Source organism: Lichenostomus cassidix, chromosome 4, assembly GCF_008360975.1.
Source record: "Lichenostomus cassidix isolate B80296 chromosome 4, HeHo_3.0, whole genome shotgun sequence".
Taxonomy (NCBI): domain Eukaryota; kingdom Metazoa; phylum Chordata; class Aves; order Passeriformes; family Meliphagidae; genus Lichenostomus; species Lichenostomus cassidix.
Window position 1 is genome coordinate 59,382,303 of NC_139484.1, and position 142,787 is coordinate 59,525,089.

Sequence of the window (142,787 nt, forward strand, 5' to 3'; positions counted from 1 at the left end):
CCAAGCCACCCTTTGACCCTGCTCTCCTGGAGACACCACACACCTCCTTGCACTCCTGGTTTGGAATAGAGTCTCTTCCCCAGCCACCCAAATATGCAGCTGCAGTGCCAAGGAGGCTTTCACAACCTCCTGCGTGCCAGAGGTGGACGTGGGGAAGGTGATGATGTCAAGGGGTGGTTGCTGCAGCAACCCCAACATCAGGGTGTGTGCAACCTTTCCAAGAATGTGGCTGTGAAGTCACAGCTGAAGCCCTCAGAGAAGGTGGATGGAACATGGGGATTAGCTCAATTTTAAACCAGAAAAAGCAGGGGGAGGTGTAGGAAAGAGCCACAAAAGGAATTTGAGGGAGACAATGGGAATCCATGAAGGACAGTATGATTCAAGGCCTGATCCTGCTGCAACGTGCCACCTCTGGGAGTGGCCACCAGCTGACCTTGGTGTCAGTGGCATTTGACCACTGAGGACTCATTTTCTTGTTGAGTTGGTTCGACCAGGCAGGGAGACCCATTGGTGGAGGGAAGGCCACAGGCTGCTCTTGCACCCCTGACCTATGTTGAAAGCAGAATAGAGAACTCTCTCATTAGAAGAGCTTTAATAAAACAAAACAAAACAAAGCAAAACAAAGCAAAACAAAGCAAAACAAAACAAGCAAACAAAAAAACCCAAAAAAACAAGCAGATGAGGTGCCCTGGCTTGTCTCTGGGGGTTCATGGAGAGGATCCCACTGGAAGGCAGAGAAAGACCATGGAGCAGCAGAGACTGGGCTTGTCCTGTCAGGTTTGAACTCCAGTGCAGAGTGTGGTTGGCACAGTGGAGTCAGCATAGGGTGATGAATAGCATGGATTATGGATGTTATCCAATATTGTTATGGATAATTGTGGCTGCCCCATCCCTGGAAGTGTCCAAGCCCAGGTTGGATGGGGTTTGGAGCAACCTGGTCTAGTGGAAGATGTCCCTACCCATTGCAGGGGGTTGGAACTAGGTGGTCTTTAAGGTCCATTCCAACTCAAACCATTCCATGATTCTAAGAATATATGATTTTGTGACCTCCTTGATGGGCTACCTCAGTGACAGGTCTGCAGAAAGGTCTGGGGATCCCAAGGGAGGAATCTTTATGCTTCAGGACTCCACTGCACCCTGCTCTCCTGTGGGAAAAGCACCTTGGTTGCCCTTAATCTGGGAAGGTGCCAAAATGCTCTCTTGCATCCGAGGAAGAACCAGGCACAGCATTTACACCACTGCATAGTTCAGGAAGATCTCCAGCTTGCCCATGGATTGCAGCCCAGAGGTCTTGATTCAGGAATGTCCGCTGATGTGTGGGATGTGGTAAAAAATAAGGACAAAACCAAAGTACAACAAGGAGAGGTGCCAGCACGTTACTGCTTCCCAATCTCACAGCTCAGTTCTGTGGAACAAGGATGTGTGCTGGAATGAAAGAGGGCCAAATGATAGACCATCGGGCTCATCTTGATTTCCAATCCATCCATTCCCTTTGGAGAATCCAGAGAATCTCCAAAAAAATTCTCTGCCTTACAAACACACAAAGGCACCAGACTGAAAGGCCTCTCTCAGAGTCTCTCCAGACTGAAAGCTGTTAGCCTGACAAGCTCAATATTCCTATTTTAATTTTATTTTAATAGCCAAAACATACCGTGCAGGCTATCAATCCATGTTTCTTGGCTAGTAGGGATAATTAGATCTCTCTAACTATATGCTACCAAGTACTCTTGCTACAATAAATAAAGGTCAAAGGCAAGACACTTCCTGCTACTTTTGCTGACACGTGGCTGCCATTTAGTGATTCATAATCTCTACACACGGCTTGGCACACGCAGGGGATTTTTTTTTTATAGGAGCTGTTTTCCACTTGTGCAAACACAACAAAGGATTTAAAGGGACCTGCTCTGAGCCACCTCCACCAGCAGCAAGATTCAGCGAAAGGTAACAAAGATGAGGAGGACCATGGGCTGTAGGTTGAGCTATGCACAAGTGGGAGCTGATTGTCTGCTGGCTTTTAGGGGTCTTAGAGCTGAAAAAGTTTAAAGTTATGGCTTTAAAAAAAATTTTATAGCATGTTTGTTTTATGTATCACAGTGCCTTGTGGAATTGCATGAATACTGATGTGTCTGAGTGGCAGAAAACAGATGCTGGGAGATAGGAAAACCTGAGGGTGTTTGGGTAGGATTGTGGTGGGCTCTGGTCTTCTGCTCCCAAGGTTGGGCTTTAGTTGTGAGAAGGACTCTGATGAGATTAATTTCATTATCTGGACAGGAAAAGGAAAAAATGGTATATGAATTAAGTGTTTTTCCACATTGGGTCTGTTTTGTGTTCTGTAAAATGTGTTGGTAGCAGGTGTACAGGGGCAATTGAAAAAGGATGAAAAAAGCCCTTCATATTTAGGAAGAAAATTGGACCTAAGGTGCTTGTTTCATCCATCAGGCCTTCTCAGTTTTGAGAGTTAAGTTGCATAAGATTGTAGTTGTTTTATTTGAGACAACTTTTTTTTTCTGTTTCTGTGGAAAATGTCTGCAGGATTCAAAGAAACCTGAAACATCAGTACATGGAGAGCTGCTGGATATTTGGGTGTTTGTACTGAATTAGGTGAAAATGAATGAATTTCTAATGTACTCTCACAATTTCTCATACTGCATTAAAAATCTATTTTGATTTGGTTTAATGACCTCATAAGAAATTTCCAACTGGAGCTGGACTGGGGGATATGCATCTGTGAGCAAGTAATTCCATGAAGGATTGTCTGTTACCTTTGGTGGTTGGTCTACTTAGTTTCCTTTCAGTAACTTAATTTTTCTAGCGTGTATTCAAGAAAAGCTCAAGGAAATGGTTTGAATTCTGGTGTTTGAGTGAATTCACCATACAGTCATGGAATTCTAGGATCATGGAATGGTTTGGGTTGAAAAGGACCTTAAAGACCATCCAGTTCCATCTCCTGCCATGGGCAGGCACATCTTCCACTACCCCAGGTTGCTCCAAACCCCATCCAACCTGGCCTTGGACATTTCCAGGGATCCAGGGGCAGCCACAGCTTCTCTGGGCACCCTGTGCCAGGGCCTCCCCACCCTCACAGGGAAGAATTTCTTCCTAATAGCCCATCTAAATCCTCCTTTTTTCAGTCACTCTGGGGTTTGCTTTACAACTCAGCTCAGAGACCACTTAAATGTGGAGCAAGAGCCACCAGTCCTTGCATGGGGAGCCAACAGCTGAGGGGCACAGGAGAGGCAAAACTCCTGGGGAAGACAAATCTGGATCCAGTGCCTGAGTGGGAGCCTGGCAGTCCATGGTCCTACTGACTGAATCACACTGCTGATGTCATTTATTAGGGCTGTTTCCTGCTGAGGAGGAGACTCAGCACCACACAGGTCTGCAGCCACTGCTGGCACGCTCAGGAGCAGTGAATCACTGGTGCTGTTTGCCTAGCTGAGTCACTTGCGTGGACAGAAACCTCACAGAAAATGTTCCTCGGTGAACAAACTACGCCAGCAACTCACTCAAAAAATCCAGGCTCCTTTTTGGTGTCCTCTGCCTGATGAATGGAGATTTTTTCTCAGTGGAATATCTCTGCTCTGAGGTGGTGTCTGGGTGCAGGGTGACCTGTGTTTCCAGCTGGCAGAACAAAGGAAGGGATCGTGTTTGAAGGCTGTTTGTTCAGTGTCCCAGTAACAGGACATTGGGCACCTGGAAACTTTGGCAAGCAAACCTGCATTTCATGATCTTTTTTTCTTTTTGTCTGAATCCTACAGAAACAGAAGGAAAAAAAAATTAGGGTTTAGGTTTTTTTTTCTTTGTAAGCAAAAAGGAAATTGTGCAAGGAGGGGGAAAAGGTTATTCCAAGCCCAAATTATCACCTGCTCACTTAAATATTGGCTCAGATGAGATAAGTGAAAGAAGAACTGAAGGAGCACAAAAAGGAGTTCTGGAAAATCCTGTATTCCAGGGAGAGGACAGTGAGAGAACAGCAAGCCAGTATCTTGGCTGTACAGGAACTAGTGGCCTGCAAATTAAATTAGTGGGATATATCCATGAAGGTGAGCTCTCACGCAATGGTAGTTGAGCTGGAAATATCTTTCTGAAGGATATTGTGGATACAGGAAGGTTCAGGAGGTAAATTGGCTAGTGAGAGATGGTGGAGTTTATTGAGAGATATCTTCTGGGCTTTACAAAGCAGACAAATCCCATCAGGCTCAGGCAATCCCTTGAGATAAAGAAGGCAAGGAGAGCTTTGGGGAGATGTGTTTTGTGTGTTTGGCTCAACCTTGAGCAAATGCTTGTGGCCTTTGTTTGGGTTTTTTTTTCATCGCTTTAACCTGAAGCAGCAGGAAGCAAAACGAGCTTGGCCACCAAAGCCACTGCACCTTGTGCCCTGTGATCAGAGCATCCCTGGGCACATGGAGCAGGAACACATTGTCTCTGTAGGTAATCCCAGGTTTGAGATGCTCCAAACGCTACCAGAGTGCTCCTTATGAGGATGCTCAGCTTTGTCTTATATTTTATTTTCTTTTCCAAGTCCCTTCTCACCTTCATCTGCACCAGCCAAAGCAGCTTCCCAAGCTGGATGGAACGTGGGCCAGAGCACTGTGTCTCTTTTTATTCTCTCAATGAGTCCCAGCAATACTGGGCAGCCAGCCTGGCATTTTGAGTGAGATTTTAAAGGCTTGCTATTACCAATCCCCTTTTGCCATTTCTCTCCCAGCAACACTGGGTTATTTTACCATTTTGGGGGGTTTAAACTCTTGTTTTGCCCTTCCTTTGGGGACTGGGACAAGGGACATGGTTCCTCAAAAATTATTTGGGTGCCAGATCCCTGCTAGCACCCATTGCCAGCTGTAATGTGCTGCTACCTCTCTCCTTCCCCTCCTCAGGGCCAGGCAAACACATTCTGTTCCTTTGGGATTATATCCTAGAGATCTGAATGTCACAGCAGGCTGTGCAGTTTAACACAGGAAACATTCATGCCTGCTATTTAAGAGAAATAAGTTTCTCGTGTTTCCCTGGGAACCAACCTGTCAATCGAGCTCACTTGACTCCCCTGTTATTAAAATAAAATGTGAAAGAGTAAATGGATATATTGCGACTTGCAGAAGGGCAAAAATGCTATCTGGGTATATTTTGTATCCAAATACACATCCTTATGTAAAGAACGAGTGTTTTTTCAGCTTATTCAGATGGATTGCTGTTCTTTTGGATTACTTTTGCTGGCACTGTTGTGTCTTCACACACAGAACTTGGAGCTGACTGTAAAAAAACCCCTGTGGCTCAGCAGTTGTTGTATTACGTCTGTGTGCAGGTTCTACACAGCACTTGCTCCCCAGGCCCCTTGGCACAGCTTTCCTGGCTGCCCGTGGCTGTACCAAGCCTGTGCTCTTTATTTCACCTCTTAGGCTGCTCCTTCAGAGCTTTCCTCTCCACCCCAGGAGTGGTTTTGCACCTCATTTTGTGCGAGTTTATAGGAGGGTTTATCTTTAAGACCTGCAGCTCGGAGAGGCGGCAGGTTATCCGTGGGGCAAGGCTATTTTTAGGGAGCGCAGTACCAGGATGGCTCACAGCCCTTGGCAGGGAACACGTGCAGAACACAAAGGCAGGCTCTGTGCTCAGGGCTGGAGAGCTGAGATGGGCAGGAGCTGGGAGCCAGGCACGGGCAGGGAGCTGTGCTGGGCAAGGAGAAGGGCTGGGAGCTGGGAGGAGGCTGCTGTGGGCACCGCAGTGCCAGGGGCTGCAGAGACTTGGGATGAAACAGGCGACATTCTCAGGATCATTCCCTGCCTTTTGCAGGCATCAGCCCTCGGCTTCTGAAGGGAAATATCCAAACCAGACACAAATTGGCTGGAAGAGAGATGTATTGTCTGAAACACCTGCTCAGTGCTGTAGATCCAAAACGAGACTCACAGGACGAGTTTGCATTTTTCCACTGTGCTTTCCCCTACCTGCTGTGAGATAAAGGCAGGAGCTGCGCTGCTGTCAGTGGCAAAGCCTCCTCCCAGATTTCCACATTCAACCCTGTTTCTTTGCACCTGCCAAATTTTCATTTCCTGGATCCTTTGTGTTCGGAATACTTTAAGTGATTGTGGTTTCATGTGACCTGTGCAGAATGGGTGAAAATGAGGTGTAAATGTCCATAGCTGCTTTCAGAAGAAGGCATGTTGGGTGAGATAAGACTGAATCTCCTGGGAATGACTTGTGAAGGATGTGCTAGAGGTGCACAAAATAGTGATAAACTGCTGAGAATTCTGCTGTTCACTGTGTCACACAGTATAAGGACATGAGAGCATCGAGGGCTGGAGTACCTCTCCTATGAGGAAAGGCTGAGTGAGCTGGGGGTGTTCAGCCTGGAGAAGTCTCCAGTGAAAACTTAGAGCCCCTTCTAGTGCCTGAAGGGGCTCCAAGAGAGCTGGGGAGGGATTTTGGACAAGGGATGGAGGGACAGGACACAGGGAATGGCTTCCCACTGCCAGAGGGCAGGGAGAGATGGGATATTGGGAAGGAATTCATCCCTGTGAGGGTGGGGAGGCTCTGGCACAGGGTGCCCAGAGAAGCTGTGGCTGCCTCTGGATCCCTGGAAGTGTCCAAGGCTAGGTTGGATGGGACTTGGAACAGCCTGGGATAGTGGAAGTTGTCCCTGCCCATCGCAGGGGGATTGGAATTAGATAATCTTTCAGGTTCCTTCCAACCCAAACCATTCTGTAATTCCATGATTCTATGATGAATGAAAACAGCCAGCTCCAAGCAAATCAAAGGATGTGCCATTGATACTATTCCTTGATGCATTGTCAATATTTACCTGAGGAGAGCAGATCAGCTCATGGAAACAAAATCCAAAGAAGGTTATTAAATGCAGAGAAACGATGTCTCCCCCACCAGGTCCCTGAGCAGAAAATAACTGGAAGCTGAGAGTGGTGAGTCCTGTTCTCCCACTTGTGGAGGCTCAGGTTGTTCCCTTGCCAGCACGCAGGTGTGTGTAGGAGATAATGCCACCTTTTAATCTGCTTTCTGCCTGTGCTCCAGGGAAAGCATTTCCAATTTTCCTCATCCAAATGAAACCAAGAGGGTACTTTGAGTATGAGACCTCACAGAAACGAAATTGTGAAGGATTTTTAAATTTAGTAGAGAGAAATGGTGGTAAGAATAAGTACTTGGGACTTGAAAAAGGCAGACATAGCAGCACATTTCAAGCTTTCAGAGTATATGCTTGCTACACCAATTTATTGAAGATTGCAAAGGATCTTCCACACATAGATTTTTTCCCCCCATTGTTGAGATTGGACACTTTTCTCAGCAGTCGTATCCTTCCAGAAATCCATGTAGGAAAGTGTTAAAGCCTGTAGCTCCCAGGATATTAGAAATAATTACTGCTTGAGCTGTCTCATTCTGGAAATCACCTTCCTAGAAGGGAATAAGGAAGAACAAACTCATGAGGGGAATTTCTCGTCCTCACCTGGACTAGTTCTATTTCTAGCCACAAAGGTGAGCTGGGTGGTTGTTCTGTGTCCAGATTCTTTATCATCACAAGGAAATATTTACGAGAGAGCTCCCTGTCACTTGGACTGCCTGTCAAATGGTGACTGAATAGCAAAGGTCATTGTTACTAATTCCTATGAACTGCTGCAGCTACACTGGGATGACTGGAAGGTCACAAGGGCTTTTTTAGCAAAGGGCAGACTCTCTGAAGTGACTTCGGAAACTGCCTGTAGCCTGAATATACTTTCAAAGGGAGGCTGCTGGGCTTTCAGGTTCCCTTTGTAGTCTTGGTAAAACCTTTTATGGACTTATTGTCAGGGGATTGTGAGGAAAAGGGGAAAAACACCCACAAGAGGCGATACTGTTTGATCTCTGCCCTTCCTCTTTGTGCTTGTGATCCACAGCGTTGCTTCAGATAAAATTTCTGGTGGGATTTTGTATTTATGTTAGAATGTTTCTGTCTCCTGCACCGGACGTGGGTTTGGTTTTTCTCCTGGGAATGTATGTTTTTGTTTGACTGTTCAAGTGTTCCTCAAGTGGGTGAATGAATCATGGAAATTCCGTATTATGGATGGATGGAAAGATAATAAAGCATTATATCTGGGCCCTCATGTTATGTTTGCTTTGCCAACTTTGCAGGTAAAAGGGATTAGTCTTTCTCTAGTAAACAAACAGTGCAGAGGATTGAAAAGTAAGCTGGGATGTTTACAGTTGCTGTAGTTGTCTAACACAGGTATTTTCAGACTGTTTTCGGTGTCCTGCTTGGGGAAACACAAGTGGCTTTGTCACTCTGTGTCACCCTGTCCAGTGCAAGAGCCAAAATCAGCGCCCAGGTACCCTTAGGATAACAACTCCTTGCTTAGAAAATCAGAATCCTCCCATTCTGAGCTCCATGTTTTCTGTTTGAGTTATATTTTAACTTCGTGAGGGTCCTGCCAGATGTCAGTGTGTGAGTGAATCAGCCAAAATCTTGAGCCAGACTCAAGAGGCCTTCTCACTGCAGTTATGCTCCTAATGCCAAAGCCAAATCTTGGCAAGAGTGGGCAACCTCTGAAGCACAGCACACCCTGTGGCTCATTTCAGGTGTCTTTGTATTGAGATTCCTGACTTCAAGTAGATAACAGCACTTTCATCAATATTTTTAAATCTGAGGATGAAAAATGCTGCACGAGAACTGTAAAAGGCAAACCCTTCTTATGACAAACATCAGGAATGTGGTGTTTTGGAGCACAGAGGGGTACTCCATGCTGCCTGCTTTTATTTGCCACTCCTGCTCTCTTTTTCAGGCTGCTGGATCTTTATCTTCCTAAAAAAAAGCTTCATGCCAGGCTTAATGCTCATCTCACCTGACAGTTCTAGGAATGGGGCATTATTGTTGGTCAATAAGAATCTAGAGAACAATCATTTAATGGTTTTAAATGCCATTAAGTCATTATTCTGCATTGCAGAAAATAAAAAAAAATCAGCATCAATCTATCCAACAGATCTCCTTGGCCAGATTTCAAACACCCCCAGACCCAGAAGCACAGCTTCATATAGTGCCCAGGTACTCTCCCACCCTCCATGTGCCCACCAGGAGCTTTCCTGATTTGTTTTCTGGAATTCCTTCCCCATCTGAAGGTGTGTGTTGAAGGACATGAGACCTGAGCAATTTCTGTCCATTCTGTGGTGCAAAAAACCCTCCCAGGAAGAGACCTTCCTGGCAATCATCACTTTTCTTTCTTCACATCGATTATGTGTCTGCATTGCAGCTCTTGGCAATTTTTTGAAGTGTGTTGCACAAGGAGATCTTTCTCCTTCCTAGTTTTTAGGGTAGGCCTTCCAGACTTTTATTGTTCACTTTATATCTCATTCTTAAACCTGTTCTTCATGTGTTCTTCCCAGAAAAGATGCTTTATTCACTGTAGGTCTGCTCACAGAAAACAAATATCAAAGGCACAAAAAGTGCTGATTTTAGGATTTCATCAAATTTCCTTGGGACTGCTGTCTGCACAAGGCACCAGCCTCAGCCATGTCTGTCAATTCCTCTTCCTTAATGCACTGAACACTGTATTAAACATGGGCTTGCAAGGCATTTTAGCTTTATTTTCCCACAGGTAATTTAATTTCTGTGTACCCTCAGAACATCTGACAAGCATTCCTAGGGCTTTGGGCTGGCTGGGCTCTGCTGCCAAATTTAAACTGGAGAAAGAGGGTAGAGCCCAGGGGACTCCTAATACCCAGAGCTTTCTAGATTTAGTTCAAATCCTTCACATCGCAGCCAAGCGAGCTCAGAGCTGGTGCAGCCCTGCAGCACAGTTGTTTATTTGCTGTGGAGGAAATAGAAGTGCCATTCAGTAGGAATTGGCTCAGCAGCTTTCCCAGCTGCTGGGTGACAAGCACCCCTCATGGGTCAGCTTCTCTGTGGGAACAGGGGGCACCAGTCTGTCCTTTGTGGCTCCTCTTTTGCTACGAACAAACATGGCCTGGATTTGAGGCAATCCTGGGGGGCAGGTGGTGCTTTGCTCTGTGAGATGCTGAGGACTGGGCAGGAAATCCTGGCTTCCTCTCCATCCTCTCCAGATAGGTATCTCCAAGCTGGACCATCAAACTGTCCCTGTTTCCTTATCATCTTGGACTTTGTCCAGTCTGGTGGGAAAGACTGCTCTTTCCAGCCAACATAACCAACCTCGTTGCCAATTCCTCTCTTTCCAGATATTGCTGGTTAAAACAGGGATATGGCTCATTTCCACAAAGTTCTTTAATTTGCAAAGCTCTGCTTCCATCTGTAGGCTCGGTGGAGACCCAATGCTGAGGCTGAGGCAGGTGTGGGAGGGCAGAGCCAGCCACCAGGCTCAGGCTGGCTGCTGGGGTGTGCTGGATGGGGACAGCCATCCCAATGGCTGCCAGGCTCACAAACCACATTCCAAACAGAGTAGTGCCATGGAATTATAGAATATCCCCAGATGGAAGGGAGCCACAAGGATCAACCAGTCCAACTCCTGGTCCTGCACAGACACCCCAACAATCCCACCCTGTGCATCCCTGAGAGCATTGTCCAAACACTCCTGGAGCTCTGGAAGCCTTGGGGCTGTGCCCATTCCCTGGGGAGCCTGGGCAGTGCCCCAGCACCCTCTGGGGGAAGAACCTTTTCCTAATATACAACTAAATCCCTGCCTGACACAGCTTCATGCCATTTCCTGACCACCAGAGAGCAGAGATCAGTGCCTGCCCTTCCACTACCTCTTATGAAGAAGCTGCAGACCATGGTGAAGCCTCTCCTGATTCTCCAGCTGAACAAATGAAGGGACCTCAGCCACTCCTTGCATGGCTTTCCCTCTAGACCCTTCCCCACCTTCATGCTGCTCCTCTGGATGCTCTCCAACAGCTTTATATCCTTCTTATATTGTTCCTTGTCCTGCACTGATTGCCAAACACTACAGTGGCTTCAGCATCTGGGTGCTTCGAGGGGCTTTGCAGGTTTGGATTCCAATGGTGACAGCAGTAGCGAAGGGCAGTTAGAGAAACTCAATGTCTGGAGGAAAACAGCCTGCAAGCACTGTATATATGAAATTGAAAACTTTGCACAGTTGTCTGATATCTGATGGAAGCTGGGAAACCCAAGTCCATATTATTCTTGCTGTTTTCCCCAGATGTTTCGGCTGGCTCAGCAACCTCAGCCCAGCTGTGCAGGTGCAAACCTCTGGCAGGCAGCTGAGCATGATTTATAAAACCTTAAAATGTTTGAAGGCAGCATGCAGACATGACTGATTTCCATCCAAGGCGCAGTCTTTCCTCCAGACTTTCCCTCCAGGCATCCAAAAGCAATTTCAGCCAGCGTTTAATGGGAAGGCTGCGGGATGTCTGAGTGTTCCAGCTCCATGGTGGACCTGCATCCCGTGAATTACACATTGCTCAACCCTGGTCACAAACTTTTTGGAAAGAAGCTGTAATTTAATAAAACCTGTGTTTACAGGGCTGCTGATTGGAGAGGAGACTTTTACCCTGCAGCTGCAAGAAAGGCATCAAATTCAGCAGGAGCAGAGACATCTTCCTTCTGCTTTAGGGCTCTGAGGGCCATGTCTCAGATTGTGACACTTGAATTTGAATTTTTTGGCTTTCCCCTCCACTTAGACGAAGTCTCCACGGCAGAGGCTCTGTGTCCAAAGCTGTTCAAGAGTATATATATCATATATAGACTCACAGAATGGTTTGGGTTGGAAGGGACATTAAAGATCATTCAGTTCCAACCCCCCTGCTATGGCAGGGACACCTTCCACTAGACCAGGTTGCTCAGAGCTTTATCCAACCTGGTACTGAAAATTTCCAGGGATGGGGTGTCCAACATACATTTAGTATATGTATATATACATAACAGATGTGTATTATAGTATATATATATATACACAATTAGTACATGTACATATATATATATAAAATACATGTCTTATAGTACATATACTGAGTATATATTATGTATACATACATATAATATATATTATGTATATTATGTATATACATAATATATATATTATGCATACATATAGTTACTTGGCAAATACATTATTTATTATGTGCACATATATATACTACATATAGTGTTTATATGCATATATGTGTATATATATACATGCTGGAGAAGATCCTTTGCTGGCTTTTAGGGGTATTTCAGCTGAAAAAAGGTTAAACCTATGCCTGTTTTTGATTTTTTATAACTTTTTTTCCCCAGTATATCGCACTGACTCGATACACTGCAACTGCGTGAACGCTGATATCAAAGAGTAGCAGAAAACAGCTGGTGAGAGATAAGAAAGTGTGACGGTGTTTGGGCAGGATTGGGGTGGGCTGTCTTCTTCTGGTCCACAGGCTGGGCTTTAATGGTGAGGCGGACCCTGCTGAGATAAATTTCATTGTCTGGACAGGAATAGGAAAGAACTGTGCAGGAATTAAGTGTTTTTCCACACTGGGTCTGCTCTGTGGTTTGCAGAACGCCTCGGGGCAGCAGTTTCACAGCAGCCTTGAAGTGCGGCGGCAACCGCAAAAGGTGAAAAAGACCCGTCCCGCTTGGGAAGAAAATCAGCTTTATAGCGCTTATTTCACCAAACAGGCGCTGTTATCCTTGAGTTCCAAGCTCAAGTGGCCCAGGATCACGAGCGGGGCGGAGGCAGCGGCTGAGGCGGAGAAGGGGAAAGCGGGGGAGGAGGAGGCGGGGATGCTCGAGGCGGAGCCGGGGCGGGCCGCAGGGGAGGCGGCTGGAAAACAGGCCGGCGCTGGTTCTCGGCCCGCAGTGCCCGCAGCCGCCGCTCAGCCGCGCCGGGAGCCGCTCAGCCGCGGGAGGCAGCGAGGCGAGAGCCGGGCGGGCGCCCCGACCCCGACAGTCCCCTCCGGCACCGCACAGAGAGGTACGCGGCGGGCGGCGGCCCCGGGCCCCTCGCAGGGTGTCCCCGCAGGGTGTCCCCTCAGGGTCCCCGCGGCCCCGCAGCCGCCACCTGCGGCGGGAGGGCCGGTGCCGCCCCGCCGGGGCTGCCGGGCTCCGTGCCCGCTCCGAGCGCCCGGGGAGCCCGGGGAGAGGGCGGGGGGCTTTGTCTGAGGGCACAGAGCGGGACGTGTCCCACACACCACCGCCCCGAGCCGCTGCGGGGGCCGTGCCCGGTGCCCCATCCCGCACACCTGCCCGAGGGGCCGTGCCCGGTGCCCCATCCCCAACACCTCCCTGAGGGTCCAGCCGAGTGCCCAAACCCACACATGATCCCGGAGGAGCCAGCCCCGTGCCCCATCCCACACACACCCCGAGGGTGTTCCCCATCCCACAGTCCCACCTCCCCAAACTACTCCAGGGGACGTTGTCCCGAGCCCATCCCACACACACCAAACCATCCCAGGAATTTGCTGACCCTCCGCCCCTTGGCATCCCAGCCAGGCGCAGAGCAGGTGTCATCCCTACCGCTGTTTTTGGGGACGGTGGGAGAAAGGATCTCCCTCTCGGCTAAGGGCAGAGCACCCATGGATGTGTTGGGGTTTTGGGATGGTTTGGGTGTGTTTTTTCCCCTCCGTGTGTTGATGGCAGCGTATCTCCCGCATGTGATACGAGTCGTGCCTCCGCATTCCCGGTGATGACACCGAGAGGAAAGGTTAAGTGGGGAAGTCACCGCGGTGGGGATGTGAATGACGAGCGGTGAAGACTCGCAGCCTGTTTGTGTTTGTGGTGTTTTCTTGTTTACACAAAGCTGTTACAATACCGGGGGCTTGGCGGCTCGCACCGATCTGGTGTTTTCAGTTGAATCCTTTGATTTACGCGGAATTGCTCTGTCTTTGAGATCGCTGTGATAAATGAGGGATTAGTCCTGGGTGCGGGGTAGTGAAATTCACAAAGCCAATTGTTAGTTACCAAACCCGACCTCAAAACAAAGCTTTTATTTACATCCTCAACTTCAGACACAGAGCTACCCTGCTGCATCCTTGCTCTGCTCATCCCAAAAAATGCTTTCCGTGGATTATAGACATGCTGCTTCAAACCTAGTGCCGGGACCAGCTGTAATTGCCTGATATATTAGATGCAAACACGAGCTTTACGTAAAAAGTGAAACCATATGTATCGGCTAACACACGTCCACTCTGTGATCCTGCACAAACAAAGTCGAGCCCAGAGCTCTGTCCTTAGCTCACCCTGTTGATCCACTTTTCCCGTAGCCTCTACGACGCAGTCCTGTTCCCAGAGTTACCAGACAGGTTTAGTGGAGAACAAGAAATCAGCCCAGGAGCATTTCTGTGTGTGTTGTGCAAGAATGCTGTTATGTTCTCAGTCCCTTACAGATGTTGTTCTATTGACTTAGTGATAACATTTTGCTCTCCTAGGTCCTTTTCCCTTTCCAGATTGTTAGGCCAGCACTTACTAATCTTTTATGGCACTGCTGTGGAACAGATGTACCGTGTTTTTTAGGGAGTAGCAGGCTGTGTGGTTTCAGCTGGCTTTGCCTCTAAAAAAACCCAGCACTGCCTTTCCCTCGTGCTGCTGTTGTGGAGTGGGTAGTAGGACTAGGAAGCCTATTTGAATGACTACTGAGCTGGCAAAAATCCAGCTGTCTTGGGTCTGACTCAGTGCCTGGATCCAGATCATTGTGTGGCTGGTCAAATGTTTACCTGGGCATCCTTGGGCTTGGAGGAGCATCCAGCTGGTATTTTGGCTAAATTATGTGTGGAAAGGGGTGTAGAGGTTTGAGGCTTTAAGTCCTAAAGATGCTGGCTGATGTTGGGTGCTGCAGTCGTTTATCCCTCCCCATCCTTTGGCTCCATGGAGCAGCTGCTCTGGAGCTGTTCTGCTTTGTGCCACGCTTCCCTGAAATGCTGGAGTGTGTGGCTGGAGCGCCACAAACCCACTGCACGTGTCCTGGGCTCCTGTGTCCTCATCCCTGCTGCTGCAAGCACTCGTGGTTGTCTCTCTCTGGTTTGAGCTGGAAGGGCTTTCTCCCTGTTGTGTCTCTTTCACCAGAAAGTGCCTGAGTGCTGCACAAGTTAGCTATGGTGTGTCTGAAACTCAGTGTTTTCCTGGGATGGAGGAATCTCAGTTGACTTGGTGGCATCGGAGGCGTAGAGTTTGCAAAGCACTGTCAAATTCCTTACAAACAGCAGACTTAGCGGTTTCTGGGCTCCTTACAGCATCTAAGAGGTGTGATGGTGCTTTTACTGACCTCCACCTTAGCCAAGTAATGTAATTTGGGTTTTTCCTCAATCCTCCATCCTCAAAAACTATCGAACTCCTGCCCATCTCTGCCTCAGAAGCTTGGAGGAGTATTCCTGCACCCTGCTGCTGGCCTCAGAAGTGTATCTGCCTGTCTCTCAACCCCACTTCTTGCACTTCATGTTTTCTGTTTCTGTCATCTCACTGAAAAGTAATCCCTTCTAATCAAACCTAAGGTTCTCCAACTAAATTCCTGCTGGCCCAAGAGAGTGTCTAAGGAAAATTGTGATGCTGACTTCTGAAGTATGTGGATTTACTTTGCGTGATTGGGTTATACAAAAAAGAGAGAGAAATTATTTTCTCTGTTCTTTTTATGAATATCAAAACACAGCCTGCTGTGTTTCACAAATCTCACTGCTGTCTCCTTCTCTCAGTAATTGCAATTAACAGACCAGAAAATGGAAAAATGTAGAAATACCCTTTCCCAGTGGCCACAAACATTAGTCCTCTCCAGAAGTTAATGAAGTCAAGTCTATGGAAATTAAATAACTGATTTTTTTTAGTTCTGTTGGTGAGCTAAAACATTGTGTCAGAGTGGTAAATAAATAAAGAGCTATGAAGATTACCTCTTGGAATTGATGTGGGTGAAGAATGGATTTGAACTCTTCTTTCTCTGGAGAGTTTAAACCTCTAGCTTCAAGATGTGGCTTAGGGATCTGTCCTGCTCTGCTTGGGTGCAAAAACCAATCTAAGCACAGCAGTAATGTGGGAGAGAGATGGTAACCCACCATGGGAATAGGGATGAGAAGCATAACCATAAAAACCCAAATGCAGCCAATTCATCAAATTATGGAATCCTAAAACACAAGCAGTTTAACAAATGGCATCCCCAAACCACCTTTCATTGTTTTCTTGTTGGGGGAACATGAAAATTTTCAGCCACCTTGATTTTGTGTCCCATTTTCACTGGCGCCATTGATGTGATAGCTTTGCTGTGTCTGGGCATTCTGTGCTCTGTGTCGAGGGCATGTAGGTGTGTGCACAGTGATAAATCTTGACTTTATAGAACTCATCCTGGAAATTGGTTGAAAATCTTTCCCTTTTCTTTGTCCCCCCCCACTAATATTTCAATGGTTTCTTTTTTGTTTTAAGAAAAGATTCTATAAATACCATGGGTGGGAATAGGAACCACTCAGAAAATAAATTTTCCTGGCGACTGCAGTTACCACCATGGGCTTGGTGGCACCTGAGGAGCATGTTGGTGTGGTGCAGGTGTTTCACGTGGTGTGTGGCTCTGCTCCGGAGAGTGGCTTTGTAGGAACTCTGGGGGTGTCTACTTGGAGAAGAGGAAGCTCTGGAGATACCTTTGACCACCTTCTGGTGCCTAAAAGGGTTCCAACAGAGCTGGAGAGGGACTTTGGATAAGAGCCTGGAGTGACTGGACAAGGGGGAATGGCTTCCCACTGACAGAGGGGACTTTTAGATTAGATATTAGGAAGAAATTCTTTACTCAGAAGGTGATGAGGCCTTGGCACACAAGCTGTGGTTGCCCCTGAATCCCTGGAATTGTCCAAGACCAGGTTGGATGGGACTTGGAGCAACCTGGGATAGTGGAAGCTGTCCCTGCCCATGGCAGGAGGTGGAACAAGATGAGCTTTCTGTGTCTTCCAACCCAAACCAGTGAATCAGCCAGCAACCCTGAGCTGTGGATACCACAGCATAAAGGGTTTTTATAACAATGTATTTGCTGTCTGAGCCAGACAGCAGCATGACAAGGACATTTGCTTTGGGAGATGCGCTCTATATTCTGGTGACCTTTTCCTCTGGAAGTCTTCAAATGCAGTAAATGTGGTGGTGTTTGGTGAATTTTAATCATGCCCTTGGTTTTAAGTGCAATTTTGGTGTAATTTTTCATGGCAACTGAAGTTTTTGTTTTGTGGCATCTTGGGGCCAGCGCTGGGAGGTTGCAAGGATGGGATGTAAGGGAAGTTTTAAGGATGCAGCAGGGAGTGTTTTGGCTCTGGGAAAGGCCTGGGTTGCTCTGAAGGTGATGAGCTCATCAGCAGGAATGTAATGCAAGAGGGGTTAAAAAGCCCCTCCCTGCTTTTCCAGCTGGAGTTTGATCCCTGAGCTTTTTCCGGGTAGTTCTCTGCTACTAGGCCATGCTTTAAGTCTCAGTTAAACAAGGTAGTTATTGTTGGTGCTCTCTAATTCCAAGTGATGTTGGCTGGGAGCGTGCTGGGTCTGAGGGAAACACATTTTGCAGCCCCAGAGTAGTGATTTATACAAGGTTGGTGTTGGATATTCCCTCTTTGGGACAGTTTTCCACTTCATGCTCTGAGACCACGTTTCTCTCACTTCCTGCAGTAGAAGAATGGAGGGAACACTGGGGGCCACGGGACAGATCAGTGCCAGAAGTGGAGGGGGCTGCGAGTAAGGAGATCTCAGCTGTGGGGGGCCCAAAGAGCTGAACTGACATAAACCCAGAAAATTTCAGCTTGTGGAGAATTTTTGGTTTGGTAACTTCATTTCTTATATCCAATAATTCTTTTAAAAGCTGCGAAGTCTGTATAATGGTTTGAAAAGTTGATTTAATTCCACTTTGTTTTGTGTGTGTATGTACTTACTGAGTTCAAAGGCAGGAACTACCTTTTAAGAAATAAGAAAATATTTGTTTTCCTGGCTGATGAAGTAGCAAACTAAATGGGTGTAGATAACTTTTGAAGAATGGATACTTAGTTATTAATTTCTTCACAATTCATTATTCCACATAATGCCAGATTTTCCTTAAGAGTGTCCTTTAGATTGAGCTGAGTGGCATGGAACAGTGTAGGTTGCTGGCATGCTTGGAATGACTGAAATATTCAACAGGATATGGTGATGTTTGCACACTTTGAGAAGGGGGGAGAAAAAAAGCACATTGGTTTTGGATCATTTGTGTTTTGCAGTACTTACTCAAGCTCCCTTGTAGCTGATGTAGGCAGAAAATGCCTTGTGCTAAGGTAGTCCTGGCCTGTTTCTGAGAATTGCATAGAAAAGGGGGAGTTTATTTTCCTTTATAAGAGTTGGTTCAGTTAAATTAATTTTTCAGGACAGGTGGGGAATGGATTTTCTCCCAAAGGGGTCGCACAGGTGCAACATTCAAGTGTGCTCACCTCACGTTTCTGTTGGATGGGCATTTAGTCTGAAACTGAATTAAAAGTTCTCCTGTCCCATGGGATGCATGTTCCAGGATAGAGATTTAACCTCCTGCTTTGATCTCCAGTCATCTTCTAACAGGATTTTCTTTTTTGGAATCAGTCACTGTTGTGATCCCAGAGGACTCTGCCAGGAAGAAGTGCCTGGTAATCCTTTGGTCGAACTCCTGAAGCTCCCAGACTCTTTGGGAAAGCCTGCAAGCTGGCACGAGGGTTGTTTTGCAAGAGCCTGGCTTCAGGAGTGGAACTGCCCTGAGATGTTTTCTCTGAGCTGCCCTGTCTCCGACTGCTTGTTTCCTCTCTTGCATAACTCTTTTCCAGTGCTGTCAGAGCTGGGTGACTTAGATTTAAGATGCTACTTCTAGGAAAAGGGGTCATCCTATTCCTGTGCATGTTCTGTGGGTGTGAGATCTTGGTCAGGGAGGCCACACACCTGGCAGAAGATTATTATTTTTATGGGGTTATTTTTCAGTTGGATCCAATCCCTGGCCAGTCCCGTGACTGCTGCTCTCAGCACTACACGTACAGTCAGGGCTGTCCTTTAAGGACAATGCAAACGGGGATCTAAGTTTTCTGGGATTGCACAACTGTGCCCTCAGATGTGCCAGGGTGTGCTGACAAACACATGGGTAGATATAGCTAGAATGTGATCCCAGCTATACACGTGTGAGTATTTCTCCCTGGGACCACTTCTGTCATCTTTCTCCCTGTGTTGTTCCACAGACAGACACGATAGAGCTTGGAGGTTGACTTTGGATTTTCAAGAATGAGCGAAGAGGACTGAGGGGGGCATGTGAGGAAGCAAAAATTCCTAAAACCCCTTTGGTAGGTCGGGCTTTAACCCTGAGATGAAGGTTGGTACTTCGGAGTCTGCAGTTCACACTCGGCTGCTCGGATGCTCTGATCCCACGGGACACTTTGTGCCGTTCATTAATGCTTGCAGGAGCACAAAGTGCTCCTAGCAGACTAAATTAAACGTCCTTTTCTAGTCGTGGGGAGCTCACACCATCGCTCCAGTGTCACAATGGCAGCTGGTGTCTCTGTTTAGGCTTTGAGAGAACTTGACAAAGGGCTGAGTGTGACCGCGGGCTTTGGAGTGAAGCACCGGGTCATTACCCTTTTTGTCCCCTGATTCCCTTGGGGTGGGATCCAAGGCTGCGTGGCGGGCAGGGATCCAGTCACGAAGATCTTGCACAGGAAAATATTCCAGGGAAGAACAGAAGAAAGGCCTGGAGAGAAAAAAGAGAGAACTGCTCTGACTGCAGGGTGAGATGGGAAGGGGGCAATGGGAGGGAAAGTGGGGATGAGCTCCTGTTAATAATTGTTCTCATGCTGGGGGATGTGAGAGGGGCTGTGTTGTTGGGAAGGCTGTGCTGGGCAGCTCCTGCTGCCTGTTCTGTCAGTGCAGCTCTTTGTGTTTTCCCTGTATTGCTCCTCCAGGAATGGAGGGAGAAGGTACCATGTGGGAACAGGCAGCTGCTGCACATGGGATCTCACTGTGTTTCTTCAGTGTATGATGGAAGTACTGACGAGGCTTGCATGCTCTGGGGCTGCTGCTGACGTGCTCTGTTGTCATATTTGTGTTACAAGTGAAGAGCAGCAGGGCCGGAAAGGACCTTAAGTTGTCTAATCTGACCTCCTGCGCCAAGGCTGGGTCAGATCTATCTGAACTTTCCCAGCAGATGTTTGTCCAACCCAGTTGTTAAAGGCCTCCAGTGACAGACTTTCCTCATCCTCTCTGGGTGATCCTTGAAAGTCCTTCGTTGTTCTTGCCATTACAGAGATTTTCCTAGTTTCTGACTTTGATTTCTTGTGCTGCAGTTGAGAATTGCTGCCCTCTTGCCCTTTTGTTACTGTTGAGAGCAAGCTGTTCAGTCCTCTGGAGCTGCCTTTGGGAATCTCTGGGCTGTGTCTTCCTTGAGCTGCAGGGACCAAAACTTGCCTGGAGTGCTCTGTCTGGTACCTGCCTGTACTGAGCCAGCAAACAGCATTTTGTGCCTGTCATGTAGACTTTTGGGGTGTGATGGGTGCATTTGAGTTTTGGACAGAGCACCGATAAAGTGTTTTGTTATGGAAAGTTTTATTATGTCTCTTTGCCCATCGTAAAAACAGAGCACGTGCTCTTCCTGCTCAAGTGCTGTCTTTTCCACAGGGATATATTCTGGATCTCTGACTGTTCCAGAATAATTCCTCCCTGTCGTAAGGTGAAGGAAGTCCTTGCCAGCTGCCCTGACCAAGGCTTTCCCCATGATTAGCTCAATTACAGCTCAGCCATTGTGCTTTCCTGCTCTGACCTGCCAGCTGTAGCTCAGGAGTGACTTTCTGTTCTCCCTCCCTGCCATGATTACACTCTGTGAATCTGATTTTGTACCTACTGACCCTTTGTTTTCCTGAAGGATTCAGTTATGCATACATTTCTAAAGCTGGTAAAACATGCATATGAAGATTTTGAGAGGTAGCACTCAGACATAAAACATGACAGAAAACAGATCAGCACTAGAAGCATTATTTGCTAAGGTAAACTCCTTCACTATTTTTTGGGGAAAAAAAAAAACTTGCCTGTGTGTGTTGTTCCAGGCATTTTCTCTGGATCTATTAACACCTCTCATACCTTTCAGCGGGAGAGAGTAGGAAGTGTGTGTGAAAGGTCTGTCTGCACACAGAGAGCCTTTGTCCTGAGACAACTGAAGAAGCTCTCACCTAAATGAAGGCTGGTCTGGACAGGTCTGAAACATCTCTTGGCATCGACTTGTGTTTATTGCTGTGGGAAGAGCAGGTAGGGAGGAGCAGTCTGGCTTTTTTTGTTTGAACTATCAGTATGTGTCTTCAAATGCCTCAGTTTTCTTGCAGAGCTTTTGTATGATAACTTGTGTAATGAGAGTCCCCAGTTTCTCTTGTTCTCTTTCCAACTGCAGTGAAAGCTCTGGTGTTTTATTCCTTACCTTTTTTCTCTGTCACCTGCAGATGCCGGGATCTTAAGTCATGTGGAAGGTATTTTATTGACAGCTTTAGAGTCTGAGGTACTTGTTAGCACTGAACAGGTGTAGAGTGATGTAGAATGTTGGGCAAAATCCCTTTTCTAGTGTTCCTTGATAAAGATTTATTAGAACTGAAGAGTAAGTGAAGTGGCACAAGAGATTTGAAGCTCTCTTATCTGATCTTCTGCTTCAGACAGGGCCAGAATCAAAGGTAGGTTTCTTGTGAACTTTTTTGGACTTTTTTAGTAAAGAGTGGCAGGTTGATGCAGTGCTTAGTGCTCTTGTGGAGAGGAATATTTTCCTCCTGTCCGATCAGTATTTCCCTGGCTGTCAGTCGTTCCCATTGCTTCTTGTCCTTTTGTTTCTGCCATCCAGTCTGGCTCCATCTGCTCAGTAAACCCCAGTGAAGCCGTTGAAGACAGTAATTGGATCCCCTACTAACCACCATTTCTTCTCCAAGTTCAACAACCCCTGTTCCCTCATTCCCTTCTCACATCAGGTGTTCCAGTCTGTTGGCTGCTGCCTTCCCAGCTCAGTGATCCAAGCAAATTTGAACCACAGAATCATGGAATCACAGCATGGTTTGGGTTGAAAGGGACCAGAAACACCAACTTGTTCCACCCCCTGCTATGGGCAGGGACACCTCCCACTATCCCAGGTTGCTCCAAGCCCTGTCCAACGTGGCCTTGGATACTTCTAGGTATCCAAGGGCAGCCACAGCTTCTCTGAGCAACTTCTGCTAATCCCTCACTACCCTCCCAGGAAAGGATTTCATCCCAATATCCCATCTAACCCTGCCCTCTGTCAGTTTAAAGCTGCATGTTTTGCCCATCCAATCCCTATCTCCCCATTTTTCTATGTTGATAAGGCCCTGGACTCTTGTTCTTTCCGCCCACATTGATGGCTATTATCTTGTTTTTAAACAGAGAGTAAAGCCAGAGGGTTCAATTCAGAGGAGTCAAACTCTGAATTTTCGTGCTGGATTTGGAAGGAGAGGTCTGCCCTCAGGCTGTGTCCTGCATGCTTGCCTGGACTAGTCTGTTCTTAAGGAACATTTCTGGTTTAAATGGATCCAGCCTAATCTCACACCTGGTGTTTTTTAATTTTGTTGCTCTCCACAAGGTTTTCTCAGGTCTGCTGTTCCAAAAAGCACAGCAGTGTGCAGCTAAGGGCAGGACTTTGCAAGGCATAGCTGAGTGCTTTCCAAGGGTCATCACTTGGGCTTTGCCTTCATGCACCTGTGGGACATTGCTGAACCTTACCATTTTACCTTGACCCTTTGAGAGTCTTTTCTGGAGTCTTGCTGAATAGGATGTTGCTCCCCATTTTTGTATTTGTACCTGTGGATTCTCTTTCTTAAGTATTTCCTGTTGTAGGTATTGGACCAGTGCATCAAGATCATTTAGGAATTGAAATCTGTACACCGTGGTGCTTGCAAATCCTCCCAGCTGAATCATCTGTTGGGTTTGTGGCCATACATTCCAGTCTGTCATCCACACTGGTAATAAAAATACTGCACAGCTCTCATGCCTGGCTGGACCCGCTTTCCAGTGCCCTCCCCAATAGATAACAAACCCTGGATAATTATGCTTGGAGAAGGATGTTGTCATGCAGCCATTTTATGGTGATTACATCTAATTCGTGTTTCCTTAGGTGGATCTTATGGGAATATCATGTGGAACAGCATCAGAGCTAATAAAGATTGCATTTCTGAATCGCCTTATCACTCCTGTACATTTTTTCCCGGTGATGCACAGATCCTTTAATGCTCCATAGATTTCTGATGCTAAAAGGGACCTAAAAAGTGATGAGACCTGTGTAGTCCACACTGAAAGTTCAGCTGAGCGAGTTCCACCATTATGATCAGGAGTTTCATAACGGGACAGTTGTGACATGACAGCTCCAGGAGATCAAGAGGAAACAAATGTGATGTGTTTATGGATCCCAAACAAAATTAAACAATTACCTGAATCCAGTCTTCGGAGCAGCCTTTGAACGAATCCCAACCCTTTTTCTGCAAGGGCTGGGAACATAAAGAACGTGTCTAATCTGTACTGATATCAGCCAGCAGTTATCAGTGCCTACGTGCTGTTACTCAGATCTCGTTAGCTGCCTAATTGGATAACAGGCAGGACACTTCACAACTGCATAAGTATATTAAGCTTAATCTGCTCTGGAGCAGGGAGGGGAAGATGTGCTCGGTGACAAATGGGCACAAGAAGATGCACAGTGGGGCAGGGGTGTAAATATGGGGCTGTGTCCCTGTCACTTCAGTCCCAGGAACTTTCTGAAGCAGAGGCTCTGTGTGTCTGTATCATTTACATCAATACTGGAGTCCCGGAGCAGAGAGTTGCAGCACTTTCAGACTTTGCCCATGTTGGCCAGGCAACTTCACCTTCAAAAGCACAGGTTTTCTAGTAGTTAAATCCCTTTCTGATTTCTTGTTAATAAAACATGTGGCATAACTTAATTCCTGTTTTAAAATCCAACATGATAGAACAGAGAGAAGCATCCTGTGTGTTTTTGTGACACCTGGACTTTTGCAGCATATTTCTGGTCCTAAAGCTTGTTTATAGTACATGCGGATGCACAGTGGACCAGATCAGAAAGCTTGCACAGTTCTGTACATGGAGAGGAGAAGCTATTTGATTATTAAATACTCTTCCCCTTTTTTCCTGAGAAGATGCAGTTACTGCAGTTACTCAGTTTGAAACTTTTAGGGTGGGTTGCTGCTTTCCAAAGGTGCAACAAAACCTAAGTCAGATTGTTGGACAAGATGTGGATATGAGCACATTTCATGAGCTGTCACCACCTGTTCTATTCTCAGGAGAAGGTGGTAACAAGGGACATTTCTGGGTGCAAAAGATGCATCTGCTAAGGGGATCTTTAGCTCAAGGTAATGGTACAGTTACTGTGTGGACCATGTCCTCTCCATGTATTTTCTGGATTCCCCTGGGATTGATGAAATGTTTTCACACAAGACTCAAATTGACCCTGACTTTTGGCCCTGTATCTTGGGTGGGGTGCCTACAGTTTTTTCGTTTATTTCTTGCTTAACCTGGTATGAAAAGTATCTTCATTTTGTGCTGTCCAGCATCTGCCAGTAGCTGGCAGGAAAGACAGGAGCCAACCCCTTAATCTGTAAGTGTTTTAAGCAAATGTAAACTCCATTAAGTGTGTTTATCACTGAGCAGCTCATTCCCAGCTGTGTGAAGCACCTTGTGGTTGGTTTGTATGGGATGTACAGAGGATTCTCTGCTGCTTTGTCTTGACATCTGTGTGACCAAGAAGGGTTAAGAGCAAGGCACTTGTCTGTGTGAGGAAACTATTCCACTGTATTGTGAATTTCAAGCATGCTGAGTATCCCATGGAAAATGTTATTTAAAAACAGAACCTCTTAATCACTTTTATTTTGGATGAAAGGAAGATTGTAGGTTATTTGGTCCATTTTGGCGTAGACAAATTCCCAAATGGATGAACTAAAGAACAGTGGCTAATGCACAAGAGTTTTCATAGTTACCTACACCTGATCTAGTGCCTAGACTAAAAGCATGGTCAGCAGGGAAAAACAGTGGTTTTTTCCAAAGGGTAGCTCACAATCTCAGGAACCAAAGTCCCGGGACAGGCTCTGGAGAGAGCCTGTGTCCTTGTTTTCCTTACATAGTCCCTCTGAGGGAGGTAGCACTGATGGGAGGTAGCTGCAGGGAACTCTTGTCTTCTGTTGCTCCTGCCTGGGTCCTGTGCAATTGGAGGCATCCAGAAGAAATGAAGGAGAGTGGTCTGCTACACATGGTCTCTCCAAAATGCTGGATGTGTTGATAGCATGTTTTCTGGAGCAATAAATACCAATATTGCCTTTATCTCCCGTCCCAATCTGCTGGGTATTGATGTGGACTCAATCAGTCATCGACTTTGAGTCAGGCTTGACTTCAACCTGTACTTATTAAAGGGTGAAGAATGCTCTGTCATATGCAGTTGATAAGGGAATTCAGAAATAAAAGTGCATATTAAACTGTCAGTAGCATTTTTTCCTCCTTTATCTGGAAAAAAAATAATGGCATGGCTTGTTTTCTTCCTCCTGCGTGGGCAATATCTAGACATGCCCAGCACTTGCAGGATTGTTTTTCAAACCCAAGATAACCCTTAGGGTGGTCCTGTCTGGCCTCTGCCTGCTGCAGATCAAACCCACACCCAAAAATGCAGGAATCAAAAGCAGAATGCCTGCTTGGTTGGTCTGCAGTGTCTTATTGACAGAAAGCTTTAAAAATGCGCATTTTCAGGAAAATGAGGAGGTGAGATTTGTGACACCACAGGCTCATCTTGCCCTTGTGGCTGAGTGTGGATGAGCTGTCCTTATAGAGGGAGCCATGGTAGGATCGTGTCACTCTAGGTCTTCATTAGGGTCTTTAAGCACTATTTTAAGTTTCCTGAGCTTAAGTCATAGAACATCTGATGCCTGGAGTCAAGGCCTGGCTTGTGACAGGCAGTCCTTTGGAAAGCTGTGCAAAGATCCCCGTGTCTCTCCAAAGCAGTGCCCTGTATTTCAGAAAGGAACATTGTGAGCGAGGAGAACAAGTTTCAGATCACATGTTCCCCAGCAAATACTGTCCTTTCGATAGGAAGACTTGTTGGAGAATGTTAATTGAGTCCCTTTTTAAATGAAGGAGGCTTTGCTTCCTTCCCAAGTTTTCAAAACAAATTTTCCAAATACAGTGCCTATGTTTCATTCAAGTGTAAATCCTTTCTCTTTAACCTGGAAGTTATCCCAGAAAAAAGCCTATCCATTCACTGCAGGACAGACCTTTGTGGTTGTAGTGGAAAAAAAAGAAGTGGATCAAATTGTCCAAACAGGAAGGGAATTAAGAAAAGCCTTTGCTCAGTGAGCAGAGCTCTCATTTCAGTTTAAATGGTGTCCTACAAATTCCACTTTACATCTCCATTGCTTTTGAAGCATCACACAATGATTGAGGTGTCTGCTAAATTTAGAAATTACAATTTTTTCCTGCCAACACGCCAGCCTAGCTGTAGGGATTTCAGCATGTAGTTAGGGGATGGATGCAAGCAGTGATTTGAAATTTACTGGCTTGTTATCTCATCTGACTTGCACATAGCTCAGTCCTGGTGGGGATTTAATACCTTACACTGATTCCTTTTCATTCGAGGGCATTAAAGGAAATGCTTTTCTGGCACAGCCAGGTGCTTGTGCTGTTTGATATTCACTGAAGCTGAGGTACTGAAAGGATCAAGTGTGGTGTGCTGAATAAATTTAGTTCCCACCTAAATACATTGAAATTGTGCTATATTTTGAGCAAGTTATGGGTAGGAGTGTCATTCTTTTACCCCAGTCACATGGGAAGGCTGTGGAAGAAGAGATAAATCACAAGTGTCCCAGTTCACAGTTTATACTGTTTACCATATGACAAATCTTCCTGCTCAGTGAAAAATCTCTTAGATCTAAAATACGTCTTTTTTTTCTTTCCTCAGCCTGTGGTATTTAATTCCTCTCTTTCTGAGCAACATTTTATCTCAATTTTGTGAAGCTGTTTGAAGCACTGTTTAATGGAGAGAATCAATACTAAAGTAAACTTCCCTTTGTTTTGATAAAATGTCTTGATTGTCACAGAGAAGAAACGTTTTGAGTTCAGGTGTGTCAGGAGAAATGAAAGGCACCTTGCAGCAGTGGTAATCCATCACTGGAGTGCATCCCATGGCTCTCCAGGCTCCACTTTGCCTGCAAGGCACTTAGGAACCTCAAAGCACAAGAAGTTGACTGGAGGATGTTTTCTGTTGGAATCTCCAGACAAAATTTCATCCTCTGGCTTTGTTTTGAAGTTTGCAACAAGATGGGAACAAAGGCGAAGGTGTCACTGTTGTGTTTTCATCTCTTTCCTCACCCATCCTTCTGTTTCTTGTCTTTGATTTTGTTTGACCTTTAAAGGTCCCTTGCAGTCCAGAATATTCCGTGATTCCATGATTCATGAGCTGTTTCTGCTCTCTTCTCCATTTTGCACTCAGGAGGAAAATCACTCAGTGGGGGGAATTGCTCCTGTTGCTTTACAGCAGGGATGTGGTCCTGCATAAAAGGTTTTCCACAGCAGTACTGATTTCCTTTGGCTATCTCCAGGTGACCTGAATGCAGGCAGTGTGTAGTGAGGAGAATGTCTTTGCTTTTGTACTGAAATATTGTCGTATGCAAACCCATGGGGAAAATCCCCATCTTCTTCAAGGGAAGCTTTTGGTGGGACCAGACAGCCAGTCTGCCAGCCATAACCCAGATTTCAAGATCTAAGGACTTGCTTCCCCACCTGAATTCCCCTGCCCTGGGCTCTGTGCTGCTCCAGGGACGTGTTTGTGCAGACAGCAGGATGGAGAAGGCTGTGTGAATCGCAGCATGCTGAGGCCAGCCCTGGGTACGTGTCTGCTGCCTCAGAGCTGGAACATGTGGTTTGTTTAATGCTCCAGCAAAGCACGAGCCCAGGGAAAGTCTCTTTGATACAGCTGCACCTGGAGAGACATATTTTTCCTGGAGTCACGTCTAGTCTGTTCCAGGCTGAAGTCGATCCAGTTACTGTGGGAGTAAATCCATGTGGTGTTTGGCTTTTCTAATTCTGGTTCTCTACCCGTAGTGTTGCTGTTGGATTTAATGATTTTCCCTGTGGCTTGAATGGTAAAGATGTGGTAACTGCTCGAGGATGGCTTAAAATCAAAGATTCAGTGTGGGTGTTGCTTTTAAAAAGAGAAGCAATAATGCTATTTCGAGAGCTGGGCTGCTATTTCAGGGCAGTTTGGTAGGTCTGAGAAGTGGTGAGAAAAAATAATTGCTTTTGGGCTATCGTGTCTCGTATGGTGTGTCCTGAAATGATCCTCATGTACACATTGAGTTGGACCCAGTGCTGAGCCTCTCTGCATGTGGATTTGTTCCCTGTGTCACCCTCCCAAGTACAGAGGATGGGAGGAGAAGAAAAGATTCCTGTTGAAACTTTGCTCCCAAAGTTTGCTGCAACGAATTTAAAACCCCAAACCACAGCAAATTCCCAAGTGTAATATGGACACCAGTGTTTATTTGACTGAGACACAATTGTGTTCTGAGTTGTGCAAACACAGGCATATTTCCTATTTAATTAAGGCTCGTTTTATGAATTAATTTTCCCAAACAATTGGAGAGAGAAGGAGGGTGGAAGAGATAAGATCTCAAGGTTGTGCAGACGGGATAGGGTACAGCTCTTTTTGGCAGCTGGAATATGACTTCTGCAGGAAACTTGTTTGCAGCATTGTTCTATCAATTATGCCAGTGTTTTTAGCTTATAACCTCTTTTTTCCCCTGTAGTTTACTGTATGTCTTTCCTTCCTTTTACAGTCCTGAAACACCAAGCTTTGCTTCTGCCAGGAGCTTAGGAGTGGCAGTTACCTCCCAATGCTCAGTGTGATTGAAGAGCTGGAAATAGGGATCAACCAGTGCTGGAAATAGGGGAAGATTCCCATCATGGGTCCATGGCTTGCCAGAGCCTGGCAAGCTTGCAAAGACACAGGAAAAAGCAGGCCAGTTTGGGACTGGTTGTTGCTTGTCCTGGTTAGTTCAATAACTCCAAGCTGTTCTGAGCTATCAACCCTTTGTCCCATCAGAGGCTGACAGAAACAAACTGCATCTTGATGCAGTGGTTTAGGTTCTGGCCAGCTGGCAGAGTTGATAGATCCCTGGTGGTCAGCAGGATTTGGAAACCAAAGGCACTGGAACTTTTGGCTAGATCATGAGTTCTTCACCAGGGTTAAGATGGGAATATCCTATTTACTGTAGCAGGTTGAGTACAACTGGTGTCCCCATTCTCTCCACCTGCTCCTGACACAGCAGGAGAGTACTCTGGCAGTGAAAGCTGTCTCTGTGATGGAGTACATGAATATTGTGGGATGCCTTCTGGGTAGGTGGGACCTTCTACCTATCTGCAGCTTTCCAAAACGAAGGGATGCTGATGTGCCAGCTACAGCACATGCTTCTTCTGTCTGCAGGGGATTTGCAGAGCAGTGGATTTACTGGATTTGCTCCTCTGTTGCCTAAGGAACATGCCAAAGCTGTGCTTTTTTGCTGCTGCTGTTTAACTCCTTTTATCTGTGTAATAATGCAGCCTCTGGCACATGGACAGTTCTGACCTTGCTGGATGTGTGGGCAGGAGCAGCTCCATAGCCCAGACTTCATTGTCAGCCCATTTCTCTGGGAATCGTTTGGGGAGGATGACCACCTCCAGTGGGAGCTTGTGACAGTGGAGAGAATCCTCTAGTCCTTTATTTTATGCCTCCACTGTAAATCAAGATGCTGTCCCACTCTGCAAGGTGTGTTCCAGGTAGCAGCTCCCATCCCAGCCCCTCAGAGCTGGCACAGCCTGCCACATTCTCACAGTACCCTTCAGCCAGAGGAACACAATTATTTTCATTTCTTTTCCCTCAGATGAGGAGGATTTGAAAAAGCACATAATGGTGCATTTTATCAGAGAGTTTTAAATGGTGTGATTCATCCCCTGTGTTCTTGGCGTGACGTTCCTTGGTTTATTTTTTTGGATATCCATGCTGTTCTGTCAGTGCCAAGCGCTGTATGGAAGTGCCCCGTGGCAGACAACCTGCTCTGCCCATATGTTCCCTTTAAAAAAAAAAAAAATCCCAGCTCATAATAGGAAGTCTTTATACTGCATGCCAAGACGCTTAGGGCTTGTTAAATATATTCTACTTGTCAACAACTACCCAATTTAAAAAGTAGCCTTGGTGTGAATCAGCTTTGAACAAGTTCATTTGACTCAAGGGATATTTGCAGGCATTAAAACAAGTTGGATCACAGTGGTAGAAATGTGCAGTGGTTTCCTGATCAAAAGCACCATCCAGTGACCCTATTTTTTTTTTGTTTTATTTTGTTTTAATCTACTTCAAACCTTCAAAAGTGCAGAGATTTTCCCAGCTGGTGATTTTGGAGGGTGGAGGAGGCTTATTGGGATGAGTGGTTTTGGGGGCAACTCAGTGTGTTGCTGGAAAAAGGAGGTGTCTGGTGCCTCCGGAGTAGCAAGAAATCTTACCCTGGAACTTGTTACACTATCTTTGCTGATTGAGAATTAATTATAAAATGTCAAATGTCATAGTTAAAGGTCTTTTCCAGTCTAAGTGGTTATATGAATGCTGTGGTTTATTCTCTGTCTCCCCCCAGTGTTTTTCCCGGATGATGGTGTTGTGAAAAGAGGCAAAAGGGATGACTGTCTTGGATCATACTTGCAAAAAAAATACTGTTTCTCAGAGCAATTGTTCTTGTTGAAGAACTCAAACATTTCTGCTTAGTTTTTTGGGCCAGCAGTGTAGGACCACAGAGTGGTGCTGTGGTGGGAGTCTGTATTCTGCATAAGGTCTGATGGCCTCAACTTTAATATCCAGCAGCTTTCATTCATAGCTAGTGGACTAGTTTACAGAGTTCATTACTTGTTTTGTGTGTATGGAAGAAGCACGGCTTCTTCCCAGCTTGGGAAGAGGAGACAATTTAGTATGACCCCTTCTCTGCCTCTCCTGAGATGAGGGGAAGGGATATTCCTGGAAATGAGGGGGTAAATGAAGTTAAGCCTTGCTAAGGTCAGCCTCTCAGAGTAGAGGAGACCTGAGTTTGGACAGGCAAAGGTTAATGCTCTGTTTCCCTGTCTGTTTTGGGATCTGTCCCAAAAGATGAAGAAGAGCACAGAGCCAGCCTGAAATTCGTTGCCTTCGAAAAACTGATGCTGAGGAGGTTTTGGGAGTGAGGCTGCAGATTTGGTGTGTGGGAAGAACGGGAAGCATTTTGGCACGCTGCTGTCCAAGAGTACACGTGGTGTGTCATTAATGCCTTTCCTTCCTTGATGTCTGATCCAGCTCTGCACTCCCTGTGTGTCAGTCAATGGGGTGGGTCAGTAATTTGTAAATGGAGCTGGTAGATGCTGATGTAAGATCAGCATTTTCAGTGCCTCAAGCCACGCTTGATGGCTTGGGTTTTTACAGGGATAAATTGTAGTGGATGGTAGCATTTATCTTCAGTTCTAACTTGTTTTTCTCTCACAGCCACCCCTGTAAATTCCAGCAGCTCTCTGGAAATCAAACCACTTCAGTTCAGGGTCTGCCTGTGGAAATACAAGGCAGGACACGAGTTATTTGTTGGTACAGCAACGCTGGCTTGTTTTTGTGAGTCTGGGTTCCTTGTACCACCATGGTGAGAAAGATGAGTGTGGTCATCTCTCCATCACCAGGGCTGGTGGGCAAAGCTAAGGCATGCAGAATAAATGGTGTGGGATGCAGCAGGGAGGGTGCTGCAGAGAGGATGGAGATGCTCCACTCAAAACCTGCTTGAGACCAGGCAGGACTGCTCAGTCAGGCTCACATGTCCCTATGGAGCATCTGCAAGGCTCCTCACTCTGGTCAGGCATGAAGAGGTGATGATGGGGGGTTGAAGTCTCAGTGATAGGAAAAGCAGGGATTTTGCATCTGTCTCCCTTGTTTCAAGTACTGGAAAAGAGCATTCAAGGGGACCATGCTGGTGATGGTCCTACTTGGAGCAACAGGTTGGAGTAGAGCCTCCCTGAGCAGCACTTCAGTTTCTGTGAGCTGTCAGAACAGATCTCCTCTGCACGTGCCTGGCAGCTGCAAAAGAGGGCAGCAGAACTGGTCTGGTGCTGCGTGACTCTTTCCAGCTACTGCATCCACCTGGCAAGCCTGTTCAGACTGAAATCCTGTCTGGGATGAAGCCTGAGTGTGAGGCTGACGAGGACATGCCACTCTGCAGGTGATTTCAGCCCAGCAGCTGGAGGTGAGCTGCCAGCATGTGCAGGTGTAACACGAGCTAACCTGATCCTGGTGGCGCTCATGCTGTCAGTGACACGAGTTTATGAGCTTGGGAAGGGCTCTGGTATGTACAGAGAAGGCTGTGGACCATCACCCTGCTCCTGCAGCTCTGCAGGTAGCTGAGTAGATAAGGTGTGTCTGCTTCCAGTGTAATAAAGCTCCCGTGGAGCTGCAGACACATCTGGCCCAGGCTGGTGTTTGCACAACGCCTATACAAAGGCAGTTTGGAACAGCAAGCTAATGTCACCCATGTCTGACTGACGTGGAGGACTTGAGTTCAATGAATAACACTCCTGCCTCCTCTTGAAGGGGTGTAAATGGTGATTTTGAAAAGGGTTGTGAGTTTGGCGTGCAGCCTGCTGGGTTAAAAAGGAAGGAGAATGGAAGAAGAGACACATCTTCCAGTTTGACATGTTTGCAGCGTGGAGAGCTTGGAAAGAGCATCTTGAAATAACAGGCAGTAAGGATTAATATGCTTGTGTCTGAGAAGGCTGATGAAAGGGGGAAGGAGGGAGAAGTTACAAAATGCTTGTTTGTTGTGCCAGGAGCTGTGCAGAACCACAGGAGGCACTGACAGGCAGTGCTGGAGCCAACCCAGAAATCCCTTCCACTTCAGTTTTCTATCTGCTCAGAGATATGATCTGTCCTGACCTGTGCTCAGGGAACAGCCTGAGTCTGAAACCTGGAAAGGTGTTAAAGCAGATAAAATTGCTCCAACCAGAATAATCCTTCCGAGCACTTCTCCCTCAGTTTAGGGAATAAGGTGCGTTAGAGATGATGATTGGCAATTTTGTTATTGCAGTTACTTAGGTGAAGGTTACTCACTACAACAGTGCACTTGCTCACTACGAGTAGTGCTGGGCTGTGTAATGAGTTAATGGCCTAACAATTGGAGTGTCTTTACATCTGCTGAATAAGTCACCTTTCTGTTTCTGCCATGGAGCTTTTGCATTTGGGCTCTGCTACCATAGCTTTCAGATAAACACTTTTCCTTACGCAGCTGATGAAATAATAGAGGTTATTATATCTATTGAAAAAAGGCTTTTGGAAACCTGGATCAAAAAGTTTGCTGGTATTATTATTGGGTTTTTTTCACTGTTTTCATCATGGTAGATTCCTGAGGTGCAGAGGCCACAAAATTTTGTTTTGCAGTTCAAACCTGGCCATCTCCATTGAATGGGCAGGATAATTCCCAGCACCACAGCCCTGTCTTCTGCTGAGACTGGAGTGTAAATATTTATGAGAGATTGGATCCTGAGTTGAAAGCTTCAACCAATATCCTCTCTGTCTTTAGAGAAAAGTATTTCAACAGCTGATTAGTGTCCTTGTTAAAATCAGATATTTTATTTTTGTTGTGAATTTCTCTAGCTTCTGCTCTTGGTTTCTCAATCTCACTTTGTCTCTGCTTAGATTGGATTAATTTGGTGTCACATTTTCTCTGTAAACACTTTCAGGCTGTGATGACAAACCTGCATTATAAACACATGTGTGTTCAGTGCCCCTTCATGTGTTGATAGTATTTTGAATAGCTGCACTTAAAATAATGAGAAAATAGTAGTGTGTTTATTTCTTCCATTTAGTCTTTCAGCTGACTCTTGTTGCTTTTATCTGAGTTCCTTTCAAACATGCAATATTGTTGCTTAGGTTTCTGATGAGGAGTGATGCTTAATTCTCATCAATTAAAAATCCACAGGGAGTAAACTGATTCTGGTAAATTTTTCTGCTGGTCTGTGTGGTCAGCAGGGAATTTGTTTGTGTTGATGATGCATTTCTCACTCTCCAGACTGGCTGTTAACACTTGTTAGTGTGAAGGCTGTCGTTTCAACACAATTTAAAAGCTCTCAGAAAGGTCAGGTGACTGTTTTAAACTGTCTGTAAGCTCCCTCTCAGCTTGGCCATCCTGAGACAGGAATGCCAGAGGTCAGCAGGATGGATTTTTCCTCCTCTCCATGCCCTGACAGGCTGTGGGCAGCAGATGCAAGCTGAACACCCGAAATGATGAAAGGGCTGAGATGGGTCCCATCAGGGTGACCAAGGATTTGCTCTGTGGAATGAATGCCAGGAGCTCATGGGTAAATGACAATCTGCTGTGCAATGCAGAGTCTGAAGGAAGGTCACTTTTTAAAGATTAACCAATCCTGGTGGAAAAACCCAAACCAACCCCAAAATCCCAACCAACCCCCAGCCAAGCCTGCCATGCACTCAAGCCTTGTTTTCAGAGCATTGCCTTGCCCAAGTCTTTGTGACACCACGGCTACAACAATACTACCACAGGAGTAGCTGGGTGAGCTAAGAATAGCAGATTTCCTTGAGAAATGCTTCTGTTTATTTTGGTTTTCTATTTTTAAATAGTGGGAGCCTTAGCGACCTTTTTCTGAAAGGTCCTAGAAGAATTGCCTGGTCAGAGAGTATTGTTGTAATAAGGAGAGCAGTTGTGAACTGCCATAATTCTCTGGCTTTTTCCTTGTGACCTGCAAGGTTTTGCTGGCAAAATAAAGGAAAAAAAAAATCATGAAGTTGTCACCTCTCTGAACTTTCATAGCTGAGATCAGTGGAGTTGAATGGATGGGGAGCTCAGAGGATTGAAGGGTACAAATGCCAGGAATGGAAACCCCTGATTCTGGGTTCGTAGAATGATACCCATCTTAGAAGATACATTTTTGCAAAGATTTGTCTGCTGGAAAACAGCAGTTATGTTCAGGGTTTGGTTGTTGGGTTTTTTTTTTTTTTTGGGGGGGGGCTGATTCTAAGGATTTTTTTAAAGTTTTTTGGGTTTTCTTGACTGAAGGAATTGGACAGGGGTGAGAAGGGATGAATGGAGGGTAGTTTCTCCTAAGGAATCAGGGGCAGAATGGTGATAGAGACTGAGCAAAGGGGGCAGGTCTGGAAGTAGAAGTGATTAAAATATCCTGAGTGAGATACTGACATTCACAAGAGCTAAGAGGATCGAAGCTGAGAGGATCAAAATTGTATATTTAAGACAAAAGGAAGATTTGTATTTGGATATATTCTTATTGTGGGTAGCCAGTGTCTGTTGGCTGTTTGACAGAAAGGCTGTAAACAAGACGAAGCAGGGGAATTTTACTTTCAGTGAAGCTGTGATTTAGTGCTACCCTTGCTCTTAGATGGACACAAAGTAAAATTACAGTCTGAGAGAGATTCATAGTGCAACAGCCAACACACTTCTTTCCCTGTGATTAAAAGAGAAAAGAAAAAATAAAAGAAAAAAAGAAACAACCCTTTTTGGCAATCAAGAAGAAGTAAAAAGCCAAACTATCTTTTGTGTGAGAGGACCTGGTAATATCCACTGGCTCGAGCCCTGACTGGTGGCTTGGCAAGTGCTGAAGGGAGAGCACTGCACACAATGGGCTGTATTTTATGTGCTTGTCTCACTCATCAGCCTACCAGAGGGAATAATTGATACTGAAATAAAGTGTAGAGGGGCTTCCTACATTTATATCACCTGTTCATTTCACAATGAAATGTGGTCCTGGTTGGAAAGCTCAAGCTTTAGCTAAAATTTAATTGCCTTTCCCTGCTGATCATACGGTAAAGGTTGTTGGCTAATTAAGGGTGGTTTCCAAATTAGGGTTTTGTACACACAAAATACCCTGTTACTTTCTCATCTGTCTAGACAGGTCACCTAATCCAGTATTAAAATGCTGAAACAGGAGGGAAAAACATTTTTTTGGAGCTTTCATGTGAAGAATTCACAGAAGCTCGCCAAAGCCAGGATTAGGAAAGCTGTGCTTAAAGAACTGAGCTAAACCCCTTCAATTTCTACTGGACGTAGATGGCAGAAAAGATGTTCCTTTACTGTGGCAATGAAAACATGGATCAAAGTGTTATCTGGAGAATGAGAAGTGGAGAAGGTTTTAGAATGTCTGTGGGAGGAGTTCTCCCCATCTGTTCTGCCCTTGTGAGACTCCACCTGCAGAGCTGCTCCAGCTCTGGGACCCCAAGAGCAGAAGGATGTGGAGCTGCTGGAACAAGTGCAGAGGAGGCCACAGAGATGCTCAAAGGGCAGGAGCCCCTCTGAAGCCGGGCTGGGAGAGCTGGGAATATTCACCTGGAGAAGGGAAGGATCCAGGGAGAGCTCAGAGCCCCTGGCAGGCCCTAAATGGGGCTCACAAAAAAGAGGGAGAGAGACTTTTTTGATAGGACAAAGAGGGAACAGTTTTAAACTAAAGAGAGCTTTAGATTGGATATTAGGATGAAGGTCTTACCTGTGACGGTGCTAAAGCCCTGGCACACGTTACCCAGAGAAGCTGTGGCTGCCACATCCCTGGGAGTGTCCAAGGCTGGGTTGGATGGAGCTTGGAGCAGCCTGGGCTAGTGGATGGTGTCCCTGCCCATGGCAGGGGTGTGGAATGGGATGAGCTTGGAAGTGCCATCCATCAGGATTCTGTGCTGTACATTCTGTTGGGCTGAAGCCGTTGGATCCTGCTGCAGTGGCAGTTGAACTGATGCAGGGCCAGTTGGGACAAACTGCAGTGGCAGCATCACAGTTTGCACACTGTGCAAATCCCTCTTGCAGGTGAGTCGACAGAAGGGTGGATTGAGCTGAAGCTGTTCCAGTTGAAACTAAACATTTTCAAAACAGTTGTCGGAGCTCCAGTGGGACCACTCTCCTCTTCATACCATTCCCCAAATCGTTGCTGACTGCAGTCTGGTGTCAGCTTCCTTACAGAGTGGATATTGCTTGATGAACACACATAAATTCTATGAAATCTTGGAGAAAAAGGGACTCTGCAAATGCAACTGCTGTTACTTTGTGCTTCATTAGTTCCTGTATACTGTATACATTACAGTGTACAATCAGCAGTGTTTTAAGTTGACCATTCTGGTGATGGAAGAGAGGAATAGGAATCTTTGTCAGAGGCCAAATGTTGGGTGAATTGAGGAAGGACTCAGAATGGATATCCAGCAGCTTGGCAACAAGTAGAGGCAGCACACTTCTAGCTCCTTGGGTATCTCTGTTTTCTGTGTTTAGGGACGGAAAGGGGCGATGCTCGGAATTGTGTGTGTGCTTTATCCAAATCATTGGGCACCAGCTGATTCCAGGGGTGATGAATCCTGGGCAAGTTCATCCTTTGCAAGTTGGAACTGATGTCAGCTCAGGTCTGAAGGGGTAGGAATCTCTGAACCCTGTTTTTTATGCTCTGGAGGGCAGGTGTGAACCACCACAATCAAGTAAGAACACAGTGCATAAAGACATCCTGCACTGGTCATCCCTGACCATCACTGGTCATCCCTGATCAGGGTTTAACCTTAACCATAGGCTCAGGCTACTGAGTCCTGCCTGGTAAAGTGGTGTGATGAGACCTGAGAACTAAGGGTAGATAGCAGTAAAAAGATGGTTTCTAGGAGTTTGCAAAGGAAAACGGTCCTGCTTGGAGGAGCAGTTGGATATATTGGGTAGGTGGAGGTAGATTTGAACTAGTCAGGACTGGTGTGGGTTTGAACCTCTCCTCATCTAAGCCTGAGGCTGGCCCTGGTGTAGCAGGACAATGTTGGATCCAGGAGCTGCATTTTGTGAAATTATGGACTGGCCCTTGTTGACTTTCATAATTTGAAACATTTTCCTGTCTGTCCCATTTCTGTAATGGTCTGTTTGAGATCCAATCTCCTTCCTTTGAGCTAAATCCTCCTTAACTCATGCTCTACTTAGTGGATCTGAAATTTAGGCTTTGTGGTTGCCACAGGGGCAAAGTGGAGCCTCCTCACTGGGTTCTGGAGCTTGTCAGCACTGGGGACGTGGTTCTCTTGCTTTTTAAAGTCTTGACCACAAAATGATCACTTTTGGACGTTATATAAAAAGATGGGAGTTGGAAAGTCCTTTGACTTGTTTCAAATAGTATACATGGCATAAAAGGGTGGAGATTTCTGGAGTTCTCTCTGCTCCAGGCTAAAAAGTTGTTTTGCATCCCAGTTTGACCTCAGTTATCCTTTCTTTGCATCCCATGTTGAAGGCTGGGTCTAATTCCCCAAGTTTTTCTTTTCCACTGGACTTCTTCACTTTCAGTTCTTTTAACTGCAGAGGATAAACTGAATCTGAGAGCTCCCTGAACACACCTGTCTGCTTCCTCCCACAGGTTCCTTAGAAAGAGAGCTTGGACGGCATGCAAAGTTGTGAAATATCTGCAGACAGCACGGATGATCCTCTTAGTAGTGGCCTACGGAGAAAGCGACAGCCTCGAATAGTCGTGATCGGTGCTGGGCTCGCGGGCCTGTCGGCAGCCAAGGCGCTCCTGGAAAGCGGATTCACGGATGTAACTGTCCTCGAGGCGACCGACCGCATCGGGGGCCGCGTGCAGAGCGTCCAGCTCGGTGAGAGCAGCGCCTGGACGGGGGGGGAGATGGGCTGTGTGTGCCCAGGAGGTTGAATTAACCTTGGAAATGGGGATGTGTGCCTGTGTGAAATCGTTCGAGGTGTGGCACTGTCAGGAATACAAATATATAAATTCTTGGGGTGGGTGGGTGATTTTGTGCTGTCTCCTGCCACAGTTCTGATGCAGGGCTGCTCCAAAGCTGTGTTTCCATGAAATAAAAGATCTGGGTGATTATTTTTGCTCTCACAGGAAGAGCTCTGTGGAACAGGTCTGTGATTGAGTAACTGTGCACTGACGGTTTCCACCCAGGTTTTCCAGCTTGACTCTTTCCCAGGAGCAGGCAGTAAATCTCCAGGCTGTGGAAGGGCTGTTTCTCAGGGCTCAGAGCCCTTGGAAAGGGGAAACCCCGAGCTGTTCTGCTTCACAAACAGCCCCATTCATTTCCCTAGAACTAGTTTATTATATAGGGCGCTACCCACTGGGAAATCAGGCTGCTGGAAAAACCTCTTCAATGTATCCCTTCATCCTGATTTGCAGCTTTCCAACTTCTGCAGCCTCCTTTCTCAGTGTGTAATAAAGGTGGAGACTCTGGGTATTTGAATCCCAGGTCAATTTAAAAATCTCTACATGCAAAACTCCTGGAACAAACATTGCCCTTTGCAGCACAGGAGTCAATGAAGTTTTCCCTGGTATCTAGAGGGATGCTGTCTGGTCTCTTCTCTGCAGGAGGCATAAAGCTCTCTGCTTTTGCTGAATTGCTTTCCTGATTTTAGTTAACTAATTCTGTTTCTGATCCCACTCTGGATATTACCTTTGGCCTCTTGCTGCCCTGCTTTCTTTTTATTTCTTAGGTGCTTACCTCACTTGCTGTGTTTTACTCTATAAACTCCCCTCAGTAAATAAACAGCAGTCTCCTGTGAACTTGCAGAAGGGAAATCAATGGAAAGGCAGTCGGAAAAAATCTAATCTCCAGGGGTTTGAGCAGGGCACTTTACATTCTGCTGAGACTTGGCATGGAGGTTAGGATGGGAAGTGTGTCCTTTACTCACAATCCGCTGTATTAAAAATATCCTGGATCATGCCTGTGAGAGGAGGGAAGTGTGAAAGAGTTGAAATCTTCAGGGAGCAATAGATCACTCTGCCCGTGCACCTGTGAAATACTTTTGGTGTTTTAGTATTGAGACTGATTCTCTTATCTTTGCCCACCTTCCTCTGTAACTCACATCTTTGTCTTTGCTGGGAATCCACCTCCTGCTCATTAACACCTCTTAATTAGCAGGAGATGAGAGCAGGCATTTCAGTCTGGAGGAGGTCTCAGAGTTTGTAGATGTCACTGTTGTTTGCAGAGCAGAGGCATGCAAAACCTTAATCTTTTGATAATTTCTTAAAACTACAAATTGTCTTTTCTTATCTCCTGCAAGCTCTGAGGGTTGCCCTATGTGGGTGTGAGCTGCAGTTCTCTCCCAAGGTGTGTCTGTGTTCTGGCTCTGGCCTCTCCCCTGTCTGCACACTTGACAAAAGATCTAATTCAAATCTTCAGGAGCTACTAATTAGGAAGAAATCCTTCCCTCTGAGGGTGGGGAGGCCCTGGCACAGGTTGCCCAGAGAAGCTGTGGCTGCCCCTGGATCCCTGGAAGTGTCCAAGGCCAGGTTGGATGGAGCTTGGAGCAACTTGGGATAGTGGAAGGTGTCCCTGCCCATGGCAAGGGGGTTGGATTTAGATGATCTTTGAGGTTCCTTCCAACCCCCAAACCATTCTGTGATATGGTGACACCTTCTCAAGGTTTTATCCAAATCCTTCCCCTCTCACTGAGCTGTGTCTTGTAGGGATCAGTATTTTACCTCAAGTGCACACATTATATTGCTACTCAGCACAGGGGAATAATTTGGATGTTCAGAGGTTTGGTGCATCTTTTCTAGCACAGGTGAGGCAGTGTTTGTGCATTGTGTGTTTCTTGCACATGACCTGTAACATCTGTATCCACTGCATTTATTTCACAGCAGAATACTCAAAAAATATCTGGGGCTGCAAAAGAAAATATAAACGTTGCCATCTCTGTCCAGGAGGCTTCATGCACAATCTGTTTCTCTGGTTTTTTGGTTTTTTTTTTTGTTGTATTGGATGATTCATTCCAAACAGATTAATATTGAACCTAAAATCCTTTAAGGCCATGAAAGTAAATTGGCTGTCTCTCTTTAAAAGGATCGTATTTAATTTTACACTTTAAAATAATTCATCATGTAACTTACACCTGGTAAGAAGTGGCTTATCTGTTTGGTAGTGGTGATAGTGAGCTTAAATATTACAGGCCAGAATGAGTTTTTTATGTAGTGGTATTTGATTATGTTCCACACAGCTACTGAAAACAGGAGAACTTGGAACACATCATCATCATCATCATCATTGCCCAGCACTAAGACAGCAGCAGGGCCTGCTGGAAAATAGTTTTCTTTCAAAGATCAGGTGTCTCCAGCAGGTTTGTTGTGCAGCAGACAGCAAGCTCCTGCACTCTAGCAGGAGGCAGCATTCCTATTGCTGCTTGGCATGGGATGAGTTGCAGGAGAATTGCATTAACCAGGGCACTGCCACGTGCAATATTGATGAGCTCTCCACCTTTGCCTGCCAGTGTTCAGTCATTTCCACCTGGCTGGGTGCTCTGGGATGTGTTGGAGTCTGTGGCACCTGAAGGATTCACATTTGTGTGTTGGTGCTGCTCTCTGAAGCGCAGGCTGTGGTGTAGAAACCTTGTGCTGTGTTGCAGATTTTGAAAGGCAGGCAGCACGGATCTCAGAGACAACGGGGCTACTTGGAAAATGAGATCCATGGAGCTTCCCTCAGAGGCAGATCTCAGCCAGGGAGCAGCATTCCCTGGAGCATTAACCCATTAAACCTGACTGCAGCACAGCTCAGTGCTGCAGTGCCACTCTGTCTGAGCATACATTTACATGTTAAGCAGCAAATGATAGCTGGGAACTGCACCATCCTTTCTTCATCAGGCAGCATCCTATTAACTATCCTGCTTAATCAGGCATTCCCACACCGCTGCAGGGATGCTGGGAGATGCCCAGCTCTGTCAGACTTCAAACCTGCTTTGGACTTTGGAGAATCTGTCAAAATGTGGGGGGAAGACACAGCAGAAGCTTATTTTTACCACCTCCTTTCAGCTGTTGAGCATCTGCCTGTGCTCTCAGCCCAGTATGGCAGTGCTGGATTGTGGGGGACAAATCCCTGCTGGAAATCCCAATAGTTGTAAGAAAGGGGCAGAGTGGTACTGACCAAACTCTTTGTGGTTTTTAGGCAGAGAAAACTGGTGATGAAAACAAAATGCTTTTGGTGTTCAGCCTGACAGTGCACCCTTTTAAAGAGCCTCATATAAATCTCCGAAGGCATAAATAATAAAATACAACCTATTTACTCATTTGGGGAATGGAAATGCAGCTTTATTGCAGTTAGCCTGAGGTGTATTTGTAAATAACAATAATTTTTAGTCACGAGATAAGGTTCAGTATTCAGGCCAACGATGCTATTTAAATTTTCCTGCATCTCCATGCTGGCAACAACCATGGTAAGAACTGGGAACTGAGAAGGGCTGAATTTCACCTTAAGTATCAGAGGTGTGTCAATGTGATGGATCCCTATTGCAACATCCTATCCTTCTGGCAGTATCCAAACCTGTATCCCAGAGGAGCAGTTTGAAGAATGTGTCTAACAGAGAAAATTCAACTCAAGGGATGTTCAAACACGTGTTGTCCTTGGGCAATTCTGCTTTTGCACATGCATGTTTTATTCAGGAAAACAGGCTTCCGTAACCAGTTTGCTTGGCTTCCTCTCCTGCAGGGCATGCCACTTTTGAACTGGGAGCTACGTGGATTCATGGTTCACATGGAAACCCAGTCTATCATCTAGCAGAAGACAATGGTTTGCTTGAAGAGACCACTGACAGCGAGAGGAGCGTTGGGCGGATCAGTCTTTACTCCAAGAATGGGGTGGCTTATCACCTCACCAACAACGGGCAGCGGATCCCGAAAGATGTGGTTGAAGAATTCAGTGATTTATACAACGAGGTTGGTGTTCGGCTGCTTTGGCAGGGGCTAGATTTGCCTTGAATATTGAGACCCCCTTGGCAGTTAGAACATTCCAGGACAAAGGTAGAAAAACGGTGATGTCTGTAATTTTGTTGCAAAAAAAAAAATCAACACTTACACTAAGTTTTATCTCACCCACTTCACTGTACCCGCCTTGTCCCTGGTGTGGGAATTAGCTCTCTGTGCTGAGGAAGGGCAATCTTTCTGCATTTGTCATCAGTTTAATCACTTCCAGCAACTATTTCTGGGGGGAGGTCCAGTCATTTGCTGGAGAAAGTTGCTACTTAATTAAAAGAGTAGAGGAGGGATCAAATTGCTAAACAAAGTAGAAGGCAAACCTTAGCAACAACCAGCTAAATATTGTATTCCTGTGACTTTTTATTGGTTATAAATACCCTTTGTTGGTTATAAATACCATAGAGTGCTGTATGGTGTGCCAAAGTCAGTGCAGTGTCATAGGAATTTTAAGTTTTCTTGCATCAGAAGGAAAGGAACATCTTTTCTGGGAGATTCAGACCAGCATGGACTTCAGTTGAAGGTCATTTTAACTCTTTTGCTTGCCAAAATTAATTATAATTATCCCCCATGCTTTTTTAATGTCGCTTATGAAGTACATTTAGAGGGGTCTGTGCAGACTGTCTTGCCCTCCAGGTAATGTGATCTCTCAGTTATATAAATGGAACAAAACATGAGTATTTTCATCAGCTGTAGCCAAGACTGAAACCTTCAGATTTTCATCTGAGAGTGAAGTTCAGTATTTGACTCTTGGCTGAACACTCACTAGATTCAGGTTACTCTTGCATACTTGATTTAAAAATATGTCTGGGAGTATTAGAAAAATTACTGTAGCCTGTAAAGAATTATCAAGAATTGGGTGGGGAGGAGAAAAGGGGATTTTTCTTTCATTTGAAAACATTTTTGGCATTGTCCTGTGTCTCTGAACTGGAATTGGTGATGGGATGGCACACAGTCATTTCAGTTTTAGAGAGGAGGAGTAGGAATTCCAAAGAAACCTCATTGTGGGAAGGATTTATCAACCTGTGGACAACATCTTGGACAATGCAGGTGGATATAATTCATCTGAATGATTTTTCATGTCACTGGATAAAAAAAAGAATGAAGATTTTTCCAGGCAGGAAAAAAAGACGGGTGAGATGTGTGCGGAAGAAGATTAACAGCAACTGGGACAAGAAAGAGTAAATGGAAATACTGCAGTGAGCAGCATTATTTATGTAAATGGAACACTGCCAAACTGCATGCAGGGCTTGGTGATCATCCTGTCTGGAAGATGATAGGAAAATCTCCAGCAAAGGGAGGGCAGACTCCAAAATGAGAAGGGAATACGAAGATGAGAGCCTCTTAGCTTTGAGATAAACCCGGTAAGATAAAGGCTATAACAAGGTACCAGTGTTTTAGAAATGATTAATTTGGTAAATCTACCCTTTCTTTTAAAGGGGAGAGAGAGGGGCAGCCAGTGACATGAGAGAACAGCACATTAAAAGTTAATCTTCTTTACACAACACCTAATTAGCTTATCATTGCCACAGGATATCTTTATCGCTAGGAGACAGAAAAGGCTTTCACATTTATGGCTTGTAAAAATGTCTGCAGCCACTCGTGGCGATAAAAAATATGTAAGGGACAGCTGGAGCCAAGCAGGGGACATCAGCCAGCCCCTTAATTGCTCTTGCTGGGAGGGGCTTTCTCTGCCTTCCTCCAAAGCCTGCTGGAATTTTTTGCAGGAGCAGCTCATGGTTTTGTTGAGCTGCTTGTCCCAACCTCTTTGGGGTGTCAGGCTGGAGGATCTGCAGTGATTTAAGACATTTGGCTGTGGTTTATTCCCTGCTCTGTGTGGGAAAAGTGGGAATTGAGGTGAGCTGTGTGATCTGAAAATACCCAGTTAAAGTGACTGCAGGAAATACAGGTGCCCTGGAGGGAGGGCAGCCAGGACCATGTGCAGCAGGAGTGTGGCTCTGGGGACATTTTCTTCTGGCATAAAGTGCAGAGGGCATTTCACACATGCTGAGTCTGGCAGGGGTGTTTCTGGTTTGTGTTTTGTCATGTTCTCCACTTCCCCAGCATTACTGTGAGGGTGCTGAGGCCCTGGCACAGGCTGCCCAGAGAAGCTGTGGCTGCCCCTGGATTCCTGGAAGTGTCCAAGGCCAGGTTGGACAGGGCTTGGAGCAACTTGGGATAGTGGAAGGTGTCCTTACCCATGGCAGGAGGGTTGGAACAATACACTTCCCTTTCCAACCCAAACTATGCTGTGATTCTGTGGGGTTTGGTTTTTTTTTTTTTTTTTTGGTATATTCATTAGAGGTTATTTCTTTTTTTTTTCCCCCCAAAAGTTCTGTTGCTTTGACTGGTGCTAAAATGAATGCTGGGGAGGAACAGCAGGAATTTTCAGTTCTGCATCTCTGGGTTGTTTTTTTTTTTTGGGAGGCAGGTTTTTTGAGTGGTTTTGTTAAAGCATCTTGAAGTTGTCCAGGATAGAAAACCATCTGACAGATCACTAAATGCTGGAGGTCAGGGCCCTCACTTGTCTCATAGGAGCTCCCATGCCCTTCTCAGGTTATTATTAGCAATCCCACCATCATATCAGCTCATCCCTTTAGAAGGGGCTGGGATAGCAAAGCTGTGACACACCCTGCCCTGAGCTGAAAACAAAGAACACCCTACAAAGCCAGCAGCCCCGTGATGGATGCAAAGCCTAATCAGGGGTGTAGGACTGGCATGAACAGTGGAAAATGTATTCCTGAATGAGCAGGGCTAAATTTGTCACCATTCCAAAGGCTTGCCCTCTGTGCACAGCCGGCTCGCTCCCCACGCACTCACACCCTGCCTGGCTTTCCCTGCAGCTGCTGCTGGGGCTCCAACCTGTGCCTTCAGCTCTGCTTCTCCATCTGGATCCCTCTAGCCCTGGTTGTCTTGTCATCTGGACACCAAATTCTAGGGAGTGCCAAGTGCAGGGGGTCTCCCTTGAGTGTTTCACTAGGGTATATGGAGGCTCTGAAGCTGAACTGTGGCAAGGTGAGGTCTCTTTGTGCTGAATTTTCCTGGAGTGAAGGGCAAAGCACCCCTGCACCTCCAGAGCTTTGCTTCACTAATTCATCTGGAAAGTCCTTAGGCTTTTTCCAGGCCCTTGTCCAACCTTTTTTGGCTGGCTCCTTCTATGTCAATACAAGTTTTGCTGCTTTTTTGTTTGCAGTAGCCTGAATTTTTAATAGCTGTAGGGATGCCTCACAGAAGCCTTTATTTGGTTACGAGGAAGCTGAGCAATCAAACTGCTTTGAAGACTGCTCAGCTCTTCATTTCTCCAGCAGAAAGTTCCCTAGGAGAGGCTGTTGCCCTGCACTGAGGTCAGTTAGGATCTATCAAGAGCTTGTGACCGAGGTGACCCAAATTATGCTCGTGGAAGCAGAGCAATGCCTTCAAGGAAGATCTCCAGTCCTGCAGAGCAGCCATGTGGATTCCCAACCATGCATTGCCAAGGGAAGCACCATGAGACTGGGCAGGACTTTCAGGATTGTCCCTCTTAGAGCTTGTGCTGTGTGGGGCTGGCACTGCTCAGAGTCATTGGCACTCCATTTGGTTAATCTCCAAAATGATGAAGGCACCAGCACTGGGAGGTTCCCTAAGGTGTGATGCCCGTGTCATGTATTCATAATCTTCCCACTTTCCATTCCTTCTAGGGAATTCTTGGGCTGGGAGAGGATTTTGGCCTCTTCCTGCTTATACCACATCTGCATGACCCTCAGAAAAGTGACCAGAGTGGGACCTCTGAGGATAATGTGGGCAGGTTCAGTGTGTGTATGTAACTCCTAAGAAAATGTGAACAAGGACAGTTCATCTCCAAGTTGTTCCTCTGTCCCTGCTAAGTCCTCATTTCCCTCTCAGAGCTATTTAAACCCAATTTCCAGGTATTAGTGAAGGGTGGGAGGGAGGTGGTGAGCTGAACAAATTAAATGCAGCTGAAAAATCACACAGCCTGATTTAGGAAAAGTGCTTGTTTTTACTTCAGCTTTTCAGTAAGGATGTGGTCCCTAAAGAGCTGCTTCCCAGGAACCCTCCCTTTAACAATCAGCTAATTAATGGCCTTGTTATCTGTCAGCTTTCTCCTGTGTGCTGCAACAGCTTCTGGGGGAGGGATGCAGCCAAAGAATGACAACGTTTTCCATCCTGCTCTCCCCCACCCCGTGCTGGGCTTCCTGCCATCCCCAATTAAGCTCCAGTGCCTTGCCTTGCAGTTATCATGGAAAGCAGGAGCAAAGGGCCACCAAGAGTCACCGTTCTTTCCCTGCCTCTATTGCACTGACAGATGTCTGGCCTGGGAACAGCACAGCCCTATCTCCATCAGAGCTTTTTACTGGACAGGGATTAAGTCACAGCAGTTTTTAAGCCAAGTGACAAAAAGACAATGCTGGGGATCGTCAGCAGCGCTGACAGGAAGGAGTGTGGATGGGGATGTGCTTTCCTGGCCTCCTTCAGTGCGGAGAAATTTCTTTATTTAGATTTGTTCTTCCTAAGAAACTGCCTTTTCCTGTGGTGGAGGAGCACGTAGGTAGTAAATAAACACGTGGAGGAGGAAGCCTGTAGGTAACAGAGGGGACATCCTTGCTGGAATCCACGTTCTCTGCACAGACCCTGGTTGTGGGATGCCCAAAGCTGGTCAGAAAGAAGGTGGAAATGGAAGTGAAGCTGTTTGAGGATTATGGACATTCAGTTAACTCGTTTTAATTTCTTACCTTAAACCACTTCTGTCTTTCAGACCTAGGGAGTTGGGGTTGTTCAGCGTGGAGAAGAGAAGGCTCCAGGGAGACCTGCCAGCACTTGCCAGTGCCTAAAGGGGCTCCAAGAGAGCTGGAGAGGGACTGGGGACAAGGGCCTGGAGTGACAGGACACAGGGAATGGCTTCCCACTGCCAGAGGGCAGGGAGAGATGGGATATTGGGAAGAAATTCTGCCTGTGAGGGTGGAGAGGCCCTGGCATAGTTTGCCCAGAGAAGCTGTGGCTGCCCCTGGATCCCTGGAAGTGTCCAAGGCCAGGTTGGACAGGGCTTGGAGCAACCTGGGATAGTGGAAGGTGTTCCTGCCCATGGCAGGGGATTGGAACTGGATGGTCTTTCAGGTCCTTTCCAACCCAAACCATTCTGGGATTCTATACCTGCAGGATTGTGTGTAAACCTTCAGAATGAGGGAAGGAAATCTGCTTAGAATGAATGGTTGCTTGAGCTGCTCTCTGTCTTTTTGCTTCTGCTGCTGTTTTTCAGACAAGCTTCCAGGGTCACTTGTTCTGTCCCAAGCCAGGGGAGCTTTAGAGTGGGAAATGCTTAGGTCATCCTGCTGGGCTGTGAATTTGCCAGTGGTAAGAGCTAGGAGTTGATGCAGTCTGTCCTTTGGCTTTGTTCACTGCTTGTATCTGGTGTGTGATAATAGAAAAGCAAAGGTTGTCTGGGCTGTCTGTGGTGAAGCTCTCCTCGCTGCTGGACGTGGAGCTCTGGGTTTGGGTGCAAGGATATTTTGTAGAATCAACTAGAAAATCAGCAGAATCTCTCAGGTCATTCTTGATGCTACCTTTCCCTAGGATCTGTGAGGGAAAGTCCACTTAAACTCTCTCAGGAATCCTGCTGTCATCACATTGTGCTGAAATGATTGAAGGAGGATGGGCTGTTAAATCTTGCAAGTGCCTCTTCCCAGTGACCTCAGTGGTGGTCCTGTAGGAATGGCAATGCTTTCCCCACCTGGGGAAAGAAAGCCTAGATAATTCCAGCTCTAGACAGCACAATTCTGCTCCTGCTTCCTTGGAAATCTAACTTAAATTAGGTCTCCTAGTGAACTTTCTCCGTAGTTTATTATACAGGATGTGTTTTCTGCACGTGTTCATTAAAAAAAACATTTTGAGCATCTTTTTAATTCTTACACTCTGACAACATATCTCTCCATGTAGGACCTGCTATTGTTTCTCCTTTTGCTTCGTGCCTACAACAACTTCGCCTTCTGTTCTTCCTCAGATGGTTCATCACCGCCAAGAGCCATAGAATATCCTGAGGTGGAAGAGACTCAGGGGGATCATTAAATTCATCTCCTGGGCCTGAGCCACCTCAATGCCTGTGTCTGAGGGCATTCCCCAAACACTTCTTGAACTTGAAAAGCAAGGAGATAACAGGAGAAATAAGAAATCCTGATGTGATTAAAGTTCCCTGCTGTCTGATCAGTGGGATGACTCCTACAGGAAACTTTCCTTGATGATTCTAGCACAGAGACCCTGTGCCCTCCTGCTCTTCACCCTGTGGGGCAGTGAAGAATATAATGGTTAACAAAAACATAGCCAGGCTCACTTCTCCTGTGGGCCAAGTGGTGGCTGGGCTTTAGCAGGGCTTTTCTTGTCCTGTGAGTGTGTTATCTGCTTACAGAGCTCAATCAGCTTATGAAAGCTGAGCTGGTTGTGCTGATGCAAGGTCTGTGCAGCCCGGACCTGCTGCAAGTGCTTGGGGCCTCAGAAATCCATGGACCTGAGAGCCATGGAATGTTGGAACTGCCAAAGTTTCCTTTGCTGGAAGCCTTTGTTTCATGTAGGGCGTTGGGCTCCACCTTTCTTGTCTGGAAATCTCCTTGGAATGAATGGCTGTGTCCCAGGCAGTGTCTGCAATTCTCTTCTGTCGTCACCAGTCCCACTCATTTTCCTTGTGATTGCTTCTTCTCTGTTTTTATAGTTTATTGCCCTCCCTTTTTTTTTGTTCTTTCCCGTATTTTCTTCAATTTCTTCCTCATCCCTTACTTGTCAACTCACCTTTCTCTATTCACTCACAGACCTCCTCTCTCACTCCTGCCACTGCCATGTGTTTTTTGTCCTGCATTTCCTCTACTTCTCTCTATTTTCCCTCCTCAAATTCACTTTTTTCCTAAAAACCAAAACAAATAAAGCTCTTGGGGAGAATTGGAGTGGGAAGAACCTAAACCATAGTGGATGAGCCCTATCAGCAGGGAATGGGAAGCTCCAGGAGCTTCTGAAGGCAAGGCTCCCACAATTTCACCAGCTTTGTACATGATATTTACTGTAGACTTCAACTTCTTGACATATCCAAATCATCTGTCTCCAGAAGATGATCATAAGCTGTAATCAAACCATCTTTGACAGGAAAAAGTCCCCAAACAGGGATATCCTTTCTGCTTTGGAGAGTATTGTGCACTCTGTGGCATGATGTGAATGAGAGGGTGACACGTTCTGGATGTCATTAATGGGATGTGCTGCATTTCTGAGAGGCATTTTTTGAAATCTTCCCTGTGTTAAAAGATTCTTCTTGAGGTTTTTTCCCATGGAAATGAAGAGCCATGATGCAGTTGCAGGCTCTTCTGGCAATACTGCAGACAGAAGTAGAGGTCTACTCCAGGCAGCTACAAGGAAGGGGCTGAGGTGGATGGTGTTTCCTTGCTTTTGAGTAACTTGTATGTGGAAAACTGGGGTTAAAAAATACCAGGAATATCTCCTTCAAAGAAGAATTGTTTGTTACAAGGGATTTTTCTTGTGACTCCTGGTGGAGGGCTCTGGAGATGTCCCTGTTTTCCATGGATCTCTGCATGTCCTGTGCTCAACAAGTAAAACCTGTGTGCATACAGAATTCCCTTGCTGTGTTCTTCACTTCCTGTTTTTCATATGACAACAGAAAAATAAAAAGTCTGGAACTGAATTCCCCCACTCTGGTGGATTCCTTGTAAATAATGGAGAGGGTGGAAGGGCTGGTTTCAGGTTAGAGCAACCTGGGATTGCACTTGTTACACAGAGCTGGGAGAAGAGCTGGTGCTTTTTATCAGATGTGAGGAAAGACATGAGCTCTGTCAGGAGGAGAAGGTGATGTGAATACCCTGGGTTGGGATAGGTGAAAGAGCATCCTTCTGTCCTGTCTTGCAGGTCTATAACCTGACTCAGGAGTTCTTCCAACGAGGTAAACCAGTCAATGCTGAGAGCCAGAACAGTGTGGGCGTCTTCACACGAGACGTCGTGCGCAAACGCGTCAAGGCCGACCCGGATGACACGGAGGCCGTCAAGAGGCTGAAACTGGCCATGATCCAGCAGTACCTGAAGGTATGTGTGCTCTTCATTGGGTTTTTCTGTTTTTTGTTTGGTTTAAACTAGGAGCAAACAAATCCTGAACCTCGGGTATCCAGCTGAGCCTTGCCCAGCCCTGGGAAATTGCTTTCTGTGCTCTTTTTGCAGTTTTGTTTATATTGACAGCTTTCCCTCCTGAGGCAGATCCAAAGACAGTGGGCTGCGAGGAATAATGCCTTTACTATTTTTTTTCTTACCTTAAAATCCCAGTTTTCTTAATAGAAGAGGCTTTCCTAGGCCTTGATAAATTTTCTGGTGTGATTTAGTGGGTTTTTTACCACCTGAAGCTACTCTCTTGTAGTTTCTTTTAGTAATGTCTTATCTTGTGACTTACACCTGCACCCCCTGATCCTGCCTGAGTGTTTTTTTACCTCTCAGAGACCAGAAAAAAATGTAATTCTGATACTAGTAATTTCCTGAAGAAATCCCCAGAAAGCATTTTGAAGGTAAAGCAGTAAAACCCAAGATAGACTGTATAAAACCATCTTTCCACATGACTTCCATAGTTCTTTTTATCTCCTTGGTGCCTTGGCTAAATGAGTTCTCTGTGGGATGAGGACTTAATGCTGCAAGCACTCCACGAGTAAAGTGTATCAGTCATTTCTATTTCAATTAGAATGACTTAAAAGCTTCTGAAATGAGGCAGGGGAGGCAAGCAGCACTTTGTCATGTGGGGAACTGTATGGTGTTCACTGTTTAAGGTGGGAAGATAAACCAGAGAGGAATAAAGACCTAAAGAGTCTCACAGGAGATTTATGCTAAAGCTGAGGTTTGAACCCTGGTGTCTTGAGCCTGATATCTCAGCATCTTCACCCAAAACCTTTTATCATAGGGTGTCTCCACAGCTGCCGTGAAAAGCCCAATTATTTATTGTGTTAGCCTAGTAAGAGCACCCATGCAGACAGGGTTAAGTCATTGGATACAGCTCTGGTTTTTCTCGTGGTTTCTTCTGTGGTTGCTCCAGGCTGCTACAGTCAGAGCTGTTTCTGCAAGTCTTGCAAATCCCTTCTCATGCAAATACCTGAAAACAACAAAGCTTCTCATACTTAAGACTATCAGATGACAGAGTGGAGATTAACCTGTCTCGGGTTAGAGTCTTGGTAGTTGCTTGTTTTTTCCCCTGGCATTTTGCCTTCGTGGTTGAAAGAATCAAACAGCCACCAGTGTTTAACTTCATAAGGAGGAGTGTCCTGTTGGAGCATCCACATGGGATGAAGATCCTGCTGCAGCCCCAGGGTGCAGGGTTTGTGTTGTGGGACCCTGGGGGAGCACTGGGAAGTGCTCTCTCAGCCCTTGGTTGGGGTGGAACCCCAGCACTCTGGGAAGATGGGTTTTCACTCAGTCTCCACTGGAGGGACAGGGAAAGCACCTGTTTGTCCCTGCAGTCCCAGGAGCAGCCTGGGAACTGCTGGTTCAACCCTGACTTGTTCACTCGATCCCAGCACAGACATTCCTGCCCTGCACTAAAATGCTCCACAGAGAGAGGGTCTAGGCTTGTCAGGCTTCCAAACACAGTCATTAAGCTGTGGAAGGGCCTGGAAAATAGGACAAAGGGTGAGGCAAAGAATTGTAATATTCCCTAAAATGCTGAGAGAATTACAGTGTGCGAATGATTGTGACTCCGGTGATGTGAAGACTTTAAGATCACTGTGTCCCGTGCATCAGGATTATCATTAGAAGCTTATCACAAGACAGGCCAAACATCCTGCCTTTGTTCCAGGGATTGTTAGGAGCTACAGCTATGCCTAATACTCCTACAAACATTAACCAACAGGTTAATGAATCTGAAGCTTTGGTAATCACATCAAACACACGTGGCTTACATCTTGGCATTTCCCTTTCCCGTCTCCTTCAGTTCCTCCTGTGCTGGGTCCTCTCACCTCTGGCAAGATTGGGAGCTGGCTGATTGCTGCCTGTTTGACAGCATTCTGAAAGCTGCAGACAGAAGGAAGAGCTGCAAAAAGTTTTTCGTGGCTCCTTGTGGGGAACGTTTATTAGCATTAGAATGAGCATCTGATGAACGCAGCTCCAGGTTGTGCTGTAGGAGCACCAGTCAGCTGTCCCTGGCCAGTGCAGGGGGTTTTAAAGGATAGAAAACAGTCAGAAGTGTGACCCAGATTTGTGCAGAAGGAAAGACATCATGGAATTACAGATTCACAGAATGGTTTGGGTTGGAAGGGACCTTAAAGACCATCCAGTTCCATCCCCTGCCATGGGCAGGGACACCTTTCACTAGACCAGGTTAATTAAATCCTGTCCAACCTTGAAAACACTTGCAGGGATCCAGGGGCAGCCACAGCTTCTCTGGGCAACCTGTGCCAGAGCCTCACCGTCCTCACAGTAAAGAATTCCTTCCTAATATTTAATTTAATTTGACCCTCAGATTGAAGCCATAATTCTTTCTTCTGTCACTCCATGGCATTGTCCAAAGTCCCTCTCCAGCTCTTTTGTAGCATCTTTAGGTATTGAAAGGTGTCAGGAGGTCTTTCCAGAGCCTGCTCTTCCCCAGGCTGAATAGCCCTAGCTCTCAGCTTGTCTCCAGAGCAGAGGGGCTCCAGCCTGTGGTCTCTGAACTCTGGATGGTGCAGCTGTTGCTGAATGTTGAAACCCAAACGTTGCCATGACAAAATTCTTTCTTTGGCGGCAAGAAAGTCTTAGGGATTGATATTTGTCAGATCCTATGACCAAGCACTTCTCTACTAGCAAAAATAATGTGATTTCAGAGTGGGATTCAGCACTCTCATCTCATGCAGTCCCCTGTGCCCTTGCAGCTCTGGGCTGTGGCTAAAGGAGTTGCTCTGTGGCAACATTGCTTTTGTGTTGCTTTCCCTTAGGTAGAGAGTTGTGAGAGCAGCTCCCACAGCATGGATGAAGTCTCGCTGAGTGAATTTGGGGAATGGACCGAAATCCCTGGGGCTCACCACGTCATTCCTTGTGGTTTCATTAAAATCGTGGAGATTCTGGCCCGCTCCATTCCCAAGTCTGTCATTCAGCTCCGCAAGCCGGTCAAGTGCATCCACTGGAACCAGTCGGTCAGCAAGGAGATTGAGAGGGTGGCTGACCACAACAGTGACCTCCCCGAGGAGAACAAGGGCTCCAATGTCTTCGTAGAGTGCGAGGACTGTGAGTTCATCCCAGCTGACCACGTCATTGTGACTGTGTCCCTGGGAGTCTTGAAGAAGCGCCACGAGAGCCTCTTCCACCCCCGCCTGCCCGAGGAGAAGGTGATGGCCATTGAGAAACTAGGAATCAATACCACTGACAAGATCTTCCTGGAGTTCGAAGAGCCTTTCTGGAGCTCTGAATGCAACAGCATCCAGTTTGTGTGGGAAGATGAGGCGGAGAGCGAGAGCTTGACTTACCCCGAGGAGCTGTGGTACAAGAAGATCTGCAGCTTTGATGTGCTGTACCCACCGGAGAGGTACGGCCACGTCCTCAGTGGCTGGATCTGTGGAGAAGAGGCTTTGATTATGGAGAAGTGTGATGATGAAACTGTGGCAGAAACCTGCACCGAAATGCTGCGTAAATTTACAGGTCAGCCGTGCTCTGGTGGGAGAGGGAGCGTGGGGCTGGGGAAGGAAATGCTTTAAAGTCATTTTTAGTCCTTTGGCATTTGGTGTCCCTTTGAATGTGCGTGTGCTTCCAGCATAGCTCCTGCTTGGGTGTGCCTGAGAGCTATTTATACAGAGGGGCTGATAAACCAGCTCAGGAAGTGGTGGGCAGAAGTGCTGGAGGATTCCACATCCTCTGCTCTGTTGAATCACAAATAACTCTTCAGCAGCTGAAGCTGTCGGGCTCAGCTGTGGAAAGCAGCACAGCCCCTTCAGAAGTTGAACCTGTTTAGATCAGCTGTGATGTGGTTGAATCACACCTCTGACTTCCATTCAATATCAGCTTTATGGAAATCTCAATGGCCTAAATTTAAAAAAATCCATTGAGCTTGAGAGTTCCTATTTCTGAGTGCATCACTGAAATGTTTCTGGACTTCACAGATTTCATGTTTTCTGATCACACATCACTTTGAGGGCAGCAGTGGGATCAAGGCAGATTTCAGGTGTATTATACTAAGAAAATCCAGATGAAATCACTTAAAGTAGTAATATCTAAATGCTGGGCTTTAGTTTGTCCCAGTTGCTTCTCTAGAGGTCACAGACCTTCCCAAGAAAAGGGATTTTTGTGTTGGCAGAGGTCTTTGACATCCTCTGATGGGAGACACTGTGCAAGTGCAGGTGTAAGGTAGTAACACTGAAAGAAATAGTGATGGATTTATTAATCTTGAAATAAGGGTTTTGAATTTATACAGGATTACAAGGAGTTGTAAGAGCAGTATCCTCCAAGATTAGATGTGGTTTATGCTATTTTAGAGATGGCTCCTGTGATTTATATCTTCCTGCCTAGCTCGTTTTAGCCCAAGTTCAGCACTCAGTTGGTTTCCAGCCTCTTGTCCATGGACCTCCAGCTAATTGGAGAAATTTGCCTTTATAAGTGCAAATATATTCCCAATATATTCCCCTGTCCTTACTGACCATTGGCTACCAAGAACATGGAGATCCAGAGAATCACAGAGTCACAGAATATGCTGAGCTGGAAGGAACCCATCAAGATCATTGAGTCCAGCTCCTGGTCCTGCACAGGATACCCCAGCTATCCCACCCTGTGCCTGAGAGCATTGTTCAAAAGCTTCTTGAGCTCAGGCAGGCTTAGTGCCGTGAGCCTGTTCAGTGCCTCTGGGTGAAGAACCTTTTCCTGAAAGGGCCCTGGAATCTGAGGACTTCCTGCGGGACTGGCTACAGCCAAAAGAAGTTTTAGGTTTTACCACTCTCTCCAGAAACCACGGGGTAGGCTCTGGATTCAAAATCTCTGACTGAGTGCCCAAACCTGCATCCTTGTTTCAGCTGTGCCTCCTGAGCTGTGTGTGTTCATGGGTCTTGGTTGTCCGCATATTCTGTGTCCCATCAGTCCCTCTGTGCCATTTTTTTGCTGACCTTCCCTGACTAGGGAACTATTGCACTACACAGGCTTTAGCAGGAGGCTCTTCTCTCACAAGCCAAGTTGTTGCAGTGCTGAATGTACAAACAACCTTGTTAGTTGCAGCTTTTCTTGCTTAAGACCTCTTAAAAAAAAAATTCCAAACCCCACTTCCATTAATCAGTGGGAATTTGGCTCTTGGGTCTGTTGTAGTTTGGCACATGGGAGTTTGCTCTCCCTCTTCCTTCTTGGGCTTCTTCACAGTGACTGTTTACGTGTGTTGGGTGTTCCTGTCTTCCTCCCAGGATGGAAATGTGTTGGCTCTGGGCCATGGATCCATGCTGCAGTTGCTGTTCCAGCTGATGCTGCACCTGGTCACTGTCCATCAGGCTCTTCCACAGAGCTAATCCCAGGTTCTCTCTCCCTGGAGAATTCCAGACTGGATTTACCAGGACCTTGCCCTGCAATGAGCATTTTGTGCATCAGCTGAGAAGTGGCCTTGCAGCTGCTTAAAACTGAGAGGAAAACCTGCTCTTGGAGCGCCCATTACCCAGCATGACCTGCTCCCCTTTCCAAAACCCCTTGTTTGTAGAAAACCTTTTTGCAGATTTTGCAGGTTTCCCTGGCTGAGGCAGCTGAGTGTAACCTGTTGTCCTTGCTCCCATTTTCCCTAGAGGTTCCCAGAAGGAGCAGTACCTGTGTGCTGATCTGGGCCAGCTGCTGGGCTGGCTGAAATAACAGAAGTGTGCTCAGCTCTCTGTGCACCTCCTGTCTTCTCTGCTGATCTGTTCCAGGGGAGTGTGAGAGGGGATTAGACCATCAGCCTGCTGCCTGTGACGTACCTCCAGTCACTTCTGAGCTTGGCTGCACTCCTCTAGTCCAATTAGCACTGCCCAACCCAGCTTTGAAAGCCTTTCCCAAAACTCAAGTTGACACAAGTCAGCTAACCAAGTTAGGAAATGAGTCCTTCCAGGATTGTGACCTCGGTGGAAAGCCTGGATCTTCCATAAGGCAGCTCAGATCTTCCACACCTCCCTTGGTGCTTTCTGACATCTTCTGACATTTTCTCTTCTGAGTATAGAGGGAGCCTCATATTCAGAAATGAAGTAGATACTTTAAGCCTTTTAATGTTCTCTTTGCCTTTTGTGGCTTTCATGTTCTGGGTATGAAATCTCCCATCCTTTTACTCTTCTGAGAAAGAGTTAATGCATTACCAGGTGGGTTCCCACCTTTCACTGTGCTTTCCCAGTCTGTTGCTCATGGTGGCCTTTCCTTTGGCTTCAGAGTGTGTTATACCAATTTTAAGTTAAATCCATTCTTCTAGGCTCACACTGAGAATCTCGCTGAGAACTGACCTTGAATTTCCCTCACAGGCCAGTGTTGGGGATTATCTGGCTTTGCTGTGAAAAGCTCTGAGGATTGTTCTAACCTAAGAACCATCAGCAATTACTGCTTTTCACAACTGGATGGTGAAAAGCAGTGTCCTCCAAATCTGATTAAATGGAATACCTCAGAGCAATTAGGAGCCTTACTCTGCCTTCTTTGTTGGATAAGCTCCCAGAGTTAGAAACCAGAGGCTGTGAGCTGAAGGGATCACTGGAGCCTGTCAGACTGCAGCTGGAGATGCCCTAAGTTGTCCTCTCCAACCTCCAGCTATTTCCCTGGAGGGGAACAGATCTGTTTTAGGTTCTGCATCACATCTCCCAGCCCCATGTGGGTGTCTGGTGGTTGTAGTTAGTAGTGTTGGGGTGGTACCCAGATCTCTCTTGATGGAATCTTGGATCCGTGCTCTCAGGTAGGCAAATAAATTTGGGTGCCTTAATTTAGACTGATGAGTTGATTTTATGATAATTCAATCAGCCCCATAACTAATAAACCTCTGTAGCCACACCTCTCAGGAGCTGAATGAAAATGGGATTGTGTGAGGCATGTGGAGTTATCTCCCATAGCTTCACAAGTGGAAATCTGTGGCATAAAGATATGTGCCCTCCTGTTTAAGTGAAGGCCAAGATATTTTTTTTAGCCATTTAATCTCTCTTTGGACAGTGGAAACTGAGAAGTTTCCACATCTGTGTTGTTACTTTCATCTGTAGACAAAGGCATATTTACCCTGTTTAAGAGTAGAATGAGAAAGTCCAGTTAAAGTCCATGTTCCCTGAAGGACTGTGGCTCTCATTCTTTGTAGTTTCTGTCTTCAAACAACAGCTCAGAATCAGAGCTTGTGTTACATGTTCCTGTCTGACCTTCAGCCAAAATCTCCCTCTGGGTCTCCTGATTCTCCTCTCAGAAACAGCTGGTTGCATTAAAAGGTGCAGAAATACAGCATGCAAGGGCACAATGGCTGCACAGTGGACACTTGGGTCTTGCTCATGTGGCCTGATGTACTGGAGACCCTGAAAGGAGCCCATGGGAATGGATGTGGATATGGAAACATGCACCAGCTGTGGAACAGGCACCACCAGGCTGCTGCAGAGACTCCTTTTACTGGCAAACCCTTTGTGTGCTGTTTTTGGGCAGTGCAGTGGCATGGGTGGCTGCTGTGGCCCTGCTTGGGGGGTGTTGTCTGACAGCTTCCATGGTGTGTTCTCCTGGGCCCTCCCACAGCCCTCAAAAATAAAACACCATAACTTATTTCCTTGACACATCTGAGAGCTCCCTGTTCTCAGACTCCCTTGGGCTTTCCACTTCCAGGCATTCCTGCTTTGAAGAGTCTTGCAGGAACATATTTTAGAGGCCTTTGTTATGCAAAGCTGTTACTCCTGAAACAACATTGGTTTGTAGGATGTGTTTTGTTTGTGGGATATATTTATTTGCTAGTCTGTGCCATATTTTGATCTGAGGCTTGGTTATAAATTGTTCACAGTGTACTCTGGGCAGGCCATCCCAGAGCCTCTGCTCTGTTCCAGCCCTGGATTTCGTAACTCTGGCTAACAGGATATTCCTAAAAACAGAACCTGAACCAGGACCTGCTCTTGATTTTAAAGAATTGAAGGCACAGCTAAATAATAGTTTAGGACAACTAAATAATGCAGTGCCTAACCAGTATTTACACTTAGATGTCTCCCTCTGTATGGTGGGATGAAGAAATTAGGGGAAGTTGGTTTGTCTCATAGCAGGCTGAACATGTTGAGTTGTCACAGTCAGGGTCTGAAGTGGGTGTAGGGTCTGTGTGAGATGTGAATATCTCAAAACTCTTCTTGTGCTGACAGTCTCTTGGGATCACAGAATCATTTAGGTTGGAAAAGCCCTTTCAGATCATCAATCCCAACCACTCCCCCAGCACTGCCAAGGCCACCACTACCCCATGTCCCAAAGTGCCACATCCACATGGCTTTTAAGTCCCTTAAAACCCTTTTAAATCCCTTAAAAATGACTCCATAACTCCCCTGGGCAGCTGTGCCAGGGCTGGACAGCCCTTTCCATGAAGAATCACAGAATGGTTTGGTTTGGAAGGCACCTTAAAAATCATTTAGTTCCAATCCCTCTGCTGTGGAATACTTTGATGCGACTGAGGACCACTCAACCCAAGTAGCTGAACCTTGCCTGGCTATGTGATGTTGCCTCAAGGGTGGATCTTGGCTCCTGTAGAGGGAATTTCTCTTCATTGCAATTCTCCATGTCCCCCTATTCCTCTCCTGCCAAGCCAGATATGATCATGGGACTCCAACAAAAGCAGTGACACTGAGATGGTCCAAAACCAGCCTAGCAAGAGGATCTCCAAAGTGTGACTCTCCCTGTTTGTACCTGAGGCTCTTGTGCCACCAGCTTGTGGGCTGCAGTCCTGGATCCCCTGTTCTCCTGGGCTCCTTGGGATGAGGACAGTGGTGATGATGACCCTGTCACTGGTGCATTCTTCACCTCTAGGTCCTACATCCTCCTGGCAGTGAAAATCCTTCAGTGATCTAGAAGTCCAACTTCCAGCTTCAAAAGCCTTCTTTCCATGCTCTGTGCATTAAATAAATAGAGTCTCTTGGATTTTAGGTTGATTTTGGGGTGCAGCTGTATGGGTAGCTGTTGGAATGAGTTAATACAGGTTTTGAGAACTTCCTGACAGGTTTTCCTATGCCCCCACATTACAAGGATTTGCCTTCTAACATCCATCTCTCCATATCTCTTTGAAGGGACATCTCTCAAGATTACCTAAACATCCAATTTAGACTGGGCACCCAGTGAAATACCTAAAATTAGGTGAGATCAGTCATATCACCACCATGCTCCCCATGGCAAGTGAGACCAGGAGACACTCTGTTTCCAACCAGACTGTGTCCAGGTTTCCCTGAAGATCCCCAGTCTTTTAGGAACCTAAATGTTTTAATCATCTTTTCCCAGATGAATCACAGAATGGTTTAAGTAGGAAAAGGCCTCAAAGATTAGTGAGTCCAACCTGTGCCTGATCCCCACCTTGTCACCCAACCCAGAGCACTGAGTGCCATGCTGTTTGTTCCTTGGACACCTCAAGGGGTGAGGACTTCACCACCTCCCTGGAAAATGGAAGAGCTGAGACTGAAAGTGACGCTATTTCTGTTATATAAACAGTTAAAATCCAGTAGTGGAAGAGAGATCTGCTCTGGGGGCTCTGCTGGGATGGATGTTCAATAAATCAGACAGAATTCCTGTCGCCCATACCTTGCTCAGGCACTGCCCTCTTTCCTCTTGCACACAGTCTGACGTTTTGCCTTCTGCTTTCCACCCAGGGAACCCAAACATTCCGAAACCTCGCCGGATCCTGCGGTCCTCCTGGGGCAGCAACCCCTACTTCCGTGGATCCTACTCCTACACCCAGGTTGGGTCCAGTGGGGCTGATGTAGAGAAACTGGCAAAACCACTGCCTTACGCCGAGAGCTCCAAAACTCCTGTGAGTATGGCCCAGATGGGGCCTGTGGCACTAAAACCGATGTGGCACTGGCAGCAGGTTTTTGGGGAGGGATGTTGAAAGAGAAAATCCCTGGTTTGGCCTCCAGTAGTGTGTTTTCCCATATTTTTTTTAAATACATGCCTCTCTGGACAAATGATATATGTAGGATTTTACCCCTCGAAGGTTTGGAATGCCAGTGTCTCAGGGATTCCCACGTCTCTCCTTGAATTTTTCAAGAGCTGCACATGTGTGTGACTTTTGGAATTGTGATGTCTGCATTTAATGACCATCAACATTGTTGTCCAGTTCAGAATTCCTTAGGAAATCATGTGTTAATCTGTTTTAAAGATTATTATTACTACGACCCTGCTAATGTGAATGTGTCAGAGTGGCATTTTAGGAAATCTTCTTGTGCTGGCTGTGCAGGCTGAGGGAGGCCCAGTCCTTGGCAGGGGACGATGAATTTTCTCCCCAGACACTGCCTTTGCTTTCTGAGTTTAGCAAGGAAAGCTGGAGCACACATGGAGATGGTTACACAGCTGAGGAACACATTTAGCCAAATTCACCCCATCATTCAGGATTATGGGTCCAAATCCAAAGGCTGATGAAAATGCAGCCTCCAAGCAGCTGCCCAGTCCATTTCCTCCACCAGAGTGTGGCCCCAGCAGAAATAATTTTATTCAGTGCAGAAATCTATTAAAAAAAAGCTCAGCAGGAGCTTTAGGAATATTTCTGTGTAGTTCCCAGGGAAATCCTCCCAGAAATTCCTGCCTCAAATCTGAGTTGGAGTTTCAGCAAGCACCTAACTGTCGGTGTAAGAGACACAATGCTGTCTCTCACCCTCTGGATTTTGAGCCATGACTGTTTTTCCTTCTGAAGATGCAGTCCAGAATGAAAATCCCCTTAAATGCCTAAAAGGCTGAAGTATAATTTAGGGGAGCAAAGGGAGGAGAGATGGTACAGATCAGGTGCTCTGTGCCTCGTGCAGGGTTGTTTAAGGTTTTTGGAGCTGCTACCTGTCCTTGTGGTGCACCACGGGAGGGTTTTGAGAACCAGCACTCCAAAACAGATGGATGCCCCATCCCTGGAAGAGTTCCAGGCCAGGTTGGACAGGGCTTGGAGTAACCTGGGATACAGGAAGGTGTCCTTGTCCATGGCAGAGGGTGGAACTGGATGATCTTTAAGGTCCTTTCCAACCCAAACCATTGTGTGTGGGAGGGCACAGAAAGTTTGTCTCCTTTTAGCCTCCCACCTGCATGCCAGTAAGTTCTGCTGATCTGTGCCCCTTTTGCTGTGCCCTGCAGCCCATGCAGGTGATGTTTTCCGGGGAGGCCACTCACAGGAAGTACTACTCCACGACCCATGGTGCTGTGCTGTCTGGGCAGAGGGAGGCTGCTCGGCTCATCGAGATGTACCAGGACCTGCTGCAGTGCCAGACCTGAGGGAGCCCTGCCTGACCACCACCACCTCCCAAATCCTCCTGCAGGTGTGTGGAGGGCTTCTGTTTTATTTCAGTTCACAGTAGAACAGCCTTCTATCTTTTCTATTAAAAAAAAATAAAATAAAAAACCCTAATTGTTAAAAATGTTAGTCATCAATAGCTTCATTTCCATGTGCTGTATTGTTAACAGGGAAGGGTGCTCCTTTGGTCTGGTAAACTGTTTCTCTGTCATTTTAATTCTAATTTCACTTTTGGTGCCTATCATGTTCGTTTGTTTTTTTCTTTTTTCTTTCTGTATTGTAAGTGCCTTCTATACTAAAATAAATGTTGTAATAAAAATACTGGGTGCTATTGTACTTCCTGGACACTTCACTTGGTAACTTTCAACCATTTTATGCAACATTACAAAAATTAGGTTTTTTTTTCTTCCTACGAAATTTGGAGTAGGAGGAAAATAGGTTGAAAACAGGTTAGAAACACATTACACAAATGGTGTTTGTATGGAAGAATCTCTCAGAACTGGGGATTTCCTCTTCCAGCAATACAATCCTGACCAAAGAGCTCTGGTTAGGGCAGAGCTGACAGCACCATGGTCAAGGCTGCCAGAGCTCCAGGGGTGTTTGGACAATGCCCTCAGGCACAGGGTGAGATTCTTGGGGCGTCTTGTGCAGGACCAGGAGTGGGATTTGATGATTCTTGTGGGTCCTTCCCAGTCCAGGATATTTTAGTTGTGTGTCCTCCAGTGTAAGAGGAGCACTTGCCCCCATCCAAGCAGCCCCTGGATTGTGCAGATATGTGTCAGTAAATCCAGATGTTAGTGACTCCCAAGGTTTTATCTGGATCTTGTGAAAGTTGTCATCTGGAATGAGAATAAAACTTTTTATTTTTTTTTGACTTAGATAAATCATGTCCTTCTTTAAAGTCAAGTCAACACAATGTAACCATCAGCATAGTTTAAAGATGTCCAAACAGTTTCCAAAAATAAAAGTTTTCAGGGTGAGGACGAAGGGTGTTTAGCCACTGCCTTATCTCCCTGCATTCCATTTCTCCATCTGGCTGGCTGCTGGCCAGGGCTTCATGTGAGGAGTGAGGGATGTGTCTGCTTTGGCATCTGCTGCCCCATGTGAAGTCCCTGTTCCCTCTTTGTGCGTGTGGGGTGGGATTTGTGTTGATAAATGAGTTACAGAGAGGAGGAAAAGGGACAGAGAGAGGGAAAAATCCCCTTCCAGAGGGTGAGTCAGTGTGTCCCAAGATAAATGTCTGCAGAGGAGGCACCAACTTTGTCTGGTTCTCTCCAAGCTCAGCTGAGCTGTGCTGATTCCCTGCTGCAGTGTGGAGGTGGGATGCCTTCCTGGCTGCTGGAGAGCTGGAAAGGATGGTGGTATGTTGAATTTATTGCTGTTTTTCTCCCGTTTTATCTCTTTTCATGCTGTTACTGAGTTGAGAGGGAGTTGGGCTGCGGGAGGAGAGCGCAGTGCACTCGACTGAAGAGAGATAAAGGGAAAAAATCTGTCCAGCTTCAATCACTCAGAGCTCAACCTCAAGGAGCCAGAGCTGATTTCCCAGCAGTCAGATCTGTTCCAAAGTGGAATCAAAGGAGAAAACCAAATCCTTTGGGCATAGGAGGCTACAACCCAGGAAAAAACAAGGAGTTGCTTTGGCTGTTCAGTGCAGAAATTTAGGAAGAATTTCTCACTGAAAGGGTGGCCAGGCATTGAAAGGAGCTGCCCAGGGAGGTGATGGGAGGTGTCCAAGGAACAACTGGATGTGTCTCTGATCTGGGTGACAAGATGGGTCAAAGGTTGGACTTGATGTCCTTGGAGGAGGTCTTTTCCGACCTAAATGATTCTGTGATTCCTGTGGCTTCTTTATCAGGGGACATCCAAGAAAAGCTGCTGTGCTGGTGGTCAGGGTTTCAGAAATCCCATTTCTGCTCTGTGCAGACAGAATGGTGATGGTGTCTGGCTTTGCTAAGCAAAAATCCGTGTCAGGTCAGTCCCCTTTGCTCCTCTGCTTCCATCACTCACCAGCAATCCAGCCTTTAAAAAACATGCTCATGTTCCAGAGACACTAAATTTAGCAACTGTTTACTAAGAGGTATTTAAAATTAGCAGCAAAGGCCACCCTGAGCATGTGACAAGGAGAGGTGGTGTCACCACGGGGCTCTGTGATCCCCACCCTGCTCTCCCTTCTCCAAGATCTGGGGCATCTTCATTCTAGTTGTGCCCACCAGGAGCTCAGTGATGAAGGCTGGTGGAAAGCAGATGTGGGTGCTGGAAAGGTAAGAGGCATCTCATTAGTCAGAATTAATTAAGGATCGCTCCTCCTAGCTGGCTGTGTGGGGAGGGCAGCAGATGGAAACAGCAGCGTGCTGGCAGAGGTGGGGCTCCCCTAGGTGATGGTGCCATGGGGGAATGGACATGTCTGTCCCTGGCTGCCACTTTTCTGGGAGATCGAGGAAAAGCCCTTCACAAAATTTTATTAGGAAAGTTTTCTTCATGGAAAGGGTTGCCCAGCCCTAGCACAGCTGCCCAGGGCAGTGGTGGAGTCCACATCCCTGGAGGAACTTAAAAGCCATGTGGATGTGGCACTTGGGGACATGGTCAGTGGTGGCCTTGGCAGTGCTGGGGGAATGGTTGGACTCAATGCTCTCAGAATTTCCCAACCTAAACAATTCTGTTCCTTGAACTCAGTAACAAGAAATGCTTTAAAAAGGAGAGGTGGTTTAAAAAGCTGAACTGGGTGCTCAGAGCTCCTCTTGCACCAAGAAAGTGAAATTACAGGGCAGGTCCTGGATTCTGCCTTAACCCCTCCTTGCCCAAATTCTGGTGAGCAGAGAACCCCATCAGTGTCTGTGTGGTCAATCACAGAATCATGGAATTAAGGTTGGAAAAGAGCTCTAAGCTCATCCAGTCCAACCAGCTAAGGCTGAGTTGGTGGCATGAAGTGGCCTGGAGCTGTTCATGCACAGAGGGACCATCCAAACTCTGCACCAGCACACTTCAGGCCTCCAGCAGGATTTTCTGGCACAGGGCTTCGCATGTTTGCAGAGCTCAGCCCTTTCCCTCTTCCCTGACAGGAGCAGCCCAGGATCCATGCTGGGCTCTGACCTGTGCAAGTGGGCACCAGCCAGGCTGTTCCAGGGGATGCTGATTAAAAAACAGTGTAAAGGATGGAGCTAAATGCCCAGGGAATTCCCTCGGTGCTGATTTATTTGCAGTAGCAAGCAGACTCAAAGCAGAAAAAGTAATGGGACCCACTGGGAGATTCTGAGACAAACTCAGTGAAACAGGAGTGCCACACGAGTGGGTGCTGAGATTGCAGGTAGTTAAAGTGATGGAAAACGTGGGTTCTGGCTCTGCACTTGGCGGGTTTGGGTATTTTCTCCTCCTGGGGTGAGACCACTGTCTTTCTCCTGGCACAGGGCTTGGAGCACCTTCTGCAAACTGAGCACACCATGGCAAAGGTGATTTTGTGCTGCCATCTGGTGGCATTAAAATAGTCTTTAAAAATAGTAAGAATTGGACATTTTAGGAAATCCCTGACGGGTAGCAAACACACACGGGTGAGTGAGTGAAGGAAGAGCAGTGGGAGCCCAGAGGGATGAGCACAGATATAATCCTTTATCAGTGGGTTCTGTTTCCATTCCTGGAATGCCCTGGGGTGCCTGAGGTATCCCTGGAGGGCTGGCAGGAGCTGTGGGAAGTGGATGGAAGAAGCTGGATGATCTCCCAGCTATCAGAGCTCACGTGTGTGAGGTTTTGGCCATGCTCTCTCCTCGGGAGACCCAGTGCTGGGTGCCTCGGGAATGTGGCTGGCTCAGGATCCTCCCTTCCCCCAGGGAATTCAGGTGTCCCTTTGGAGAAATGACTGATTAACCAGGTCCTGTGTGAGGATGCAGCTGTGATGAGGGAGATGTGGAGGATTTCCATGAGTTTAAGGGATGTAGAATCATGGAATATTTTGGGTTGAGAGGGACCTTAAGGCTCATCTCATTCCACCCCTGCTATGGGCAGAGACACTGGACAAACCACAAGGGATGAGAAACTGGTGTGAAACTTCTCCAAAAAAAGGACTCTGATACCAGCTACAACTTGATTCAATGCAAAAAACCCCTCCAAAATCCTTTTGGGAAGCAAAACCCTTTTGTGAAGCACAGGGAGAGATTTCCCAACCCCAGTTATCCTGGTGGATTCACAGCAGGTATTTAAGATGAGCGACATGAGTGGGAGAACAGTAAAAAAAAAAAAAAGGAATTATGCTTGGAGGAGGAGAAATAGTGTCTGTTTTCTCATGGACAGTGTGGCCCTGGTCAGGGTGGCTGCCTGAGGGTCATTTGTCAGGCACTTGGCAACTGAGCACTGCCAAGTGGAAAGGCAACAGCACAGGCAGGGATTCAGAGGCTGGAAAAGTTGATTTATAATGAGAGAGAGTTTAAAAAAAAAAAAAAAAAATTGGAGCTAAATATGTCATGTTTGGCTGGGCAGGGGATGAGGGCTGGGCTGGTGGATGCCAGGAGCTGGGAGGAGTTTTGGGATGCTCAGGGGAGGATTTTTGGCTGTCATGAGTGACGTGGATGGGTACGGATGATGGCTGAACAAGGAAAGAGGACCATGAGATGGGAATGTGGAAATGCAGCTGGGCTGTGCTCAGACTCACCAGCTGGGGGCTGTAAATCTCCAGGAAACTCCAGCACAGGGACAGCGAAGAAACCTCTCCTTCCCAGCTCTGCCTCGTTTCATTTGCAGCACGAATGTCTCTGCTTACAGGTAACTCCCTTCAAAGCCCAAATGGATGATTTCTTCCTGACCTGGGGATTTTCAGATCATCCTGGTGACACCTGGATGTGTTTGTGCTCATAAATATGGGCAGCAATCTTGGCTCATTCCTGGTCACACTCCTGTTCCTGGGTGAATGGGTTGAATTTTTGTGATGACAACTCTTGTGCTCCTGCGTGGTGGGAGGAAAACATTCCTGCAAAAGCCAGGAATCATGGAATATCCTCAGTGAGAAAGGGCCCACAAGGATCATTGATGCTTTGCACAGACAGCCCAGCAATCCCACCCAGTCCCTGAGAGCATTGTCCAAGCACTCCTGGAGCTCTGGCAGCCTTGGGGCTGTGATCATTTCCTGGGAAGCCTGGGCAGTGTCCCACCACCCTCTGGGGGGAGAACCTTTTCCTGATATCCAACTAAACCGCGGGCCTCTTGGCCTCTCTGTAGAGCTGTGGCTGCACTGGATCTTGCTGCAATTTCCAGTCAGGAAAATGTCCCTGAGCAAAGACTTTGTTTTGAGGTGTCCTCATTCTTTACCATCAGTTTGCACCTCTTTGTAGGTGCCACCTCTCATGGCTGAGCAGGAGAATCCATCTCACCTTGGAATCTCTGCTCCTGCATGGATTTCTGTTGCTGTCAGCCCCTGTTGGTCCCTGGGCTGGTGGCACCCGTCCTGCTGCTCCATCTCAGCCACACCCTGAACATTCCTTCTCTGCCCAGGCTTAGGGACAACCTGGGAGTTTTGATCCTTTAATTTCTGCTGCCCTTCCCATTGAAACACCAATTTAAGTCCCACGTAGTTCAGACAGGATGGCTGGGAAAGGCAGGGATTTGCTCTCAGATTTGCTGCAGCTGAGTCATGGTTTTGTTTGCTTGGACTGAAAATTCTCAGGAAAAAATGATGTCTATATATATACATATATATATATGTGTGTGTGTGTGTATATATATATATATATATATATGCAAAAACTCATATATATGTGTATATATATATACACACAAACACATATATCTATATATGTATATATATATACACACATGTATATATACACATATATATTCACGTAAATAAAAATACACTCATATATTTTTCTTTGTATATTTATATATATAAATACATTTCGATCTAAAATATAGATACACTATAAGGATTACATACAGAATTTGGTGTAAAATTTTGGCATAATAAAATTTTAATATAAAATTTTATATTTTATATTATAAATATATATAAATAATTATAAATATATAATAAATAAATAAAGAATATATAAATAATAATAATAATAAATTAAATAAATAAAAATAAATAATAAATATATAATAAATAAATAATGAACATATATAAATATATATAAATAATTTAATATATATAAATTATATATTATATTATATATATATTATATATTATATATTATATATTATATATTATATATTATATATTATATATTATATATTATATATATAATTATATATTATATTATATATTATAATTTAATATATATAAATTTATATATATAAATTATATATTTGTATATTGTATACAAATATACAAATATATTATTTATATATATATATGTAAATACATATATATCACTCCCAAAGCTCTCCTAAGCTGCCCATTCCAACTATGTAAATTACCAATATGACCCTGAATTCCCAGGCAAGTTCTGAACTCTTTCTCCATCCAGCAGGATCCTTTCCCTTCCCACAGCCCTGCACTCCCCACCCTCCTCCCCCAGCCTGTGGCAGTGTCATGTCCTTGCTATGCAGCAGCGTCACTGCAGCCACGCCTGCTGCTCCAGGACAAATATTTCCACTGGGAAATGCAGGAGTGGGAGAGAAGGAGTTTTGCTGGACCAAGGAGGTTCAGTGCTGATCAACCCTGCTCTGGGTGCAGCTGGGACATTCTACACATTCTTCTGGACCAAAAGGGACTCACCTCAGCTCATCCTGGGCTGGGAAAGGTTCGCTTTTCCTGGAGGATTTGGGTCACGATGGATGTGCCAACCCACTGACCAGTCCTGCCAGGGAATGCAGGCAGGAATTCATTCCTCTGTGGGTGAAGAGAAAGAGAGAGCAAATGAGAAGGTAATTTAGAGGGAAAAAATAAGGCTCTGAAGGCAATGCCAGGCACAATAGTTGCTGGATGGAAATACCCCCAGGAAGAAATGCAATTTTTCACTGGGCAGATGTCCTTGCACCACATTTCGGTGAGAAATTTTCACTGAACCATGGAATGGTTTGCTCTGGAAGGACCTGAAAGACCATCCTGTTCCTCCTCCTGCCATGTTCAGGGACACCTTCCACTATCTCAGGTTGCTCCAAGCCCTGTCCAACCTGGCCTTGGACACTTCCAGGGATCCAGGGGCAGCCACAGCTTCTCTGGGAAATCCATTCCAGGGCCTCCCCACCTTCACAGGGAAGAATTCCTTCCCAATATCCCATCTATCCCTGCCCTCTGGCACTGGGAAGCCATTCCCTCTGTCCTGTCTCTCCATCCCTTGTCCCAAGTCCTTCTCCAGCTCTCTTGGAGTCCCTTTAGGCACTGGAAGTGGCTCTGAATTCTCCCTGAAACCTTCACTTCTCCAGGATGTAAAGCCCCACCAATCCCTCCTGGGTGTCCAGATTGTCTGGGCAGGCATTTTTAAACTGTTTTTGCAGGACTTGATTGGCTTATAAGGAAAGGGCTGAGATCTGAGGAACATTACATTTATATTCAAAAAGCCTTAAGATGAGATTGGGAGAATTTGAGGTCATTCCTCCTTAAAGTTCTGGGGAAACTAGTTTGAAATCAGGACAAGGAAGTTTCAGGGAGATATCTCACAACAGGAGAGCATGGGCCCAACAGACCAGAGGAGAGAAGTCTCACAGAGGAATTATGACTCAATGACTGCATCAGGAAAAGGCTGGGTGAGGGAGACTTGAAGGACATGGTGCATTTGGATACTCAGAAGGTCTTTAACAAGGTCTAAAGAGCCTCCCAGGGGAGATAAGGGGCCAGAGGATGAGTGGGAAACTGTTGTTGTGGCTCCACAGCTATTCTGGGAGAAAACAAATGGAGAATTAAATGGTCAGTTGTGGCAGAAGGTCCCAGCTCAGGGATCAGTCTCAGGTGTACTGTGCTGGTGATCCATGGCTGGGAAGTGGAGGCCAATGAGCCTCCTGATGACCTAGAACTAATTTAGGTAGCAAATGCAAGGAGAAAAACCTCAGAGACACCTAAACAAACTGAGGGAATCAGCGTCTCCACAGCAGAGGAAATTAAGAACTCATAAAATGCAAACTAACCCAGAGAAGAAACCATGCAAATCCTGAGCTGGGCAGAATTCTCATCTAACCTGTGCCTGGTGGAGAGACACCTCTGCATCAGCACAGACAGCTCAATGCAAGCCTCTTTTCACTCTATAATTACACTCATGAAAGCAAACAAAACAGAGTGGTTTATAAATACTGAGTGCTGACTCACCCTGATGGCACCTTCATGTAAAAATCAACGTGTTGTCCTCAGAAAAGCAACGTCAGGGTCACTCAGCTTTTGGCAGCTGGGATCCAGGACCTCGAGACAACTGAGCATTGGGAGAGACTCAAAAACACCTGAACTGTTTGCCACACAGGTAAGGGATTGTTTTGCAGAAGCACATGGGATAATTCAGGCTGATTGATGTCCCAGGAGGGAGCAAATCACAGCTTTGCTGGGACTTGTTGTGCTGTAGATTCAGAAAGAAAACACTGTCTCTTTTTTTTCACCAGCTCCCATTATTTTCAGTAATACAGCACCTCCTGGACCATGGAATGACAGGCTCTGCTCCCACTGCAAAAAAGAGATTTTTTAAAAATTCTTATTTCCCATCCCTTCCTGCCAGAGCCTGTCACCTCAAAATGCCAGAGGCACAGGGGTGGTGGCAGCCCCTCTGGAGCCCTGTGCCTGCCTGGTGGAGGCTTTTTGCTTCTGAGAGCCACCAGTGCTGCTGCTCTGACCAAAGACAAGTTTAAAATGCTTGGTCATAGCACTGGCCAATTTCCAGACAGTCAAACCCCCTGGCAACATCAGCCATATGAAAAATTTGGCAGTTTCTCCACGTAGATTGAATCATTCATGGAAGGGCAAAGATATTCTTTGCTGGACTTTTATTTATTTATTTATTTTCCCCTGACATAGGCACTTTCTGGTGAATCTGCTCTCAATTTTGTCCCTTCACATGTGATTATTCAGCTTTCTTCACTGATGATCTTGGGCAGGGAGCTGGACTCAATGATCCCTCTGGATCCCTTCCAGATGGAGATATTCTGTGATTTTTTGTGGATGCAATCAAAATGTTGAAATTCCTCTCATGGACGTGGCAGGGAACCCGACCCAGGGGTGTCTCTGGTTTAATTTGGTGGGATTTTGGGATGTCCACATCATGTTATCTCTTCAACAGGTCCTTCAGTGCCACGAAACACAAGGTGTCTTCCCAATTCCTGCTGAATTCCCTGGCCTCATTCCAGGGCAAGAGAAAGAGGTGCTCTTGGGTTTTTTGAGCCATGGTGCAAGGAGACCATAAATCACCCAAAATTTAATGATTTTCAGGTCATTAGTGTGGGTGTGGAGGAGGGATGGTGGCCTGGAGCAGACCTTGCTATGGTGGAGGTGGGAGATAAATTGGATACTGGGGAAGGGGTTTGGGAATGGGAGATTTCCCCAATCCCTCCATGAATGAAGAGAATTCAGAGCACCATCAAGGTTTGGATTGCTACTTGCTTTGCATGAAAACCACACTTTCCAAAGAGAAAAGGAGGGAGAATTTACAGAAAACAAAAAGGGAGAAGAAAAATAAGTTTTCTCACTGAACAGCTGTGTATGTACATAGAGAATATGGAAGTGCTTTTGTCATAAATATCAATTACAATAAATAAGACCAATTTTTGGACCCACTGGGGAAGCGATGAGGACATATTAGCATAAAAGTGACTCAGTCTTTAAGTCTAGATGCTTCTGAGTGCACCACATTTATTTTCCACTTTTAATGGCGAATTTCACTTCCAGCCATCAGCATTTTTTTCCTAGCTGATGATATTTACACCCCCTTTTTTTTTAAGAAAGTGAGAAAAATCCAGCCCAGGGCAGCATTTTTGGTTAACTTTCCCCACTTCCTGGGTAAATGCTGTTTGTGCCCTCAAACGGCTCCCAGACCCTGCTGAGGCTGGAAATGTGAGCTCAATGTCACCCATTGGTGTGTCCTGGAGAGGGAGTGAGACTCAGTAAATATTGGGATATCAGGGTGGGATGGTGTTTCCCTTGCAAACACACCACTTGACCTTAGTGCCCTTTCAGCTGCTGACCCTTCTGATGATGGGAGAGATGTAATGCAGGGTTCTGCCCAGGCAGAACAAATTTGGGTGATGAAAACTTAGGTCATGCCTGATTTATGAGCCCTGCTGGGGTGCAGGGTGTGCCGACCTCTGGAGCACATCTGAAATGAAACAACAGGGACTGTGTGCTCCCCTTGATTGTAAACAAATCAAAACCAGCAGGGAAGAAGAGCAGTTTTACTTCTTTTTTTATTATCTTTTTAATATCCTGGATGGCAGCCAATGTCTCTCATTGAAATGTCTTTAAAACTGTGCCCAGCTAGCTCTGGCTGTTTGAGGAGTAGAGGAACAGCTGCTCTGAGGTCTGATAAGAGCTGCTGCTTCTGAGGCTCTTCAGAGCCTCTAATCTGCTTGTTTCTCCTCAGGAGAAAATGGAAAGCTCTGCCCTCTGCACGTCATGGAAAAAGGGATGGCATTTCTCACCGTAGCCTCAGAGCAATTTCACCCTGGACAAGTGGTAGCCAACCAAAAAATCCATCTCCTGAAGCTGGATGGGATAGATCCACAGATGGGATCTGTTTTCCGAAGGATCATAGCCTTGAGGAACTGATGAGGTTGGAGGTCTCTAATTCTGTCCTTTGCTCAACACTGGGTCAGTATTGAGTTGCCCAGGGTCTTGTTCTGTGTAGTTTCAGGTGTCTCCTAGATGGAGCTGCCCAGCCCTGCTGGATCTCTGGGCTCACTGGACTCAGAGGGAATATTTTTCTTTGTTTCTAGTGGGATTTCTCAAACCCTGTTGGGTGTTGAGCTCATCACCTCTGAGGGCAGCCTGGCTCTGCCTTCCCACTGGAGCAGTGCAGCCACTCATCCACCTAAAGCCTTACTTTCCCTGGAATGGATGAACCCAACTCCCTCAGCATCTCCTTGAGAGCATTCCCTGAACTCCTGACCACCCTGTGGCCTCTGGACTGCCTTGTCCAGGTCCCTTTGCATGGCAGTGTGACATTCAGCAAACTGCCATCCTTATCCAAATTGATGACCCCAGGGACATCTCCTAGAGATCTGCTGATCCATCAGGATGGATGTCCAGATATCTTCCCTGGACAGGGAAGCATAATCCTGGCTTAACTTTTCTTTTCCTTGGTTAATTATTTAGGGCCTATGCAAGTACTAAGGTCCTTTCTTTTTCCTTTTCATTTTTGTCCCCTTTTCTTTTCAACTCATGTTGATATTCTGGCTGTTTGATCTGAGACTCTCAAAGCAAGAGGTTCACCCATCTCCTCTTTCAACCTGCCTCAGAGTGAGCTGCAGAGCTTGGAGCCTTTTCCTCCTTTTGTTCTGCACTCAGCTGAGAGAATCCAATTTAATTTGAAGATATTTCAAAATCCCTTTTCGGTTATTTTGGTACCCTATCCCTCCATTAGATATTACTTGTTGAAGAAACCTAGGGTTTAGAATATTTTTAAGCTCTGTTAGATATTTCTAACCTAATGCAATTAAGGATTTTGGATTTTTTCCTATTTGCCTAAATTATTAAAAAGGAATAAACTAATTCATACAAAGCCTGAGTTGTGTCTGTTCACTGCCCATTACTTTTTTCCCCCCTGTGTTGCTTACAGCATTTTCAGGAATACATTGACCATTTTCTTGTTTGAAAAAAATAAATAAACCCTTTTACTTTACACTTGCCTGTCACATTGGATTTTGCTATTAAACTGCCTGTTGCCTCCATGGAAAAAAGTATTGGATTTAGAGAAGCTGGCATGTGAAATATAATGTACACAATATCCATACACTGATGGCCTTTGAAATCCCTCTCCAGTGATATCATCCATTCCTCTTCCACTTTTCTTTCCCATATAGTCAATATTGACTTCTTTTATTAAGGTTTATTTGTGTTTGCAGTCTTGTTTCTCCACTCAGCAGTGTTCCTGAAAAAGTTCCCATCCCTCTAAGATGTCATTGGATGAGGTGAAAGGTGTTCTGGTTTGACAGTAGATGGAATTAACAAAAAAGAAGCCAAATAAGTGTGATTTAATGGTCATTTCTGACACTGGGCAAAGTTTATTAGGTCCCACAACAGTCACTGTGTTCCAAAAAGACCTGGGAAAAAGTGTAAAGAGGTTGGTGACAGTTTGGTGACAATCCTTCATTATTCAGGGCAGCCAAAGCTAATGCTAATTGTGAGTAATTGTGGAAGAGATGTCTTGATATTAGATCAGCAAGTGGTGAATTTAATGCTGAGGTGGTCAGGCACTCAGGAGAAGAAATCAGCAGCCAAGGAAAGACCTTTGGGAATAGCTGGAATGGGAACTGAAAGGCCAAATAGCTCTGAAAGGCCAAAAAGTGGTAGGGATTGCTAGGAAAGGAATGGAGAATAAAGAAAGAGATCATTATTCTTGTGCATGATGGTGTTGTGCACATCATGATATCCCTGCTGGAACTGCAGGTGAAATAATCAGGTTAGCTTTGGCCAAATGTTCCTAAAACAGGATGGAATAGACCTGGGAAAGGTCAAGGGAAGGAGGGCATTGAGAGGGCTGGAAAAACTTCCAGATAGGCTAGGATACACATCCCTGGAATTGTTCCAGGCCAGGTTGGACAGGGTTTGGAGCAACCTGGGATAGTGGAAGGTGTCCCTGCCATTGGAAGTGGATGATTTTTAATGTTCCTCCCAACACAAACCATTCTAGGTTTCTGTGACAGGATTCCTTCATCGGAAAAGAGATGGTGAGGCTGGACATGATGGTTTATAATTTGTAAATGAATCACACACATCCATGGGCAGCACATGGGAAGTTATTGCCACAGGATAACTTGGAGCCTGAAAGCAGACGTGGGATGAGAAAGGAATTAGAAATATCCAGAGATTTGAGGCCCATTGGTGAGCCCTTCTTTGCATGCCCTGAGAGTCAAAATCCAATTCCTTGGTTTAAAGAGAGCATGGAGTGAGAGAGAGACCTGTCAGGTTCTTCTCTCTGCTAATAAATCCCTCCAATATAAATACCTAAGTGAAAAGGGTGAAAAAAATAACTTGTCTGGCCAATATCCAGCAGCAAAAATAGCTGAGGGGGCCCTCGGTAGAAAAATGTAATGCAAAGAGAATGGGTGCTAAAAATAAAGTAAAAATTAAATAAATAGCTAGGAAATGAGGAGAGGAGAGGAGAGGAGAGGAGAGGAGAGGAGAGGAGAGGAGAGGAGAGGAGAGGAGAGGAGAGGAGAGGAGAGGAGAGGAGGAATCCTTACCTTTCTCTTGAGGTTCCTTCAGGTCAGTGGCAGATGCTTCAGCAAAGCATTTTCTCCTTTGCAAAACAGGTGCAATCTCTGGCCAATACTTTAAGCTCAGCAGGACTTGCCAAGTCAGGCAGAAAAACATTTATTTTTAAGGGCAGACAGCTTATTTTGATAATTGAGCCTGACCTCCTGTGTAAGCAGGGCAGGAGAGCAAATTTTTACATCAAGCCCATAAGGTTTCCCTCAGCCAGACCATGCATTGTGAAATAATACTCTCTTTTCTCCCAAGTTTTGCATTTCAAACCCCCCTTACAATTTTGAGAAAATTCACTCTGTTAATTACTCCCCGTGCTCACTTTGCTTTTAATTTTAATTTCCCTGACCACATCTCCCTGCCAGTGGATTTTCTAATCCTTTGCCTGCTGGATGACAGAATTCTGCTTCCCAGATCCCAGGAGGATGGGATCAGCTGGAGCCTCATGGCTCTCAGGAACAGCACAGTGCCAGAGCAAAGATGATCATTTAGAGGCTGATAGGAGAAAGTGGAGACTGGAAAGGAGAGCTAAATCACTTCTCCTGGTAAATTAATCAGCAGGGGTGTGTTTATTCCTTTTCACAGGCAGCTTGTTGGCACAATTATTCATCTTTCCTCAGTTTGGAAAGCTGGAGGTTGGATAAATACCTGTTGTGAAACCAGAAATAGATAGCCAAGTCTCAAAAATTGAAAAAAAAAAGCAGTTTCTAATTCCTTGGGAGCACGTTAGAGAGAATAAAGCCCTGTCCAGCCTGGCCTTGGACACTTCCAGGGATCCACAGCTTCTCTGGGCAACCTCAGCCAGAGCCTCAACAACCTCACAGGGAAGAATTGCTTCCTAATATTCAATCTAAACCTGCCCTCCTTGAGCTTAAGGCCATTTCCTCTTATCCCATCACTTCCTGCCTACATAAAAAGTTGCTCTCTCTCTTTTTAACAGGCTCCCTATAAAGGGGGTGAGATCAAATACATGGAAAAGTATAGAATATTGAATTATGCAGCTCACAGGAGCCTCAGAAGCCTCAAACTGCCCCACCAGCTGCAGCAGCATCCATCCTACCTAAAATGCCACTCAAGGTAAATATTTGCCTGAACTCTGGTGATGAAGAATCCACATCCTATCTGGGAAACTGATTCCAGTAGTGCAGTGTTAGAAAAGTCATTCTTGATTTCTGCATCACTGATGTGGTGATTCAGCAGCTGCACTGAGCATATGGAATTTTGGGTGGTCTGAGGAGGGCATGAGGCACAATCCCATGAGTGCTTTGGTAAAAAGAGCACAGAGAGAGTGTTGGAAGGATAAATTCTATACGTGTTTATGTCTGTATATGTGTAGATCTGCGTAGACATAGCTATTAATGTAAATATATGGATATGCACCTATATAAAAACACAATTACACACTATCAACCCCCCTCCCCTCTCCCCTAAGGCTTTAAAGCAGCATTTAAGCTTGAAACTCTGGAACAGCTGAGAAATGAGAGCCCCACAGCAATCAAAATTAAATTGGATTTGCGCCGTGAATCATCTGCTGAGGACTGGAGTAATAAACACGCATAAAACAATGGCAATTTACTCACATATTAACAACACTGCTGTCAAGGCAGCAAACCTTTTAAACCCATAAAACTACCTTGCTGTGAGGAAAACAGCTACCCGAGGGCATTCCTTTTTCCCAAGGATGTGGGGAGAAATTCCAGTCTGTGGCAAGGCAACTTACAAATGAGAAAGAGCTTTTGGGATAACTCAAGTTAGGAACTCAAGTAAGTATGGTTTTGCTTTTTGTTCTAGTTGGTGTGTGCTGGGTTTAGGGCTTTGGGTTTTTTTTTTTTTCTTGTGCTCCTGTCAGTTTTCTGAATTTCAGACACTTCCTGCAAACTTTGGGAATGGAAAGTCTCCACTGACAAGGAGAAAGACCATGGTGTTCCTCTCCTAATGATTCCTGCTGAGGCCTCCTGGCCAAGGATGGGGCTCAGATTTGGGACTTTCTCTTCCCAGAAACACCCTCCTGCCACAGCTGAACTCAAATTTCTGATCCAGCAGTTGTTCTGTCAGGTTGGAAAGGCAACCATGGATCTGCCAGGGGAGAGCAGAAGGGTTTGAACAGGCAGTGCTGCTGCTACTTAATTATGGTCACATTTCAGTGAGATTTATGAATCATCTTCAGCCCTTAGGGAATTATTTTTTTTTTCCCCATCCAGAAAGCAGCAGCTGTGGAGGAAAGAAGAGTAGATATTCAGCACAGGAGTTAGATCAGGCCTTGATTTTTGGTGAAAATCCCAAATCTTGGTGAGATTTTTAGCCATGGTCAGCTGGAGTACCATGGGCTGAGTCCCTCCTTGCCTCAGTCAATTTGAAGGTAAAGAAGTGAAGAAAGTCCAGCAATCTCCAAACTGTGAAATGTCCTGCTTGAGGCTGTATTATGAAAAATTCATTTGGAGATCTGGGCATCATAAATGCCAGATAATGTTCTCAGGAAGTGCATAAAACTCATTTTTGCTGCCCACAGCTTCCCTCAAACCCCAAGACATCTGTTACCCACCAGCATTGCACACAGAAAATTTTTAAATTTGGGTAAATTTGGTTTATTGAACTGAATAGAACTGAACATTTTGCTATAAACCTTTTTTTAAATGGCCTCGTGGGACTTCAATGTAATTTACAATCTCTGATTTGTCCTTCCAGGCCTCTTGGCAGGACTTTGTGTCCCAGGATGTCACAGGGACTGGGTGGTGTGGTTCATCCTGATCTGACTTTTGGTGATGAGTTCAACCACAATAAATACCCTGCATCCTCTTTTCCCAAGGGAAAAGGAGGGATCAGACTTTTACTTTCTCTCTGTTCTTTGCCCAACATTTATTTCTGCTCCCAGGTCCTTCTGCCATCATCCTGAGCCAGTTTTGCACCACAGGTTTTCTGTCCTTTTTCCTGATGTGTCTTGGATAGCCTGGAATGGCTCAAAAGGCATGAAATGCCTGTATTCAATCCAGAATTAATTATTTTTTTCTCCAATGGAATTTAAACCTGACTCCTACATGGACACCTCATTGGAATGGAGAGATTTTAATTCATGAGTTGAATCCCACATAAGGTACCAGGGAAAAGCAAACCTCATGTCAGTGATCTTAATGTCACTCTGTGTGACATCCCTCCAGGGAGAGACCCTTAGAGGTCTGAAAGTGGAAAAAAAAATTAGGAAACCTTTGCAGAGAATGGCTGAAATTTCTTGGGAAGCCTCTGGGCAACTCCCAGTCCCAGCTACAATCCCTGCCCTGTGGAAAGATTGTAAAAATCAGTTTATTGAGGGGATGGTTTTCAATTTCTCAGTGGTGAAAGAAATTTCCCAGCAGGAACTGCCACACAGGGATGGCAAAACCCAACAACCTCAATGATTTAATGTGCATTTGAGACTAAACTTGAGTTTTCCATTTCTTTTTTCTTATTTTTCCTGGGAGCAGGGAAATGCAGGATGCAGCTGTGGCAGGGATGGGCTGTCACTGAGCAGATGGAGGGGACAACCAAGAAGGCTGGACCTTCCCAGGGCCTGGATCATCCTGAATCCCCTCTCTGACAAGGGAAACTTCAGAAGGAATAGAGAGAAATAAAAACCCAACAGTGAAATATCCCCTGAAAAGTCCTCCCAGCTGACAGCAATTGCTGCCGCAGGGATTTCTCAGCTCAGAGATTATAGAAACGTTTCCAACAGCCCTTGGTGGGTTTATCTGTCACCAAGGCACCTAATTGCTGCTCTAACCCCTGCAGACAGACGCAGTATCTCGTGGTGATGAGTTCCACCCTTCAAACACGAGCTGTGTGAAGAATTACCTCGCTTTGTTCATTCTGGTAATTGGGTTTGATGTCACTTAGTTCTTGTGCTGTGAGAAACAGTGAGCAGTCTTGTCTTCTCCTCAGCACTCCTGGTTTTACAGACCTGAATTGGGAATTTTGAATCAGACTGAAATTGAAAAATTGTGAATTTTGAATCTGAATTTTGAAATCAAAGTGCCCTTTGATTTTGATGTTCTTCAGGTGGAAACAGTCCTGCAACTTTGGTCCATTCCAAGCCCATCCTATCCTTTCTGAGCTGATGAATCAGAAAAGCAAAGAGCAGTTAAGTTACACAGATTCAGAGATGCAAAGGTATTTTCCAGGTCCTTCCTCATCTCTTCCATTCTCCATTTCTTCCCCCAAATTCCCCAATGTAATTTTCACCTCTGACTGCTATCAAATATTGATCCAGTGTTTTCACATTATATCTCCTGATTTTGTCTTTCCAGTCTCAGATATACATCATTTATATAAGAATCCCAGACTAGTTTGGGTTGGAAGGAACCTTAAAGCTCATCTCATTCCACCCCCTGCCATGGTCAAGACACCTTCCACTATCCCAGGTTGCTCCAAGCCCTGTCCAGCCTGGCCTTGGACACTTCCAGGGATCCAGGGGCAGCCACAGCTTCTCTGGGAAATCCATTCCAGGGCCTCCCCACCCTCACAGGGAACAGTTCCTTCCCAAATATCCAATATAAAGCTCCTCTCTGGATGTGGCTGGTGCAATCCCTTCATCCCTGTGTGTCAAGAAACTGAGAGTGTCCTCTCCTGACTTGCTTTTATCATAAATTCTTCCACGTGGGAAAGATTATCCTTCTGAAACTGAAAAAAAAATTGTCTCAGAAATAAGCAAGAGTGGATAATTTTCAGGTTTTTCTTCCTCCTTCATCCCCTACTACCCTTGTTTGAAAAATCAGACACAGCAATGAATTCACAGCAGCATTTTAGACAGGTTTGTGCATGTATTTGGTACAAACAAACAAAAATATGTGCATTCTGTTTCATAGAGTTTACATCAATCTGGCAGAACCTGAAACACAAAACAGAGATACTCCGGCTAATAAATACATCTGGGGATGAAAAATAAAAATCTATACATAAAAAATTCCAATGTTCTGCTAAAGAAAATGTACACTTATATACACACTGTAAACAATAGTAATGCAAGCCAGCTGCAGCCCAGCTCAGGCTGATGGGGACCTTCCTTCCCTCGTGGACTTGGGAGAGTCCAGTGACAGAAAAGCTCATTTTCCACCCTCAATTTGTGGTTCCTTGAAGCAGCAAGATCTGAAAACGCAATTGTGACACGGAGCCAGTGCAATGAGGTGGGACCTGATGGGTAACTGAGGTGCAGGAGCTTTGGGAAGTGGCCTGCCTGGCAAATCTGTGGGAACAGGGCCATTCCCTCTGCTGGTCACACCCTCGTGGGTCCAGGGAAATCTGGGGGATCAGACTGAATTTACCTCCTGAAAACCTGAGCCTGTTTTCCCAAACCTGGGAGAGCTTGGAAATTAAGGGATTCAAGGAGAAATGCTCAATTTCAGATACTCAGGTCATATTTCATGCAACATTTTCCTTCCCTTCTGCCAGCAAAGACATCCCTGTCTCCTCTAAATGAAGCTCTGCATGAGCAGCCTCAGAGTCCAGTCCTGGCACTGCTTCTCATTCAAGATGCCAAAGGAAAGCAGGGTGAAAACCAAATATTTTGCCTGAACACAACACAGCAGAGCTCAAGGCTTCCCTGCAGCATCTTCCAGGGCATCCCTTGGGGTCAGATCAAATACAGGGAGTAAGTGAGCCAGAATTTGGGCACTTATGTGTGTGTGTGTGTCATGTGTGTGCTTAAACTGACTTTATTTTCTCCCTTTTAGGTCTGTGAAGACTTGGGATGGAGAGGCAGCAAACCTCCAGGCTAATCTTTTTTTCCCTTCTGGATGATTTCAAGGGACTGGAGGCTGTAAATGTAAATATTTCAGTACTGAGGGGGGGAAAAAAAAGCAAAAAGTATATTGAAAAGATGAGGGAGAAGTGCAAGCAATAATGCCAACTCTTTTATGGCAATGCACTGCTTGCCAGATTTTGCTGAATCTTCATTTAGAGAAGGATGTTTGCCCATTTGTAGAAGAATTCCTGGTATTTTTGAGATGACAGATGGGTAGAAACACAGTAAAATGTGTCTGGTCATGGATGCACTCATGGACTCTCCCTGGTCCCCTCTCTGCCACATCCCCAGTGCCTCCCATCAGGATCCCAAAAAAACCCAGGGAACCAGGGGCAGCTGCAGTCCTTACACTCCAAAATGACTTTTCATGTCACCCCAGCATCACTGTAAGGTCTCACTTCCCTTAAAAGCCAAAGAAATGGGAAAAAAAAAATCTCCCCACAGGAGAGATGGGCTGTTGAGTCTGAGCTGAGCTGGCAAGTTCAGGCTGGTTTTGAGATGCAGGTGGTTCTGAGCCTGGGTTCAGTGTAAATGCTGGGATTTGCTGCTGGGGGGGGAAATATCTGGACAAAATCTGCTGGTATTTGTGCAATAATTGGTCCAGTTTGGAGTCCAGCATCAAGTAAAGGGCATTAAGGGTGTTGAGACAGGGCCAACTCCAGATATCCTGTGGCATTAATGCACTGCACAAAAGACTAAAAAAATAAAAAAAGTCCAGCTTCCCTTCTGTTTTGTTTTCCTTTAAAGCAAATCAGAACATCAGAGGGAAAGGTGCCATTCTGCTTGCTGTGCCTGGGAGCCTTTCATCTTCCTTTGGCAGCCACCCTGAGTGGGATTAGCCGGATGTGCTGCAGGCACTTTCACCAAAGACGCCTCATGGCTCGAGGGGCAGAGCTGATGTGGAGCAGTTCCCACCCAGGACATGTCCAGTGTCCTCTTTCCACCCCTCAGGGCTGAACATTCCTGTTCTTTATTTCCCTGAGATCCCTCAGATCTGTCCTCTGCCTCCATCACCTCCATGTCTCCTGCTCATGGCTTAACCTTATGGTTGCTGCTTTTGGCTCATTATCTGAAATTTCATCAAACCAGTCTGAATTTTGAAACCACTGCCTGCAATCCATGGCCGAGTAGAGCTTGGGTGACCATTTTCTAAGCTGCCTGGCCAAGGTGGGCTTGTCATGGCTCCAGCTCCCTGAGCTTCCCAGAGGAGGCTGTGGTGCCCTCCTGAGGGTGGTCACACTCTGGGACTGTGGGGAAAAAAACCACATTTATTGTCATCACTTTTGGCTGTGTTAGTGGACACAACCAAGGCAATGGTTGGCAGCCACCAAAGGTTTGATGTGCCAGGCATGTGGGAAGTCCCTTGGGAGAAGAGTGTGACCCTGACTGGGGAGAAGGTCTCTCTGCTCCAGGGAGCTCCAGCTGCACCTCAGCTCCATTTTAGCTTGGGCTCTGTGGCCAGTAGAAATGCAAACTTCCCAACTCAGCCATCCCACCCTTCCTGAGCCACAGCACAGGCTGGCTGAGGACCTGCCTCACACAATCACAGAATCACTGAGGCTGGAAAACACCTCTTGGGTCATGGAATCCAACCGTTAACCACCACATTCACCACTCAACCGTGTCCCTAAGTGCCACATCTGCACGTCTTTTGAACACTTCCAGGGTGGGTGACTACACCACTGCCCTGGGCTGCCTGGTCCAGTGCCTGACCACCCTCTGAGTGAAGAAATTTTTCCCAATATCCAACCTAAACCTTCCCTGGCTCAACTTGGGGCTGTTTTCTCTCATCCAGAGTGAAGCCCCTGGGATGCATTTTCATCCTGCACTTTTTGAGAGAAGCAACGAGAGCAAGAAGGGGGCAGGAAAGGTTGGGGAGGACTGACACCAAAAGGAGCTGGCTTCTCTGTGTGTCACAGATGGATGTTCACCAAAGCAAGGTGGGTTGCAAGTGCTTCACTGGAAAGTGAAATGAGAAATGCTTCCACAGGATGGAATTAGAGGAGAGAGACCTGCACATCCCTTGGCAACAGGGTACACAACTGGAACACTCCTCTGGCCTAAAACTAAGTGATGTGGAAGGGGCAAAGCTGTGGCCACGGCAGAGATGATGACTGAGAGCTGGGATTCCTCCACCTTGCTTGGGAATAGCCCAGTCTGCTCTCCCACCAAACCAAGGCCTCATCTGAAGGTCCTGTTTGGGTCCTACAAGCTCCCAACCCACCACCTGAAGGATCAGCTGCCAGCTCCTGCTTGGCAATGTCCTTCCTGGAGGTTGCCTCTGGATGGAAACATGATCACATGAACTAAGGCAGGGTTGGCAACTTTTGGGGTTGGATCTTTCCATTAGACTTCACGGTGGTGTTTTTAAGGCAAAGGAGGCATCCTGGTTTCCCTTAATTGCACAGCTTCTTCCAAAGACAAAGGCAACCATCCACTGGAGGAGACAGCTCTTGCCTTAAGGCCATATCCACACCTCCCCTAACGAGCTGTGGCTCGTTAAAATGGGATATGCCATTGGCTCTAATTTGAGGAGCCCATAATCCCGCAGAAGGGGCTGAGCTCCTCGGGGGGGATGCTTGGATAACCTTTGGGCAACTGCATTTAATACCTGATTGCTGCTTCCAGCCTGCCTGACAGACTCACAGGTGGTATCCCTCCATGTTCCTGCTGGATACCTCTAAAGAAACCATCGACAGCTGCCCCAGAGGCTTCAAATATCTGTTTCTCTCAGCCCACAGCAGTCTGTTAAGTCATGGGTTTGGTAGTCGATGGTTTCTGTGAAATCATGAGGGATCCCAATCGAGACAGATTCCACCTCTGTCTTGTAGGTGGCTGTCACCCCCCCTTTGCTGGAGCCACCTCGGATTTTGTTGGAAAGGCTGTTCATCTTCTCCTTCAGCTGGGTGGATGCTGGTTTCTGGAAAGGAGTCAGCATTTTCCAGCCCTTGAAGCTGAGCGTTCGCCTCTTACCGGCTCGCTCCTGGAAGGAGGAGTTAAATATGAAGGAGCTGTTCAGGGTGTTAATCCTGGGCCTCAGGTCTGTCTCAGAGTCCTGTGCCGAGCTGTTGATGGAGGCTCCTCTCCAGTGGTGGTCGTAGACCCTCCAGATGGGTCTCCTCCTGCGGTGGCACTGGCACTTGAGCAGCCGGATGAACGCGCGCTTGAACTCCTTGCTGGAGCATGGGTAGATGATGGGGTTCACGCAGCTGTTGAAGTATCCCAGCCAGAAGATGATCTTGAAGACGATTTCGGAGGGCTTCAGGGATGGGAAGAAAGAACCTTGGGAGAGATTGGGAGAAATGTGGTTAGAGGATGGGGAAGGGTGAGGCAGGGTAAGGTGGTAAGGGTGGTGGTGAGACCCTGGAACATGCTTCCCAGAGAAATCGTATCTCCTCACCCCTGGAAGTGCTCAAGGACAGGTGGGATGGGGCTTGGAGCAACCTGGCCTAGTGGAATGTGATTTTGAGGTCATTCACTGCCTTATTTACAGACTTCAGCATAAAAGTATGGATCCAGCCCTGTCACCTGCACTGAGAGAAGAAAAACATCTCTTCACCTCCTTGTCTCATGTATTTTGGGTCTTCAGTGTCACACACCCTCTGTTCAAATGCTAAAGTGAGCTGTTAAAGTGCCCTCAGATAACAGCCACTGCCCCAAAGCTTGTCCCTGCCACTTGAAAACTCTTTAATCCACCCAACCCCTCTGTAAGCTTCTGTGGAATTTCCCAGCAGTTTTCATGGTGAAAAAGCTGGAGATTTGTTTTTGAGCCAGAAGATGTCAGTGTTGCTCCCACATGGCCTCAACACAGCATTCCCCACTCAGATCTGAAATAACTTTCTGACTCAGCCTTGATTTCTTTTAATTTTAGCTTCTGATGACAAACCATGCCACCATGTGACTGAGCATTAATTTGTATTTTAGTAAATAACATTAACTCCAGGTATCATTATTATTTTCCCTGTGCTCCAAAGCCTGGTGTCAAAACAGTAAAACAGGTGCCAGCAGCCAGAAGTTCGTGACTGACACTACATAAAAGCTCCCCAGGCTGTTTGCTGGAGGAAAACCATCCTCCAGGAAACTCAGAGAACTGGTTCCAGCAAAGCTGTTGGACACCCATCCCTAAAAAGTGGAGAAATTCAGCCAGACGCAACATTAGGTACGTGGGCAGCTCCATCACGGGGATGTGGGAGCAGACAGACAGATACCAACATTTTATGGTGGATGGGCAGGGAAAGCAACTTAAATATCTGCTGGAGGCTCACCCAGGGTGGGCTGGAGCTCAGGCTGGCTGCCCCCTCCATGCTGAAGGGGGCATGGAACAAGGACAGTGAGCAGGATTGACATTTCTGTGCTAGGAACACTCAGAGCCTTCATGGAAATAAAGGTATTTGCAGCTTAATGAGAAGCTGCTGGAGTTGGCTTTGAACAGAGCAATGATCATGGAATCATGGAATGGTTTGGGTTGGAAGGGACCTCAAAGATGATCTTGCTTCCACCCCCTGCCATGGGCAGGGATACCTTCCACTATCCCAGATTGCTCCAAACCCCATCCAACCTGGCCTTGGACACTGCCAGGGATCTAGAAGTAGCCTCAGCTTGTCTGGGCAGCCTGTACCAGGGGCTCACCACCCTCACAGGGAAGAATTTCTTCCCAGGAGCCATCTAACCCTGCCCTCTGTTAGTCTGAAGTCATTCCCCCTTGTCCTGGCACTCCATGCCCTCACAAATAGCCTCTCTCCATCTTCCCTGTCAGCTCCTTAACACAGACCTCAGTTTTGTAGAGGCAATGACCCCACCTTGGTTGTTTCAGATTAAAGGAGTTTATTCTCCTGTGCACAGTGCTGAGATTTACAGGTTGGCTCTGGGCTGCTGGGATCTCCAGATTTGATCTTAACCCCAGCAGAAACATCTCTCTGAGTGACAGCCAGGAGCTTTGAGCACCCCAGTGGTGCTGAGGCCATCCCTCGTTGCCTTCCATGTAGTATCTCCTCCATTCTTCATCCCACCATGGCTTCCACCATCTCCCTTTTCCACAGTGCCCCCAACCCACCCCCCTGGACCTACAGAAATCATGGATATATTGTGAAATAGGATCTAGGAAGGTGGAGGACTTCATTGAACAATTAATCCTGCTCATTCCCTCGTCTGGGAGATGTTTCCTGCCTCAGTTTCCCCACTGGAGAAAGGGTTAATTACCATGAACTCTTCACAAAACTGCTGTGAACCCTGTTTGCAGTGTGCTTGGGGTTCTCAGAGGAGCTGCAGCTCTATGGAGCATTTTTTAGCTTCAAGAGAGAGGAAAAGAAAACAAAAAACTATGGCAACAAAGCAAATAAAAGAAGGGTCTCTTTTTAAATTCAACTGGTAATTACTGCTTGAGCCAGGCTACTTAAGAGATTGGTGCTTGCCTAAACAGCCCGATATAATAATAACTTCTATCTGGTGTTTAGCCCTTCAGTACACAATGCACTTTCTGTACTACGCGCTTTGTCTTTTGCATCCAGATAGAAAACACAAGCTGAAAAGCAAAAGAAGCTATGAATTCTCTGGATTTCAGCTTTGGCTGGTTTTCACCCAGCTAGAACCTTGTGTACATCTGAAGACAAGGGGCTCATTACCATCCTCATTCCCATGCAAATAAGCGTGCCCCTTGGAAGGGACGTGTCCTGAGTGCATCCACAGTTTCCTCATTTCCTCACCCTGGGATGAACAGAACTAGGCAGGGAGTCCTCAGAACAGCTCCTCTGCACACACTGAAACATCAGAATTTTTGATGGGCACTGGGAGTCTGCATGTAAGAGGATTTGTGGGGCGTTTTTTAGGGAATGAGCAAAGAATGGAAGAAATCAGCTCGGGTTTTCATATTCATGAATATGCAACACCACGTTGAGGGTTTTTGGGCTGGGCTTTGTAACAGTTCCTGTATAAATAAGTGGAAGGCAGTATTGAGTGATGGACACTTGAAGAGCTCAGGAAACACTGAAGGATGTGTCCAAGGAAATAGAGAATGTGAGTAAAATATCAGGAATAGCAACGCAGAGTGATGCACCAGCACTTCAGCCTGGTATCTCAGTGTAAGAGCAATTTTTGGTGATCTGGCCCTAAAAGCATCAAAGCCACGACAGGGCAACATCATAGAACAGGAAGAACAATTTCTGTAGGATCTGTGTCACAATGCAACATGGAAACCTGATGTTGTTTAAAGAGAAGTTTTTGCAATACACTCAAATCACTCTGGGTGTCTCTCCTGGGCATCCAGCTCAAGATCTCATGGAGTGAGGGAGGAGGAGATGGTGACACCCACCCTGGGGACATCCATCAGAATTTATAATAATAATGCTGGGGTCTTAACAGTCCATTTGGGGACTTTATTCCTTCCATCATTTTGTAAAAGATCATCCCACATCTCACAAAATCTGAACCTGACAGAGCTGGGTCAGGGCAAGGGCTGCAGGTCCTGTTGTAACCCTAAATAATTATCTTCAGGACCATTAAGAAATTTAGACAGCTGCAGGTGAGCTCAGGAAAAGCCTGTTTGCCCCTTGCAAAGTGACTGAAGTCACAGACGAAACATGATCTGAAGATTGAAATTCATTTTTTTTTTGAAAGTTGAGCCAATAAAGTGTGTGCTCATGTTATTTTTTTTATTCCTAGTTAATATCACCCTGTTCATATTTGGGGAAAATCCAGCAGGTAAAAACCTCTGGAGCCATGGGCATGCTTCCCAAAATGGTGACGCTCTGTGGTGGGTGGCAGTGGATGCAATCTGCCCTTCACATATCCAAATACACATCCCATTTCTTTTTTTTTTTTGGGCTGTTTGAGCTAACTCAATCTCATGATCTTTCCTTGCCTGCCCTTCTCCACCCTGCGCTCCCCATGACTCACTGGAAGGTGATATCACTCGGATTGTTCGGAGAGCTGCTGGTCCCAGCGTTCAGCGCTCAGAAAAATAAAGCAAAACAAGAAAAAAAGACAAATGCACCAATGCAAATGGAGCCAGTCCAATCTAAATTCTGGCCCTGGCTCCCAGTGCACAGCCAGAATTCGTGAGCAGGCTTAGCTGGCAAGGGCATCCTTGTTCTGAAAGGTCCCTGCTTTGCAGCATGAATAGTCCATGGCGCAGGAATGCTGCAGACACGAGAGCAAGTGGGAAAAACAAAGTGACAAAGTCATGTCCCAGTGCTGTCCCATCACGGACTTGGAAATGCAAGGACCAGCAGGACTGTTCAACACTAATAAAGGTGTTGCTGTACTTGGTGTGGGCTTTGTATCAGGAATGAGCTTGGGAAAAAAATACGGAGAGCTGGATGTGACAGATGTCATCACAGGAGATGGAAGGTAGAACCTTCCATGGGAGTTGGCAGGAACAGAGAAGAAGAGGACATGGCTCATCTCACAGCAGGTTGCTCAGCTGTGGATGTCCCTGCAAGCGGGAGGTAAAAATTAATTGGCCAAACTCGTGGAAAATGATTTTTAAAAATCTACCAAGGTGCAAACCACTCTGTTCTTGAGTTAGGAAGCTCCAGAAATTGATATATAGGATTAGGAATGTGGTGGGGACAGGTGTCCCATCACCCAAGCTGCTCCTGAATGTGGCCTCAGAGGTTCAGGAGGGGATTGAGGACTACCTTGGGGTGTATCAGAGCAGCAAGTCAAGAGAACTGCAGCTGGTATAGAAAAATCCCTGGCATAGGAGGTAGCACCATTGTGGGTTCTCCTGGCCAAAGGAAGTCAGAGAATCACAGAATGCTTTGGGTTGGAAGAAAACTTAAAGATCAAAAATCATCCAGTTCCACGCCTTGCCATTGCCAGGGACACCTTCCACTATCCCAGGTTGCTGCAAGCCCCATCCAGCTTGGCCTTGAACACTTCCAGGGATCCAGGGGCAGCCACAGCTTCTCTGGGCAGCCTGTGCCAGGTCCTCCCCACCCTTGTATTTAAAAACTTCTTCCTTGTATCCAATCTAAATTTAATCTCACTTTTTTTTTTGGAGCCTCACAAAGTAAATGGATTAAATCTGCTCCAAAATAACAATGAAATGCCCCTTTCTGCCCAATACCCAGCTTGCACCTCTCCTTGATAGCTCTTTCCCAGACCCCCATGATGCACAGCCTCCCTGATGCAGCTGCCAAGCTATGGAAGAATGGACTCAATTTCAGCAAGGATCTCTCCCAGCGTGTGGGACTGGGAATATCAGACCCTGACTGGTCTTTCCTAACCTTCTCCCCCCTCCTCCCTCCTCTGTTAACCACCTCCACTGGGTATTTGCAGGCACATCAGGGTCCCTAGAGGGTTAACACCTCCTTGGCGTGTCTTGGAGTGATGAGGGAGTTCACTGCCCCGCTAGGATGGATCCAAGAGCTGCTTGGCCTGGGCAGGAGGACAGCATGTTCACAGCCACTCGGGCTTTTTCCCTGGAGGACGATGGCGTTGGGATATCGGCTGGAATTCCTCAGGCCTCTCAGCCTGCCAGCTGACCCCATAAAAAGTGTCACAGATAAGCAGCAGCTTCCCAGTGAAAGCCCCAACGAGCTGCCTGCGTGTCTCTCTGCATTGCTTCAAATTCTGCATCCTCGTCTGGCCCAAAGGAAAGCAGGGAGAAGCCACCATCCCCTGACCATTGCTGACCTTCTGGACAGGGTTGTGTCCCAGGCCATGGTTGGAGAGGAGCTCCTGGAGACCCCCTGGCCATGCCACAGCCCATGGTGGGGTGTGATAACCTGGTGTGTGGGGTCCCTGTGGTGTGATGGAGATCAGGGAAACTTTTTTCTGGCAGTGGTGGGGAGTTTGCAAAGGGAGGAGAAATCAGTCAAGGGCTCTGAAAAACACCAGCAGTCTCAAGCAGGATCTCAAAGTTGAGGTGTGAGTGTGGTTTTGGGGCCAGCAAGAGGAGAATAATGCAGCAGAGCCTTGTTCTGGTCATTCGCTGTCAAATTCATGGCCCCCAAACCTGTGCCACAGCCTTTAGGAGTATGGTCCTTGAGATGTTCTCCAAAACTTTCCTCTAAGCTGCTCGCCATCAGTAGGATTTTGACCAAAATTTCCCTTCATTCCCCTCAAAGCTCACTGGAGCTTTTCTCAGAGCAATCCTGGGAATCTGATGGGAGTAATTGCTGTGAGGATGTTTCTAAGGCATCAAATTTCCTGAAAAGTGTGTCTCTCCTGTGAATCACCCAATTGAATTTAGGCATCAGAGCAGGCCCTGGGGCTCCTCTCACAGACAGTGGCTTAGAGGGCAGATTTTGTGGTGAGAGTGGAGTGATCCATCTCATCCTGAGTGAGAGTTACTGGACAGATGGATCACACCAGGTTTCAAAAGACTGGACTCAGACTCCCGGCTCATGGGCACCACATCATGGGTATCCTGCTGGATTTCACCCTGAATGCCATAAGCATCTGCTGGTCTGATCCTCTCAGAGATGCTGGCAAAGCTTTCCATGCACCAGTTTCTCTCCTGTGCAGGACAGGGCTTTGATCACTGGAAGAATTTCACCAGTGGAAGGGGAGGTGAGGAACAACACAAGTTCATCTACACTGTTCCTCAAGAGAAACCTCTCAAGTAATTTCAAGGGTTGTGAACAGTGTTAATGTGCTTATCATGGTCCAGCCAGACCCCTCCAAATAAATTTAATCTAGGGAACAATTCACTCCAGAGCCATCCTCAAAAAAATATAAGGGATTGACTTTGCAGCCCCCCAGCATTGTCCCAGCAGACTCTGCTTCCTTAACCACCTCCATATGCCCTAGTGCCACATCACAGGGCATGGAATGCAGAGCTTCTGCTCCAGACTGCAAATCCACTCTGGTGGGCTGCCACAAAACACCCCCTGCTCTGCTAGGGATCCTGAACTCCACAAGACAGGAATTATGTGGTAGGACCATGGGAAAACTGCATGGGGCACAAGACAGGCTTCAGGCAAGATCCTACACAGTATTTTGCTCTGCTCTGCTCTGCTCTGTAGCCCTTGCTCCAGGGCCTTGAGATCATAAACTGGCTTTTTTTCTTCTCTTTTATTTTTTTCTTTTGACAGTATAGCTGCTCTTAGTAGTTAGTTTGATTCCTGAGCAAGCTGTAGGTAAACTTGCAACTTGCTGGATATCACTGGGAATGTGCTTTTGTGAAATAATTATTGACAGCTGAGGGGGCACAAAAAAGGTTCAATCATACAATCATGGAATGGTTTGGATTGAAAGGAACCTTAAAGATCATCTAAATTCCACCCCCCTGCCATGGGCAGGAACACCTTCCACTGTCCCAGGTTGCTCGAAACCCTGTTCAACCTGGCCTTGGACACTTCCAGGGATCCAGTGATCCAGTGATCCTTTCAGTGTGAATCCATCTCCCTTTTCCTGTCACTCCATGATCTTGTAAATAGTCTCTCTCCATCTTTCTCATATGCTCCCTTCAGGTGCTGGAAGGCCACAATTAGGTCACCCCAAAGCCTTCTTTTTTCCAGGCTGAATAATCCAAATCCTATTATATGCCATCTTTCTGGGAAGGGCACTGACCCTTCAACTGGGGACTCAGTTGAAAGCAGCAGCAGAAAATCCCCAGAAGGTCATTTTATCCATTGCATCCTCCTTACAAGGACTTGGACGTCCCATGCAGGAAACCTTCCTGCCCTGAGAGGAATACAACACACTCCATCTTTCATGAGGGATCTCTAGAGAAGAAAGTCATGCTTCAAATAAAGGAATGACTCAGGAATTGTGGCCTGCTGCTGCAAAGGGGTTGATGCCAAGGTCTGCAGGGAGAAACTCTACCAGCAGCATGTGGTGGATGCCACCAAAAGAAGCTCTGAGTGCTGCATCTTGACTGGATTTCTCCAAGGTTTTCCATATGGTTTTCCACAGCCTCCTGGAGAAAATGATGCACTCTGCTCTGAACAAGTGGTCTGTGCAGTGGATGTGGCACAGGCTGACAGGGCACACCCAGGGAGAGGTGGCAAAAAGCTTCTCAAACTGTCAACCTGTCACCAGTGGGATCAATATCACTCCCAGTGCTGTTCAATATCCCCATAAGTGATGTGGATGATGGGATCAGGTGTATCCTGATGATTTTTCCTGGTGATGCCCAACAGAATGTGGAAGTGGAGACTTCAGAAGAGAGGGCCACCCTGCAGGAAGACGTGCATCAACATGAGCATCACCAGCAGAGATGAAGAAGGCATTGAACCACTCTGCTGACTGTCCAGTTTTGGTCCCCACCAGGCTAAAGAGATGTGGGTGGGCTGGAGAAGGTCCAGGATGATGATCCAAGCATTGGGAAGCTGCCATGTGAGGAAAGGTTCAGAGAACTTAGTTTGCCAAAGCTTGAGAAAAGAAGGCTGAGGGGAGGCTTTATCACTGTGCAGCTACAAAGAAATTGTGATTTCTTTTTTATCAGAAGTCACCTGGAAAAGATGATGGGTCATGGATACAAGTCACTCCTGGGGATATTCCCATTGCACTCAACTTTTCCCCATGACAACAATCAGCCATTGGAATAATCTTCCCAGGGAAGTGGTGGATTCCACTTTTAAGATTCAGCTGGACAGGGTGCTGAACCATTTTGACTAGATTGTGCTTTTGCCAAGAAAAGTTGGACCAGATGGTCCTTCAGGTCCCTTCCAACCTGGTTTCCTGTGATTCTATGAGTTTTTCCTGCTTCTTGATTTTTAACAGGAGCTCTGTGGACTCTACTCAGGTGGGACTAGGCAGAGAAAAGGAAGAGAGAACTTGAAACCAGACCTGGACTGCAAACCAAACTCTGTCATAAATCTTTCAAATGGTAAAGGCAATGTTTTCATGAGAGAATCCCAGAATGGTTTGGGCTGGAAGGGACCTTGAAGACCATCCAATTCCAACCCATACCCTCAAACCAAGCTGTCCATTAACTCTCTTCAACACTGCCCTGCCCTGGAATAGCTTTTTTAGCTGCTTGGTTCATCCTCCAAGAGGAAGGGCTGGGCAGCAGATTCAGGACATAGTGGTGAATAAAGCATGGTCAATAGGAAGATGGACTTGGAAATGAATCACAAAATTAAAAGGAAGACAAAGATGTAGGCGTTTGACATCTGCCTTTTAGTACAGACTCCCTTAAAGGTAATATTTTTGCAGTGTCTCTTGTGCTTGGGAAAGATATATATGTGTGTCCAACTGCCTGTTCTTTGATTCACAAATAATAGCCTGACTCCAGCCCCAAAGGGGACTTTAAAACAAACCTCAGAACCATGAGACTCAGCAAAAGGACATAAATAAAATCAGGAAAAAAAAAAAAAGAGTCAAGACTGACCAGTCTGGCAAACCCAAAGGGACATATCAGGAAGGTTCTTATTTACCAGATGCAAATTATGAAAAAAAAAGTCTCCTGAGAGAAGGAAAAAGTCAGGGCAACCGAGTCGCATGTCAAGAGCTCTTGTCCTGCTGTCTGAGCAGAAAGCAGACTGGAATCCATGTGCTGATGTTGGAGTGAGCACAGCAGAGATTCGTGCAGGGATGGTTCACCAGAGGAAACATGTTTGGGGCAGCCTTTAAAAAGAAAATTTCCATCTGGCTCGGGATCTGAACAAACACAATGGCCTGGTGGGGTTGCTAAGCTCCCTCCAGGGCAGTGCAGAGCTCGCTCAGAGAGGAGCATTCCTGGGGCTCTCTGTTCTGGAAACTGGAGTGTCCTGAGCTTGTGCTGTCTCTGAGCTAGGGAACCTCTTCCCAGAGCACACCTCTGGAAGAACAGACAGCTTCCCAGAGGTGGGAAGGGAAGCTTGGGGAAGGGAAACATTTACAGACAAGCTGAGTTGCTGCCATCCCAGCAGGAATAAGCCGTAGGTAGAATGTCTTGTAGGCAAATATCCAACCGTAGGCATTGATGTTACACAGGCAGTGAGAAGATGAGGAGAAATGTTCTTGAACTAAAAGAGGAGAGATTTAGATGAGTTACCAGAAGTAAATTCATTGCTCATAGGGTGGTGAGGCTCTGGCACAGGCTGCCCAGAGAAGCTGTGGCTGCCCCTGGATCCCTGGAAGTGTCCAAGGCCAGGTTGGACAGGGCTTGGAGCAACCTGAGATAGTGGAAGGTGTCCCTGCCCTTGGCCAGGACTAGAACAAGATCTTTAACCAGCCCATTCTATGATTCTATGAAAAGCTGCTAATCCTCATAATTTTTTACTGGCTGGCTCCCTTGTACTCTGGTTTTCCATGAACCATTTACCAAAGCTTCATAGACTGTAAAGATCTGGAGACCATGGTCTTTTCCAGCGTACTTCTTGCATTTATTGACAGTGGTACTTCATGGTGAGCCCTCCAGCTGCCTTCTGCTGTCCAGCTCCTTTTAACACCTTCCTTAAACCTCCTTCTGCAAGGAACTGTTGTTCTTTGGTGGCTTCTGCAAAGACAAGTCTGGGTTCCACTCACTGCCAAGATAAAATGTTTCTATCAAACTGCCTTCTCCACTCTGCTCAGAAACATTGAGAATGTGTATTTTTTCCCAAATGAAAAGGTGAATTTGGGGAATCCTGCGGAAAAGGAATGGAGGGGAATGATTCTCAAGCAAGCCATCCAAGTCTTTGACAAACCACTGTGTCTCCTGGGTCGGGCCCAAGACTACTCTTTGTTTTTCCAACTCAGAAGTTCTTTTCTCTGCACTTGGTTTTCTAAGAATGTGAACTCACCCGCCCCGTCCTGTTTACAAGCTCGTAAATATGTAGATCAGATTTGGCTGCAGGGTAGGCCTTGGAAGGGCTGAATCCTGCTGGGAACACATGGCATTTTATGTACAGCGAGGCCAGAGCTGAGCTGCACAGAGGAAAAAGGCAATTTTTCATTGGGCCCAACCCAACTCAGGAAAAAATTCATACCCAGAGCAAAATGCACGAGTTCAATTTGCAGCTCGGGGTGAACAGATCTCACCTGGGCTGGGATGGTGTCACCAAACACAGGTGACACCACTGATCTGCAGGGATCCTACAGTGAGAGGATCACCGTGGTGTCTGACAACTGGGAATGCTGGGGAGGACTCACCAGCCCTGGGATCTCAGCGTTGGGAAAATGCTATCAACGGGAAGTGTGGGAGCTTCCTCAGCCCATTTCCACCATGCCAGCCCCGAGGGCTTTGCTGTTTATATCAGAACCAGGCAGACAGGACGTCACTGGCCGTGGAGCCTGGCACTGCAGCCCATGTCCCCTCCTGTCCCTGCCAGCTCTGATGGATGCTGGACAGCATCCTCCAGAGAGCCTCACCGCCAGGCTTGGTGCCGTGGCGTCACGGAGGAAAGGGTGGGGGAAAAAAGGGATGGGGGAGGCGGATATTTTCAGCTCTGGTGAAAAATTGTGACTGGTTTTGCAGGCTCAGGAGGGGTTATTCAAGACCAGCCAGCGGATTCTTGTTTCTTTTCAGGCTCAGAGGGGAAAATCCTCCAACGCCTGCCGTGTTTCCGCACTCGGCTCCAAGGCACAGCCCTTTTGGCTTTAGCTTGCATGGAAAAATCCAGTTTCTCATCGCTTGCTTTCTCTTTCTTTATGTTTTTCTCAGCGACAAGAAGGGAAACATGAAAAAAAACCCCAAACTATATTTCCGTCTTTTCCCCCAACCTGGAAACAGTAAGGGGAGATAGCAAAGAGTTGGTCTGTCTTTCCTCAGCCCTGAAAGACTTTTTTCAGCTGATATGAAGCTCTAAAAACATCTCACTTCAAAAAGAGACATTTTTCCCCCTCTCAGAAAACAATGGGTCAGTGGAACTGAGCTCCAAAAATATATCAGGAGTGGTGAGATAACAACATCCTCATCGCTCCCAACAGTTCCTGAAGCCCTTGACTTGAAGGCATGAATTCTCCTGTTTAATGCTGCACTGATTGCCTGTGAAGGATCCCTCTCACTCTGTCCTTTCCCTCCTCTCCACAGGGAAGGTTATGTCATCAGTCTGATGTGACCACAGAATTGTGGGATGGATTGGGTTGGAAGAACCTTTAAAATCATGCAGTTCTAACCCCCTGCCATGGGCAGGGATGCCACTAGAGCAGGTTACTCTTATCTGGTTATTCAGCAGTGATTGAAGGACCAAGAGACATGGGAGCAATCCAACCATCACACCATGGTGGTTTTGTTCAAGCTCTACAGCCACAGGGAGTTTTAAGGAGATATTTCAGGAGAGGGAAGCAAAAAGCATGCTGCATTCAGCTGGTTTAAACACCTGCACAGGGCAAGGGGATCTCTGCTGAGGAGAGATGAGTGTCTCAAAGTGTCTCATTACGGTAATGAGGTTCTCTCTCCACTGATATGCTTCCTGCTCCATCTCAGCCCTACCCCTATTTATTTTAATTTCTGAAGCTGAAGGGAAAGGATGAAGATTTGCATTCCATTTTCGTGGCACTTTGAGTTTCTCCCATGAGTTTCTGTGTGCCTCTCTTTCACCTTTTCGTTGGATAAACAAGTCTCTTTGCTTCCCATGCTCTTCACTCACTGCTCAGAAATATCAGACATGGCACATGGGGTACTCTCCCTGCCTTAACATGGCCTTGACTCTTAATTAGCTCTTGGATATGCTAATTTTGCATATTTGCTTCTCATTCCAGGGAAATTACTCTAGGTAAGCTTTCAACCCCTCCTTGAGAAAGTGCTGCTTTTGTGGACAGCCTCTCTCAAGAAAGAAATCATCCCAGGAACTTATTATCTTCTTTTTTTCCATCATCACCAACCAGTTCCTGACTTTCCACCCCCCTCTCAGGTCACTTGGCTGTGTTTTTATTTCAAGGGAACAAAAAACCCATGCCATATATAACTGGCTCTGCTTGTGCACTTCCACCAGCAGTGCTGTCTGAAGTTTGCAAGGTCTGGGGGGCTCTGGGGAGGCTGTGGGGGTCCCAGTGGGTCCCCAGGATGTCTTGGCCAGAAGATCTTCATGCAGAACTGTTCAGTCCTGTCTCTGTGTGATGAATTTAAGGCTGGGTAAGGAGACTCTCCACTTGCTGTGAGGCAGGACTGAGCTTGCCTTCAAAGCAGATCCCCTACAAATTGCCTCCAGATAGCCAAAACACTGAAAAGAGCAAATTCCCTGGCAACTGAAGCCATCTGTCTCAGACAGCACCAATGCCCTGCTTCTCCAATGTTATCAACCTGTTTGTAATTAAATATCTTGTACTACTGTGTGAAGCTGAGCCATGTGATGATTGCTAACAGAAGAGTTGTGTCACAGATTTTAAAGGTTGAACACATTGAACTCTCATCAAATTCCTGGGCATTAAGCATGAAAATATAATCTGAAGATGAGGATTCCCAGTATCAACCCCAGTAGTGCATATATTAGCAATAATGTCAGTTCTGGATCAGCATTTGTGCTCGCTCTGAACAGCAGCATGTGGGAATATTTTGGTTAAATGTTTCCTTGGAGGAATATTTTTCCTTCCAGGAACAAGCTGATGACTTGCTCTTACAGTCACCTCCCTCACAGAATGGCTGTCAGAGCTGTTGGCAAAAAGACAGGTGTGATTCACCTAGGAGCAGCATGTCACAGAGAAATAATAATAATAACAACTCATGCTCAGATCATGAAAAAAGCCAAGATTGGGAACAGATGAACCAGACCAAGAAAGACCGAAAAATTGAGGTTACTCATACGGAAAATCATGTCCCTTTTCTGTGCCCACAGAGCAGAAAAGAAGCCAAGGAGACAGAAAATGCTCTACAAAACAACATAAAGGTCTGGAAAACTCGACTTAAACCATGAGATTAAAGGGTCTTGATGTAGTTACATTATCCAGGAGAAATTGAAGTGATTTGCTCATGCTTCCTGGTGAAATACAGGAGAAGCTGTTTCTGACAGCAAACATGTCTTTAATCTAGCCACGAATGGTTGAAAAATTTAATGGCTTGAAGTTCTAGCTAGATAAATTTACTCTGGGAAGAAAGCAGTCATTTGTAATAGCAAGGACATAAAACGACTGGGAAAAGCATAACTAGAGGCAGGGATTCTCCATTATTTGCAGTCCTGAGTTAATGCTGAGTGTCTCTCCAAGGAGAAAACTTTTTTTTTGAGTTATGGGGGAGTCGAAGAAATCATTGAATGAGGTGCTTGGGGCTGCAGGTGTCTGTGAATCACTGCAGACAGAGCAGTCAGTCCCTCCAAGCCTCCAAACTCCATCCCAAACCGTGGTGGGTCTTGAATATAGAAGAGTTGTAAAAATTATCCTGACACAGAGGAACTGCAGTCATGATAATGGCAAGAACTATTTAAGAAACTGCTTGCCTGCTCCAGAAACTGCTTTAATTAGGAATAGCAGTGACCTTTATTCCCTGCTGTAAGATCTTTCCCCGTGTTCCACACGTGTGCTGGGATGTCTGCATTTCTGTGCGTTTGATTGCACTTGGAGGCGCCGACAGTGAGTCAAGCATCTGTGTCAGGGGGTTTAATTTCAGCATAATGAAGGTTTTGCTTGTTGGGGATCATGTCAACATTTAATTAATTACAGTGAACTGCGCTGTTGATATTTGAGAGCGGTTAGTCTCGCCGCACTCTCACGTCCGGAGATAATATCCTTTGGTGCGACAATAATTACCCAGAGCAAACAAAGCTGGGAAGAAATAAGCACTGCAGAGGCCTTTCTGGGCCATTCCTCTCCAAGAAAGCTGCTGCCACTTGGTGCCACAGATGTCAAGGTCTGCAAGGACCTTGTGAATGCCATGAGCAGAGTGCTGAGCCAGCTGTGAGCAGTCATTCAGGTCCCAGGAACATCAAAGCTCAGGTTTTTTTGTGCTGCTGAGGAAATCAGTGCATGACATCGAGGGTAGATTAAATATCAAGAAGAAATCCTTCCCTGTGAGGGTGGGGAGGCCCTGGCACAGGTTGCCCAGAGAAGCTGTGGCTGCCCCTGGATCCCTGGCAGTGTCCAAGGCCAGGCTGGACGGGGCTTGGAGCAGCCTGGGACAGTGGAAGGAGTCCCTGGACATGGCAGGGGGTGGCACTGGATGATCTGAGGTTCTCTCCAACCCAGACCACTCTGTTAAGATCTTAGGAGATTCTAAAACTGTCCTGCAGCTCCAGGGACAGCAGTGGGGAGCAGCCTGGTATCCTTGTACGGTTGGATATCTGACTGCTGATACTGCTTTGTGTCTGTGGGACAAAAAGCCCACCTGGGAATGGTTCTAAGGACCCCCAAAAGAGCTGGAAAAACAGAAGCATTGATGCAAAACATCATGAAAAAGAGCTTTTCAAATAACATGTCCTTCCTGATTTGTGAGTTTTCACCCTTCAGTCCAGCAGAATATGTACAAGCAAGATCAAGAGAAGTAAAAACCTCCAAACAACCAAAAAGGCTTATTATAAATAAACATCTCCCTTCTCTTCTTACACCTAATGCTTTCTCTGGGAACACTGTTTGAAGATCCCCATCAAAATATTCCCTGTTTCCTGTCAGGGCAAGCAAACAGCATCTGCTAGTGACTCTCTCTGGTGCTTTTCCTGTGGTGACATCTCACTGTCCCAGGCACAGGTGCCAAAGGGCACCTCATGGCTCATCCCTGGCCATGCCCCAAAGAGGAAAATCAAACCCAGGGCAGCCCTGCCTGCAAGCAGTTGGCAAACTCTGCAAGGCATTGGAGTCCTGGAAATATCAGCACTGGGGACTGGGAGGTTTTCCATCCTGGTGCTCCAATCACCAGCATTGCTGGTGGGTAGGGGATCACCTTGTTTCTCCATTCCCTCCACAGGATTCCCTTCCCTAAGGTGTTCCCCTCTGTGACTCGGTTGGCTTTAATATCCCCTGGACCTCTCACTGCAGGGTGCTGAGGGAAATCCCTGAGGGATGGGTCTTTCAAAACCTGCCTGCTCTCCTTGCTCAGACTGTAGAGCTAGAGCTGTTCTGCTTTCCAAAATAATACTATTAAAATAATAAAATAAAAATATATCTCTCATGAATTGGACAGAATGCCAATTATGGGATATAGTAAGGATGAATGTGAGTGTGGAAGAGCAGTGCCTGAGACCTGAGACTGATATCCCTGGGAAGCACATCAGCACAAGCCTAGGAGGGAAAGAGAGCTCTTTTTCAGGAAATATCTTCACAAGCACTGCAGGCCAACAAACCCACACTCCTCAGTGCCAGCTCTCCAGCTGGAGCTGCAGCCAGACTCACCCTGGATGGCTGCACAGAGGACCCCTGATCCCAGATCTTCCACTTGTACATGGCAATGGATGCTGCTCCCAATTATTTATCAGGCCACACCATCAGTGGGATGCTGTGGTCTGAATTCCAGAGTGCATGACCCCAGATAGCTGGGAATGGGGCAGTAATTACTGCTTACAGCCACACAACTTCTGCTGTTTGAAAAAAACATTGCTCTTCCTACTGATCAAGCCCTTAAAACCTTAAAACCCCAACCTGGTGTGTGTTGGGGTGAAGAAAAAGGTGTCTGGGCTCCTGTTCCTATATAGGGGCCCAAACCACAGAGTATCTGAGGCTTGGCACCTCTGTCTTTAACCTTGGATATCTGGAGATGATGCTTTCCCCTGCACCCCTGAGTGGTTTTGGATCCTCCCGTTACACTTGGAAGCCCTAATCACTCTGCTCCACAGATGAATTTTCCATGAATGTGGGGCTTATTTAGTTCCAAGCTGCACACAGCTGTGTGGCTGCCCCATGATGAATTCCTAGGGATGAGTTTTTTCCAGGTGGATTTTTTTTTTTCTACTGTCCTCCCAGCCTGAAAGCTCAGATTAGCTGAGTTGTGCTTGCTCATGTCTGATAACATCTTTAATACCTCCTAAAAGTAGCTACACAATATTGACACCCTGCCTAATACCATTAACTCCATGTCTGAGCAGAAAAGGAGGAGCTCTTTGCCAGGCATGAAATGGAGCCTGGAGTGATCCTGGATCCAAATAAAAACTCTTCTGGAAGGCAAAGCTGCAAGCTGTTCAGCAGATGTGGCCTTATCCATGCACAGGGAAAATTATGGACAAATGAAAAGACTGGCATGCCAGTCCTGATGTGGTAAAGAAATGGGAATGTCAGCTCAGAGTCCTTCCTTGATAGTGACACATCCATTTAAAACAGGGATAGGCTCCAGGCATCCCAGCTACATTCTCAGACAGCTGGAAGGGTGAGGATGTGTGTGTTGTGTGTGTATATGGGAGTCTGGGATAAAGAAAGTCACTTACAAGTCTGGGGCAATGGGGCTGTTGGGAAAGAGGAGGCAGCAAAGCTGGACTATTAATCAGGAATTGGATTTTGGGGGAATTTAAGTCACACATTCTCCACTTGCACTGCTGTTGGGTGGAAGAGTTCCTCAGTGACAACCTGTACAGAACTGACTTGTAATGATGCAGATTCTGCCTGGATTACATTAAGCAGCAAAGAGAATATTTGCACACTGGAACCAGTTTTGTAACAGCAGGACAGGCAGAAATTCCCATGTAATGGAAATACTCCACCACATGCTCATTTTACAGATCTATTTCCTCTGACCTGAGGTCAAAGGAGAGACAAGATCATCTTTTATGACAATTCCCATCCCCAACCATCTTCAATTCTGCAAAGCCAGTAGCCCAAATCCCTGTGATTTTTATGTGTCGACATGGAATTGTTAAGACTTGGTTCTTCTGCAGAACGTGTCAATCCATGCTCAGGAACAGAGCTATCTGGAAATCCAGGTGCTTGGTCTGGGGGAAATTTCAGTGTTTGATATTTGTTTTCTTTCAAAAAAAAAAAAAAAAACCAACCCAAACAAACAAACAAACAAACAAAAAACCCAAACCCAACAATAAAAAATTAATGAAAATTTCTGAGGAACTACAAATCTAACAAAATTAATTCATAGAACCTCATGTCTAAAGAACCTCATAGAACCTCATTGTCTAAAAGGGATCCCATGGAACCTGACAACCACAGCTGACATGGAAACACTTGTTAATCCATGGAGACAACCCTGGCAACAGTCAGCTACCACTAGATGCATCTGCACTGTGGGACAACCTCCTCCCTTCCCTTCCCCAAGCTTCCACAGCCACAGAAAATGTGTACACAAAATGCAAAGTCCTTGGCTAACTACATTCCCTGGGCTTTCCCTGGACTGAGCCACCCAGGAGTTCAGGCAATGGAAATCCTTGGAATTTATGAATCTGGCTATCTGGAGTGTCTTCAAGTCCTCCAAATGAACACACTTGTAGCAGGAAGCCTCGAAGCACAAGAAAATCCCTTCTGGAGCCAGGATGCTCAGCGCTTCCAGGTTACTGGCGGTGGATCCAGGAGTCAATCCCGGGTTAGCGCGGAGCTGCCAAGGTTTCACTCTGATGGCTGCATGGTAAAAAAGCCATGGAAACTTGGCATGGATGGGCTGCCCTGGAGCTACGAGTAGTGATTGAAGTGGAGGCTGTTAAACCTGGGACATTTCCGCCTGGTTTTCCAACTGGCGTTTCCCAACGAAATCCTCCTTGGCGGGCCAACAGCTACTTGGGAATCTCGTAAATTCTGCATAAATATTTCACTCACTTTGGGCCACTTGCACCCAGGAGGGTGGCAAGTGCTTTGCAGACGTGCAGGAGGCTGAGTTCATGCCCTAAATATTACAACAAGAAGATCAAATGTGAGTGGTTTGCATTTATTGCTGACTCTGGATCGACACTGGGGAGCACTGGACCTTCTGGAACAACCCATCAAAGAAGGAGAAAGGCAGAGGTTGCACAGATGGATCTGTTCTCCATTCCCACTTTAACCTCTGCCTCATGGTTTTTTCTTTTTCTTTCTAACTCCTTCCTCACATATATAATGCACCATTTCCCAGCAATTTATTGCAAGAGATGCAATCAATCCCCTGCAGGCAGCTAAACCGCCAGTTCTGGACCTGGAATAGCCATTTTCAGGGTTTGAAAATGCAAACAGAGGCAGGTTTGAGCTTTGCAGCAGCGTGGATGCCACCAGACATTTCAGCCCTGCACTCCTGGCTGCTGGAAAAGGCAACACTTCCCTACCCAGCTGTGCTGGATGGGACACCAATTCTGCTGATTTGGAAGAACAGAAGTGCTGCAAGCAATGGCAAATTGAGTCTTTTATTCTTTTTGGTCTCCGATGAGAATGGAGAACAAAATGCTTCTATCCAGACAATTCCACTTTCTGTTGGAAGAAAGTTATTCCAGTTATTGGGGAAGGTCAAATAATGCCTTGATAAATGGACACTTCCAGGGATGGGGCAACTTCTCTGGGCAGCCTGTGCCAGGGCATCCCCACCCTCACTGTAAAAAAATCTGCCCTGAAGTCCAATCTCAACCTACTCTTTTAGTTTAAAACTACTGCCTCTTGTCCTGGCATTACAGGCCCTGGTAAAAGCCTCTCTCTAACTTTCTTAAAAGTGCCCTTTAGGTGCTGGAAGGCTGCAATGAGGTCTCCCTGGAGCCTTCTCTTCTCCAGGGGAACATTCCCAGCTCTCCCAGCCTGGCTCCAGAGGGGCTCCAGCCCTTGGAGCATCTCTGTGGTCTCCTCTGGATTTGCTCCAGCAGCTCCATGTCCTGCTGATGTTGATCCCCAGGGCTGGGGCAGCTCTGCAGGTGAGGTCTCACCTGAGCAGGGCACAGGGGCAGAATCTCCCCTTCTCCTGCCATCCATGCTGTGGGATCAGCCCAGGATGCAGCAGGGTTTCCAGGACACACATTGCTGGATCACATCCTGATGTTCATCCATCCCACAGGCTGCTCTCCCTTCACCCCCAGCCTGTACTGACACCCTGCCCTGCCCTTGCACTGGGCTGTGTAAACAAGATGAACAAGTTGGGTGACATTAAATATTCCCCTGGGTGACAAATCAATCTAGAGTCCACTGATGGACTCTGTCCTTAGGGAAGAGAGAGGGATTGGACCAGCTGGGAGATTGCTCCCTGGAGGACACCCTGGGGTGAAGGTGGTCTCTGCCCTCCTCACACCCTGGAACATCCATGATCCTCTGTTCCTTTCAATCTCCCTTGGCTTGCTTCCCTCAGAGACCTCCTTGTGGAATAAAGAGGCCTGCTATCAATTAGGCCTGAGAGACAGCTGGTTATAATGTCCTCTTTGATGTCCTGGCACTGAGAAATCCCTGGATGCTCCCACTGAGAGGGAGGAAACAGCCCAAGTTCAGGCTTGGCCCTGCAGACTGTCAGGGCTGACTTGGTCCTCAGCCTGGGGATCTCCCAGGTCATGATCCTGCCCCTGTTCCTCCTCTCCTTGGGCACAACCATCCCAGCTCTAGCCAGCTTGAGGAGGTTTGGGTGATTCCATCCATGCCCAGAGCACCAGAGAGGGATTTGGAGGTAACACTGGAAGGGATTTGTCCCTGTGGCTGATCCTGACCTGGTGCCATCAATTTATTGGTTGCCTCTTCCATTCACAGATTGGAGGAGACAACAACAAATTTTCATGTGGAGAAAACTCACCAAGTTGTTTTGGCCAAAGCAGATGACAGAGAAAGAAAGAATTTGGAAAACAAAGGCGAAGTTTCAATATTGAAATTTTTCTAAGCAAAACTTTTCTCTGGGGTAGGGAGAAACACACATGTTAAAGTACTTTATATTAAAATTTGCTTACATTTAAGTTTTCAAACCAAACCTAATCAAAACTCAAGAGGAAATAGGACATTATGGGTCAATTTGAAAAAGAGAGTTTAACTTTCTTTTGGCTCAACTCTTCCCTCTAACATTCTAAATCTGTCGATAAAGGACCATTATCAGCCTTCTGGATCTCCCCTGGGTGCTTCCACAACCTCATTAGCCATCCTTTCATTGAAAACATACACATTTTCAAGCTTGATATTCTTCTGTGCATCTGCTGTGGACCACTTGTGGTTGCCCCACAACCTAATGGTGCCCAGTGGTCAACGATTTGTACAGCTGAACTCACAAAAACAAGGCAGTGAAGTCTTTGCAGTGAGGAATCACCTTTTTACTATAGGAATTCCAGCTCCTACACACATAATCCTGGATGCAACTGCAGTCCAAATAGATTTTATTAGCAGGAATAACAAATAATGGATTGTTCCCAAGTGATCACATTCTTGCATTCTCTGTTGTTTTGCTGTTTGTTTGGGTTGTTTTTTCTTTTTCCCTGTTTGTTAATGGCAATAAACAGCTCAGTTTGCTTTTCATTTGTGGGCCTTTTCTGAGTGGTTTTGTGGACATTCCCAAATTTAATGGAAACATCTGTCTAGTGGGATGGGTTTTACTCCGTGCCAGGATTTGGGGGAATGGATTGCTTTGTGCTGATGTCAGCCTTGGTGGTTTTTGCTGAAATCTGCAGGGCCCAAACTCCAGTTTAACCTGTCCAAACCTGCCATAGCGTTCCTGTTTCCTGCAGGGGATGAAATGGAGCAACAAGCAATCAGGATAACCAAGGAGAGGATGGAAAAAAAGGGAAAACTTGCTAGTGCTGAAGATTTTCTGAGTGGCCAGCCTAGCACCAGCAGAATTGAGACCAAAAAAAGGAGAAATTCAGAGCAGGGTGGAGACCAACAGCCACTCAAGGAGGAAGGATTTAACCTTGTGAAGGAAGAAAACAATCTCTGGGTACACAGATCTCTCCAGGTGCCAGGGTGACAAGAGTGGTGACCCCAGTGCAGACACCTAAATTCAGTGTCCTGCTTTTCAGAGCTCTTAAAAGTGCCCCCAGCATGGGTACCTGCTAGACCCCTGAGGGGTCTCCTCACCTATTGCTGGCTCAGTCCCTCTGTGTCTTCACAAGGAAAGTGATTTCTCATGGACTCTGTGACACCTTTTTCAAACCTGTGTGGTAGAACTGTCTCCTTGATGATGCAGTTGGGAATAGAATAAAGGTTCCTTGGTCCCCTGTGAACTTGAAATGCAGTCACTCCTGGGCTGGAGAAGAAGAGTGAGAGGAAGGCATTTGGAAGTGTCAATAAATAAATAGGGAAATAGAAAAATGGACTTCCCCAGACCATTTTCCTGAGGTGGTTGACCCTGGGTGATCACCAGGCAGTGTTGGAGAGGGAGGATGACTCACATCTGGCAGTGGAGCTGCATTTCTTCATCCAGATTTCAGCACTGCCAGATGTGGACCTCAAGTCTTTGAGGTGTGACTCCTCCAGTGACCTGGGCAGATGTTTCCAGCTGTGTTTGGAAGGAAGGTCCTATGGAAAGTCCTTTATATGGCACAAAACAGCAGTGAAAAAGAGGGCTTATGAAATGAACCCTGTGCGTTAGCTTGGGCATGGCAGGTAGCAACCATTTATTTTTCAGACACTTTTCCCTGGAGATGTCTGTGGCAGGACCCAGAATTGTCCAAACCCAGGGCCAAATTAACAGGCAGAGCACCAAAGCTGCATGGCCTGCATGGAGTCAACCACAGGGGACATCCAGCAGCACAGTCTGGGTGGTTCTCTTCTCCATCTCTTCTCCAGGTGGGAAGTGTGATCTGTCAGGACCTTTGCTAACAGAGACAGCAGAGTTATTACCACACAGAACTGCTTGCCAGACACCCATTTGCCTGGTGAATCTTGAAGAGTTTGAGTGTAAAGCACAAGATTGGTCTCCCAAAGCACCAGTGATCTAAAGGGAAGTATTTCCAGATGGATCAGTGAGGGAATATGGATGGTAAATGCATGAGCAGCTCATTAGGTGGGATGGATTTTAGCTTGTTCAACAAAAAGAGGCTACAGGGGGAGAAGACCTCTGAGCAGCTGTCTGCCAGAAGGGTGAAAGCCAAGGAACTCAAGGAAGATGTTATGGACACAAAATGATGAATTTGCAAGGAGGCACGGATATGTTCCCACTGCAAACAATAAAGTTTCCAAGAACTGGATGCAATGAGATCCAGAATGGCCTCTCCAAAGGCACAGCAGCAGAAGTTCAGGGACTGGGACACACAAGAAGCTCAAGTGACTTTGAATGGGATCACAGCTGAGCCAGGGGGATCTGCAGTGGCAGTCAATCCCTTCTCAAAATGATGGCAGCTGCCTCTGTGGCCTCACTTCAACCACAGAGGGGTACAGAGAAGAGGAGAAACAGGAAAAGGGAGAAGAAGATGAAGATCCATGAAGGAAGAAGGCACCTGAGGGATTGCCAATGCACTTGGTGGGATGGCAGATGTGATGATATTTCTGCAGTGTTGCTCTCCAGGGGCTGATCTGAATTCTGCTGTGAGTCACCCAGCTCTGTTTTGAGCAGTAAATGCTTGGTTTTGGAGCAAATTATTTTTGTTCCATACATTAGGCTGTTAATTTAATCACCTGTGGTTTCTCTGAGTGCTTGCTGAGGGGTGTGCAGCGAGAGTACACAGGGAAGGAACAGACCTTTTCCAGCTGAACGTGTGCAATTCATCCTGACAGGCTGATGGCCCCATTTCATGTAAACACTCTCCACTCAGCCCCCTTCCCTCCCTGCCTGTGACTCGAGCAGTCACAGACACTGGGAAAGCTCTGTTTTGAATGCAAATACTTTCCCTTGCCCTGTCGTTGCAGCAGGAGAACTAAACCACCCACGTCCTCATTCCCCTGACCTTTGGGGGAAGTTCATGGATCCTTCCTGTAGAACACCTGCAGCCATGCTGCCCACTGGGGTCGTTAAGGGATGCTAATTAATCCCAGGAAGAGTCTGAGCATCACATGTGTTGTAGAATCACCGAATCACAGAATGGTTTGGGTTGGAAGGGACCTTGAAGATCATCCAGTTCCAACCCCCTGCTATGGACAGGAACACCTTCCAGGGTGCTCTGAGCCCCATCCAACCTGGCCTTGGGTGTTTCTGAGCTGATTCTCACATCTCAGCATCAGTAGGTGGGCAAAGACCTAAAGCTGTGATGGGACAAGCTTTGTGTTCACCATCACCCTGTCAACACCTTACTGTCACTACCTGTCCTGAATAGGTAGGCCAAACTGGCTGGCAATTTCATGTTTTCCATCAATTTAGGAAGTCAGTAGGGTCCTGCTTTCCTGGAGCACAGGCCAAGTGATGGAGACTACAGAAGAAACAGCCAGGTCAGACCAGTAAATTAAAAAAATTACTTTTCTTCTCTATCTCTGCCTGTCAGCAAAAATTAAACCCTTCCTTCAGAGACTCATATATGTTTCCTACTATTCCTGCCCTGGAGCAAATGTGTGCCCTTCAATGCTTGGCAGTGCTGTGAAGGAAGCCAGACTGGCTCCTCTCAGGCAGAAATGACCCCTTTATTTTAAATTTTCAGGACACATCTTCAGAATCCACTGGTGGAAAGGTGTGTGTGAGAACAAGACAACATGCCAAGAAACCAAGCTGCAGAGCAAATCTTACACTCCAGAGCATGGGATGGAGAAAGAAATGTTCATGTGAGGAGTTTACTGGATGTGTTTCACACAAAGGGGTCTGGTTTTCTTTTTAATTTCTTGGGAAAGCAATCCAGGGTGTAATCCAGGTCACCTGAAATTGCAGAGAGGTTGCCTAAGTGTCTTGTACCACTGCAAATAAATGCCCTGGGATGCTCCTCCTGGTCTCTGGTTGTCCTTCTAGAAGAGCATGGGGCTTCTCTAGGTCCTGTTTTGCAACCTAAACCCCACATGGTTTCCTCATCTTCCCTAGGGACAGCACTGGGGCATGTTTTAGGGAAGCAAATTGCAATCCAAACCTGGTGAGCAATCAAGCTCTGTTAGGCATGGACAATAACAGGAGATGAGACATGCAACTGCTCATAGACAGCTCTGCACAGAAATCCTCACCTTCAGTCTGCTCCCCATTTCTTTGTCTACCTGCCCACCAGAAATAATGACATTTTTTGTCTATCAGAGCCCTGGGTGACAAGGGAAGCACTGATCAAGGAGGTGTTCAGGGAAGGAGACCCAGGGAGGGAGAGGTGGTGAGGGAGGTGATGAGATGCAATGGGAATTGTTCCCTTCTCATGGGTGGCTTTCCCAGGAGAACAGAAGCTATCTGCACCACTATTCCCTACTCCTTTGCCTAAATGCTGGCAAAACTGCAGTCTGCCTGCATGCAGATACTACTGGGTGCTCTCCTACCTCCCACATCCATCTGGATCCACTAGTCTGAGCTGCTCCAGCCTAGAAATAACACTACTGTTTGCACAGCCCCTGACACAGAGGAGGCTGAAGCATGTGGCTGATGGGCTTGTGCACCATGGAGGATCTTGGATAGATCTGTCAGCAAAGAGCCCAGAAGTGCTGCAACTGTGTGGTGCCCCTGGAAGTGAAGCACATCATGATTTAATCCCAAATGATCTGGCTTTTGCAAGGCAGAGGAAAGGGAGAGATGCAATATTTGGAAAGTGCTGCCCTTTCCTACTTCTTCCTCTTTTTTGTTACTGAGAAGGTGGGGAGCCCCTGGCAAAAGGTGCCTGGAGAAGCTGTGGCTGCTCCTGAATCCCTGGAAGTGTTCAAGGACAGACTGGATGTGGCTTGGAGCAATTTGGGATAGTGGAAGGTGTCCCTGCCCATGGTAAGGGGGTGGAATTGGATGGGATTTAGGGTCCAACCCAAACCATTCCTTGATTCTATGATAATCTGAGTGAGGAATACACAGAAAACAGCGTGATGTAAAGTCACTCTGTTTGGTTTCCCCAAATCCCCACAAGCCTGTGGCTGGCTGCCAGCTGGACTTCACATCACATCCTCACAGTTTTCCAGATAACTCCTATGGAATGGACCCTGGGAACAGAAAGAGCCCATGGCTGAAAAGCCTTTCTGGTGCAGTTTGGCAAGTGTTTCTGAGAGGACTTCAAAGGCTGAGGTTCAAGAGCTGGAAGCTGCTCTGAACCCAGAACAAGGAGCAGCTGATGGTGCCACCACTGCTGTGTCCTGGGTGTGCCCTGTGCCCTTCCAAATTGCATTTCTGAGAACACAGCTGGGGAAGAAGACAGGTGTCAGGTCCCCTGGATGGCACTCAGGTGAGAGGGCAAGAAATAACACCATTGCCAGCTTCATCTGGTGACCTAGGGGCTCAAAGCTGAGTCTCTGGATTTTGGGGTCAGTGCCCTCCATGATCCCTGTCATAACTCTTGAGCTGTTTCTCAGTGATTCATGGAGCTGGTCTGAGGAAATTTGAGCTGGAAAACAGCCAGGGATGAGACATGACACAAACCCACTGTGCTGGTGACATCCTCCCCTCAGCAATGCCTGGCTCCATCTCATCCTCCTGCTGCAGGGGACATTCCTGTCCCTTTCCTGGTCCTGCTGCCCTAACAAAGATACCCCCATTCCTCACTGTCTCTATGCTACAAACCATCGCTTTTAGGCTTAGAATATGATTTTCCCTAATTCTAAACAAGTTTCTTTTTTATCTTTTCTCCACCTAAATGCTTTCACCAAGCTCTTGCTCCTGTCTCCTTTACTGAGCTCTGGCACAGCCCTTCCAGCAAAGTCTGGGGCAGAGTTCTTATGCAGTGGGGTCTGTTCCCTGCTCACAGTTTACATAATTGATCCTTTAATTGAGGATCTCTTGCAGAGCTTCCTTATGCCTCTATTTTTTCCCATCATGGATAATTTTTGGAAGGTTTGCAGCTTCATTCCTACAGCCCTGCAGGGGAATACAGCCAGGAGTTCTTTAATTCAAGAGATCAGGAAGGGAAACCTCTGTGATTTACTCCAGCCTCTGACTTGCTGGGGGAAATACAGATCCCATTAACCAGGAAAAATAAACAACCTACTGGACACAAGAGGAGCAGGTCCGATTCTAGGTCCTAAAACCAAGTGGCACCAACAATCCTATGTTCCTACAGCTCCAGGCACACTTCTGGGGCAGATTTGTGTTGGAGTGAGCTCTCTGAGGCCAGTCCTGTATTCCCTATCTCCTGCTGATCTTCCTTAACTGAATGCCATCAATGTGCTCACTGTGAACTACACGAAAGGCAGCTTGGACTTGTCCAATTCAGGGATTTCCCCCAGCAGGAATCCCTTGTAAATGTTCCTTTTAAAATTTTTTTCGCCCAGCTACTGCAGGGGGTAAAAATAAAAGTTGCATTTCAGGGGCCTTAATGACTGAGCTGTGAATTGCCTCGGGCTGGAAACTGCCCAGGAGGAGGAAATGCCCTCTCTTGATCGAGCTGGCAGTTGGTTTTCTGCCACCAGATCTGTGGTTCTCGGGCTTGGCTCCAAACCCATCAGCTACAAGCCCTCTTGGAGAAAGCCTATTCATTAGGAGCAGCTAAAAACCCATATCCTGTTCCAGCCACTCCAGTTAATCCATCCCTGGGCTGATCTCACCCATAAATTATGGTGCAGGGAGAAGTACAGCCTGCTGTGTGACAGTTTCATAGAGCACCAAATCAGGGAACACAGGGCAGGCAGAAGTAGAACCACAGAATCACAGAATCACAGAATCATTTAGGCTGGAAATGCCCTCCTAGATCACAGAATCCAACAATTCCAAGTGCCACATCCACATGGCTTTTAAATCCCTCCAGGGATTTGGGGGTTCCACCACTGCCCTGGGCAGCTGTGCCAGTGTTTGACCACCTTTTCCATGAACAAATTCTTCCTAAACATCATCCTAATCAGTGAACAAAGCTGATTCACTGATTCAAAACTAGAATCATAGAATCCTCTTGACACAGCAAGGATCAAGTTATCCCATAATGAAAGATGTAAATAAACCTCCTGCTTTTCACCTGCAAAGAGACCTCAAGAACCAAACTCTGGGTTTTGCCTGTTATCTTTCCCAGGTTTGTCCATCTCATGTTGTCTCACTTTTAGCAGGACAAACTCAGCTTGTTGCAGAGAGACAGAATGGAAAACTTTACCTAACAAATAATGTTTGACACCAGAAACTGGGACTTCATTCCATTTAGGTCCCATAATGTTAAAAGGTACTATCAGCCCTATCTAAAATACAGAACAGCAATCACAGCAGGGAAAACTCCTATTGATCAATCAGAAAATAATACAGGTTGCTTTCCCAAGGAAATACACTTGTTTTGTTAAATATAATAAAACCATCAGACCCAGCTCAATATAGATAAATTTAATGTTCTGTGGTGTGTTCTGGTATTGGTTACGAAACTCCCGTTGAGACATTTCGTAACATTTTGCTCACTAAATCCCAGTAGTTTCAAGTTTTTCAGGGTCTATTTTTTCCCTGTTTGTGGCACATCCCTTATAGCAACTGCCTCGAGATGCGTCAGGACTCTGCTGTATAAAAATGGACATTTGGCTTTAAATAGTTTTATTTGTTGGTGTGGTGGGTGGACTGCAAGCAGAGTAATCCCATACACAAACCATGGAATATCTGGGTCCTATTCCCAGTCACTGCATTGCTTTGGCCAGGCAGCAGCAGAGCAGATGTTCAAATTTGGGTGTCCAAATCGTTAATTGAGGTCCAGAATGAGACATCTGTTATAAGTGCAAAAACTGCTCTGAGCCCCTCTGTCCATCTCTGGCTTCCCACACAGGTAATGGGTAGGAAACACTTATTTGGGCTCCAAATAATTGTTTTTGGCTCATTATTTCCAAACAAACATAGAGTTTTTCTGCACCCCGGTGTCTTCTGCACTTGGGCACACAGAAGGAATAGACACTGTATGATGCTTTGGCTGCAAAATTTACTCACAGGCTCGTTATCCATGTGCCTACTTGTAATTCTCTCCTGTGCCCTCCTGCATGTGTTTTCCCTGGAGACAAACCCAGCTCCCAGGGTGTTTCTCCACAGAGTTTCTCTAGACAGGCACAATCACTGCAGGAGAATCTGCTGTTCCTCAAGAGCCATCCCAGAGGGCTGCATGCCCCCACATGTCCCTGTGCTGTCCCCACTGCACACACTCTGCTGTCACACCCTAGGAATGACACTCTGGCAGGCTACAACACAACCCTGATGTTATTGCAGACACCCCGAGTGGGAAAAGGAGAAGCAGAAATTACTTCTGAGGGACACTCTGAAGAAAACGCAGGATTTTTCAGGGAAAGCAATGGATATCCCCTCATTTTAATGCTTTAAGAATAGTCTCGCAATGGTTCAGGAATGGTTTGGGGCCAAGTGTTCTTGAGAAAGGGAGATGGGCTGGAAGATCCATCCATCCATCCATCCATCCATCCATCCATCCATCCATCCATCCATCCATCCATCCATTTATCCCATCCATTTATCCCATCCATCCATTTATCCCATCCATTTATCCCATCCATCCATTTATCCCATCTATTTATCCCATCCATCCATTTATCCCATCCATCCATCCATCCATCCATCCATTTATCCCATCCATTTATCCCATCCATCCATTTATCCCATCCATTCATTTATCCCATCCATCCATCCATCCATCCATTTATCCCATCCATTTATCCCATCCATCCCTTTATCCCATCCATCCATCCATCCATCCATCCATCCATCCATCCCTCCATCCCTCCATCCATCCCCTATAATTTCATGAATTTGCCCATTTGATGGAAACATCCTGTGGTGCTCCTTGCCTGGAGGATGTTCCACAAATCCAACCAGAGCTTGGTACCCAGCAGCTTTTAAGGCTTCATGTCTTTGCTGGTGATTTTAATCAATGTGTGGTTCCCACAAACCAGCACCAATGGGAGACACGTGGCAGATGGAATGGTTCATCCCATGCTCTGGGCCATGGAAAATTATTCCAGAGCAATCTGCATTCCTTTTTCCATGTCAAATCTGCCTCTTCCACCGTATCTCAGAGAATTCCAGGAGATACAAGGAACTGCCCTGACAATGAAAGTAATTAAATCTTCTTTCCTCCTCCTACTTTCAAATCACTGTTTTTTATCAGGTCCTCCTGTGCACAACAACACTAAAGAAGTTTGGGTTTTTCCGGGATTGTGTCTTGTGGTGGATTTTTAGAGTTTTCAGATGTCTAACCAGGGGCTGAGCCTGCTTTGAACCTTTCTTCTGTGAGGGAGAATATAAAAGTTTCCACTCCTTTACCCATCTATCCATTTTTAAAGGAACTTGTGATGTTGGAGCACTTTTAGCACTTTTTCAAATGTGACTGGGGTTGAAATGTACTTTCACCTGCAGTGCTTTCCCCACCATTTTTTTTCAAGTTCCTGAAGTTGAGCACAGCTATGGTTCTGCTTTGTGAAAGGACTCCTGCCTTATGTCAAACAGCATCTACAAATATATTTATGATTTGGCTTGAAGGAGACCTTTCAGAGCCTGGCTGGTGTAGCAGCTGCCTTTCCTTCAGGCTGCAGGTGGAAAAGGCAGTACAGTTTTTGTGAATCATACCTGGAAATGAGCAGCACCTTATACAGCAAACACAGCAAGTCACCAACCCAAGGCAAATATCAGACTGTCAGTCTGGAGGGTTTTCTCCATTCTGAAGGATCTTTTCAGTCTTTCCTGGTCTGGGTAACCTGCTGTGGATGGGCACAGTGAAGGGAGGCTCAAGTTGTGGTCTTCACCCTTGTGTGGCACTAACCATGGTGTCACCATGTGCCTTTCTCACTCCAGCCTTGATTTCTGACCAAATCCAAAGAATAATAACCATTCCTGAGAAAGACTGAGGTATGTAAATCACCATCCTGGCTACCAGCTAGTCCATCCCTGATCCCAAGGGATGGTTGTTTCCTCTGTATGCTTCTGGGGTGCTGAAGGAGAAGATCTTTACTTCCACTCCTGGGATTGTGCTGTCTGAGGAATCACACTGACTTCATGTTCTCCCCAGCTGAAGAGTGATGGGAATCAACCTCCATCCCTCCTCCTATTCTTACTTCCTTCCTTTTGGATCAGATTTGAGAAAGCAGTCATTACCTACCTGTGGGGGTTCTGGTTTTGTGCGCAGGTGGCACCACTGGCACACTAACTTTTAACATGATTTTCCATTAGCAGAAGAGCCAGTGAAGCCTCTGTAGGGTCACAGAATTGTTAAAGTTGAAAAACCCCTCTGAAATCATCGAGTAAAAAATCCAGACTAGGGTATATCCCACTTTTCTTCAAATACCTGCAGTGCAGACACCATCAGCTCATTAGCTGTGCCTGGATGTTTTTGTAGTGATAGAAATGTGCTATGGTTTGGGTTGGAAAGGACCTTCAACACCACCCATGACATGGGCAGGGACACCTTCCATAGACCAGATTGCTCCAACCTGGCCTTGGACACTTCCAGGGATCCAGGGGTAGCCAGAACTTCTGTGGGCAACCTGTGCTAGGACCTCCCCACCCTGACAGGGAGGAATTTCTTCCCAAAATCCCGTCTAACTCTGTCCTCTGTCAGTTTAAAAACACTGCCCCTCATCCTATCACTTCCTGCCCATGTAAGAAATAGTTCTTCCTCCTTTTTATCAGGCTCATTTAGGCACTGGAAGGTGCTGGAAGGTCTCTCCAGACCTTCTCTCTTCTCTTCTCCAGGTGAACAGTCCCAAATCTCCCAGCCAAGTTCTTTGATAATCTCCACAGTCTGAGACAACCAAAGGGAGATGAACCCTGTGCTACAAACCAGCCTTGAAACTCCTGGTCCTAAATCTCTGGAAAGTCTCTACTTATATCCTCTTGGCAGATGTTTGCTCAGGGAAGAGGCTGTGGTTCTGCCACAACCCCAGAACCACCTCCCAGGATCTCCTGACAGCAGCTTGGAGCTCCACGGCACATCTGGCAAAGACACAACCTAAACATGAGCTACAAACTAGGATTTCATCTGGGGTTGAACAACCCACTGCTTAAAGATCCTCATTAGCCACAGAAGCTGTTAATTGTATTTAAACTCCTGGTGATAACATCAGGGACTGTGATCACACATCCAAGAGGGAGTTAAATTACTCAGCTGATAAACTGACTGTGGAGGTATCAGGGAGCTGGAGCTGATTTAAAGAAAAACCATTGTAGTTATTAAGCAAGGAGAAACAGCTGGCAGCATTTAGCACAAACGTAGCTCCTATTATTCAAAATTTTGGGTTATTTCAGCTTTTCAGCATCGACGTGATGAATATTAGACCTGTGTAACTAATGTGGGAATTATTCTGCAGAGAGTTGCAAGGATGTATGCAGAGACACCAAGAACAGAGTGAGTACGAAGTTTCCAAGTGCTGAGGGACTTTTAAGTGGAGCTGAGAGTCTTTTATCACTTGAAAAATTTACTTTTGCTAAAAAATTTAATCAGACATCGGTGAACAGTGTGACTCAATGATGACTTCTTGCAAATCCATGTCAAAGAGAGAAAAAAAAAGTCAAAACGTTTGGATATTTTCAGAAGAAAATAGATCACTTATTCATTTCACTTTGATGCGATTTGAAAGCTCAATTTGAAATGTCTCTGAATACTGACTTTATAAACAAATTCCCATTTACTCCTGAGTTGAAACAATACATTTCAATTGGAAGTTATTTTGTTTTTCACGGGAGTTTCACTTTCATTTAATGTGTGCGCCAATGCAATTTTCAGTTGGTCCCAAATTCTTTCACCTAATTTTGTCTAATGAAATAAATAAACTCATTCTACTTTACCACTTACAACCTTCTCTTCTAGGAGAATTAGCCCCAGCATGTTTCAGTTTATGGATTTGCAGTAAAATTACTAATTTCTGCAAGTTTCAGACCTGTCTCCTGAGCACTGAACGATCTCAGATTTGAATAGGAAATTGCAATTAATTAAAGGGGGGGAAATCAGAAGCAGAATATTCTGTAGTCATAAAATAAATGAACTTTTGCAGTGTTTATATTCTACATATAATACGGCAGGAAGTAAAGATCAAAGCTGTGTTTATAAAGGACTTGGCAAGTTGTGTGCTTGGAGGAAGCAGAAATGGGTTCATGGGAGGTACAGAAAGTATGAAGTTTGGATTTTTAGCTGGTGGAAATCAGTGTGCCTCCTCTGACTTCTCTGATTTACATCAGCACAGAAGCTGGCTGAAGAGTTTCAAGGCAGAACAGATATGGTAAAACAAAATAAATTTTTTTTCTACTGGCTAGTGTTTGCCTGTTTTCTCTATTTCTAAGTACTGTAACTCAGAGGCACAGGATTCTGATTTTTAGCTTCATTAGATGAAAGATTGTCAGGTGGTTGGAACTAGACGACCTTTAAGGTCTCTTCCATCCCAAACCATTCTGTGATTCCATGATTTTAAGGTGTAAAGGTGCAAATGAGGTTTGGAGCTGGGTCCTGCCCTGCTTGGCCAAGGAGGGGAGTATCAGAACGGGGCTGCCCAGAGAGCTCAGCCTGCAAATACTGGCATCTCCCTGAGCCCCACAATTTCCAAATTATTTATTTGCAGGTTACACCACCTTCCCTCCACTCCCCCCAACACTCCTGACCACTGAAAGGGAAACTGAGGCATGGTCAAACAGGATAATTCCTCTCGGGTCTTGCAGGGAGAGGAGCTCAGTGCAGCCTTACTGCTCCCTGCCTGAGTTACACCACCAACTGCAACACTCCCACAGGGAGAAAATACCTCACAGCGCTGATTTCACCCTCCCTGAGAGCTGAGATAAACTCCCCAAATCCCATCCTCACCAGAGGGAGAAACTGGAGGAAACAGGCACCAGACAGCAGCACGGGGAGAGCAGACATGCACAGCCCTGATTCACCACTCCAGGGACACCTCAGCTCCCGGGGCACCATTGATCGAGTGAATTATCCCACTGGAGGGTGGCTGACAGCCCTAGGCTCCAGCTGTCCCTGGGGACACAGCCCAGGGAGACACCCCAGTGCTGGAGGGAGCTGAGAACCTCAAAATCTGTCCTGGAGTCACGATGCTCTTTCCACTGACTTGAGAAGCAGCCCCGAGCAAGAGGATTTGAAAAACCCTGAGAAAAGTGCAGCCCCAGCTGTACTGAGTGTTCCCCTGGCCACCAGCAGGGCTGGTGGGACACAGGTCCCCCGTGGGCTGTGGGACACGTGTGTCCCAGCTGGCAGATGGAGCGACAGACCTCTCTGCTTTGCTGAGCTCTATGCCAAGGCTGCTGCTGACACTCAGGAGTTATTTTAATCTCTTTCTTTCCCGCTTCAGGTCTAGCTGCAGCATTCCAGAGGGTTAATCAGGTCCCCTGAGCTGGGTGCCTGCTGTCAGGATGAGGAGCACTGGCTGCCCTGCTCATCCTGGGCTGCTGGTGCTGGGAGGGGATGTTGGTTGGGACATCACACATCCCCGGTGGGCTCTGTGCCTGCTCAGCCTCGCATCCTTCTCACAAAAAACTTGCCAAAACTTCAGAGCACAACTTGTGAGACAGCCCTAAACGAGCACAGGGGCACTACAGCACGGCCACAGCTCCTGGGGGAGGTGGATTAGCTCTGGAAAATCACATGGGATCTTCACCCATCACCTTTATGGATAACAGCTGGTCCTGCTCCAGGTCCCTGCCCAAAAACAGCATCCCAGGAAGTCACTGAGATTTGTGCTTCAGACTCTGACACACTCCTTGGAGGGAGAAAACTTCACTCATCTCCAACAGAGATGGGAGCCCTGGACCCACAGAGACACATCCAGGTGCAGCTCCCAAACAGGGAGAAAGGGAAGAGAGCAAAACTCTTTGGATACCATTGTGCTGTAAAAACAGCCTGTTTGAGAGCTGCTTCCTCCTTACCCTGAGCTTCGTTAGTTAAAATGCTGAACACAGAGTGAATTAATTAAAGCAATTATTATGCTGCCACTTTATTCATTTGCGATCTACTTTGATTGACTATATGACTTTGGTTAATAAATATTGAATAAGTGTTAATTAATTGAATTTAATTCATCGCTGGTTTATTCACCTACCAGTCACTTATCCCTCATTTCCATGAGTTTTGTCCCAAAAAGTTTGTCCCAAGGAGCAGATCCCCAGGTGCTCAGCCCCGGGCAGCGGGGCTGGCATGGGGTCACTTACCAAAAGGCAGGATGAAGAAGAAGGGGAACCAGCAGAGGATGAAGACACCCACGACGATGGCGAGAGTCTTGGCTGCTTTTTTCTCCCGGGAGAACTTGAGGAGCCTCACGGACAGGGAGCTCCTGAAGTTGTGCCCCTTGCTGCGGGTGCTGGAGAGAGGCTCCTCGAGCACGCTGCGGCAGTGGATGCGCAGCACCACCTCCATGGACTTGTTCCTCTCCTTCTTGACCCCTGCCTCCAGGCTGCGGGTGGTCCTCCTGGCCACCACGTAGATCCTGAAGTACATCACCAGGATGACCATGAGGGGCAAGTAGAAGGAGAAGAGGGAGGAGAACAGGGCATAGCCCGGCTCCTCCGTGATGCTGCAGATGCTCTCATCCGGCGGCGGCGGCTCCTTCCAGCCCAGCAGCGGCCCGATGGAGATGACCATGGAGGAGAGCCAGACCACCACGAGGATGACCCCCGCCTTCCTCTCGGTCATGATGGTGGGGTACTTGAGGGAGTACTTGACGCCGATATACCTGTCCACGGAGATGATGCACAGGCTCATGATGGAGGCAGAGCAGCACAGCACATCCACCGCCGCCCAGATGTTGCAGAAGATGCGGCCGAACACCCAGAAGCCCAACACCTCCAGGGTGGCCGAGAAGGGCAGCACAGTGGTGCTGAGCAGCAGGTCGGCGATGGCCAGGTTGACGATGAAGTAGTTGGTGACAGTCTGCAGGTGCCGGTTGCAAGCCACCGACAGGATGACCAGGATGTTGCCCACGATGGCCGAGAGGATGAAGACGGCCAGGAAGACCCCGACGCCCACCGCCTGCACATCCAAGGCGAAAGTCAGCGTGGTGCCGTTGCCCTCGGGGGTCTCCTCCCCTTGCAGCCCCCAGGACCGGTTGGCAGCGCTCTGGCCGCCTTGTCCCGTCCGGTTCCCACTCAAGCTGCCATTGCTCAGCTCGGGGAAAGTCATTGTAGAGAAAGTCCGGGCTCCATGGAGGGCGAGGAGAAAGCGGTGCCGAGGCGCAGCTCCCCCGGCATGATCCCCGGCTGGCAGCCCCCGCCAAGACACGCTCCGCACCTCGCTCCGCCGGCCGGCTGCGGGGATGGACGGAGGGAGGGATGGACGGAGGGAAGGAGAGATGGAGAGAGGGAGGGAGAGATGGAGAGAGGGAGGGAGGGCAGGACGCGCTGCCCCCCGCCCGCTTCACGCCGTCCGTCCGCGCTGCCCCCCTTCCCCGCTGTCCCCGCCGCTCAGCCCCGCCGCCGGCCCGCCCGGGGGGGCAGCGCGGTCCGAGCCGCCCCGCCGCCCTCGCATGCTCCGGGGGCTGCGCTGGGCACGGCCGGCAGCGCCCGGCGGCTCCGCGGCTTCGCTCGCACCGGGAGCGGCGGGAGGAGCCGGACGGGCCGGGGGCGGGATGGAGCCCCGCGCGTCAGGTGCCGCCGGGGAGGAGGAGGAGGGCGGCGAGGAGGAGGAGGAGGCGGCAGCGCTGCTTTGCAGGACAAGGCGAGCCCGGGGCAGAGTGAAACCGGCAGCCGAGCGGGCGGGGAGCGGAGAGATGATGGAGGGAGTCCAGGCGAGATGATGGAGGGAGTCCAGGCACGCTCTGGGGGGACGCACCCCCTGTGTGACTCTCGCAGCAGTGGGTGCAGCCCCGGGAGGGGTCAGGCAACAGTGGGGTGCAGCTCCCGAGCGGGTCACATCGAGGTGGGGAGCAGCCCCCGAGGGGGTCACGTAGCACTGGGGTGCAGCCCCCGGCAGGATCAGTCACCAGTGGGGAGCAGCACCCGGAGGGGTGTCACGGCAGTGGGGTGCAGCCCCCAGAGGGGATCAGGCAGCCCTGGGGTGCAGCCCTAGGAGGGTCACTCGGCAGTGGGGTGAGGTCACTCAGCCCAGGAGGGTCACTCAGCCCAGGATGGTCACTCAGCCCCAGGAGGGTCACTCGGTGAAGCTCTAGGAGGGTCACTCAGCCCCAGGAGGGTCACTCAGCCCAGGAGGGTCACTCAGCCCCGGGGGCGCAGCGCTCCCGCCCGTCACCGCCGGAGGGCAGCAGAGCGCAGGCTTTGCCCTGTCCCCGCCCGGCGCGGGTCCTGGAGCTGCGGGGACAGAGCGACATCCCTCTGGAGACCCCCGTGCCGTGACCCCTGACAGTACCCCACCAGGAGCATGCCCTGACAGTCCGGCATGTTCCCCCAAACCACATCATCCCACCAGGAGAATGCCCTGCCAGTCTGACCCTTCCCCCCACCAGCCCCAGCATCCCACCAGAAGGATGCTGTGCCAGACTGGCAGGTTTCCTATTTTGTCCCACATCCCACATCCAGAGCACATCCCACATGCCAGTCCCTGGTCCTCCCACTGCTGACACCACAGCCCAGGCATTCTGCTCGGGGTGCAGGCATGGGGTGCCCCTCAAGAGCTCCTTCCCAAAGCAGAAGGGACAGTCAGGGTGTTCTTGCATTCAGGGACAGTTCCATGCCTGTGACAACCCTGCAGCAAGGCTTGGACACAGCAGCTTGTGACTCTAACATATAGGCACATATTTCTGGCTAATTTGAACAGGGCTGGGTTTTTTTCCCACTGATAAAAGCAGATCCTGTTTACAGTGGTTTCCTCCCAGTGACCTGTCTCCATACATTGCGATGGGGACTGACCCCAGTGGTGAACAGGGGCTCTCCCTCAGCTTCTCTCTACTGTACACAGGAAATATTTCCTTGGAGTGTGTTTATCCAGGGTTTTTCAAGTTTTTTTTTCTTAAATAAAAAGTTATTTTAAAGGGCAGTCCAAGTGGGCAGTGGGGTGATTTGACTGGTGCTGTCAGAGCATGGGAGATCTGTGGATTCACTGGGTATGAGAGTGGACAAAAAAATATCATAGCTTATTTATTCCTTTATTTTCCTTTATAACCATTACAGGAAATGACACATACTTGATTTTCCTTATTTCTTCCATGCACTTTTTTTCTTCCTTAAGATTTCACCCAACTTCCTTGAGCTGTGTTTTTGGCCCTGCTGAGAACAAGAAGACTGGAAAATACAAGAAAATAGGAACAAATAATGCACAAGGAAAATGTTCATAAGGATTGTTTTGCTTAAAATAACCCACCCAACAAACCCTTAACAGCTTTTTTAATGTGAAGTAAAGAAAAAAAAAAAAGCCCAAACACAAAACACTTGAGGTCAAATTATTCATTTTCCTTATGTTTTGATGAAAACATGTCAGCCACCAAAATGAAGGATCATTTCTTACTGGGATGCTAAACCCAGCATGGGAAGATATCATCCCATGGAATTTTGTAGCCCTATCTCTGCAGCAACACAGATTGCTGTGGAGATAAATATATCTCATCTAATCTATCCAGTGACACCCAGAGATAAAGAAAACATGTGCCTCTCTCCAAAGAGAAGGCTGGACTGCAGCTTCTCATGCACAGCGGGATTTTAACCACGTAGGAAGGAAAGAGATGTTCATTAGGATGAAGTTTTTGCATCTGCCCTGATCCTGCCCTCCCTGGGTGAGCTCTTCTCATCTTCTGGTGTCTCCAAAGACAACTTGGCTCTGTTGCTGAGAGGTTTGAGCTGGTGTGGGGTTTGAATGGGATGCAAACATGGGATGGGGCAGCTGAAGGGGCAGCTTTTGGTGGGGTAAAACCCCTCATGTCTGCCTCAACCATACAGAAAACCCTTGAGGTGTCACTGATGCTTCTGCCCTCCCCACCAGGGCAGGGAGAGATCACATCCTGTGCTGTCACTGATCTCAGCTGAAGAACATCAGCAGCTCACTGCCATCCCCTCACCTCCTTGCCTTTCATCTGTCTCCTTGTTTCTCTCTAAATCAAAGCCATTAGGGTTGATTTAAACTGACGAGGAACAGGTTTATCCTGATGCACTTAAACCCAAATAAAAGTGTTGGGGTAGGTCTGTGTGGAGGGACCTGAAGTGAACACACAGAGGTCTGTGAGTGCCTGGGATCTTGCCAGTCAGGAGGTACATCTCCTTCCCTCTTGACATCTTACATCCCTTTCCTCCCTCTTTTTTTACCCTTTTGGGACAGAGGTTATCCTGGGATTTAGGTAATGCTATTTGGTGATGTGAACAGGGTGCATGAAAAGACACACACACAGACCTGGTGAATAGAGTTTGCCACACTGTAAATATATGTTTTTCCCTAGTCTTGGAAAGGAAAGGCAATTTTTTTGTAGAAGGGTAGACCGTAAAGGGTTTTGATTAACATTTTTGCTCACTCTAGGGTTTTTAACAAGGGGAGTGGTGCTCTTGGTGGAAGGTGTCCCTGACCATGGCAGAGGGTTGGAAATAAATGATCTTTCAGGTCCCTTCCAGCCCAAACCATTCCATGATTCCGTAGTTCTGCCCTTGCTCTGCAAAGGACGATCAGCCATGGTGCACCTGGACTGGACAATTGTTGCAGAGCATTAGAACTGTGGGGAATTTTGATTTTAATTGTGAATGAGGGGTGGACTGTGCAAATTGTCTACCTTTGTTGATGTAGTGATGTTATTCTTTTTCAATTTAAATGATTCTGTGATGTTATTTTGATTTTGGTGTGGTGAATTCTTTTTGTGGATGTAAGTGAGGTTTTTGTGATGAATGCATGTTTTGTTGGTGTTCTTGCAATTTTATTACAGTCTGGGAAAAATCAGGCTGCACTTTGAATATTTATGGCTTAATTAATGAAGTGGGAAGGAGAAGGAAATAGCTTTTGTTTACTGAATGATAAAGGTGGGGGAATAGAAACTTTGAGCATCCTCTAATGATATCTACCTAAAATTGTTCAGACATGGATTACAATTCCCTGTCCCTCTGCCCTCCTGCTCCCACAAACCATCCCAGCCACTTTCACCTCAATGCCATTACTACATTTACCATTTTTCCCCAGTTTTCTCCTTTTCCAGTGAATGTGGCTGCTCTGGGAATGGTTTGGTTTTTAACTGTTCGCTCCCCTGCTGCAGTGCTGTGATCCCAGAGCTCACAGGGGAAGGACAGTGGTGATCTGTCTGAGCCTCTGTCCTGAAGATGGATTTGTCTCTTCCAAAACCTTCCTTCATGGAGGTTTTCTCCTCCTTCAGTGGATTCCTTGTCCTCTTGGTTAGAAGGCTTCTGGTCTAGTCTAACTTTGCTTCTTGCCAGCTGATGCAGAGAGCAATTTGTTACCTTCCTCTTAGAGGTTTTTAATTTAATTTTGGTGTATCTGAACAGGAAAGGAAGAGGAAAAATAATGGTTTGGGTTGGGAGGGACATCAAAGACCATCTCTTTCCAATCCCTACCATGGGCAAGGACACCTTCCACTATCCCAGGTTGCTCCAAGCCCTGTCCAACCTGGCCTTGGACACTTCCAGGGATCCAGGGGCAGCCACAGCTTCTCTGGGCAACCTGTGCCAGTGCCTCCCCACCCTCACAGGGAACAATTACTCGCTAATATCCCATCTCTCCCTGCCCTCTAGCAGTGGGAAGCCATTCCCTGTGTGCTGTCACTCCATCCCTTGTCCTCAGTCCCTCTCCAGCTCTCCTGGAGCCCCTTTAGGTACTAGAAGTGGCTCTAAGCCTCTCCAGGATCAACAATCCCAAACCTCTCAGCCTGTTTCTGTAGCAGGGGTACTCCAGCCCCTGGGGAATCTCCATGGCTTCCTTTGCAGCCCATCCAACAAATCCACATATTTTCTGTGCAGAGGAGCCCAGAGCTGGACACAGCAGTGCAGGTGAGGTCTCAATCCCCTCCCTCAGGAGAAGAATTACCAAACACATGAACTCCTTTCTTCCATGCTCTTAGTGCAGGGAAGGAGCTTTGGCTGAGCCTGGCTGGGATTTACAGTGAACATTGAAGACCAGAAATTGTTTTGGCTTCCTGGGTGCAAGAGCTGCTACAGCAAATGGAGGAGGCTGAGGCAAACTGGAGCCCTCCTGAACTCCAGACAAAAAGGGGCATAAAGTGAGGTGGCAAAGCACCTTCCAGGCCATCAGTGCCCATGGAAACACAAGGAATGTGGGAAATTAGGATGTGCAGCTCTCCATCCTACATCTCAGCCACAGCCTGATGGAGAGGGCAGGAGCCAAGGGGAGAGGATGGATTTTTTGTGAGGAAGGGGAGCAGCTCTGAGTGCCATGCTGCTGTCTGGGAGGCTGAGGCAGGTGGGATGGGTAGATAGAACAAGCAGATAAGTGTGGTTTGTAGGGCTGGTGGGTCATGTTTGTTATTTCAGTGGGAATGTTGATGTGTTCAAAATGAAGCATTCCTCAGGGATGTTCTTTTTCTTTGCCTTTTGCTCTGATAAAAGCCATATAATAAAACACTCCAATACCAAGCAGAGCACTTTAGATCCATGTTTCAAAACATTTTTTTTTCCAGGGAGGAATGAGCAAAACATAAGGGCAATTACTTCAGAATTAGCAATTAGCAGAACAATTGCTAATGACGATGTAAAAAGAGCAGTCAGTGATGTATAGAACGAAATAAATAAGAGCATAAAAGATAAATCACTGCAGAACCAAATATATAAATAAAAATGCTACAAAAGGTCAAAATTGCAACAAAGAATTGCTCTGTTATCACAGAAAAATATTTCTGTTGGCAGTTTTGTTTCTTTGCGAAATTTCACTCCACCGAAATGTCAGCGTTTATTTGCCATTACTGTGTGTTTTCCTTCCAGCTGGAAATGCAGACCATCAGCTGCCTCAAAGGGCAGGTATGCAATGAGCCCTGAACCAAAACCCCTCTGATTTTTGATGGTCAGCCACTCCTCACATGGCCCCTCCAGACCCTTCACCATCTTCATGCCTCTCCTTTGGACACTAATAACTTTATATACTTCTTGATCGACCCACGAAGAAGTGATCATGACATTGTTCTGTCCTGTCAATCACAAGGCAACCAGAGAACTCAAAAAATCTTTGTCCCAACAGCTGATCTTTCAATGGACAGGGAGCTGGGCGGAGAAATGGAGATGCTGGGCGGAGAGGAGGATTTGCACAGAGGATCCTGGGTGTTTGGCTTGAGGACCTGGCTTCCATCAGGAGCTGGGGACACTTGCAGGGCATGAGGGTGACACTGGGTGGCCCTGGGGTTTCTCTGAGGGGCAAAAGGGTGAGTTGACCACATGTGAGTTCAGGCCAGGAGGGTGCTTTAGAAGCAGGGTAATGATCTTGACTCTGCTGAAGCACAACAGACTTTAAGACTTTTTGTAATTCTCTTTTTGTCATGCATAAATATAAATAAATGTGCCATTTCTATAAATTCAAGGTACATTGTAATATTCCCCTGGAGCTTGTTTGCTTTCTGAAGGGAACACAGGGACCTTGCAGGCTTCCACACTTCAATTTAGCACGAGTAAGTACAAGCAAATATTAAAACATGGCTCAAAAATGAGTGGCACAGGCTCTCAGACTAAAATTAGACTCTGCAAGCTGGGTGGTGCTCCTCAGCTTTGCCTTCAGCTAGAATTAACCAGAGTTACTTTAGCAGCTACCTCTCGACAGACTAAAAAGATTTGGGTTCAATGCCTGTGAGGCTTTGGGTTTTTTTTTTTTAATAGGCCACCTAAAATACTAAAGGATGATGAATAAATGTCAGACTTGTTTATTTCTCTGGTGTTAAGGAAATTCACCCCTACTGGACTCCTCAGCTCATGCCCAGCTCGGGATTGGAGTCAGCAAAATGGGTGTTTGAAGCCAAAAACTTGTGGGTAAGGATATGTGGTGGAGGTACAGCCATGGCATGAGGGTGACTCACTGGGAAAACTTCACCTGGAATTCAATGTCTCTTGCACTGATGCCTTCAGTCCCCAGATTTGTGTGGAAGAGTGGTGGTTTGTCTGTTTTTTTTTTTTTTTCCAAGCCAAAGTTGGACTGAGCTCAGCCATCTCTCGGCACCAGAACTTCAGGACCTCTTTGAATCTATAGCGTGGGCAGTTAGGGATTGAGAGAATTACATCTCTTCTGTAATGCCTGGCTTTTTTCTCTCCTGATCAAATGTGACCCATTGCAAAGTGGAATCCTGTGGCAGCAGGAGGGAAACATCTCCTTATCCCTGTTTCAGCACCTTCGTGATCAGCTCAGCCTTCCCTGAGGTCCCCATGAAAGTCAGAAAATGGATTTTTGGGTCTTTTTACTTGAACCCTCATGTTTTGCAAATCTCCCTATTAATCCAACAAGAAACGTCCCCTTGAGTGATGTTAAGAGTTTCTTAGTCTGGGAATATTATTGCCAATAAAGAGCTTGCACCTGAGTAAATATCCAAATTTGAGATTTATTTGAATCATGTCTCTAGCTGCTGATCCAAATATTGAATCTGCTGCAACCCATAGAGATAAAAGGGTAATGAATTTAGCAACAAGGATAGCAATGGCCATGCGAAGGCATTAGCCAGATGTTTGTTTTTTGCAGGGCACACGTGGGATTGCCTTGTTCTCTCCCCCTGGCTCTCAAGCCACTGCATGACTGCATTTCTGATTTAGAGGCCAGGAGGGAACAACAGATTTGTCCTGGCTGGTAAAAGCAAAACCACGTCACTGAGAGCTCTCTGGTCTGGAGGTGAACAGGTCAGAAAGGCCCATCAAGAGACATTTTGCTAAAGGAATGACCTTGTTGCAATGGCTCCAGGATTTGGATGGCAGCATCAGTCTCTCATTAGCTGTTCCTAAGTGATCCTGGGCTGCTCTGTCATTGCAACCAGTGAACTTGGCCTTCCAGGGCAGGGCTATCTGCTGGCAAGAGGATAACAGGTAGTGGATAGAGGGAAACATGCTCCAGAGCTTGGAAGAGCGCTGCTTTGGGAGCCAGGGGCTGGATGCAGATGTATTTTCCAGGTGAATGCCCATCCAAGGATGCTCTTGCAAAGCTTGAATGAGATACCTGGAGTCAGACTTCCCACTGTAAGGATTGCTCTTCAGGTAGGAAATGTTACGGAGATTTGGCTCCCGGATTTCTTCACTGGTGGTTTTGCATTTTGGTACAAGTCTTGTTTCTGCAAGTGAGCTTTGATGGGGTTTGGAAATCTTCCATGTGGTTCCCAAATGCCATGGAAGTTCAGCAGCCTTAGCAATGGCTGCTGAGAAGGGGGAATGGTCATCTCCTCCTCTTCTGTGCTGCTCCAAGGTCCTTAGGCAGCACTGCTGGGTGAACTTCTAACCACAAAGCTGAAACTTTGTGGTTAAAACCTGGTGATTGTAGCAAAGACCTTGTTTTCTGACCTACCAGGGAGGGGGGTGGTAGATCCAAACCCCAAAAGTGGGATCAAACCTCCCACTGGTGAAGAGGTAGCCTCATTTTCTGAGTGTGCCTTTCAAATTACACATCCCACATCGAAGGAAGGAGCTGGAAAGAAATTTCAGAAATATTTTGCTTATTTTCCCCACAGTTAAAGGAAAAGAAACAAAGGTATTAACCAAGATTCTTCAGAGAAAGGAGCCAGATTTTCTCCACATTTAAATTTCCTGGGTCCCCATGGTCCCTGGTGAGCCAGGCTCAGTTGCCCCTCAAGACTGCAGGTTGTGAAGTCTGAGAGAGCTGAACTTTGGTCTGAGGATATTTTGGCAACACCAATGTTCAAAGAGCCACCATTTGACAGAGACTGTCTTTGCCTGGGGGTGTCCCATGGTTTCCCTCTTTCTCCTTTTCAAGCATTTCCTTGGAAGTCACAGCATCATAGAATCATGGGTTGGGTTGGAAGGGATCTTAAAAACCATCTCAGGGCACTTGGTGGTGTCATGATTTCTTCTGGTGGTTAATCCATAAGATGTTAGTAATACCCAAGAGAAATCCAGGTTTGACATGAATCAGGAGCAAACTTCCAGAAGATTCTGGTCTTGGTGATTAGGGATCTTAAGATCTAATGAGCCAATCAGACAAAAGACATGACTCCCAAAGACTCCTGGAAAATGCTTTGGAGAAGACAATGAGTAATCTGCTTGCATCAGCTACAAGAGCTAAATCAGGCCAAAGAATCAGTCATCATTAAAACTCTCATCCTTATTTTTGGTAGGGACTAGAATAAAAATATACAGAGAGGAAAAGACTTAAGTACATTTCTGGAAAAGCGTGTATAATCAGCAGCTTGACAGTCAGTGGGAGAAAGTGGTACAGATTAGAGGCAGAAATCAGGAAAGTGAGGCAGAGAGAAATCAGTAAGAATACACTGAAAAACGGTAGGAACTCAACACATTTTTTTCCAGCTGCTGGTTTGGAGCAGCAGCTGATTGCAGGCCACGATGCAGGAGGGAAGAGGGAAGTGCAGTAATCTGATACAGATGTTCCAGCAGCGAGTGAATCCTTGGTTTTGACAGCAGTTCTCTGGAATTCAGGAAATTGCTGTGGTTAGATGCTAATGCTTTCTCCTGCTTTGCTTTCCTTCCAGGATGAGGGAAAATAAAACATGAAAAATGAACACAGAAGTTATGGATAGAGGAGAGCACAGTCATGGAGTTTGTTTTTCCCTCCTGATGTCTGAAGCTGTGCTTGCTGGAGAAAGTGTGAGGAGCAAATGTTTGCCTTAGGTTATATTTGTTTATAGAGAATATAAAGGCCAATTCCTAGAGCCAACAGAGACCAGAACTCAGGTCCTCACCATCCAAGAATGCTTCCTCATTCCAAATAATTCCATGTATTGGGGTTGCCTTAGCAGAGTACTGAGGGGGCAGGAGAGAGTGTGAACATGAAAAAAATTAGCATGAATATTTATAGCTTGTTGAATCCTAAGAAAATAATTTCTTTAGGAGAGCTCTTAGCACCCAGTTCTGTATTTCCAGCACCACAATGTATGAAAATCTCTTTGTAGAACGGCGGCCTACCTCTGATCACTTATTTTATGAAGCAGTTGGGTGCAGCACTGTACTAGTGAGAAATTCTGAATTTTCCTGCTTAGTGGACACATCATGACACTGATGGCTGTGGCCCAGCTGCCAAATTATGATTATCTGAGGTTGGATATTCTTTTGGCTGCAGACTAGCTGTAAAAGCAAAGTGCAGCCAAAATTGCCAAGAAATTGATTAAAGGAGAGAAAAAGGGCTGGTGAGGATCCCAATGGCAGAGATATATAACAAGAGAAGGAGTGGATGATCCATCCCTGGAAGTGTCCAAGGCCAGGTAGGGCTTTGGAGCAACCTGGTCTAGTGGAAGGTGTCCCTGCCCATGGCAGGGGTGTGGAATGAGATGGTCTTTAAGGATCCTTCCAATCCAAACCATTCTACTGGAGAGAGAGGAGGAGTGAGGCCATTGCGTGAGATGATTCACTAATCTCTTCCCCCCAGAATTTCCCAAACAAAATGGAATAATGAACTTGTTGGAGGAAAACCAGAGATACAACAACTTGTTACAGGCCAAGCAGCAGGATGCTGATAACATGCAGAACATATTTCTGCACTTCTGAGTTTCCACCAGGCTTCAGGGAATCCTAAGGGGTGGAAAATTTCTCCATGATCAAGTCCAGCCTTTGACCAAACACCGCCTTGTCAACCAGACCAGAGCACTGAGTGCCACTGCTGATTTCTTGAACACTTCCAGGGATGTTGGAAGTGGCCACCACCTTCCTGGGCAGCTGTTCCAATGCTTAACCACCCTTTCAGTGAAGAAATTCTTCCTGAATTCATCTTCTTTTCATGGAATTGATGCAATAAAACTTAAAAACTTATGAAACTGACAAAGAAGGTACCTGATGACACAATTTAGTGTAAAAAATTCTTTCATGTTCATGGTCCATTTAACTGTTTTTGAATACTTTCATGGGCATCATCTAATTTTTTTAAACTGAGCTGGATTCATGGAGACAAAAATAATTTGTTTTTTCTTTTACAGAATGCTGGAAGAGCCGAAGCTGAATGTGATGATAACAGTGTGATACATCCAACTGGAGCAATGCCTTCAGGTGTGTCAGTCTGGGGACTGAAGGAATTATCTCCTTTCACCCAAGTTACCTCAAAATGCCACGAGCTCTTGGCTCTATAATAGGTAATTCCATAAATACCTTGGATTTCTCTAAACCAGCCCAAGGCTCAATAGGGTAAAACAACAAGCACCACGAAAGTTAGTGCTGGAAAAGAAAACACAGACCATTGTGGCACTCCATAAATCAGGAAATTCTGAGCTGAAAGCAATGGTAGGCTGGGGGAACAGGCTGGAGGATGTGTCATGTTTTCATGACTCTCCTTGACTCTGTACAAGGCAGACAATTTTAAAGTTAACTCCAGGAACATCACCAGCAGAAAGACTTCCAGATCTGCTCCAAGAGTAAGAAAAAGGGTCTAAAGCTCTTATCTGAAGTCTGCCTTGGTCCTCTTTGCTTTCCTGGCTGTAAGAGTTGTATTTTCCCATAATGACTGGTTCAGGATCACCAGACTGGTTAATGACCTGGAATAATTTCATAAGAGATGAACCCGGACTGGGATTCAGCCAAGACACATAAACGGTTCAATTACCTGATTAGGGGATGAGCTTAAGCCAATTTGCAAGCAAAAACAAGGTCTGTGGGATTTAAGTCAGTTCTTATCGTGGTCATCATCTCAGGACACGAAATGTAAAAGGGATGAATCTCCCTGTGGCTGGCAAAGATTAGAAAATGTGTTGTTTCCTTCTCATATGACATTCTTAATTCCTAAGTATCTGCTGGACAGCTTGGGTGGATTCTTGCAGTGCTGACTTTCCCAAAGCAAGGCTGTATCCTTCCAAACAATGTGCTGGAAGCACTGTGTTCCTATTAGGAAAAACTACGCAGCTGAGAGATTTGCTTAATTGGAGCTTCTCTCCAGAAACTGGGTTGGCTCCTCGGTGGCAAATCCTGGTGATGGTCCTGGAATTGAGATGTGTAGCCAAAGCAGGACATGCCAGGGTGTGATACATACTCAGATTACTGGGATGTTCATCCAAAAGCTCTTACACAAGCTGACCAATGCTAGCTCATTTGTTTTGTACATTTGTATTGTATTCTTGTCTTGGCAGTCACCGTGAATCACTATGGACACCAAAGTGTACTCAAAGTATTTTTTTTAGCTGGATGTGTTCAAATCAAGGAGAAGAGTGTGGATCATCTAACAAACTCAGAAAGTTGCAGGATTTCAAAACTCACAGGCTGAGACACTTTGCTTAAGAAAAACTGGTGATGAGGCCACAGGTTGCCCAGAGAAGCTGTGGCTGCCCCTGGATCCCTGGCAGTGTCCAAGGCCAGGCTGGACAGGGCTTGGAGCAACCTGGGATAGTGGAAACTGTCCCTGCCATGGCAGGCGATGGAAGTGAATATTTTAAAAGTCTCCTCCAACCCAAACTTCTCTGTATTTATATGACATCTCCATCAAAGGCAAAATCATCTTCCAGCTCTGAATGTGAAATACAGTTTTGAATCCATTTTTTGAAAATTAGCTGAATTAGTCACAGTGATACCTATTGGTAGCGACTGGGGAATAAATGAAAGGAATTCTTTACAATGTCTGGAAAGGAGAGCACAGCAGGGTGTGTAAAGAACCTGGAAAACTCTGGATGTTAATAAGCCTTAATTTTTGATGGGCAACTAAAAAAATAAACCCAACCAACCAAATCTAAGCAAAGAAAAAAAGAGATGTTATGACTTTTAGTAGAATTGATAGAAACGGACTTAGAACATGAAGAGAAGGTCTGGATGAGGCTTAAATGCTTTGGATGTGCCTTAGGAAAAGAGGGCAAGATATTCAAGAAAAATGCATTTGCTCAAATGGAAGAAGTTAAAACCCAGCAGGGAAATTTTTTAAGCTGAAAAATTGTGGAGAACTGGCAATGTCTTGGGAAGTTTCTGTTAAAGGAAGACATATAGAGTATTCCAACATGGAAAATGGCTCAATAAAATTTTAAGAATCTTACTTGTCAGAATTAGCATTGCTGAAAAGCAACAATAAATCAGACTAAAATGTGAGGAAGGAAAAAAATTGTGTCAAGAAGGTGTTTCAAAGGCTCTGGACTTGACAACATTCACCTGTGTGTGTTATGGGAGGAAACTGCAATAACCCACAGAGTTATTATGGTAATGACCTTTGGGGCTGAGGTGGGAAAAGAATTTCATGGTGCCAGTCTTTGGAAAGAAGGATACAGTGAGTCAGCACCATTCCAGTTTTCAGAATAATGGTGAAATAAATCCTCAGTCTGTAAGCATGAAGAAGACAACAGAGGGATGAATAACAGCCTGAACATTTAAATTTTTTTAGGGGCAAATTGTGTTGAAGAATTTTAATTTCATTTTTTAGACAAAACAGTAGGCCTGGAGAACTGGACAAAACCCCCATAGATATTAGATATGACTTAAGGTCTGGACATTACTTTAGTAAATACTGTCCTAAGGAATTTTGAGAATTAAAGGTTAAATAATGCTGCTTTTTATTGTACTGGAATTTGACTGAAAAATAGCAAATCATTAATACTATTCTCTAAGAAGTATCAGACCACATTGATGTATTAAGAAAAAAAAAAGCATAAATCTCCATAGGGCAGGTAACAGCCAACAATTTTTATTAATGAGTTTGAAATTTTACAGACTGATCCCATTTGCAATCCATCTGCACATGTAGAAGGACGAGACTGAAATCCAAAATTGTCTGGATTGGGAAAATCACCTGGAAAAAAGTCAAATTCAATAAGGCCAAGTGTAACATTCTAGCCCCAGAAGGAATAATCAGCTGGGTGATACAGGAGAATGGATGAATGACAGCAACACAGGAGGAACATTTGTCAAGAATTCCCACTGCTGTGAAAGAGGGAAATGCCCTGCGGAGATGGGAATGCACCAGGCTGTACATAAAAATCAATCAAGTTCATAAAAACTATTCTTGTCTCCTAAACCATTTTAATGGGACATAAAACCCTTAAAATGTGTGTAATCATATTGCTGTGAACCTACTGGAAATTAATTTATTAGTTCCACATGCTATGATTTTTCAGGGTTTGGGATATTCTTGGGACTTTTCATTACTCTTTTAATTTGGATTGTAACCAAAAAAGGAGCCAAGGAAGGCAATGGGAAGGTGGTCTAATCATATTGTTGGTTTTGGCACAGAAATCCTGGTGACTCTGGTCTACAGAAAATTTCAGATTTGTGATGAGCTTTTCTGTCAATTCAGAGAGGGGATGGCAGAGGACTGTTGGTGGGAATAGGTAACACATGAGCAATTTTTGGCTGGTCAGCTACTCCCCCAGATTCAGGGTTGTGCCACCTTTCTGCGAAGGGAACCACAAAGAGCTCAAAGTGAACAAGGATTTAGGATTTCGGCTCTGTGCCACATTCATTTGACTACATTTCTTAGGTTGCAGTCACTCTGCTGGGAAGGAGGATGTCTGGGCAATACTCTGGTGTTGGCTGTGAGGGGAAACATGGTTTGACTGGAATTTCATAGAGCCATAATCTCAAATTTCAGGTTGGAAGAGTCCTCCAGAGATCACCCTGTCCAGCACCCTGCTCAGAGCAGGTTGCACTAGACCAGGCTGCCCAGATGACTCTGGAACACCTCAATGGAGAGATTATTGCTTTTATCACCTCTGTTTGTTCCAAAGTTCCTTAGAGGGGCTGAAGGGGCAAATGTTAAGGTCGTTTCAATCCTATGATAATCCCCAAAGCCAAAAATTCAAATGATGTAAGATAGAGATGCTGAAAAGAATGAGTGGCTGGAGCAGAATAACCAAAGAAAATGAAGAAAAAGGATGGGAATGAAGGGGGAAAGAGTTATTTCCCCTTTTGCACGGATTGCAATATGTACAGACAAAGAGATAACAGGGTGCTAATGTCCCAAGTCCTTGACTATTTTGATTGGCACGAAGAACAGAACTCAGCTATAGTTAGATTTTGTTCCTACATGTCCAGACAGCTCCGTAAAAATGTAGGAATTTAAGGAGGGGTGAATCCTGCCAGAGCTTACCCAGACATGTGAAACTGCTGAGCCCAGCACTGCTACCTCGGTGAGGAAAAGTTTTCAATTCACAGTGCCAGGCATGTCCCTCAAACAGATTTGACTGTGATCCTTGCTCAGCAGCCTTTCCAAAGTGTATCCCATTCCCATGCCCTTTGGAAACCTCACCTGGCATTAATTCTGTTTGTATTTACCAATGCTGTGAGTTATAGGTGTCATGTGCACTGATATCTGCAAAAAGGGCTGTTATTTTTCATACCCTATGGTCAGAAATAACAAGCCTGCTCACGGGCCAGAAAGCATGATTTCCCATTTGGAAGAATTTGAAGAATTAATTGTTTGGCAGAACAAATGTACTTGTAAAATTAAGCGTCAGAACACATTTTGCCCTTTGATTCCCTCTAAAATTCTCAGATAAACCAACTTAACCCAGATACACAAATCACATACATCAGCTGTCTAACAGGGAAAAAGGAATGCTGTGCCTCAAGGAATAAAAACTCTCTGGATTTTTAAGGAGATGAAGCAACCTGAGTTGTCTGAAATCTTTTTTGATCAGCAAACAATTTAAAAATATTTTAAACAATTTTTTTCTTGGGTTTTTTTACAGGTTTCTCCATGGTTATTAAATTTTTTTTGCCTGGGATTCAGGGGGAGTTGGTCAAGAACCACATACATACATCCATCCACTTTTAATCCAGGAATCCAGAAAGTATCATGAAAACTTGGCAGAACCTGAATTCAATAAGAATCATTCCTGCTCTCCATCCCTGTGCTGAAACTCCCAGCAAAGCATTTAAGGATTATTTATGTGCATACCTTTTTATATTTGTGTATGCATTAAAAAGAAAACAAAAATAGTTGGGGTTGATTGATTTACAATGGGTTGCATTAAGAAAATTTTTTTTAGAAACTCTGAACTGAAAAGGCAGAAGGGGAACTGGAATTCACTGAGATCAAGAAATCTGGCAGTCACATCACATTTTGGGAACACTAAATATTCCCAAGACAAAGAGCAGCTCGTTTCTGAGATGTGTCACCGAGTTTACAGCTGCAGCAGAGATATCTGTATATATATGGAGAAGGACTTTTTACAAGAGCATGGAGTGACAGGACAAGGGGGAATGGATTCAAGTAGAAAGCAACTAGGTTGAGATGGGAAATTAAGGAGAAATTCTTCCCTGTGAGGGTGGGAAGCACTGGCACAGGTTGCCCAGAGAAGCTGTGGCTGCCCTTGGATCCCTGGAAGTGTCCAAGGCCAGGCTGGATAGAGCTTGGAGCAATCTGGGATGGTGGAAGGTGTCCCTGCCATGGCAGGGGGGTGGAACAAGATGATCTTTGAGGTCACTTCCAACCCAAACCATTCCATGATTCTGTAATTCTCTGATATCTAGGAGTAGAGAAAACCTCCAAATGTGGCAGTGATAATAAAATCTCTCCCAGGGTGTTTATTTGATGGTGTGTCTCTAACCTGGCTAATGGTGCAGGAGGTGATGTGCTGCCTTTTGCTTTCACTCATGAAAGAATTGCTTGATCCTTGTGGTTCCACTGTGGAACCACTGAAAGGATGGCTGTATTTAGATACAGATCAATGCATTGGCTCCCAGAGGGTTTTCTCACAGCTCACACTAATCAGAGTGGTTAATAAGGTGGTGATGGATGAATCAGGTGCTAGCAGCACTTGCACTGTGATTGCAATTTGGTAATTCTGGGTTTTATTTGCTTAATCACCCAGTGCCAGCCCTGCTGCACTGACACTGACAGAGCTTGCAGCAGCACCAGGAAGAAACTGATTGAGTTACTGCAGAAAAACATTTGTGTTGGGTAAAACACTGGATAAATCCAGACATGAATTGTGGTGAAAAGCTCTAGAGCATTGAGTCAGAGCACACAAAAAAAGTGAAGCACATTTCTTTAAGGGCTTTTTGCTTTATCCAGGAGTTGGTCATGGGGGGCATTTTTAGTGCTGATGGAGATGTTGTGTTTGTAGCCTGCTGAAAGCAGAGTGGGAGGTGGTGGAGAAAGTGAAGTCAAGGAAAAATAAAAGGTGATGGTCTGGCTTTTGAGAACATGAGGAGTTAAAAAGCCACTCTGAAAACACCCAGAAATCTCAGCAGCTCTTAGCTCACAGAGCTGGGGAGAGAGAGAGAGAGAGGGACAGGCAGAGGGTATGGAAAACAAACACAAAACATAATTCTGTGCTTGCACTGGTGTAGCTGAAGACATGGGAGGAGAGTGAAGATGAGACCAACTTCTTGTTTGGCTGGTGAAGAACAAGGTGAGAACACACAGAGCGTCTCTCTTACACTTGACCTCCCACTCTGCACAATTTAGGATCTTTTCTGTGAGGGGAAGGGAAAAAAAAGTCTTTGTACATGTAAAAGGAGTTTTAGTGGAGTTTTTTACAAAGAAGTTACAGGGCTCACTCAGAAAACACAATTGTGGGCAGTTAACAGTCTGGAAAATTCAAAAGAGCTGCAAAAACAAATCTATGTTCTCTTGTACAGCAAGAAAAAGGATGGAGAATAAAAAGTGGAGAACAAGCTGCTTCTTTTAGTGCAGTCTGCCTCGCATTGTTGGGTCCCTTATAAGCTATAAATAAACTGCACATCTTTGTAGAGATCATTATGTGTAACTGAAAACCAAGAGAGATGGTAAAAATACACATAATTGGAATTACAGCAGCAGGAATGGGAGCTGTGCTGGTCAGGGCACAGATGGTGTGGAGCTCTGGGGCTGTGATTTTTGAACCTGACCACCAGAGACTCCAGGGCTGAGCATGGCAAAAGTGTCCCCGAGGTGCCAACACACTGGAATATGTTCACAAACTCCTCTCAGCTCCTAAAATGGGGTCAGGAGCATCCCAGGGGAAACTGAGGCACAGGCTGCTGCTAAGGCTTTATCTCAGAATCAAATAATGGAATCACAGACTCGTGAAATCATTAAGGTTGTAAAAACCTGAAGATCATCACCACCACCTTGTTCACCACTAAGCCATGGTCTCAAGTGGCATATCCATGCTTTTTCCATCAATTCCAGGACTCAAGCAAATCTGTGACTATTTCTTATATTGCCACTACACTTTGTTGCCAATTCCTCTGGCAAATAGAACAGAAATATTATAAATAAACATTGAATGCTAAAGAGTAAATGCTAAATGTGTTTAGCTTGGGTTTTTTTTTTTTTTTTTTTTAGAAGAATGACACTGCAGGGGACATCTGGATCTGGCATAGCTGGTGAAGTTTCACCCAACATCTGGCACTCTGAGAGCAGTTCTGGCATCCTCCAGCTTCCAGAGAGGGATTTATTCCTGTGCTGATATGGCTTTGGCATAGACCAACAGGAGGGATATCAACACCACTTACCTATTAAACCTCACCAAAATTATATGGTCTGGAGGCAAACAGGCTGCAGCAGATAGAAGGAAGTTCACCAAGATTTCATACATCCCTCCTGCTTGCAAAGAACTTCTGTGGATCTGTTATTCCTCCATGGGCACATCGTTTAATTTGTCAAACTGTAATCACACCAATATTAATTATACATAACAATTCAGTCATGCAAAGTAAAACCTGGCCATCAGGGAGATATTAGAGGTGATGATCTTATTTTTGATGTGCATATTAATCTGCTAACTTTAAACCTGAGGAACATTGTTTGACTGGAAAAACACTCATTACTAAAATTAGGCTGAAACTTATAAGGCAGAAAAGATGCTGAATGATCTCATGTGGCAACACTGATTTACAAGCATTCATTATTAAAAACAGAGAGAGGCTGTGTTTCAGTACTTTAATTATTCTGCAAGCAGTATCTGATTCAGTTGTATTAATCTTCTGTTTGCTTGTTTTCATGACCTGTGTGAATGGCACAGGAATTTATTAGCATTTGTCATTTATACCAATTTATCAAAGATGTCAGGGTGATAGAGCACCTGAGGTAACAGTGCTGGGAGGGGAAGAGACAATAATCAGTGTGTACTTCAGCAGAGTGTACTTAACACTCCAAAGTTTCTCAATCATGTTAAACTTGTCCAAAACTGTAGCATTTCTCAGGCTTCAGTGTGACATCAAGCCAATGACTCTCCAAACACTGAAAACAGGTTTATGCTAATGAGAAATTAAGCAAAATAAACAATATATTTGCTGACTTCAAGTTATGCAAAGTTCCCCCAAAGACAAATAAGATAAGGGTGTAATTCTAAGTATTTTAGGCATCCTGTGGCAGCATGCTTGGCTTAGTCCAAAGGGATATAACCAGATATAACCATGCTCCTTATCTGGAGCAGATTATCCTTTCCTGGGCAGATTTGAGATAACCCTCATGGCTCTGCTCTCCAAGGAGAGAGCTGTGCCTAATCCACTGCAAAATCTGTGCCTTTTGCTAATAATCTGATAGGCTGAGCCAGCTCTGAAACTTAGAGTGCCATTAATATTCAGCCCTGGATTTATGGCTATTAGCAGAAGAGGAAATAGTGCTGTGTCACAGAGGCCATGGAGTTGGAGGGTGGAAGAACTGAGGAAGTTGTTCCAGCAGGAACAACTGAGGTCTTAACTGAGCTCTTTCATGTCACCCAATCGCTATTCAAGAGCCAAATCCATGGGAGAAATTTGCAGAGATAACCCTTCCTTTTATATAATGATAGGCTTGAGATGAGGCTGAGGATGCAAAAGGTGTTAGGTCACAGAAAGCCCAATGTCAAGGCTGAGGTGCCTTCAAAAAAAAGTCATAATTTATTAATCAGATTGACAAAGAAAAACTGGAAGAAAAAGGGCACATGGGCAATGCAGAGCAACAACAATATGCCAGCCAGCATAATAGTTATAGCATTTTAATAAGACTTTTGCTCAAAAACTTGAAAGACTATGAAGGTTAAAAAGATCTAAAGGGCTTCTGGCAAAAGCCACATGCCTGGGAGGTGGGTTGCTGACTTTTAACTCCCTCTGTGTCAGCCAATTCTTCAAGCAGCTCTTTAAAGGGCACAGCAGGAGGAGTTCAGTGGAGTGTGCAGTGACCTGTTTATAGAATCACAGAATGACAGAATGGTTTGGGTTGGAAGGAAACCTAAATATCATCTCATTCCAACCCCCTGCCATGGGCAGGGACACCTTCCACTATTCCCAGGGTGTTCCAAGCCCTGTCCAGCCTGGCCTGGGACACTTCCAGGGATCCAGGGGTAGCCACAGCTTCTCTGGGCAACCTGTGCCAGAGCCTCTCCACCCTCACAGGGAGGAATTCCTTCCTGTTATCTAATCTAAACCCACTCTATTTCACTTTGAAGCCATTAAAAACACAGGTTGGAGTTGCAGAACCTCTCATGAGCTCTTTTTATAAATACTAACTTAATTTCAAAGAGTGAATTCTCCTACCATCTGTGGAGTGGAAGGGGGAGCCAGGGCTCTTGCTGAGCTTCCAGCTGGGAAGACACACAGAAGTCCCACATTCCCCAAAAGTTGGGACCCATGGAAGAAATACCACGACTCAGGCTGGCTTTGCTCTGTTTTCAAGTTATCCTCTTGATGCTGATGAGCCTGGCAACAACTTTCATTAAAAATTGTGCAGATGAGCTTTGAATAAATCAGGTTCACTTCCCTGAGGAGATCCAGAGTAAATATTGGAACCAATATAATGCAGCAGCTGAGCAGCAGGACATGTTATTCACACTGGAATCTGTTTTGGAGAAGTTTTCCTGTGTAGCACTTCCAGAAGAGTCCAAAGCAGTGAGATTTGATCCAAATATCTGGGCTGCAGCTCTGAGCAGAGCCCTGCAGGGTCAATGACTGGTGACATTGAAAAGCTGGGGAAATGGCAATGTGCCACAAAGCACTGAGCTGGACTTAGTAGCTCTTTTCATCTGGAAAATGGGGCTAATTATGCAGATACACTGATAATCAATACCCCTGAAATAGTTTTGATCAACCAGTCCTGTGAAAGCTTTGACACGTATCCAAAGCTTTCTTCTCCTCTATCAGCCATCCCAGGTAGTCATCACAGCTGTCCCTCCAGCAGCTAAACCCTTCACAACAAAATGGGGAAATGCCCAGGCAACAAAAATGCCCCCAAAACAGTCCCTGGGCTACATGTGAACTCAGAAAATCATTAAATTAAATTTCATTTAAGCAAAATCATAGCAGTGTTTTAGTATGCGTTTGGGTAAATTCTGAAAGGCATAAATAAAGGGTAAAACTTGCAGGAAAACAATTTGAATGTGTGTTTCATCACTCCAGAGAAAACAGGTAGTAGGTTAATGCAAGTCCATGCTGGGATTCTTACATATTCTGGATTGACATTTTCAGGGGGCAGTGTTTGCACCCAAGTTCTGTTTCAGCCTTTCCTGCTGGACAAGAACCTCCTTACCTCTAAAGGAGAAAAATAAAGAGGAAAAAAACCCCGTACAGGTCAAGGAACTTAACTGGTTCAGTTCTTCAGTACCTGCTGTTTTACAGGAGGGTGGCACTTTGAGATGTGCATTTTCCCAGCTGGGCTAGGGGGGATGAGGATGAGGCTGAGCTGCTGACAGGGTCTAGAAGATGTGGTGGGGTTTCAGACTCCATCACCCCAGAGGTCCCTTCCTTCCTGGAGCTCCTGAGAGACCATCCTGACCTCCCTCTCCTTCTTCTCTCCCATCACCTTCCTCCTCCATCACTCTCTGCACAGGCAGAATTGCCCAAAATTCAGCCCATCCCAGGTCTGCTGTCCCCTGAACGTGAAATGGGATCCACCAAGGTTCTTGCTAGGCTGTGTTTCACCTTCTGCCTCCAGCACTGTTCTCCTTCAGTAGCAAAGTGGGGAGAGATTGCTTTCCACTTATTTTTTTGTTTGTCTCTACAAAAGTCTTGTATTTGCTTTTCCAAAAGTCAGAATCATTTGCAGCCCTGGTTTCAAATAAATATGTCTGATCCTGGGTAAAATCACACCTTGGGAGTTTTCTCTGGGAAAAGCAGAAATTTAGTGAGGGACTGAGTAAGAAAAGCAGGACAAAAGATAGAAATGGCATTTACGTGTTGTTTAAAGTCATCACTGACTCTTTTGCTCTTTCTTTCTGCCTCTGAGTAACAATCATTCTCAGAATGCCTTAAAGCAGCTTGCTTTAGTAATGCTGGGTTTTATTTCTTTATGTTGATCTCTTGTGGTTTTTTTTATTTTAATCAGGGGCTCTCAAAACAATTTTTCAGTAAATAAGGCAAGATTCCTTACCTCATTTAGCAGTAGGTGAAGTGAATTGCCCCACTCATGTATTTTATGCCATTGTTAAATCTGGAAATAGAACTGAGTCTCTTGTGCAGTGCTCTGCCCACTCTGCTCCACTGTCTGAAAAAGGAAAAAAAAACCATCATTTAATCCCCCAGAATACTTTATAAATAAATTCTCCAGAACACATTGGCATAGAAAATGATTATTTTCCACGCTGGAAAAGCCCTTCTGGCACTTGGTGATTTACAATGCCATAGTCCCATGTAAAAAACCTTTGCCCCATGCAACAATCTCCACATCCTGCCACATCCTGCCATGGCAGAGACTCATCCAGCAGAGCTGGAAACAGCAGCAGAATTTGGGCAGGGCAGCTTGAAAAGGAGCTGATTTTTGTACATCTGCACAGAGCCCACGGGAGATGACCACTGGCCCGAAGTGCTCACTGGGAATGTTTCATGGACCATAAAGCTTGTGAGGGATTATTGCACATCCCTCCCACGAGTTCCTCTGCAGCACAGGGCGAGGAAGGGGTTTGGCATTGGGGTGTTGATTGCTCTCTGGCTGGATGGCACAGCAGCTCAGTGGCCCAGTTCATTGTATTTTTAGCCTGCTGCTGACAGATGTCTGAGGGGGGCTTTTCTGCTGATTTCACGCTTGATAATGCTTGACCAACTCAACTGGCCGTGCAGGAAGCAGTGAAGAAAATCGGCTGAAATTTGGCATAAAATGGGGCTTTGCTTCACTTCAGAGAAGGATTCAGGGGCAGTTAAAGCATGGGGCACAACCCATCCCCATCTTAAACACACTTTGGTTTGCTCTGAAACTCCAGTTGCCTCCCATTTAATGTGCCTCCAACTCCAGCACTGTCAATGGATATAAATAGCTCAAACAAAACCATGCTTTCAACGCTTCCAGTTATCTGTCAACAGCCTCTTCCAAACACAACAGGATTCTCTCCCAGCAGAGCCATTGGGTTTATTGGTGTTTGCATTATTCCTCCTCTC

General features: G+C 46.2%; 2 protein-coding genes and 2 long non-coding RNA genes across 5 annotated transcripts; 3 read left to right on the forward strand and 1 right to left on the reverse strand.

Annotated features, from left to right (window-relative positions):
- Positions 1–12,688: 12,688 nt before the first annotated feature.
- Positions 12,689–62,264, forward strand: SMOX (spermine oxidase). Of its 2 annotated transcripts, none has more exons than XM_085059500.1 (7): positions 12,689–12,851; positions 38,231–38,465; positions 42,306–42,532; positions 50,462–50,635; positions 53,494–54,193; positions 60,322–60,482; positions 61,787–62,264. In XM_085059500.1, the coding sequence occupies exons 2-7, from the start codon at positions 38,258–38,260 to the stop codon at positions 61,922–61,924; spliced, it is 1,608 nt and encodes a 535-aa protein (XP_084915626.1). In that variant the 5' UTR covers positions 12,689–12,851; positions 38,231–38,257; the 3' UTR covers positions 61,925–62,264. The 2 variants fall into 2 exon arrangements, with proteins under 2 accessions (XP_084915626.1, XP_084915627.1); XM_085059501.1 differs by lacking the exon at positions 12,689–12,851 and adding an exon at positions 36,596–36,672.
- A 1,547-nt stretch (positions 62,265–63,811) lies between these two features.
- Positions 63,812–66,803, forward strand: LOC146438631 (uncharacterized). The gene is made up of 2 exons (XR_014851864.1): positions 63,812–64,204; positions 66,693–66,803. It is a non-coding gene; the product is annotated as an uncharacterized LOC146438631 (long non-coding RNA).
- A 13,231-nt stretch (positions 66,804–80,034) lies between these two features.
- On the reverse strand, positions 80,035–120,157 carry ADRA1D (adrenoceptor alpha 1D). The gene is made up of 2 exons (XM_085059502.1): positions 118,728–120,157; positions 80,035–84,316 (listed from the first exon to the last, which is right to left on the reverse strand). The coding sequence occupies exons 1-2, from the start codon at positions 119,692–119,694 to the stop codon at positions 83,748–83,750; spliced, it is 1,536 nt and encodes a 511-aa protein (XP_084915628.1). The 5' UTR covers positions 119,695–120,157; the 3' UTR covers positions 80,035–83,747.
- Positions 120,158–120,610: 453 nt separating this feature from the next.
- Positions 120,611–135,722, forward strand: LOC146438633 (uncharacterized). Its single transcript, XR_014851866.1, has 3 exons — positions 120,611–122,708; positions 130,526–130,595; positions 135,200–135,722. It is a non-coding gene; the product is annotated as an uncharacterized LOC146438633 (long non-coding RNA).
- Positions 135,723–142,787: the final 7,065 nt, after the last annotated feature.

Bases quoted from the DNA above. Each gene is read 5' to 3' on its own strand.
- ADRA1D (XM_085059502.1), bottom strand. From the start codon at position 119,694: ATGACTTTCCCCGAGCTGAGCAATGGCAGCTTGAGTGGGAACCGGACG. The intron at 84,317-118,727 runs GTAAGTGACCCC...ATCTCTCCCAAG, and splicing joins CTTCTTCATCCTGCCTTTTG to GTTCTTTCTTCCCATCCCTG.
- SMOX (XM_085059500.1), top strand. From the start codon at position 38,258: ATGCAAAGTTGTGAAATATCTGCAGACAGCACGGATGATCCTCTTAGT. The intron at 38,466-42,305 runs GTGAGAGCAGCG...CCTCTCCTGCAG, and splicing joins CGTGCAGAGCGTCCAGCTCG to GGCATGCCACTTTTGAACTG. The intron at 54,194-60,321 runs GTCAGCCGTGCT...CTTTCCACCCAG, and splicing joins AATGCTGCGTAAATTTACAG to GGAACCCAAACATTCCGAAA.